General features: G+C 40.7%; 2 protein-coding genes across 2 annotated transcripts; both read left to right on the forward strand.

The window, feature by feature from the left end:
• Nucleotides 1-2991: 2991 nt before the first annotated feature.
• On the forward strand, nucleotides 2992-8538 carry GPR78 (G protein-coupled receptor 78). The gene is made up of 3 exons (XM_056490498.1): nucleotides 2992-3659; nucleotides 4235-4348; nucleotides 8301-8538. Exons 1-3 carry the CDS (start codon nucleotides 2992-2994, stop codon nucleotides 8536-8538), a joined length of 1020 nt encoding a protein of 339 aa, XP_056346473.1.
• A 17667-nt stretch (nucleotides 8539-26205) lies between these two features.
• CPZ (carboxypeptidase Z) lies at nucleotides 26206-61987 on the forward strand. The gene is made up of 11 exons (XM_056489644.1): nucleotides 26206-26351; nucleotides 38675-38698; nucleotides 39587-39961; nucleotides 40706-40918; nucleotides 42887-43083; nucleotides 43971-44132; nucleotides 50603-50761; nucleotides 55176-55311; nucleotides 56382-56521; nucleotides 59137-59236; nucleotides 61224-61987. Exons 1-11 carry the CDS (start codon nucleotides 26264-26266, stop codon nucleotides 61574-61576), a joined length of 1947 nt encoding a protein of 648 aa, XP_056345619.1. The 5' UTR covers nucleotides 26206-26263; the 3' UTR covers nucleotides 61577-61987.
• Nucleotides 61988-144179: the final 82192 nt, after the last annotated feature.

Below are 144179 nucleotides of genomic sequence, written 5' to 3' on the forward strand. Positions count from 1 at the left end.
ATCCAACAAAGTCATCTCTACTGGGTTTTTTGAGGCCAGAATATTGTTTCAGGGTACTATACAACTGTACATGTGAAAAAAATTAGAATATTTTTTTCTCCCATCTTTTGGCCATCTTTTTATTTTCATGTCTTATTTTAATATATACTTTCTGCATCAGATTTGAGAAACAATTCATTCTTCATTTGAAAAAGCCATATGAGAGAATATACGTATGTATGTATGTGCAGAAGACAGAAAGAAAGAGACAGAAGCTGTCCTCAGTCTGGATCCAAGAGGAAACAGCTTCTCAGGCAGCTATCAGTAAGGGAACAGCACATCCAGGTTGTCTTTGTGATGATATAAAATACCATCTATCCCACCTGCACCAGTACTCAGACAGCCTCTATCCCCAGATGGTCAACATAAAAGCCCCATAACCTTGTGCTACTGTTAAATGAAAGACAGGTCATATATGGGTTCTGTCTAGTAGGAACTGTAAGAATTGCTGCTGTGTGAGAGGGAGTAATTGCAAAACCTTTGCTCTGTAAGGATACAGCCAGGTTCTTCAACAATGGTTCATTTCTTCCCAATCCTTTTGAAAGAGTGTTGGCTCTCTGATGATAGAAATGTAACAATTGAACTCTGTGAAAACTGGTATTGTCATGTTTTTATAGATTTCTTTCCCCTCAAATGCTGAGACAGATATATATTGGATTTTTGTTTGTCAAGCATAAGCCCTGTCAAATGTATCTGCACTTTTTAAACTTTGGGAATGACAGCTTTCTGATGAAAGAAAACCTTCATTTTCTTTCCATCCTGAGGAATAATACTGTGCTGGTTCGCTTCCAAATAACACATCTCATGTCTTGTTGCTTTGCTCTTTCCTTAAGACATAATTTACCATAGCAAGCTTTTCAATTAGAGCCTGATCCAAAACTTTAACTACTCTTGGGGGAAAAAAGCCCAACAAAACCTGCATAGCCTTCAGGCTCTTTCAAGCAGTTTTATGTACAGTTATTCACACAGTGGTCACACTTGCGTGACAAGGCTACACTGTAGGGACAATATATACAATACAGTATTTCCTTAGGATATTAATAGTAATTTTGGATAGTAGGAAAGCTACCTTTTCTTTTTCTTTGTGTCAGTTCTGGCGATCAGCTGTGAAATGTGACAGTGATTAGACATGGCAGCTTTTTTCTGTAGCAGTATTTGGATGCACCAAAACTTAGACTCTTTCCTCTCTTGCTGTTTTTTTTTTTTTTTTTTTTTTTTTTTTCTTTTATCTAAGACAGAGATTCACGACATCTTTGGGAATTAGCCATGTGATCCGCATTTCTGACAGCTGCAGAGGGGGAATTTCTGTTCTCTTTCTTGTCTGTCTTTTCAGCTTTTGCCAGAATGTGATAACAGAAAACACCTTTCTGACCATCACACTATTCGTGTGACTGCAAAATGCTAAAGAGTAACACTTTAGTTTTCCATAGAGTGTGCCAGCACCACCCTGATGTGGGGTACTCGTTCAAACAGCTGGTGAGCCCAAGCACTTTTACACTTAAAAGTGAAGTCTTTAACCGAGAAACATCCCTCACTGCTGGCTCGCTGGTGTGAATACCCAGCGGGCAATCGTAGCAAGCATTGTAGCGGGAATGGACAAGCAATCCCTCAGATGGAACGGGGGAAAGCCTGCCAAGGGGCACAGGCAGCAGAGTTTGAACAGGTTTCAGGAGCGGCAGTACAGCTGGTGCGCTCGGGGTGTGCCTGAGCACAGCGCAGGGATCAGACTGCCAGGAACTCATCTCCAGGACTGATCCTTCCTGAGCTGCACACTAGCGGAAAGTTGGGCGGAATTCCTGCTGCTCTCGCCTGCGATCCGGGAGTGGATAAGCCCGACGCGGCGATCCCTGGCTGAGCCTGTGCCTCGCAGCCGCTGTCTGCGCATGAGTCGCTGCGGGAGGCTCCGCGGCTGGAGTATTTGAGGGGCTGGGCAGCGGGGAAGGTGCTCAGAGCCTGCGGAGGGAGCGGAGCGGAGCCCGGGCGGGGCGCGGAGGGGGCGCGGGCCCGGGCACCGGGGGGGCCGCGCTCAGCGGCTTGAGGGAGCGCGGGGCGGCCGTCGGGGCAGAGCCCTTCCAGGGCCGGCTTCCACCGCCCGCTTCCACCGCCCGATTCCAGCTCCCGCTTCCACCTCCCGCTTCAGCATCTCCAGCTCCAGCATCGCCCGCTTCCAGAGCGCGCTCCCACCGCCCGCTCCCGCCGCCCGCTTCAGCACCGCGGACAGCGCCCGCTGCCAGAGCCCGCTTCAGCACCGCGGACAGCGCACGGACAGCGCCGCGCCCCGGCCCCGCGCCCTGACCCCTCTGCCCCCGGCCCCGCTCCCCCAGCCCCGCTGTCCCCCGCTCCCCCGGCCCCGCTCCCCCGGCCCCGCTCTCCCGGCTCCTCCAGCCTTGCTCCCCTTACCCCTCTCCCCCGGCTCCTCTAGCCCTGCTCCCCTTGACCCGCTCCCCTCGCTTCCCCAGCCCCATTGCCCCCGGCTCCTCTAGCCCTGCTCCCCTTGACCCGCTCCCCCGGCTCCCCCAGCCCCGCTGCCCCCGGCTGCCCCGGCTCTGGTCTCCGGGCGCCTCGGGCTCCCTACCTCCAGCTCCGATTCTCCGGTACCCCCACAACCCCCACTATCTCCCGATCCGATCGCTGCGTGCCCTAGAATCCCTACCCGCGGCTCCTGTCACGCTTCCCCGCTGCTGACTCTGCTGTCAGAGAGCCCCGGCCCCGCTGTCCCTGTCCTCCCCCTCTGCCCCGTCCAGCCGCCCAGCCCCGCTCCCCGGGCCCTGTCTGCTCCCTCCCTGCCCTCCTCGCTGCCCCCGGGCTGCCCGGCCCTGCCCCGCCGCCGGCACCATGCGCGGGCGGCCGCGGCGGGCGGCAGGCGAGGCTGCGGTGCCGGCGCGGGTGCGGGTGCGGGTGCGGGTGCCCCCTTCCTCCTGCCCTCGCCCGCTCCAGGCGACCCGCTGAGACATGGACTTGGCAGGCGTGCTGCTGGCGCTGCTCCTCGTGCTGGTGCTGGTCGTCTCTCTGCTCTCCAACCTCCTGGTGCTGCTATGCTTCGTCTACAGTACGGAGATCCGCAAGCAGGTCGCCGGGGTTTTCCTGGTGAACTTATCCTTCTGCAACCTGCTTCTCACCGTTCTGAACATGCCTTTTACCCTGCTGGGCATCCTGAGGAACCAGCAACCCCTCGGGGGCTGCGTCTGCAAGGCGGTGGGTTTCCTGGAAACTTTCCTGACTTCCAACACAATGTTGAGCATGGCAGCGCTCAGCATCGACAAATGGATTGCCGTGGTGTTCCCCCTAAGCTACACCAGCAAGATGCGGTATAAGGACGCTGTGATACTGATGGGCTACTCGTGGCTCCACTCCCTCACGTTTCCCTTGGTATCCTTGTTTTACTCGTGGGTAGATTACAACAGCGTTTACGCCTCTTGCACCTTACACCTGAAGGAAGAGACGGAGAGGAGAAGGTTTACAGTGTTCACCATTGTCTTTCACTCCACCAGTTTCATGCTGTCTCTGGTGATCTTGTGTTTCACCTACTTAAAGGTGTTGAAAGTTGCCCGGTTCCACTGCAAGCGGATAGACATTATTACCATGCAGACTCTGGTTTTGCTGGTGGATATCCACCCCAGGTAATGCGCGCACGTTCGGATCCACAGCCCGCGGTCACTCACGGTAGTTACCCCGGGAGGAAGCGATATCCCGCTTCTCCAGCACCCTTTCCTGCCTGCCCGCATGGAGAGCGCTCCTGCCGCTCGTTTCAGACGCTGCTTACAGTGCCGGGAACGATGGCTTGTGCATTTGTAGCCTTCTTTGTTTAAATGCTAATCGAGCTCTCCCGGTTATCCCACTTGCCTGAGCTCCCTTCGAGCGGGAGTCGCTGCTTTGCTGCGTGCGATGGTCCCGAGACTCGGCGGGGTCGGGGCTATTCTCTTTCCCTCCTTCCCTCGGGGCTGCCCTCCTCTCCCGGAGGGCATTCCCTTCCTCTCCCCGAGGGGATTGCCCTCCTCTCCCCTCCAGTCTGCCCTCCTGTCCCGTCGGGGTTGCCCTTTTCCGGACCGGGCTGCCCTCCTGTCCCCGGGGCTGCCTTCCTCTCCCCTTCCTTTCCCGGGTGCAGGGGCTTTCGGGCGTGCAGAGGCTTCTCGTGTTCACGTCTCACCTCTTCCCTTCTTGCCTTAACACCCTTACCGCTCTTTTCTCTCCGTAGTGTGAAGCAGCGCTGTCTGAACGAGCAGAAAAGGAGGAGGCAGCGGGCTACTAAGAAAATCAGTATTTTTATAGGGTCGTTCGTGATCTGTTTTGGTCCTTACATTATCACCAGGTTAGTATCCCCTCCGGGCTGGGGCACTTTGAGGGATCAAGATGTCCTGTGATGTGCAGGTGCCCGGGGGTCCTACAGCTAATTTTGGGGGGCCAGAGCCAAATGGACCCCCTGGACCAGTCTCGAGGGGCAGAGCACACACACACACACACAAACACGCCCTGACACGCTGCTCCTGTCCTCACACCCAGTCCTAGGGGGCAGCCCCGGCAGGACCTGGCTCTCCTCATCGCAGCCAAGTCTGGGCACCTCTGCCAAAACAAAGTGGCTTTTAGGACAAGTACCGGGAATTAATCACATGCCAGTAGGAGATAAAAGCAGTTTAAAAGACTTGCCACCCTTCCTTATTAGCAGAATCCTAGCAATAGAGAGGAAAACAGACAGACTTTCCTGATTATCTTAGGATTTTTGTTGTGTTTTCCTTTTTTGGGGGGTTGTTTTTTGTTGTTTTTTTTGTTTTGTTTTGTTTTTAGCATTGTTGCCAAGTTGCTGCTATTGGAAGCTAGGTTGATATAGTTTAAATTTGTCCAGACTGATAATTTATCAGATAAGATTTCAGTCTGGAAGCATTAATGCCTGTAAATATATTGCTAATGGTACAGCACAGACTTGTGATGAAGTGTAAAAGTTATTTCCCAGGAAAAACAATAATTAGACACCTTAAATGTACAGGAAACATCATGTAACTCAACTGGACAGAATTATAGGCATCCATCCTGGTGGTTTGCAGCTTTTGAAGTGTCCATGCACCATTGTTGTTTTCTACTTGTGCAGTCTTCATACAATGGCTGATTATTATTATTTTTAAATCTTGTATAAACCAGTCAGCTGGAAGTCAGTGTAACTACACTGAATTGCAGCATCCCAGCATTAAGCCTTTCATCTCTAAACTGAAATGGGCTACACCTTTCACAAGCCGTTTTTTTAAGTATTTCCCACTTTCACAGTGTGTTCAAGACAACCTTGAGAAGTGCTGACTTGTGTTGAGAGAGGTGAGCTAGTGTGCAAAACCCCCGGGTGAGGGCTTCTTCAAGGTTATTACCAACCTGCCACTGTCTGAAGCCACATCAGCTCACAGAAACTGGCCAGCTTTAGTGCTCTGATCTCACACAGTCACATACAGGCCATTTATGATCAGTGTCACTGCCCTTTTCTGAGAGGAGTAGGGGTCAGCTTAAGGCCAGTGCACTAAACAGACAATATTTTAAAAATTTTTAAAGTGACAATTATTTCAGTTCCCAGTTACATGTTGAAAGGGTTGAAAGGGATTCCTTCCTGATTGCCTGGATAACTACATCTTTTTTATGTAACTGAAAGGATTATTATAAATATTAACATTACATCACATAGTTAAAAGGTTAATTTATCATTGTTCAGTACATTTTGAGTCGTGTTCTATTCACTTTTGCCATAATCAGAAATTATGTTGAGAAAAGTGTATTTTGTCATCTTCTTTCCATCCGAACATTACCAAGATCAGCAAATTTCAAACATGGTCACATTTTTCAGGATGGAGGTATTTCTCATAAACTTCTAAAATAAAAGTTACTTCCTTCTTCAGAACTTGCATTTGGCAAACATGAGATGGTGCATTTTCTATGTGTGACAAACTGGTACCTAGTGAATCACTACAGAGAAGGGTGAGGGCTGGTTTATGGAAATGTGTGTCAGGGTACAGCTTCTGTCTGTCACAGGGCCTGAGCTGGTTCAGGATAGAAGAATGGGAAATATTTGGGGAGGACACCCTAAAAGGCTCCTTGTCTCAAGGACAAGACAGTGCCAAGACAGCACTTCATGAAAGGTGGTGATGGAGGTGAGACTGGAGGGCTTGCTGCTGTGTCTGTTTCTCTGTTCTTCCTCCATTCTGGTTTTTAGGAGGGTGGCACTGGAGCAGTCTCTGGGGAGGCAATGTAAAAACCATCCTCTCTGTTGTCTTGCTCTTGGCCTGGTGACTCAGGTTGCATTGTGAGCTCAGTATTTGCTCCTCACTTCAGAAATTTGAATGAGATTAGGCTTATTAGTAATATATTCATCTGTTCACTAAGAGACAACAGATGAATTTCATCTCTTTTGTAACAGCTCTGAAAACAAGAAAATCATTCCAAGATGCATTCAGATGGGTATTTCTAAGTCTGACTTGTTTTGGCCAGACCCTTTATCTTATTAAAATCAGTGTAATTTTTCTTCTGTTGGCTTCAGTGCAATTAAGTTTGGATCCATAATGCATTAATGGGAACATAGCAATACATCTATTTCCAAGACTGAAAGATATCTTACTTTTCTTATTTAATGTCTTTATAAAAACATCAATTGTGTAAATATCAATTATATATTTCTTGTATTAGGATGATATGTAGGATGGGATAAACCTAAGCAATCACGTAGCAAGTGACATTTATTGTACATTTATTTCTCATATTTTATAGTTTCCTGTTCTACATATTTTGAATTCATTGGAACTTTTTCTGAGCAGCTTCAAACAGAAGTCATCTGTTTTTTTAAATGCACTTGCCATAAGAATTATTTACCTTTTAGCCATAAAAATAAGAAATTTTCCTGTCACTTGTAGCAATGTTCAGTCCAAATGATGGTAAGTCATCTTTCTTATGAGGAGGGACTGGAACAGCTTCAAAAGTCAACACCCTGCAAGTCAGGAGCTCTGCATTTTGGAATGAGGACAGAAGGTTCTTCAAGCATCAAGAAAGCTTCTGATCTTACATCTTCAAATAATGATGTCTTCGAGTACAGAAAAGGGCTATTTTATCTCCCAGAACATCTTCTTTTTTTCTGACATGAATAGAGCAAAGTAGCACACTCTTGCTCTTGCAAAAGGTTTTACAAAAGATATACACAAAATAAAAAATTCCTCATCCTGTTCATTCCACCTTCCTTGAGGATTTTTCCACTGCAGATGGGCTGGGTGAGACATTTGCTGGAATAGTCTGAAGGATTGCCCTCACTTCTGAGGAAGAATTGTTTAACTTAGTTGTGGTTTCTGCCCCCATGATCAATACATCCCTCTGAGCTGAGGTGCTGAGGCCACTAATCACCCGTGAAGCACAGACCAGGAGACACAGGTCTGGACGCAGCTGACTGGTCATATAATGATGATAAAAGTGTTTGTTTGTTTTCTTTGGCCAATCTAGAAGTCAGCACACAGAAGCTTCCATGGCTCAGTAGCTGTAGGTGTGCTGCAAAGCTTACTGTGGGATTGCAGGTGCCAGTCAGACCTCCCTGAGACTGCCAGGTTGTTCTTCTACTGCAGTGGTCTGACATGAACCTGCTTTGCATCTGTATTAATTCACCACGGTGGTGTAATGAAGGTTTGCTGGTCAGTGTCTGAGGGGATGGATTCAGTGACCTAGACCACTATTCTGGTGTCATTTGAGATGCTGCATGGTATCCAAGCCCTTTGCCTGGGCTGGCAGATATGCCACAGGATCTAAAGCAGACCTTCCAGGAGCAGCAGCCTGATGCCAATGGGGTTATGTCCAAATGTCTCAAGTGTCACTAGGCAGCTCTGCTCAGGAAATTGAGGTCAGTGAGTCTGGGTGCCCCGAGTCACGTGTGTCTATCTCAAGCTTGCTAGGGGAGAGAGGTAGTCAATAATGGCACCACATTTTGACCAGTTACAGCACAGCTCAGTAAATTCAGAAAGTGAGCAGTAAACTGCAGCACTCTCTTATCTCCTCTGCACAGAAGCATTACCACTGAAAACAGTTTTCTCCTCTTTCCATAGTAGGAATTGATTTTGTCTCCCAGCTGCCTTGCTAGGAAAGTTTCTTTTGCCCTTATTGAATATGAGGTATAAGTACAGAGCCCTTCTCCTGCAGGGACTGTGTACTGTAAGGAAATAAATGTTACTTGAATGTTTCATGAAGCATGAGTTGAGCACTGGGCTCAGTGTGGACATAACACTCAAGTGTTTCCATTTCTCTTTAATGTTTAACAGGTTGATAGAGCTCATTCCTTTTGTTACCATAAATTACTACTGGGGAATTATAAGCAAGTGCCTCACCTACAGTAAGGCTGCATCAGACCCGTTTGTTTACTCACTTCTACGTCAACAGTACAAAAAAGTTCTGATCAACATTGTCAACAGGATACTTAAGAGGGACCTGTACCCATCCTCGGGGTACAACAGCTCCCTGGACACCGAAAACGACTACTGCCTGCACAGAACAAACTGACACCAGGAAAGCATCCCCTCCCAGGGAGACAGCTGCTGCTGCTGCTGCTGGAAAACTGCCTTCCTCCTCTCATGCTGACAGTGCTGACAGCATCTCCAGGGTGTGGAGGCTGCACTAATGTGACACATTTCATCGTGGACTCTCACAAAAAGGCTCTTCTCTGGTCTGCAGCCAAGCACACTTCGTGGCAAAGCCTTGTCCCCGAGCAAACAGAGTTGGCTTGAGGGGTTTTAATGGAGCCTTTTGAGGATTCAGAGGAGCTTAGGCAGCCCTCAATGTTCCATGTGTGAACACTTGGTAGGTCTCAGAGCATTCCATATCAGACATGATACTCCAGTGAATTCTGGGAGCACAGGAATCCCAGTGGAAGGGCAGGTTCAGAGTGCTCCGTGCTGCACATGTCCCTTGGCAGCCCAGCATCTGCTGTTAGTTTTGAACATTAAAAACAGATATTTTAATTGATTGATTTATTGTATTGGTGCCTCAAGTGAGTCAGCACTTTGAATCTGAGATTGTTACTATTATTATTATTATTATTATTACTATTATTATTATTTATTACTAGGCATCATGATTGTAACATAGCCTTTAGGAAAGTGGTACATATATTTGATATGCCAGTATTCTATCAAGCATAACCAAAGTCCACATATCTGAGTTACTAATATTTAGCACTTCAGTGGTATGTGATTACAATAATTGCAGCAACAGTAACGAAGACATGTACGGAATTTAATTAAATAGCACTGTAGTTCCATCACTGAGCTAGTAGTCCTATTCAAGCAAGCTTTTTATTCAGAAAAACAAAATTTGTAGAAGTGACAGATACCATTGTGTTTAAGATATATTACTTCAGAAGCTATCTGTTTTCAGAGGAAAGGCTAAAATATATTAATTCTTTTATAGAGATATATAATGTGTAAAATATTTCATGCATTGGCTATATATGGTGGGTTATCATAATACTGTACAATCTTTTCTTTAATAATGATCAATTAATCTGGTGATTTTAACTGAAAACAAGAGATGTGAGAAATATTATAACAGACCTGCTGCCAAATAACCCAGAAATATAAAGCTGCTTATTTATTATATGTATTTTTCTCTTTTATTTCTTTTTAAATTTAAACAAGTTTTGGAAAAATGTGGGAATTATTTTTGAACAATATTCCTTTGGTTATGTAAGACATTTATTAAAATTTAAGAATTCTATGGCATTCAATAAACTACTATTTTCTAATTGAGTACATAAGGAGAAAAAAAAAATCAGTTCTAAAGTATATTTTAAGAAAAATAAAAATAAAGATGACAGTAAAGTACTCTTATTTTTTATGTAACAATGCACTTGACCTTACAAAGCATTGAGAAGGCTATTTCTGGTAAAACTAAGCATATAAGCATGTGATTAGGCACAAATATAATTTTCTTTGAAGCTAACAGTTCTATTTCCATGCTGAAAATTAAGTACACACTCAAGAGTTTTGCAAAATCAGTGTTGAGCTGTCAGCACATTGAGAGGGTTTTTCCCACCATCCACAGTGAGGAAGGAGAGTGTCTTGTTCAATCCCACTGAAGTCAAGGAAGATGATGCTGCCTAACAAACACAGTGTTCTCTTACCTCCTGCTTCTAATCTCTGGGGCCTTTATGATGCTCTTTGTTTTTTTTTTTCTTTCCCCCATGCAAGTACCTTAGGCCTCTGTGCTTTGCATCTGTAGTTCTGCCTGTGTTTAACTGAATGTACTCCAATGGTTTTGTCTTCTTAGTAAAGTATTTGTACTCTCTTCAATTTTGTGTAAATACAGTATTTCAGAAAAAAAAAAAAAAAAAGTTGTCTGTGGAATCTTTTCAGTTTAAATGTCTTCCTGTCTCCCCATGCCTCCCCCTCTTCCATGCTGCTAGAAAAACCTGATGTTTCAGTCTCCCATTTCAGCTGCAACATAAGGACCTGACAACTCTGTGGGGAGTGGGAGGGATGCTAAATTTTCAGTAATTTTTTTAGTCAGTTTTGTGGCAAAAAGTTTTAATAGCCTACAGTAGCTGTTCATGAATAAACATGAGCTTATTGATACCTACAATTGTTACTTTACCCTTGGTTTCCCAAACAAAATGGTCCTCACTTTGGGAAAGGAATATGTTACATACAGTTAAAGGTATTAAATTGTCACCTTCAAGACATATAAATGAAATAAAGTGTTATTATTAGATAAAATTGTAGAGGAGAAAAAAAAACTATAAACTTTAAAGCTGTTACACTAATAAACTTCTAAAGCTCATAAGCTATAAGCCACATTTTAGAGGTATAAAACAGAACCTGGTTAATTGCTACCTCTGCTATTAGGTTAATTAGTGACATATGCCACTTGAGGGTGAACACTCTACAGTAACATTAACTTCACTAAGCATTGAATATTTCTGGAGGTGCTCAGGTCTAGATGGAAAAAAAAATATTTGAGCTTGCAGTGGGTGTAGCAGAACATCTTTTAGATTTCATTTCCACATGGAATCAGGGAACCAAGATCTACAGTGCTGCAGACCAGAAACTAAGGAAGGGCAAGGAGAGCTGTAGTGATCTCTGATTTGCAAAAAACTCAACAGCCTTGTTTAGTGTTACCAAAAAGCATCTTCCCCTGCTCAGTATTCAGGTAAATTTTTTCTTTCTCTCTTCTTCTCACCACCCACTCCCCACCAGAGAAGGTCTTGCTCTACTTTTCTAACAAAGCAGGAAACATTCAGTGAGAGGTCTTGCTTTCCTTCCTTTGGCTTCCTGACACAGGCAGAGCTCTTTAGGTTTGTGCCTCATTCACCATAGTGTGGGTTATTCAGGGACAGGAGGAGCTAGGGATAAACCACACTCTGCCCCCATTGCTCTGGAATGCCACAGAAAGTGTCCAAGGATTTAGTGCTATAAATATCTTACATGATGGGAACATTCACCAGAGGTTGTGGGCTCCCTCTTACTGACATACTGACATTTTAGATAAAACAGGGGGCACACAGTCCTGGCAGCAGAGTTTAGTTTGGATCAGAGGATTTCCAACAAAGCTGCAGTGTGGTATCCAAAGTGGCCTCTTGCCATTGGCACACTACTACCAACTCAAAGGTTGTGCTCTGGGAAACTTCATCTGCATTTCCTGCCCAAGGGCCTGGGGTGCCTTTGCCAGGAGACAAGAGACTGGCAGATACTCAGCAGGTGAGCTGTGGAGCTGGGAATGCCACAGGGGTCAGCAGGAACTGCCTGGAACTCTGAGTTCCTTAGCAGGAGCTGCTGTCACCCACCTGTGGCTGCTGAGGGGAATGGATGGCAAGTTTTTAAGAGTGTGCACAAGACATTTTCTCAGAGCAGTAGGGCCCCCAGAAAGTTTCTGGGTGTGGTTTTTCAGCTCCTGGTTGCAATTCCAATTCACAAAGTCCTCTCCTCTTCTCCAAACTTGTATTTTGTCTGCAGAGACTGGAGCTGAGTGCTGAACCTCCCCTGAACGACATCCTTCACCTAATGGCAGTCAGGGTATAAACTCTGCAGCACAACAAACCTCCAATTAGTCATGCAACTGAGACATTAAACTTTAATTCCTAATGCACATTCACCAAAATATTTCCAAGCCTGATGATTTAGATATTTTCAGGTGAGATCCAGGATGGCATTTTGGATCTGCCTTTTCAGAGGAAGAAATTGAGTCTGTGTGCCTCATTTCATAGATGAGTGCTCTGATATTCGTTTATGAAAAAGGGGGTCACCTCTTCAAGAAGAAAATGAAGCTTTTTTAATTTTTTTTTTTTTTCTAGGTGGGCTCTGAGACTGACAGACTGAGTTTCTGAGGCAATGAAGTCAAAGTATTCCTTAGACTACAGATTCCCGAAAGGTTTAGGTATGAGTTGGCTTCCAGCCTGCTATATCCTGACAGGATGTGCTTCACTACAAAACTAATTTTCTTGGATGAGAACTTTAGTGTCTCTGAGCTTAGATGGCAGCTGAGCACTGAGGGCCTCGAATTCTGTGAATTTTCTCTCCACAAATTCCTTGGCCTCACTAAAGAGCAGGCGTGTTATTCATCTGGGTAAATGAGCATCTAATAAACTTCTGCAAATAATCTGTGCAGCTCAGTGATTACTGAATACATATTTACCTTGTCTTAACATGAGTAATGCTGGTATTGAACTTAAATTTCAGAGCTAATTGCAATGCTAGGCTTGCTACATGGTTAAATATGTTTACAGCTGCAGTCTATGACCTCAAAAGTATTTCCAACTTTAATGGCTCTATAATTTTTAGTGACAATCTAAGCTTCTTAATGCAAGTGCTTGGATATGATCAGAGACTGATCATGCTCTTTACAACTGCAGGTTAAAATTTTAGCTCTTTGATAAATTTAGCAGCACTGAGCCTTACTGAAAAAAAAAAAACAAAAAAACCAAACTTATAACAAGATACCCAAGCCCCTCTATGTGGAATGCTTAAAAAAAAAATCAAACACAAACTAAAGAGAACTATTTAGTGTGAGTGAGAAGGTTTGACTACATCACCAATATTTTCCTGTTGAATTTGAGGTGCTTTTCCCCCCCCCAAATAATTATGTGCACTTCTGCACACAGAATGAACAAGCAACTGTGTGTCTGTCTCAAAAGCACATAGCATATTTCAGTATTGTGAAGAACAAATGGCTTGCTCAGTCTGGTTCAAGAGGACACCTGGTTTGTGGGAGGTGTTAATTACACAAGTAAATTAGAGGTTCTGCTTTTTATTTTTGGAAAGTAGTGCAATTAATATTTAATGGCTCAGCTGGAGACACAGCAGAGATGACCTTAAGAAAGGTTGTAAATATATGAGTATCTTTCACTACCAGAAACCTGGGGGAGAAAAATGTCACCTGGCACAGTATATGCAGCCAGCTCCTTCTCTGAGCTGGAGCTGCTTTTCCCTGTGGCTTGTGAGTAGGAAACAGGCCAAATGACTGGTCCCATTTCTGCATATCTGTGATTCCTCTCCCTTTAATGTCAGATTTTCCTTGCCAGGACAGGAGGATGCATGATGCAAACTTGGTGCTTCTGCTCTTTTCTGTAAGTGAGCAATGCATGAACCATGAGCTGCTCCCAGCCAGGCTTCTCTTACATTCTCTATGCAAATGGAACATATTGCAAAGCAGGTATGTTAGATGTCATAGGGCCCATATGGTTTTAGTGGTAGTTTTGAGTGTTGAGAACTACAGATTGTTCCAGTCCACTGATTCCACTTTTTAACTAGATGCCTTAAAATATTATAAACTATAAGTGAAGCACCTTCATTTCAGCGTCCATTCCATTATCACAAGAGTGCAAATTGTTGAGCAGTTCACTGCAGATGGTAAAAATGCCAAAAAATACCCAAAAACATCTCCTTTGGGACAGAAACTAAGCTTTGTAGTACATGTTTCATCCATCTCACTGCATCCTGCTGTGTCATACACAGGTTTGTATCCAGCAAATTTGGAGCAAACTACCCAACATACCTTTTAAGTTTCCAAGTTTCTTTTCCTTTACCAAATGGATTGAAATCTTCACTTGCCAAGAAAACTCCTCATGCCTAACACTAGAATGCTAAGTTTTACTTAGCCCACTTTCCCAATTTGATTTTTTTTTCCAGCCAAGGCATAGTATTCAAACTGCACTTCAATGAAGCCTGACTGTAAGTGGCAGACTCATTACCACCTTCTTTTCACTTTTATAATTCCTGTCCTTACATATCCAACCCCTCTGTTCTCTTTGCTTGCAGCTGGCAGCCCTGATGCACATTTTCAGAATGTTTTTTGAAACCAAATAGATTGCTCAGTGCCCTTGCTCCATGGCATGGACTGGAGATTGAGTTTGTGTGATTTGTGTGCCTCCATGGAAATATTTAAACATGTTTTAGATCTTATGTTTCATATTTGTCTTTTATCACGAGAAAACAAAATTTTGATTAGTGACATGGACCTTTGTGTTACAAAAGGCTGCTGATCCCTCCTTGCAGCTCTTAGCTCAGACTGGCTTTCAGCTTGAAATCTGGCTTTTCAGCTAATCAGACCCTATTGTTATCATTGTTAATGAAGCCTGCTTTAGGCATTTAAAATATCTTTTGGGCTTCTCGCACAGTAGCCTGAATACTTCATTATCCTTTTATTCTTAATACCTTGCTGGAAGCCAGATAAGTATTAGAACTGCAGTTCTCAGGACACCTGAGGCACAGGCAGATGAAAGACCACACTGCCAGGAAAAGATCAAAATATATGAAATGTGGTTTAGGAGATACCCAGGAATTGAAGACAAACAAGTTCATCCTGAATCCATCTGTTGATATTTTGCTCAAAGTTTCTCAGGCATTTAAAAATGTGATTCTCATAATGGTTAAGCATACACCAGAACTGACAGCAGACCTGAATTTTTGGGAGAAAGATATTTAGGATACAAGATTAAGGTGCTCCTCCTCATCTCATCTTGAGGAACTTGCTGTGCCAGCACCATGCAAAAAAAGGAGTGGTAGACACCCCTTGGTCATAAAACACAGCTGCATGTGTTGAAGTTACAGCTCCCTTTTGAGCTTTTCTAGATGGAGCTTCAGTGTTCTTCTCTGGGTGTGACAGCTCAAGCTGGGATCTCTCTTCTTGGAGAGCACCACTTTGGCCAGGCTGGCATTTTGGTAGAAATTTGAGATGCTCTGTATGAGAGAAAGCAGACTCCATGTACAGGATGGTGAAGCTCAGTGGGCAGGGCATTTATCACAAAGGAGGGATGATGCCTCTGCCTCTCCTCTGAGGGCTGTTTATATCCCATCTGTGTATTACATTCCACTCAGTTTGTTAGTGGGATTCCTGAATCAGAAAATAAGTCCAGGGAACGATCCCAACTTTATTGACTTCCAGTGGAGGTAAGCCAAGATTTTACTTGAAAATTTTCATGAGTTGACTCCAAGTCTCAATTTGCAGAAGTCTTTTGAGAAGGTCATGTAAGACTGTCGCTGTCTGATTAGGAATGGCAAAAAATGCAGCAACACACATACCTGACTTCTTCTAAGCAAGAAGAAATTTATTGAAAAGCCATGGCATTTCTATAAGAGAGATCATGCAAAACAAAGTAGAAAAGACTCATTGGTCCAAGAAGGCAACACCTCTTTGAAAACACACTTTCTGCAAAACATCATGAGATGTTCACACGGCTCTGTGATCAACACCAGGTGTTTATCTGTGTTGTTCTCTCTTCCTTCTCTTGTTTGTCTCTGTGAAAAATTCCCAGCCTGGGAAAGGTCTGAGCTGGGGCTGAGAGAGCCAACAGCCTGGGAAAAATCCAGGTTGGAGTTTTCCATGAGCCCTTAGCAGTGTCCACATAAGACCACCTCAGCTATGAAGTGTGTTTGCTGAATGAATCACATCAAATAAAAAAACAAGAATTTTGATTGTATATCCTAGCAAACCACCTTAACAGCACTGAATGGAAATATAATCTAAAGTGTATGTTTTTCTAAAAGTGATGAAAAGGGTGTCAAGCAGACTGAAAATGCAGATGGTGTGGCCATGGAGGAGCCTGCACTGCAGTGCTCTGACAGTCACACCTCAGAGCCCTTTTCTCCCTGGGCTGCTCAGGCTGCTGTGCACACTCCTGCTGTCCTCTCTGGTGGGTACTGTGGCTTGCTGAGCATCTGCAATCACTCCAGCCAACCCAATGTGGCATTTGTAAGCTCCTTGCTTCCAGACCCAGAGGAACACAGTGATAGTGGCTCTAAAAAGCAATTCAAACCCAGAGTGTGCTCCTTCCTTCTTAAACTCCCTGTTTGTTCTTATTCATAAACTACATCCTATTCAATTATTCTAATCTCTGGCCTTAGAGCTGAACAGAGACATGAACAGCACTTGCTCTTTGCATCTCTGCCAGCCTGTCTTCCCTTGACTAGTGCTGGAAGCTCAGTCAATTCCCATGTTCCCTCCACCTTTGTCAGCTGGTAAAGTTTCTACCTGCCCTCTGGTTTCTCATGCCAGCTGAAAGGCAAGCTATTCAGACCCTTCTTTCCTTGATGTATTCCTTTGGGCTATTATGATGGTAGTCTTTTTTTTTTTTTTTTCTTTTATTTTTTTCTTTTTTTTCCCCCCTGTGGTTTTGGTTTTCTGTGGGGTCTCTTTGTTGTCTTTTATCAGTTTTCCACTGACAGCCTTTTCAGTTTTTAATTTTGTGCAGCTGAGCAGGATTGCAAAATGCAAATTAAAAAAATGAGGAAGAAAGCTGTGCTCCTCACTTTTTTTGTGCTCAAGAAAGCAAGCTGATAAAGGAATAAACCCAAGAATCTTACTGAATCTACTTTGTCCCTTGGGATTACAGCCTACTGATTTCTACAGTGGGTGGTACACAGAGAGTAATAATATGACTACTGTCACATTCTCACTTTCAGATAAAATTACCAAATACCCATTTATGGCTGAATCAAGGTATTCAGCATGAATTCCTCATAAAAATAAAATTCTTACTGTTAGAGCTTCCATAAATCTTCCCACCTACTGTCCTAATAAGCATAATGAAGGGAAGATTGGATGGAAATTCAACCTACCCCATGTGGATGCATAGTGGGTTTCTTCAGGCTCTCTCTGCACTGGCTGATGTCTGTAATTGCCCTGGCACTTCAGAGCCTTTATGGCCAAATCTGCTGCTCTCAGATTCAGCCCTTGAGTATCAGCCAGCTTTTGAATTTTGGTTGATTTTCATATCACCATATGAACCTGCAAAAAAACTCAGATAAATGGATCCCAGGACCTTCAGCTTTGTAATTTCCCTCACTGCCATGACATTGATTTGGTGAGCCCTGAGGGTGGCTGTTTTTTTGGCAACTGGAAGCAGAAGAGGACCAGCATAAGGTGCAGTATGTAGTTTACTCTGACACCCTGGCTTCCTCACAGAGGTTGGACATTCCTTCTGGTACCATGCAGTTTACTCCAGGGAGAAAGAAGGTGTGACTCAAGCTCTGTCTAGCACAACGATCTGCAAGGAAATGGAAAAACTCAGGAATTTCTCTGGATATCTGTTCTCCAAATTTGTCCTGCTTAGCTGTGCTTTAAAGGAAGGTCCTGACTAATAAAAATTTTGACCAGTTAAGATTTTTTTTTGGATGAGACACTAGTTCATTTTTGGTCCCTAATGATAGTAAAAGATTACTCAGTGATAGGAACAGTTGAAAAAAATTAGAAAAATGCAAATTCCCAGTTTTCTTAGGGATCTCAGTGTCACAGTAGCTCAGGTTGTTAATGGTATTACTAGAATGACCAGTGACAGCCTTGGAGCTGCTAGAGGTCTTGTCCTGAACCCTTGTAGGCTGAAGAAATCTCTCCCATAGAGTTCAGTTTGATATGTGGATGAAAAGGCATTTCTCATACCTGTTAAAAATTTAGTGGTTCTGGATCAGCTGTTTACCCAGGGAGACATGATGATATCAGTAGCTCTAGATTACTTTACACTGGCAGAGTTTTATTCCAGAATGCTGGGTTTTTGGGAAAGCAGAGAGGTGTATTTGGCTAACTGATGGAGCTGTTCCCAGAATTTAGCCCATGACTGGCATTGTTCCCACAGTTTAGCCTGTGGCTAGTAATTAAGAACTTGTAGCTGTTCTCTGACTGTCCCTACTGCCCTGTGCTCATTCTCTTGACCCCTCATAACTGTGTCTTGGCCTGCTCTATTCAAGTTATTCTTTCAGACCCTTGACTATTAAATTAGTCATTATTTGGCCAAGAAAAAACAAATTCAACAGCTCAAATTATTTCTCATGATGAGTCAATGCTTAAGCCCCCATCCAATTTGTTACCTCTCTGCAAATCCTTTCCAATTTGTCAATGGAAAGTGGAAATACTCATGCCCTCATGTCACTGAATGCACAATAGGCTGACTGAAGGATGGCACACAGCAGTGCTTGCAGGACTCTGTAGCTCTTTAGTGGACCCTGGGACAAGCCCTGGGAGTGAGACAGCACCACCACCACCTTGTCTTCCTCACACAGGACTTTGTGCAACCCACATTTGAAATTGAAATCTAGAAACTATAATCCAAATACCTTGAGGAGACAGGATGCTGCAGGTGAGTCTGGCATGAGTTTTGCCCATGTAGATGCTGATGAAGCTGAAGAACATCACTGGGGTCAGCAGGCTGTTTGTGATGGCTCTGTGGGGCTGGGTGTTGTGCTGCTGGAATTCCCAGCAGCTTGGGATCCTGCACATTCTCAAGGGCAGCCTCCAGCCCAGTCTCTGCCCCTCTGCTATCTCTACCCAGGACCTTTGGTGCCTGTGGGCAATTCAGCACATCTTTAATCTGAACATGGTGGGTGGAGCATGCCTGAATACCACTGACTAGAGGTATTATCTTCCATGGATTGTTTGAAAAGAAAAATTATGGCTTTATATTTGGTCTGAAGTTTCCACTAGTAGATGTTTTGATACATAGGTAGACATTTTGTAAATTCTATGAATAAATGGAGAAAATAAAATTTGAACTAAAACCCCTTATCGTTCCTTGTTTATTTTTTATAGGCTGTGCCACTCTAAAGAGTTGGAACCTTGATACAAAAACAAATATTAAGACATGTATTATCATGGCACAGATAGAGTGTGATATAGATTCTCTGTATATTGCTATGTAATTTTAAAGTGTTTAAATATCTTTTAAAACATTTTATTCTGGATTTAACACCATTTTTCTCCTAGTGTAAAGTCAGACTTGTGTCTCAGAAGTGTATTTCTGAAAGTGAAGTTAAAATCCTCAGAGCTGTGATGCTCTGAAATGGCTATTGGTTCTTGCTATTTGAGATGAACTCCCAGTTTTCTGGGGAGTGCCAACCTTGGGGGGTCCTTATTTTGTTTTGGAAAGTACCAAGGATCTGCTTTAAAAGCATCAGGGTCTCTTTAGTATTTCCCCATCAGGTATCTGCAAACTACAGCACTCCAAATCACTTTTTCAAAATGCTTCCCAGCACCTCTGTGAATGTGAAAAGAAGCCCCAGAGAACTTCTTTTGAATGTTTTGGCATTAATGTTCTGTGAGACAGGGAGAAGAGATGAAGTGAAATGAGTCTCAAAATAGGACTGTCAAGTTCTTTTCTGGTAGAACTTACATTAATTTTTAATACTCCATCTGTGATCAGAAGAAAAGAAAGATCTTTAGTTCTCAGCACAGATCTTTTTTGAGCACACATTTTTCCTTGTAGCTGATATATATTCAGTTACATGATTCACTAACATATTTGTATTGCTTTTCTTGCTTTATGGGAGTCAGGCAGAGTCACCTTTGGGCCTCATCTTGAACAAAACCAGCAAAATGCATCACCAGTAACCCCTCAGCAGTAATCCTGCTGTGCTACTTTACATGTGGGAGTAATAAGAGGCAGCCTTTGAGAGGATAACAAGGTCCTTATGTCAGCTCTATCTTTTTAATGATTGAATTTAAATAATATTGTGTGCTTATAGCAGGATCTGGTGATCAGTGGATGTTATTTTGCACATGTTCTCCTGGATATAGAATCATATTTATTACTGTTGTCCCTTTGTGGTCTCATTCTACCATCTGGTGCCAGGTTCCCTTCCAGTCTTTTGTATCATTTCTGCCTTTGATCATGGCTGAATTTTAACTAGATATCATTCTCTCCTTTCATCAAAAGAAACTTTCTGAGTGGCTTCATTTCTTACTGATTAACTCAAACAAGCACAGAGACCACATGAAGGGTAGGCTAAAACAAAGGCATGTATCCAGTTGAATCTTTTGGGGATGGTAGGGCCTGCTCCTGTTTTAATTGTGTTCATCTGCATTGTGATAGGATCAGTTCAGTGAATCACCTGGAAGTGGTATAAGCAACTAATTTTGTGGGTCAGTGATTTAGTTAATCTGTGACAAGTCAGAAGATTAAAACAGAATTTAATTATCACTGACAGTACTTGTATTGAATTTAAATAATTTAAATATTTTTCAAGAGCTGCATTTTTTTTGGCATGTATTATATTTAATCAGGAAGGAAAGATGTATCTGTGACTATAATATTAAGTGAGGGAAGTAAACTCACCCACTCATTGCCTGCTTTTGTTTCCAGCTTATGAGGAAAAACTGGGGGAAAGAAATTAGTAAGACATGTCAAAATTAAGAAAACAAAACCAAAACGAAATCTGAAGCCACTGCAGGAAATTTAATTTTTTTAATATGGTGAAACTGGTTCACAGTGAGGAGGTTTACTGGAGCATTATTGTTTATCTCTTAGTGAGTTAGGACAAATATCTACTTGATCAATAATGATGAAAAATAACTGGTAGAAGCTACAGGGAATTTTGAAGTATTTGAGACATGTAGGCAGTTGCATCCATTCTAGGTTAAAATTTTAGGGTGCAGTGGGTAGGAAACCAGGAAAACTTGTTCTTGCTCTTTTTCTTTACAGTCTCTCAATCAAATTTGCAGCACTCAATATTTATGTGTGGCAGTTTCTAAAGTGAAGATTTAATCCTGTGGGTCATAAAGGGAACAAATTGAAAGTTGAGATAAAAGGCTCCACTGAAAAAACTGTCAGTGAGAAAGTTAAAAGCTCCCCAAGTGTAATGTAGATGGTCCCAGAAGGCACAGAGAAACATCCCAAAATATCTGCTTAAGTGCAGAGCTCAGAATAGCCTGTATATCTTTAGAGGAAATTAGCCATCTCTCTTATCCACATGCATGTTAATTTGAATTAGAAATATTTTTTTGAGAACAAATCTGTTTTCCTTTTTTAACTTAGCAGCTAGAAGCTGAAAGAGAAGCCCTTGTGGGCCTTTTTCAGTTCTCTGCTGCTACATAAAGCTTAATACTTTCAGAGGGAGATAGAGTGTTGCAAAGCCAGGTAGAATAGGATTGGATTTTTTAAAAATTGCTATTGCTTTGTAGGAAGTTGCTGGTTTACTCCATCTGTCCTGAGAGCAGTTCCTCTCCTGAAGCTGAAAAAGGGAGGGAAAAAAAATAAACAAAACCCACGGAATGCAATTGGTTTCTTCTGTGCAAATGAAAATATCTCCTGGATTAATTTAAACTACTGTCCAGTCCTAAAACCACAGCTGCTGATTTTGTGCTGGAGCAGATGTGATGTGCTGCCAAACACTTTCTGCCAGCTTCCCTACCCCTAGTAGGGGAGAGAATAACAAGCCATGAAGGAGCATTTTCATCTGGTCTCTGTCTGTTTGTCCTTCTGAGCAGTTATCTAGACAGCACTGCTTCTGTTTAATGTTCAACCTCCTCTCAGCAGAGTCCAAACAAAGAAGAATCTTTCAGGTAATGAAATCCTGTTTAAATCTAAGATACTCCTCTGCTAAATTTCTCTTAGGATAGTAAGAATCATGAGAATGCAAGCAAGTTAAATGTACTGCATTTAATCCCACTTTGAGTACCTGCCAAGGACATAAACCATTTTTGGTATTTAGTCCAGTCTGAGGATTTCTGGATTGCTGCTGTACTGTGGACTGTAGGCTAACAGAAAGGTCAGACCAGGAAAAACATAGTCAGCAATAGCAGCTAGTGAAATTATCTATCTTTTTTGCAGTGATTCAAATGTTAATGATGGAACCCAGGTGATGTTGTTACATCTGCTTAACAGTCTAGGATTCACCTGGTTCATTTTTAAGATTCCTTTAGAATTGGGGTGAAAATATCATATTTAACCATAAGCCAGAACTTGTTATCAAATTTCTGAGAAGATTGGAAGATTTCCTAAAACCCAGAAATGAAAACAGAGAGGTTGAGAAATCCCTCTATTCCAAACCATCCCTTCCCTAGCTCCTTTTAATGGTTTTAGGTTTGGTCATGCAGGTGTAATTCCTGCTAGTCCCATTTGATGTAGTTAATGTTAACACACAACAAAAATATGAGAAGGGCAAGTGATATACACAAACTGCTTATAATTGGCTGTAAAAATCCAGACAAGTTAGAAATGCTGGATGCCTGAAAATATTGTATAAGTGCTAAGAGCACTATCTGAACTACTGTTCCCCTTTGGAAGGTGCAGGTCTACAGAGGTGACAAACATGTCAAACCTTCACAGAAAAACACACTGTAAACCTGGGATCAAATCTCTTGGAAAGGAAGAAAAGAACAGGCAATCTAAGCTACTAAAAGTGAATAACCCTTCCAGACCTCCTGTTTTCTGTACCTTAGGGCATGCAAGCATGGAAACATTTATAGATGGTGGTGACAAACTGATAAATTTGCCTTTGTTTTTAATTACCTGAATGTCATTCTTAGGAACCCATCTATCCTACTTATGCTGTAAATTTTTTATCCTGCTATCAAATAGACATCCTGATTGAATGTAGTAAGTCTGTGAAAGCTGAGAACAAAGAAGCTTGGAGCTTGCCAGCTACTGACAGCTTTATTTAGGTGATGCAGAGGAGCTTGTGAAGGATGTGATGTTTGTGGTGTCATCCAGGCAATGAGGACATGTGCAAGTTCAGACAGAAATGAGGGTAAGTCCCACAGTGGCAAGCACACACACATGGTTCCAGACTGGGATTTTGCACTCACTCAAGTGCAGAGAGCCCAGCCCTGCTGTCCTCCTGTTCAGGCTGGAGGCTCACTGCAGGAACACATGCTCCCACTCTGGGCTCACAGGTGTGCTCACACTCAGACTCCTCCAACACCAGCACAGCTCTCAGGTCATGTCTGCACCCTGAGCCTTCACCCAGACCCTGATCCACACCTCGAGTCTTCCCTGAGAAGTCTCTCCTGCTTACCTGCTAATCCAGACTGAAGCTGGCAAACTGCACCTGCACACACTTGGATGGTGTTCACTTGGCAAATAAAATACATCCAGGTCTCTGCAGAGGCTGGCACCCAGACCTTGCAGCTTACACCTGTCTCTCAGGCTGCTGGCATTTCTGACCATGCAGCTGGCACACCTAGGTCAGAGAGGGAGATTGCATAGCAAGAGAAAAAAGTTAAGGATTGAATATGAAAATAGACTTCAGTGATCAGGCACAGGACTCAGTCAGATGAATGTACAACCCTGCAGCCTACCTGCCTGCAGCCACTCCTTCTAACTTCCTCCTCTGATTTTCCTGCTCTTGGCCTCCCTGATCCACACTGGTCCTTCCCTTTACTCCTTCCCCTTACCAGGCCATCATAAGTTTTACATGATCTGAATTCACTCCTAATATCCAATAATAATGAAGTTAACCAAATTTTATGTTTCTAATCTGACAAAGTTCAGCCTGACCCTCCTCAAGGCTGTGCCCAAATTGTTGCTTTAATGATCCATTAGCACTGACCACCACATCCTAGTTCCTGTCAAAGTCTCCTTCATCACTTGCTTGTTAATTCCTGAGGGTCTGTGGGTTTAATTTATCACTTGTTTATTCTGTTCTGCATAGTCCTCACACTGCCTCCACTTGAGTCTGTTGAAGTTGATACAAAGGGCTAAAGGCTGATTGGGGTGGTGATGTGCGGGTTGGAAACTGATGCATGGACAAGACACAAATAAGTGGATACAATATATTGAGAACAAGAAATTATATAATGTGTCCCACCTTATTTTAAGACAGGGAAATAGCAAATGAACACTCCCAAATGACACTAAATCAGTATTCCCAGGGGGATGGGACTTTGTCTCATTAGTATTTGAAACTAAGTATGAGACACAGTATGAACTGTGATGAAAGAAAGTGACAGTTTTGGAGGGTCCTAGTAAAGAGGGCTCACACTTGCTGGTGTTTTAAAATACATGGTCCCAAAGTATGTGGCATCTACAGTGGCAGGGGTGGCTGAAGTGCAGTGGAGGAGAGAAGGCACTCACAAGGACTAAGTGCTAGGCTGGAGGGTAGGAAACAGAAAAAATACAGGCAAAAAACATGCCAAGAAAAAAAAAAAAAAAAAAAAAGAGATGTGATAAGCTGACAGGATTATAGATAGTACAGGATTAGTTCTGCAGCAGAGTTCACTGCCACAAGCATTGGGATGTATGCAATAATCTATCTCACTCTCAAGGGCTGCAGAAAGCTGGAGCAAAGACATGAGCATTTCCAAGGGCTGAGGGTTGGCTTCTGTTTGCAGGTATAACCTCTGCTACCTTTTGATGCTGAAAAAATTGAGCCACATCATCTTGTTTAGTGCTGAGCAGCTTGTTTTTTCCCTTTAACACAAAATGCACAGCCTGGGCACACAGCAAGCCTCAGTATTCAGATTGGTATTCAGAGCAGCCAGTTGGTGGGGAGTTAAGCAGAAGGTGAAGTATTCCTTTCCTTGGAGGCCACACTTCCAGTGCTGTATTACTTTTTTTTTTTTTTTTTCCTCTTGAGGGTCCAGCCATACTGCTGTGTGATCAGGACAAAAATTAAGGCAGGTAAATAGTATTCTTGTCCTTGGAAGTTTGTTCTTTGAACTCTGATAGGATTTGGTAATGTTTAGTCTGTTAAGACAGGGCAGGCAGTCTCCAGATCTAGAAGGAAATCCTGGAGACAAAATGCCAAGCTGCCTTGCAGAGGCTGGAAGCAGAGGACATACTTGACTGCTGAGCTTCTCAATGCATCTTTCAAATGAGATGAGGCATCAATTACTTTTTGAGACACATGCAGCTTTCTCCTGCCCTGTCAGCCTCTTTAGTGGTTTCCCTATGGGGGGTTCATTTGATTACATTATCATACAGCACCATAACTCCTACTGATCTCCAATACTGATCAGCAGGAGCCAGCATCTCCACCTGCAAGGACAGATTCTCTGCTCAGGGTGCAAGAACGTATCTGCTCTAAAAGGAACGTGCACTGCCTGATAAGATAGGATGCTTTGGTCTGTTTTGGTCTAGATTTTTGATGAAAAACTCCTTTTTTTTCCCTGTGATATGGGATGTTTTCTGATGAGTAGGTAAGAAATGAGGAATTTGCATCATAATTAAGGTACCCTTCTCCACCATACCTGTTGCACAGAAATAAAAACACACAATATATATTTCTCTAAAATATACTGCAAAAACCCCACCAAAACCAACCAAACAAGAAAATTAAAAGACCAATTTACTATTGACTTAATATAGATTCACCACCCAGTTTAAATCTTAAAACGCTGTCCTGGAGTCTCATCTACATATTCGTGAATTTATTATTTTTCAAGAATAGACAGAAAACACTGGAATCCCTGCAGATAACTTGATCTTAAGTAAAATGCCCAGGAGGAGCATGCAGAGGGGGATCCTGGTGGCTGTTCTGTGTGTTCCCATTCTCTGTGTGCTGGAGGGGGAGCAGCTCAGAGTCCCTTCACCGCCGTGTTGTGTTTTAAACTTCCAGCTAAGTATGTGATGAAATACCAGTGTTTGAGAGGAAAGCTGTTTGCTTTTCTCTGTCTCTTCCCTCGGCTCTCTCCAGAGTTCTCTTGGCTTCGGTGACACAGGTTTTCAAGAACGTCCCTGGTCCCTTAGGGAAAGCGCTGCCCGCAGACCAAAGGAGCAGCAGGGCACAAGCAGGGACCCCCTTTGCTGAAACTGTTTGTGGAATTGTAAACCAGGCTGCAAGAGGAGACGGTCCGGAGGCAGAGGGGAGGGGGAGCTATTCCTCCTCCCTCTCTGTCTCAAAGCCCTTTGCTTTCCCAGCCGAAATGCAGCTGAAACCTGACGCCCGGGCTGCACACGCTGCGAGACGTGGGCATGCCCTCGCAGCGCTCCGGCTTCCTCCGCAGCCCGCAGAGCCAGAGGCTCAGCAGAGGAGTGTCTCCATCAGGCAGGGAGTGCCACATCACTGCGCTGCTGTGCAGGGGCTCCAGCATGCTCCTGAGGCTCCTGCTGCTGCTCGCCGGGCTGCTCGGGGCCACCGAGCCAGCACCCCGCTGTGACACCGGCCAGGAGACCCTCGGTAAGGCTCACCGCCCCTACAGCCCTCCTCTTCTCTTCTTCCTTCTCCTGGACACAAGTAGAGTTCCATCTTCAAGGAGAGGGAGACAGGAGCTGTCACTCTCCCCTAGAAATGAGGGGGATCAACTCTGGAAATCTGCCTGGTGGTGAAAGTGGGGCTGTGCTTGGGAAGTACGGATGGGAAGGTGGGAGGTGTGTGGCTGTGCAGCACAAAAACAAGGCTGTGATATAAGGGAACATAATGATTCCTCATCACTGTCTGCAAGGCTGTGGCAGAGATGTCTTTCTGTCAGTCTGTGAATTTCCCTGTTGGGAGGACCCCCCTCACTCTGATGGGGAATGTGGAAGGTTCACCTCATCCCTGACCTTGCCTTCTAGGAATGTGATAGTCAGATTGCAAGAAGGTGAACTTTTGACCTGCTGTATGCTTTTCTGCTTAAGAAAAAAAAGAAAAAAAAAAAAAAAAAAGAGCTTTTCCTTACATTTAGCTTTAGGTCATTTATTTCAAATCCAAAGTATGAGATTTATTAGGATCTGACAGCTGTAGGGTGTGTTTTAGCTTGCTATAAGCAATATGGAATTTGTTTGAATTGATTGGCTGGACAAGCAGATTTACCCTTTAGAATAAAGGTTAAATAGGAACATGCTACTAAATTAATTGAAATTTTTGATTCAGTAACCAGTTGACTAATAAAATAAATTAACAGTGCCTTTTAAAAATAGATTTTTTTTATCAAGTGTGCTTGATTATGTGGGGACAGTAGAGACATGAGTTTCAGTGTAGTCACAAGGTCTATTCCAGGAAAACTATTTTCAGAGAGTTTAAACTTAAAATGAGTCAGAAAAATATTTATTTTATAGGATTACAGGAAGAAATAAGTTAACCTGCAACTGACCTTAATGTTACCTAAGGAAATTCAACTATATTTCAGTGCTTAAATATAAGCCATAGACTGTCACTGGCCTTGAACTGCTGCACAGTGCAGTCCATGTGCCATGTGCTGCATATAATTTGAGAGTGCTGTTCCCACGAACATCAAAGTGAGGTCTACCACAGCCTGAAGGGATTTTATTTTTGGATAAAGCTGCACAAAGAGAAGAGTTGTAGACTATTTACAGCCAATTACAGAAAGAGGCTGTGGTTTGCAGCATGAACTTTCTCTGTGAGGTATGATTCTGCTCCAGTTCCAGCTGATCAGTCTTGCCATGGGATATTAATCCTAGCAACCACAAATGTATGGATCATTGAGGGGTGACTCTGAGAGTGTTTTGTGTGTGTTGGGCAAGGCTTGCAGAAAGGTGAACATGCTGCTAGAGGGATGGCTAGAGGTAGGGAAAGGGAGCTGTCAGTGGCACCAGGTGTGTGCCAAGTAGGGGACACCCTTAACACTGGAGGGCTGTTGGATCAGACAACAAAGCTGAGACCTGACAGGTTTCTCGAGGGTCTTTCTTTTCTAAAGGAGGGATAAGACCATGTCAGGCCACATGAAAAGAAAGGGGCCTGCAGTGCTGCACATGTTCACAAATGGACCTGGCAGGGGTCTCCTCTCAGCATTCAGGGCATAGGCTGTGCCTTCAGCTGCAGCAGTGGGGTTTTCTCTCCTGTTTTGGGATCCCTTGAGTAGGTCTTGCTGTATCCCAGTGGTCAGACCTGTAGTGCCCTGCAACAGGCCAGCCTGGAGCTGCTCTTGCAGGAGAGAGCAGCAGGAACCAGTACAACTGTCTGACTCCCAGCAAGGCTGGAGCTGCTTTCTGCAGGCTTCCTGGTGGTATTTGTTCTGCAGTGACTCATTTTGCTTTTTTTTAATACGAAGCCAAAATGAAACATGATTTACAATACCAAGATCTTTTGAAAATGCTTTGTGCTTTTCTGTTAAGAAAAATAAGGAAATGATTACTGTCATCCAGCTCCACAATATGACACAGGCATCATACACTATGTGGTGAACTTTTTGGGCAGCAGCTGGGAGCTGTGGCACTGGGAGAGGGCAGATCCCTTCTCCCTGGCTGTGCCCTGTATCCCTGAGGATTCAGTAAGCCACTGTGTCTCTCAGTGAGGTCCCATTGTCAGACCCTTATGAGTTTAACTGGCCTCTTAACCTATAGTTTGGGTGAGAAAAATACAGTTTAGCATGATTCCTGTGAGACATGGCCAGACTTTTTCAGAGGGAGCTAATAAACCTGATTCCTCATTATCTGAGTTGTGCATCTCTGCTACTGACTGATGTAGTCCAGTGGTAATTAATTAAATGAAGTGCTTTATAAATATTGACAACAAAACTAAAAACCCACAGAGGCAGATTGAAGTGATGTGTGTCTACAAGTAGGCGACTTTCCATGCAGCTGGGGACAACTCTACCATTGATGCCACCGGGGTCAGGCTAAGGCTGCATGATAGAATCATAGAATGGTTTGTGTTGGACGGGACAATAAAGGTTATCTTGTTCCAACCCCCCCAGCCATGGACAGGGACACCTTCCACAAGCCCAGGCTGCTTCAGCCCATACAGCCTGGCCTTGAACACTTCCAGAATGGGGCATGACGAGGAAAAAACCTTTATCAACAGTGATGCTAAAGCGATAAATCCGTTCGTCTCCCGTCACTCGTACCCAGGGAGCGTGTTCCTGGGGCGCTCCGGGGCGGGGGTTCCTCCGTGTTCGGTGGGGCTCCCGCTCGGCTCGGGCTGTCCGGGCTGTCTGTGTGCTGTCGGGCTGTCTGTGTGCTGTCGGGCTGTCTGTGTGCTGTCCGACTGTCTGTGTGCTGTCCGGCTGTCTGTGTGCTGTCCGTGCTGTCTGTGCGTGTGCTGTCCGACTGTCTGTGTGCTGTCGGACTGTCTGTGTGCTGTCCGTGCGGTCTGTCTGTGTGCTGTCCGACTGTCTGTGTGCTGTCGGACTGTCTGTGTGCTGTCCGGCTGTCTGTGTGCTGTCCGGGCTGTCTGTCTGTGTGCTGTCCGGGCTGTCTGTCTGTGTGCCGTCGGGCTGTCTGTGTGCTGTCGGGCTGTCTGTGTGCTCTCCGGGCTGTCTGTCTGTGTGCTGTCGGACTGTCTGTGTGCTGTCGGGCTGTCTGTGTGCTGTCCGGGCTGTCTGTATGCTGTCGGGCTGTCTGTATGCTGTCGGGCTGTCTGTGTGCTGTCGGGCTGTCTGTCTGTGTGCTGTCCGGCTGTCTGTGTGCTGTCGGGCTGTCTGTGTGCTGTCCGACTGTCCGTGTGCTGTCGGGCTGTCTGTCTGTGTGCTGTCGGACTGTCTGTGTGCTGTCCGGCTGTGTGCTGTCCGGCTGTCTGTCTGTGTGCTGTCGGGCTGTCTGTGTGCTGTCCGGCTGTCTGTGTGCTGTCGGACTGTCTGTGTGCTGTCCGGCTGTCTGTGTGCTGTCCGGCTGTCTGTGTGCTGTCGGGCTGTCTGTCTGTGTGCTGTCGGGCTGTCTGTGTGCTCTCCGGGCTGTCTGTCTGTGTGCTCTCCGGGCTGTCTGTGGTGCCACCGTGCGGCTCCTGGGCTCGGGCACGGGAGGCACAGACCCGACCCGACCAGAACCGGGCGGGGCTGCCCGAGCCTTGTGCCCCTCTCCCGATCCCTGCCCCAGCCTTGTGCCACTTTCCCGATCCCTGCCCCAGCCTTGTGCCACCCTCCCGATCCCTGTCCGAGCCTTTTGCCACCATCCTGATCCCTGTCCGAGCCTTGCGCCGCTCTCCCGATCCATGCCCAGCCTTTTGCCACCCTGTCCCAGCTTTGTGCCGCTCTCCCGATCCATGCCCAGCCTTTTGCCACCCTCCCGATCCCTGCCCAGCGCTGGAAGGACGGCTCGGGCAGGTGGCACAGCCTGTCAGATGCCACATCCATGGAATTGCTGCGGTTGGAAACAACCGCGATGATCTTCCCGTTCAGCCACGAAGCCAGCACCGCCGGGCTCAGCACCAAAGCGGCTCCCTAGGCTGCACATCTGCACATCTTTTAAATCCTTCCAGGGATGGTGACTCAACCAGTTCCCTGGGCAGCCTGTTCCAAAGGCTGACAACCTTTCTGTGAGGAAATCTTCCCTCATACCCAACCTAAACCTCCTCTAGACCAACCTGAGGCCATTTCCTCTCATCCTTTTACCTGGGAGAAGAGACCGACCCCCCCTTCCTCACTACAACCCCTCTACAGGCAATTGCAGAGAAGAAGAAGGTCTCCCTGAGCCTCCCACAGTCCAGGCAGGAGTCCAGAGGAGTGGAACTGTGTAACCTGAAGCTGTGGAGGTAGAAGAGCAGCCAGAGTGCTGCTTGGCACACCTGCCACTTGTGGGTGTCCTCCTCTTCCAAGCACCTTGTTGTTTTCATCACTGACAGACATTGTCCCATCCTGAGGATCTCTGACCTTAGCCACTGGACATGAGAGGTACAAGGAGGAGAGATGAGTAGTAAGAAAGCACCAGGGCAGGAGCCAGAGGACAATTATAGTATTTATTCTGGAGCCCAGAATAGATTTTGAGGCACTGGCTCCTCTCTGAGCTATATCATTGAGTACTGAAGGCTTATTGTCAGACTGACAGAAAAAGCGTGTTCACATAGAGATGTTATACCTTTCTCCTCTTCTGTGCAGCTCCAAACTCCACAATGTGACATAGTTTTTGCTAAGTAAAAGGCAAAAAAAGGGGAAAAGTTATTTCCTCTCATGACCTTCACACTGGTCTAAGCTCCATGGGACCTGAGCAAATTTGTTCACCTGCTGTGGATGTTTCTCTTGCTGTTTTCCTGGTGAAACCTGTGCACACACAGAGGCAGAGCAGCTGCTGCTGCTCCTGAGATTGCACTGAGTGACCTGGCAGTGGGCTGGGATCTTCTCCCTGCCCCAGTGGGGTGGTCCCTCATCCCACTGTGGCTGGCACTGGTGGGTGCTGACATGGAGCATGACCACAGGACTGTGCTGCCACGTGTGGGAAAGCCCAAGCTGCAGGAATCTCACTGGCTGGACCTGAAGTGGATGTGTTCAAGTTGTGTCAAAGCAAAAAAATGCAGAACTAGCATCTACATCATGCTCACTCATGAGATGAGAAATTCCTGCTCTTTGTGAAGCCAGTTGTCATCACTGAATCATGTGAGCTCTGCTGAATTCCTGCCAGTGGCTCTAGGATTTCTACACAATTATTATTTTAGCAACACTGGCCTACAGCTCCTTTTAACATGGGAAATGGGATCAGAAACAGACACATGTAGGGAAAGTAAGTTTATTGAAAATAAAATACACAGATATCTCCTTATACTGCTGAAACTATTTATGCATGATTTTAATCTGAAGGCAAAGTTTTCTTCAGAATCCTTATACAGACATCTTTAAAGTGTGGGGGTGTGAGTACATAGAAGTCAAAACTTGAACAAAGCCCTGCTACTCTTAGTCACAGCTAGGCTTTTAGCAAGACTTAATAACACTGATGGTTGATGCCCTATAACAACTCTAGGCACTGCCTCTCCTTTCTCACAGTCACAGTGTTTGAGGATGCTGCTGGCTGGCAGCTGCCACAGTCCCCTTTGCTGATGCCATGTGAGAGCCAGCCCCTCCTGAAGCCTGGGCCAAATGCTGGATAAATGCCATGTGTTATTGCCTGATGCAGAGCTGGCCATGGAGGTGCCATTTAGGAGTCACCTCTCATGCTGTGAGCTTGGTGTTTGAGGCTCCTGGGCCATGTCCTGCTGGGCTTTTATGACCCAGGGTTTTTATGACTGCTGAATCTTGTTAGGGCAGAATCACCCTCCCAGTTGGATGCAGCTGTCATAGACCAGTGGAGTTTAGGGACTTAAGGTTACTTTGTCCACTTCAGAAATAAAACTGAAATTTCAATCCCTTAATTTATACTGTTGTAACTCCACTGAAATTATTGACACCTAATTTTTAGGGTTATAATAGGATCCAGTTATCTAGGAGACAATATGAAATTAAGGCATAGATTTAAGTCAAGGTTGTTAAATTAACTGTCAGTCTTTTGTAACATAAAAGTACCACATTTGATTAAAACTCTACTTACAGAAGAATCAGATTTGATATTAATTATAATAGTTCTCATACATCTAAACCAAAGAAAAGACAGAGTTGGTCTAAGGGGATGGATACACTGTTTAAAGAGGATGGGATAATGTTTTGGCAAATGTTTTGGAAATATTGTGGCAGAAAAGAAAAAACCCTCAATTTTTTCTGGCATGATCCTCTATCCCATGGCATTCAACAGAGTTGGGCTTGTTTAAAGGAAAGCTTCTAACTGTGGAAGGTTGTGGGCCAAAGCACTTGGAGAGTACTACATCCTTAAACCATGGGAACTGAGCTGTAAAGAGTGTATGGTCACAAAGTAAAGCTATGGGGACATCACAGATCCAGAATACCTGATCAATCAGTGTTTTCATCCTTTGCCAGGCAGCCTGGCAAAAAAAAATGATCCTTCAGATGATAGCTGTAGAGATTTCCTGACCTATTCCATCTTCTTACCCAAGCTGTTGTTTAATGCCATCATCCCCAGATTTGAGCTTATTTCTTCTTCCTTCACTGACCAGATCCTGAGAGATGATTCCCACGTCTCCAAATCATCCTGTGCACAGGAGGTGCTTGTTCAGCAGCAGCCCTGTCACACATGCAGCTCACTAAGCCAATTTGGCAACTGCTGGCCCACTTGTTGTTATCATCTTTGTTGCATTTTGTTTTCCCAACGGGTAATTTTTCTCCAATTTTTGCAACTTGGAAAAGATCTCAACTGAGGCCAGAAAAAGGCATTTAGTAGTTTTTATTTAGGGAATTATGTTTATATTCAGGATTTTCAATTCCTGAAGGACTCCTTGAAGCAGCACTTACCAGCCAGAGACACAACTGGGGTGACCCCAGAGTCACTAGAGGCACCAAGGCAGTGGTGGGGACAGACAGACAGATAGAAATACTCTTCATCAGTTCTTTTAGGCACCACCTACAACTGCAGACATGTTTCAGTTGCATCTGAACAGCTAGAAACAAGGTGCCCACTAAGGCTGTCTTTGTGCCCTTGCTGTGTGACAGCTCTTGGTGTGCATCTGCACAGATTTTGACCTGTGGGCTGCAGGTTGTGACCTTACATCACCCATGCAAAAGCTTCAGCACCTTCTCACTGGCTCCAGAGCAGCCCTGGAGAGAAAAAAAATCCCAAAAGAGCTGATTGCAGTGTCATTGCTCCGGGAACACCTTCAGTAATAAAATAAAACTGGATGTTTAACCAAATGCCAGGCAGCAGGTGGGTTAGAAAGAAGGGTGATTGGCAATGAACACTGGCTTGGATCTTCCTGCTGTGACCTTGCTCTGCAAAATAAAAGCAGATGAGGCATTAATCTCTTTCAGGTGCTTTCAGGCTTCTTCAAATGAGGGAGCAGGGTTAAAGCAGGGCTGCACAGAGCTCTTGGGCACTGCTTCTGCCTGCTGCAAACACATCCCTCCCCCAGGCAGTTACTGCAATTGCTGGAGGGTTAATAACATCTACTCACTCCTCTACTCACAAAATCTTTGATCTATCCAGAAAATTGAGTTAACCACGTGGCTGCTTTTTGCAAGCACTCCTCTCTACTCCAGTTTTTCTGGAATTTCTTCTCTGTGGCTGGGAATCTTCTCCACTTCTGCCCCTGCATGTATGCCTTGGGTGTGTAGCTGCCTATCTGGGCTTTCTGCTCAACCATTCTCCCCCTGCCCAGGCTACTCAGCCCTCTCATTACCCTGCCACTATACCCCTTACATCCCCACTCCTCCCAAAACCCTCCTCCTGATGATTCTGACCCATTTAGTGTTATATAATGGATCTTCTCCTGTCCTTCTGCTGGAGCTAGGAGCTGGCTCTGGAAGCAGGCTGTGCTTTGCCATTTGAAGGTGCTGTTCCAGTGTTTTGCAAAGTGGTACAGCTCAGCAGTGTTTGTATCTTGCTATTGATGCTAAGATTTGACTCTTTAGTGAGGAAAGCAGAATATCACTGAAAGACTGACCTGATGAACCACCTAAAACAGCCAGGAGAGTAATAGTAATGTGATAAGGAAATGAAATGCTTTGTTTGGAGAAGTTGAGGCTTTGACTATAAACAGACTAAAATGAATACATATGTTCTTCTATTTAAAAAAAAAAAGTGTTGTAAGAAGCCCAGAAAGCTGGGAGGGAGCATGCTGGTCGTTGCAATATAAATTATCTCATCTATTTTGATCTGTACTGACCAGCACACCCCCTACCAATCTACCTCACTGAATGATTTAGATATTTCAGATTTAAGACTTGCCCTCAGGCTTATTCCAGATCATCAATCACATGAGTCTCCTGTTGGCTTTGCTCTTGAAAAGGCAACTGGCCAGTCCATGGTACCAGAAGTAGCAGTTGAGCTCTGTTGTCTGGGTTAGGGTTAATCACAGCAGCTTGCTTCCTTTGGTGCTGAATCATCAAGGGGAAAAAATGTAAGCTTGGCAGTAAAATATGTATGTGCTGCATTGTAGATTTTCAAGCTTGCTTTTGCAAATTAAAACCAGAAGCACATTTTATAGAGAGAGCTCAGAAAGCTTGAAATGGCTTTTCTCCTCTTCAATAAGTTATTTTATCCATAATCTTAAATAGAAGCTGCACTACTGAAAGGACTTTTGTAGCTCTGGTGGAATAGTTAGAGTACAAAAACAAACATAAAAAATTGAAAAGGCTGTTCTGGGTCAGGAAGAAAAAGGTCTCTCTGTACCAACCTGTTGGTGGATGGGACTTTGAGAGGAGGTCACTGTCTTCCTTTGAGCTCAGGGAAGCCTTTGCACAAAAAACCTGAAAAATCTTAGGCTCTTACAAGCACAGAAGAAGCAGCTATTGAAGCCTGCCAAGTGAGTTGGGAGACCTGAGAGTCTCTTTGTATATCAGCCCTGTCATTTTTCTTAGGAAAATGAGGAAGGGAGGGGCTGATCTCTTCTGGCATTGCCAGAGCTTAGAGACAACGAGCTGTCATGGGCAGGGATGGGGATTTTGTGGTGACTTCCATGTGCAGAGACCCAGGGCAGTGGATGCAAGGCTGCAGGAACAGACAGTACAGCTGCAGCCTGGGAGCTGGCCTTGGAGAGCTGCCTGCTGCTGGCCCAGCTGCATGTATCCACACTTATTTATATAAGCACACATCCTGCAGAGTTATCCTTGGCCCTTGCAGAGCTCCAAAACATATGTAAGCATTGGCGTTGGGAGGCATTGGAAAAGTCAAAGCACCACATCAGCACACATACACATTTATGGCTGGCTATAAAGCAAGGTTTGGAATAAACCAGACCTTTTCTCTCTTGATTTTATGTATACTGACTCTGATAACCTGAAATCTCAAGCTGTTTCAGTCCTGGGTGTTTACAAACAGAGCTGTGGCTGATATATGGGTCATAGTGCAGCTTGTATGATGGGGAAAGGTGGTCAGAAGAAGTTTCATGGATGTCTCTAGTAAGGAGAGACAGAGAGAAAATGCCACAGTATGCTGCAAACGTGTGAGGCTTTAATCTAACTTTAGCTTAAATCTAGATTTAGGTTTGGATCCAGGATTAGGACCCAGCATCAAGGAGCCACTTTTGCTAATCAGTGAATGAGTCTTGGTAGTTTTGAGTTTGTAAGGGGCATCCTGGATCACAAGTAGTGGAAAAGCTTTATCCACTCAGCAGGGGTGTTGCAGAATCACCCCTGTTTATCACATACTGAGAGGAATAACTTCAGTTGCTATGGAAAAGATTTATATGGTTTTGGTTCCTCATTTAAGAAATGGATTTATCCTCTTTAGACAGCATCTTTGTTAATGAGCAATAGCTGTGTTGCTTAATAGATTTCCTCTCCCCACATAAATATGGTAAAAGTATCAAAGTGTGGATGGCATGTAGCACAGTCTGAAACCAGAGCTGTCTTTCCCTCTCCTGTGCTAACAGCTCCTCCTGCTCACAAAAGGAGCCAGTCCTCAGGTGAACCCTGGGACAGCATATCAGTGGAATTTCACATCTCTTCCATCAGCTCTGCATTGCTTCCCCATGCCTCTCCTCCTGGCCAGCTGGGCAGAAAAGGCATCTGTTAACACAGCAAGCCTGGAGCAGGGAGAAGCAGCACCATGACCATACCCTGCCTGCTGCACTTCCCCTTTGGTTTCCTCTGCTTGTTCCAGCTGAATAAGCAGAATTCTGAGATGCCACTGAGAACAGGCCTGTGCCACATCTCCAAGTGACTCCTGTGCAGCAGAAATGGTTGGGGAAACTGTGTGTGCCTCAGTTTCATTATTTGATCATTGCATGCCAGAGAGATAGACTAAATGGACATTTGTAGCTTGGTCCTGGAGCCAGCAGGAGGGGAAATGCCTCTTATCTTTGAGGAAATGTGAGCAGTTGTAGAAAGACCATTCATACTCCCTAAATGCCCCATGAAGAGCTGTGCTCAGCACATACAACCCTCTACTCTAAAATAATAGATACAATACATTAATTTTCTGCTCAGGAGAGGGGAAAAAAGGTGCCAAGTATTTCTCATCCACCCCTCAAGATAAAGAGGGGGATTCTTTGTTAATGACCCTGGCAATAAACAGAGATAGTGTCACTCTCTGCATTGGACGTGACTAAACTCAAGCCAGCCCTCTCCACACTGCATTTTCCCCTCTGTAAGGAACATTTGGCTGACTCCAGACTCATGTCCAAGGTCTCTCAAATGTGGGTGTGATGATGTTAGTATATAAGACTATCCAGATTCAGAGGGCAGTGACATCCAATTTTATCAGCAGGATTAATTGTTGGAGCTCTTACTAACAAGAGATCATTTATTTCTTTCTCACAGCTAGCTAGCATTGTACAAAATGCTATTCTTTGATTATCCCCAGATGTAGCACTGCATGCAGTATCTGGCTGAGATGAAGTTTTTTTAGAAATGCCTTGACCTTAATAACTAACTCACAGAGGGGATTGTGCCTAGCTAGGGGAAACACTGAATTCCTATAATGGAAGACACTGTTGATGAACCAGGTATTATTTAATGCAATTATGATAATGTACTGAGCCAGAAAAGGAGTTTGTATGAGTATAATTTTTTCTAGCTTCCTGCTTAACAGGACTTGTTGGTGTTGGGGATGGACTGTTTCTGTTGTTCTGATGCCTCATTTATTTTATGAGGTAATGTGGCTCAATTACAATCCATAATATAGAACCAGACTAATTTCCAATTAAATGTCTCCCTTCAAGATAAAATCCCAGGGTTAACTTGGTTCTCATTACAATGACTTTATTTTGGCTAAAGAATGATCAACTCAATAGCAACACATATGCAGATGATTACTTTTAAACAAATATGCCTGGAGCAGAAGTTTTCTTTTGCAGGAAAAAAAGAAAACACAATGAATTTGGTCTTGTGAGGACAAATGCCCAATTTACTGAGCAAGAAGCTGGATTCCTGTCCCCCCAGTGAGAGCAGGAAGAAATAGCAGCAGAACAGATTCCCACTACATCACAGGAAAGGTGAACTTGGTGGTGTTCAGAATGCACAGAGTGGTTTAGCTCCTATGAGGCACTGGTGAAACCAACTCAAATACCTCTGCAGAAATATATTTCTTTCATTGTATTGGAGAAGGACAATATAGAATAATTTGCTACAGGAGCAAAAGAAGCATTTCCTGGGTCATCAGACCATGTTCCTTCAAAATCAAGAGAGCATCATTTATTTGACCTAGTGAACAGAAAGCAGAGGAGATCTTTGTAAGTGTAGTGTGAAGGAATGCACCAGGGAATGCAGAGAGCTACTTAAGCTAAAGGACAATGCTGGCACAAAAACAATATAAACTGGCCACAAATACTTTTAACTAGGAAATTAAAAGCCAATTTCTAGCCATTATAAGAGTGGTCTTTTGAAAAAGCTTTCTTGTGAGAGTAGTTCGGGAGGAAAATAATTAGTTTTAAGATATTATTAAAAGTGTGATGAAGTGCAACTGCTAGAAGTATGATGAAGTAGAATGAGGAAGAAATAAAGTCCCTTCATAACTACCAAAGGCTGAATTGCTTTACAGGAAAGATATCCACAGCATTATGTGGGCTTTTAGGGGAGATTGATAAAACACCTTGATGTGGACAGGGTTCATATAACCAGATTAAAAAAGACCTAGGTTTTGATTAGTGAAATTTCCTAGGCACCTAACTGCGCATGGATGAGGGGGAATGGGGTTTCTCAACTCAGGCTATTCTGTGATTCTCTAATAAGTGCCTGCTGGGATATGTTCCTGGTATGGCTGGACCTCAGGACACAGAGCTGCAGCAGATACCAGATCAGCCAATTCCTAACACAAATGAAGAACCATGTATGCCCACTGTGTAATGATTTCTCTTTTGCTCTTTATTTACAGGTCAATGCCAAACTGTACAGAAAGGTATGAAGTGTCTTTCTTTGTTGTTTTTGGAGAACCTCAAAGCCATAAGTATTTCTTCATGATTTCCTGACCAGTATACTCATGTTGGTGCTGCAGTGGGTTTTCTTACAAGAGAAATGGACTTTTTCAAACAGTTTAGTATTCTGCTGCTGTGACAACAGTATTTGTTACCAGACAGAGTCATTACCAAGAGAAGGACACTCAAATGTAGACCCATTACTACAAAAGCCAGGAATTTTATGAAGAGATGTCTTTCTATTACTCTTTTTCACTTCTAAGTGGGTCAAAGGTGTTACCAACACTCATCATTTCTAAGACCTCCTAACCTGATTTCTTTAAATGTGCTGGGTTTATGAGAATATACCTGTAATCATATTATGGGTCTGCTGACTTTTCATCTGTTTGGGCAATTTCAGTCAAACTTCATGGAGGCTCTGTAGTTTCAGAGATAACAAACTCTACAAATCTTGTGGGGCCAAGCAGAGAAAAAGAGATAACTTAGCAGTACATTCCCCACTAAAGAAAAAAGCCTGTAGGATCTCACACCTAGTCAGGGAATCTGTATGACAACTCAAGGACAGGGGAGAAAGTGATATCACAAATCCACTTTTATTCAGGTATCTGAGAAAAACTCAGCAAGTTCCCACCTTTCTCTTAGGAATTCTCTGCTCAAATTCCTAAGTTCAAATTACATCACCAGAACGTGCATGTTTCTCATCACCTTTCTATAAGTGGTTTTAAACATGCAATTCAGTTTGTAAACTGTTTCTGACCTACCTGAGAATTGAAGAATAAGTTCCTTGGACATGGCATTTGTTATGTTCTGTTTGTCTATTCAGTATGTCAGTGAATAAGGTTATTTTTCCTATGTTCATCTCCATTTCACAGCAAAATGCGTGGATATTGCCCTGAGCTCCTGCACTGATGTTGCCTACACTCAGATGGTGTATCCCAATTTTCTGGATCAGAAGTCTCGAGAGGTGGTAGAGTACAGCTCAGAGTACCTGCTCATCAGCGTGCTGCACAACCTGCTGCAGGGGGAGTGCAACCCCGACCTGCGGCTCCTGGGCTGCTCCGTGCTGGCCCCGCAGTGCGACAAGGACAAAGCCATCAAGCCCTGCAGGCACGTCTGCGAGAGCCTCAAAAGAGCCTGCCTTCCTGCCTTCGATGCAATAGACATGGCCTGGCCCTACTTCCTGGACTGTGACCGCTTCTTTGCAGGGGAGGAAGAGGGGTGCTTCGACCCGCTGGCAAAGCTGCGAGGTGAGGAGGGGAGGGAGCTCTGCCCGCACACTTGTCTGCACAGGGGGTCCCATCTCACCCAGCTTGGCTTGTCCCTGGCACAAAACCTCTCCACTTCTCATCTCAGCCTGCTGTCTTTGTAGAGCCCTGTAATGTGTCGTTAACTTTGCTCCACCTGTTATAAAGACTTAATTGAACTGTGCTCAAGAAGTATCTATTTCTCTCCCTCATTTGAAACGAGCATCAAGACAGGCAGCTCAGAGCAAGATAATTGGATGTGTTTAGCAAAGCCTTGTCCTGTATGATAGCTGTCTATATATTTGAAATATTTTATGTAAAAACTGAAACTTTCCTGCACTTATAAATCTGTGACTGCCTGTCAAGCTTAACAGCTCATTAAAATATTCTCATTAATGATTGTCATAGATTTTTGTTTGGATGAAGAAGATCCAGATAGTTGAAGACAGATTAATCTCATAAAAAATATGATTCACCAGATTTCAAGGGAAAAATCTGTACAATTTGTTACTGAAATGAGCTAGTATGCCAAAGTCAGCTTTAACTGGAGACTGCACAAATATTTGTTAGTGTGCATATGCATTAGTAGGATTTTGCAAACAAAACATGCCACAATAAAGTGTGGGATGTACTATATACATTTAAGATTTTAATTGCAGCTTTATTTTCTGTCATTCTTCTGCTTATAAAGATAATTTGGAAAGAAGTGCAGGTTTTCATACACTGTGTTATGATTTTCCATTGCAGGGGAAGTAGATGCTGAGGAAGATTTGCCTTCAGACTTGCCAGCAACTTTTATTCAGTTCAAACACCATTCCTATTCCCAAATGGTGAGCACGCTGAAGAAGACTGCTTCTAAGTGCTCCCACATTGCAACAACTTACAGCATAGGTCGCAGTTTTGAGGGGAAGGATCTTTTTGTGATTGAGTTTTCCACCAAGCCTGGACACCATGAATTGCGTGAGTTACACAGTGCTGGTCAGGACACCAGATTACCCAAGTGAAAACAGCTCCTTTTACTGGGGCATCACTTAAACTGTAAAAAGCATGGGCTCCAAAACATTTCTCCTCCCTTGTGCTCCTGAGTTACAGTGAGAGTTGATGATTCCTTGTAGAAATTCCAACCCAGCAGCAATTTCATATTGTTATGATCTCTGTGCATGACCATGCTTGGTAATGCTGTTCCTTGTATCACTGGTTGCAGTGATATCACTGTTATATATTTGTGCCCAATGTACAAATTTGGGAAATTTTTCTGTTACTGACTTCCCTCCCTGTCATCTACCACTTCCTCACTGTCCTTCACATCCTAAAATACACCAATTTTCTGAGAAGGCTTTGGGACATTGATGCTAAAAAAAGATGATTCAGCACAGAAAATAATCCTCCTGAACAGAGATTCATGTCAGTGCTTATCTGTCAGGGTAGCAGGTGGATGATACCAGGAATTTATTTTAGCATAGTCCCTGAATAGATGCTAATATATACATTAGGATATGAGTCCTCACAAATTTTATGCAGAGGGAAATAGTACAAATCACTATTTTGTAGTTTCATCACAAAGACAGCAAGAGGCAGATTTTTAATTGTTTTAAATTCTTCACAAAGCAGATCACTTTCTAGGGTAGCATAAGGTATTTTTTCCCAGTTACTAATTCCCAGGTCAAAAACTATCCTTGTCTAGATGTGGTGGATTGCTCTGGGCATTGCTGAGAGCCTCAGATTGCATCTGACCAGGAGAGCTCCAGCCTCAGCAGTGTGGCAGAACTGGACTACATCTGACCTAACACTTTATTGAGATTATGATCCCAGGTCAGGCTGTGTCCTCTGTGTGCTGTGCTGCTGGGGACTCAGAGAGGGCAGCAAGGACTGGTCACTTTGTTTATTCAGCTGTGCTGCCTTGCATGGTCTAGAGACATTTTGAGGTGCCTCTAAACTTAATCAGGTCCCAGTAGATGTCATTAACAGAGCAAAGACCAACTTTGTATTTTCCTGGCTTATCAGGGGATATGTCTCTTTTTCACAGAAAATAAGTTGCAGGTGTCTTTTTAAGCTTGCACTCCATTTGCCAGGAAAATACATAGTCTATGAATCAGGTTTTTAAATGAAAATTGTGATATGGCATGATAAAAAATGGTGGTTTAACACATTTCCTAGCATTTTTCTCTAAACCTGTTGCTTCATACTGCTCAGGACAGCATAAAAGGAGGTAGAAATAACTCCAGAGCTGGAGATTTTGCCAGCCTGAGCAAGTGGTACAATAGCTCTGTGCCAGGCCCCCTCCAGTGTCCAGAGCTCAAGGCTGGCCAGGATCAAAGGCAGAGATGAAGGGGTAGAGAGGAAAGGGTGTCTCCAAAGTGCACCTATTTTCTACTTTCCATCAGTCTCTAAGGATGGAAATTGAGAGAATAACTACAGGGAATTGCACAGTTATATGTTTCTAATGGGCCAATTCCAGGGTTATTTAGCCTGAAAGCCCCTTTTTATGCATAAACCAAGTTCTTTTCCAGATAGAGGGGTAATATATTACACATCTGCAGGTCATTTCTAGGATCTGTGACAAAATAAGGCATTGAAGCCCCAAGGTAGGTCAGGGTGCCAGGGCTGTATTTTCTTTCCCAGCCATGGCTTGATGTTCTTGTTTTCAGCATCCTTTGCTCACAGTTAATGATGACTCTAGCAAAAGCTCAAAGCAGTGATCATCTCTTATGGTTTGGAATCCTTATAGTTTGGGCTTAACTTTATTTCACACTATTTAAACTGTTGCTGAACTGGTGTTTAATGGAGAGAAGTTCACCTAGAAAAGCTGTGCTATTTGCAGGAATATGTGCATGAAATCAGTGTAAACAAAACTAACTTGGGTTAGTCTGATTTTGGAAGCCACTCAGTATCATCAAATAAAACATCTCATTCTTTGACATTCCACAGTCAAACCAGAATTTAAGTACATTGGCAACATGCACGGAAATGAAGTTGTGGGGAAGGAACTGCTGATATACCTCGCACAGTATCTGTGTTCAGAATATCTTCTAGGCAACCCTCGCATCCAGACCTTGATTAACAACACCAGAATTCATCTCCTGCCTTCCCTCAATCCTGATGGGTATGAACTGGCTGCAGAAGAGGTAAAAGTTTTATTATAAACTGGGAGGGGAGTGTCATGTAAAGGGGGGAACACTGATAACTGACTGCCAGAATCCCAGGCAGCTTTGGTGGTGCATTGCTCTCCAAAGATGATGTGAGCACAGCTAAGAGGAAATCAGAGCCATATTTGTCAGTTTTGCTGACTGTATGTGATGATGTGGGAATGACTGTTACTTTTTCACCCACTTAGCATTCTCTCTGCTATCAGCTCTAGAACAAAATCCCTGACTCACTATAACGACTCACATTATTTTATAGGGAAATGCAGTTTAATAATATGATTATGTCCCCCCATTTAAAACTGTAGGCCTAATGCAATGTGAATATTGTCTGTACTGTCAAAGTTTCATAATGGATGGCAGTTTTCAGAAATCAAGTCATGTCTGATGGACACCTGTGAAAACTAAGATTCTATTATTTGTTACCTGACATTCTTATTTCTCCCCCTCTGTTTTCTCTACCACCACTAATGTGAAACCAGACCTTTCTTTCTCTGTTTTTGCTTATGTGGTGAGCTCTGTCTGCTGTATTATTCTGGGGTTATTGCACTCTGCCTCATTCTGTCTTGGGCCATCACCTGTATTTTCTTTTTCTCCTCTAACCCTCTCTGCATGCTGCTCTGAGCAAGAGGCTCCTGTGTTCCTCTCATGAGTCACATCACTGGTGAGTGAAACACTTCCTGAATGCTAGTTAGTGCATTAACATTCACGGGGACAAAATGTGATTGATTAATAAGCTTGGGTTTTTCAACAGTACAGACATTTTCAGTTTACTTCTTTTAAAACTTCCCTTTGATTAATCAATTTCCACAAAGTGCTATTTTGAGGAAGGGAGCTATTCTGAAATTGGCTTCTGTGTGACAAAATAGGGGGCTGGTTACAATGGATGGGTCATTGGACGACAGACAGCTCAGAACTTGGACCTGAACAGAAATTTCCCAGATTTGACATCCGAGGCTTACAGAAGAGCTGGGATCCGTGGGGCCCGTCTGGACCACATCCCCATTCCACAGTCCTACTGGTGGGGTAAGGTATGAATTACACATTTCATAAATCATATATACTGCAGAGCAGCTCAGGAATTGAGAGACTGAGATTGCTTGTTCTGAAGTTATTTGCTTGTAGTCAGATTTTATAAGCAGGACTGAACTGGACAGGCTGAGAATTGGCATGGAAATCATGGTGTAGGTCTGGCCAAAGAAGCAGGTGCCACAAATCATTTGGAAAATGTGTGGATGATATGAATTTTGCTGGTTTAGATTAAGAATAATGACTGTTATGAGGGGGTCACAAGTGTGTAATGATTCATCATTAGTACTTAAATCTCTGGTGCCTGTTAAAGCCTTTATGGATTTGGTTGTGATTGCACCAAGCCCTGCACAGGTTTGATGCAATAGGAGTTTCTGCCATGGGAAATGTACAAAGGCTGCATGCAAAGCTGTGGGGTGTCATCTTCATCAGGAGAAGATGTTTATAAATGACTGTAACCTACAGAGCAGTGGAAACACTCTGTCCATCTGCAGAGGTGTGGAAGGGAAAGTTGCTGCTGCAGGGTGGGAGCAGGATGGAGGCAGCACTACAGGGCCTCACACTCATCATCACTAAGCTCTGCTAAATGTTATGTCAGGAATGCAAAGCTCTGCCCTACCTGTGCTGCTGGAGCCCAGCAGCCCCCAGCACAGCTCTAAGTGGACCTTAGCTGCCCTTGAAACAGGAATCACAGGAATCTAAATCAGTAGTTCAGATATTGGGAACTCTGCTTTTCTTCTACTTTTAAACTAATTATATTCTGATTCAATATTTATTGCTGGCACAAAGCCTCAGACAGGTGGGGAATAGGATTGTTTCAGCATCTGTGTCAGCAGAAGATTTTAGAGATCATACCTCAGGTTCCTGCTCTGCTGCAGGTAGTCTTATGTAAAGCCAGGTCTAAATCCCAAAGGCATCCCTGATGCTGCCCCAGTGTTCTGGTACCCCATTTCAAGTAGTAAAATCTAGATAAAAGCACCTCATTTCCTCAGGATAATGTGCATATGAAGAGGCAAGGCTGTAAGAGGCTCAGTAATGCACAGTGTATTACACCACTAATTTCTGCCATAACTAAACTCAAGTAGTTTATTCTATTTTTGCATGTAATCACAGATCCCAACCCCTGGCACTGAATTTCTGCATGGTTATAAGGTCAGAAGCTTGAAAGTTTTCAACTTTTGACTGAATAATAGCACATAACAGTGAGCTGTAAATGCAAGTGGAGTTCAGAGCCTCAGATGGCAAAGAAGGGTTGAGAGCTGTGGAGCAGACCCTGAGGCCAAATGAAAAGGGGAAAAAAACGATTTTAGGAGAAAAGTCAGAGAGATTTTGATTCACCCTTGTGGTGAGTTTCCCTAGTTGGATGCCAGGTGCCCACCAAAGCCACTCTATCACTCCCCTCTCAGCAGTACAGGGAACAGAAAATATAACTAAAAATATAACTAAAAGCTCCTGGGTTGAGATAAAGACAGGGAGAGATTGGTCAGTATTTAACATCAGAAGCAAAACGGATTCCACTTGAGGAAAATTATATGTATCTATTTTATTTATTATTAATCAAATCAGAGTAGAGTAATGAGAAGTCTTAAAAACACTTTCCCTCCACCTCTGCCTTCTTCCCAGACTTAATTTTGCACCTGAATTCTATACCTGCTTTCATCCCTGTGGTGCAGAGGGACTGAGAATGGGGGCTGTGGTCAGTTCATCACACATTATCCTTCCACCTGAGAGGGAGGGCTCCTCAGACCCTTCCCCTGCTCCAACGAGGGAAGGAAAGGATGGAGATCTCCCTCCAGCCATGTGCTGAGGTGCAGGGTTGAGGACCCAGGCAGCACTGAGGAAGGACAAACATGTCTTTGACCTCCATTTTTATGCAGTGCCTGGTGCAGACTGTGAGCTTGTCTCACACTGTGCAGCCCAGAGACCCTGGAACTCTGGATTTCCTGGCTCTAACCTCCTTCCTCTGCTTCTGCCCTGTTTCTTCTGCTGACCTGTGAGAGAGATGGTCAGTGGCAGGCTGTAATGGGTTAACTGCACTACTTAAGTAGTGGCTTGTCTTTATTATTTTTTTGTTTTCACTCAGAGTTAGGATTAAAAACACAAAGGAGATTAATTTTCTCGTGTTCAGACTTGGTTATTTATTAAATTTTATCTAAAGTACAGAAAGTTCTGCAACACTTTCAGCTACCAGCTAGAAGTGAGCAAAATGGAGATGAATCTAGCTAGTTACAAGGTCTTTTAAAGCTAAACAGTTTAATAAAGAACTAACAAATATATTATTTATACTTTTGACTTAATGACCAAACACCTGTGACCTGCAGTGCAGCACTAACTATCCAACCAAAAACTACTACCTGAAAGAAGAAGGAAGACAGAAAGAGTTAACACCTGATCATCATCTGGTCCCTTGCCTATTACTGTATTTTAAAAACATTTACCATTTAATATTTTTATTCTAATTACACACCAGTGACTCTAACTCCACTACTCAAATCTGGAACCTTTCCAAGGTCCCAAGTTAACAGTAGTGCTCTTGTGGGGACCAGCATCACAAAGCACAGAAAGTTCAAAGCTCCCAGGCCTCTGGGTTCCAACAGCAGGCAGCCACTTGCAGAAGTTATTTCTACAACCATGTATTTAGCTTTCTTAAAGGCTGTGTAATGTCACAGCAGTTAATAGAGGGATGGGTGGAGGCAGCCCAACATTGCTCTCACAGCTCCCAGCACAGCTCTGCTCCAGCTGCAGCATCACCCTGGGTTTTCTGTCACAGACAAGGGACCAGGGAACCTTGGCACCAACCACCCCTGCCTGCCTGAGCTCTGCCTCCGTGGGTGCAGACCTGGGGTTACAAATACATCACTTCTCCTGCAAACCTTTTCTTGTTTTTAAAGAAGAAATAAGGTGGCCATCTGAGGTGCTCCTCAGCTTGGGGAACTCCTAGGTGCTCTCCTGGCCCCAAACTGGTCCTCACATAAACAACACTCAAGAAATCTCAAAAATCCATTTGCTTTACTGAGTAAGTGAGGGAACCAGTGGGCCTGTGGCCTTGGTGGCACCACAAAAATCTCCTTGCTGGATGTAGTTTCCTATGGTTCACAAACCTGGCAGTAAGTGGCAGCTGTCCCTTAATAAGCCTCAGTTTTGTACCCATGGCTCTTACAGTGTTTCTTTGTGCTTGTAGGAGCATTAGTTGCATATTTCAACACCAGCCTCTCCCCTTTCATTTACTCAATGGTGTTTGTTACCTGCCTTATTAAAGTAATTACCTGAGTGTTGCAGGGCATTGTATAAAGATCAGGAAGCAGAAAGCAAGCTCTCAGCCAGAGCTCCTGCTCCCTGAAAGCCTGGCTTCCTGCATCATGTTTTGTTCCCACTTTTATAAATTAGTGTAATAAGTGGTCTGAGGGCTCAGACAGACAGACTTCAGGCTTCATCTGAAATATAGTCAGTTCAATTGTCTTGGTTCAAACAAAATTCGGAAGTGCATGCCATTGGAGGCTGGCATACTCTTTAGGAAAATTAGTCTGGCTGCTTTTAAAAGGGGAAAAGAAATCTTTGAAAGCCATGGAGACAGTGACTAATTGCAGTATAATAGACAGAAATGAGATTCAGGTTTGAAAAGGGTAGTGCCCTTCTCTGTACTCATGCAGAAATAATTTAGCTGTTTTCTAGTTGTGCTCTGAATTGTTCTTGTGAGATGGGTACTTTAAAATTGATCTCATCTAACTTAAAAGCAAAAGTGAAAAAAGAAAAAAGAAATTAAACTCCACAAAACCCACATTAAAGGAAAAGTCAAAGGCCAGAGTGGCATAGATAACATCTGCTATCATCCAGGGGAGCTGAACCAGAATATGCTCATTTCAAAGCCTTAATCATGGATGTCACTGAACTGTTACTAGGATAAAAATAGTGACATTGAAAGTTCTGTTTTTTCACAACATTCACTCCAGTAAGACACAGTGAGACAGCACTGTCTTGGGGCCTGTGCAGGTATCTGCTTAGCCAGTTGGCTGATCAGGATGAAGGACTGAAATCAGGAGCTCTCAAATAAAACCATGCATTTTATTCTTGTCCACTGAATTGCAGAAACAACTTAAAAATCTTACCAAGGCCCAGGGCTGCTGTTTGAAAGCAGAGCTGATGCTGTGTCAGGCTGGGCAGCAGCAGCTGGGGCAGCTGCAGCAGGGCACAGAGCTGATGGGATTTTGGGGCAGCAACCTCCTCAGAAGTGCTGGTGCTGTGGACTTGGATGGTGTGAGCTTGTTCCAGTACTCAACCACCCTGAGAAAACCCCAAAGTGCCCAATCCATGGGGCAGGCACTGACACTTACAGCCCCTTACAAGCCACAAGGGTCTTCTCTTCAGAAGAGATGGGCTCACATGGTGAACTCCCAGGGTGCAGGTGGAAGTGGCTGGTTCTGTCCCAAGCACTTCTAGGATAAAGATCATGATCAGATCATCCCAGGACACTGTACAAAGGCCAGAAAAACAAATACTTTGGTGAAGGTACCATTCTTTGGACACTGTTTCTTGTCAGGAAGCCTGGGGACTGCTTTCTTCTCCTTCTGCATAGTGGGTGTATGAGACTACAAAAAGTCCTTTCCTTTTGCAGTGTCCTTTATCTGCCTTTTTAAATTGTTGTTTTTTGGTTTTTTTTTGGTTTTTTTTGTTTGTTTTTTTTTTTTTTTTTTTTTTTTTCATGTCATGCTCTTCCTGGAAATTCTGTGTTTAATCTTCCCTGTTATGTAAAAAAATGCCTTGAATAGGTTTCTGGTGTGCAAAGTGCATTTCTGTGTTCCTTAGTTGATCAGACTTCACCTGTTGCATCCCATTTTTTGACTTGCCTTTTATAATGCAAAGTTGAAAGGGTTGTGACACAGAGATTCAGGCAGAACCTGACCTGTTTCCCTGGGGATCAGTGGCACAAACTGGCTTGTGTTCACATACTAATCACAAACCACTGATTTAATGATTCACTTTGCAGCAGTGGGAAACTCAGGATCCCATTTCTTCCCTAGTAGAAGGCACAGCCTTTCACACTTGCAGTGGCTAAAGGCACTAGTTCAGATCAATAGCTACAGAAGGGCATTTTAAGGAAACCCAAAAACAAGAACTCAGTTAAAACTCAGTTAGAAACTATGGCATCTGTGGGGAGGTTGTCTCCTGCTTGGGTCAGGAGTAGACAGGGCAATATCTTCGTAAATAATTCCAGGTAAAGCTATGTTTAGACATGGCTTTTTCCTTGGCTTTCTCACCTTCACAGTGTTTTTCTCTGCTCCACACCTGGGTTTGTGGATCTCCAAAGGTCTTTTTTAACAATAGCAGGTTAGGGACTAATCCAAAGAAAACAGGAGTTACTATTGTTGTAACACAAATATGTAGGTCTTTAGGGGCTGTGTTCGGATGGTTTGATAGTTTTTCTCTTGTTTGTTCTGAATGTTTTTTCCCTGTACACTATTAGTCACTAGGCCCTTGGGATCCCTGGCTGCCTGGTTTTCTGACAGCTGATGGAGTAAAAGCAAAGGGTGATGAGCAATCCTTAAAGCAGCCCTAAATAGTTGCTGGACTAAGTTCATCACAACAGACATTTCTTATTCTTATAAACCCTGCTTAGCTGCAGTTGTGCAGGGTCCAGATGAGCAGTTACCCTGCTCAGGTAAATTCCCCTAGCTGCAAAGAAAAGAACCTCAGGTCTCCAGGGGCCCTGGTGTGAGTCTGGGCTTGCAGGGACCGGCCACCAGATGCCACTGTTATCCCTAGGAATGAACTAGCAGGTCCCACAAGGAACTGCTCAGAAACGGGCTGAAGGAGCCTCTGCATGGCCTGAGCATCTCCTGGAGCCTGCTGCCCTCTCCCTTGGCCGCTGTTACTGAGGAGGGACTGTCAAAAACCCCTAAATTTGGTGACTTATCTGCCACAGTTCACAGCAGGCAAACCGCAGGCAGTGCTGTGCTTTACATGCATTAGTTTTCATTTATTTACAGATTAACCTGGACCCAAGGGTAGCAAATATATCTTCAACAAGTGATGAGAATTGCAAGTTTATCCCCCAGTTCCAGTTTATCCATTCAAAGTCAATCCTGCTGATTCAGAAACGAAATTAGGTAGGGAGTTAGGCAAGTAGTGATAAAATTCCAGCCTAAAGTACTGCATCATCTGAAAATGTCCCTGTAACAAAAAGTTTCTTCTTCTTCTTCCAAATTTTCTCTTTTTTTTTTTTTTTTTTTTTTTTTTTTTTTTTTTTTTTTTTTTTTGTTCCAGTTTCTCCACAGTGAAAAATGTGTATCATTCATACCCTGGAGAAAACTGATTTTCTGCCCCAAGGAACTTTTGGGATGGAAGAGACAAAAAGTTTCAATATTCTCCTTTCAACACAATCTCTTCTCCACTGGGCTTCATCCTGCCCAGGATAAAATCCCTTTGTATTCATGGCTAGTCACAGCTTTTTTGTTTTTTTTCCCCTGGATTTCAGGTGGCCCCTGAAACAAAAGCAGTCATGAAGTGGATGAGGTCCATCCCATTTGTGCTCTCTGCCAGCCTCCATGGGGGTGAGCTGGTTGTGACCTATCCTTATGACTATTCAAGGCATCCTATGGAAGAAAAGATGTTCTCCCCTACACCTGATGAGAAGGTAATATTATTTTTGCAGGGTTAGGATGTGGTTCTATTTGTGGAACTATGGAATCATTTACTTTTAATAAATAACAAACTTTGATTAATTTAGATCATGTACATGTATGTGTATGTATGCATGTATTTATTAAATGTGTAATAAATAACATATGTAGATGTTGGAACCCTGGATACAGAGAATTTTAAACTTTCTGTGCTAACAAGTACTGACCCTCAGAAAAGCACAGCTTTTAACCTGAGGCCATGGAGAAGGCTTCCAAAATTAAATAACAGAACTAAGATCACTATTGTGTAATTTGAATAAAAGTGTGTGATGTCATGTAGTAGAAAATTTAAAATTTAAAGTTTTAGAATATAACGATATATAAAAAACAAGATTGAAGTTTTAGAGTGGAAGTCTCTTCTTCACCTTCTTCTTTATGAGTCTAAGTAGTACTTAGACATAAAAAAAGACTCAAAAAAAAGTAAAACACTATGTATATACATAATTCAGGTTTATATACATATATATATATATCATGATATCAGCTCATTTGTGTAGAGCTGGTGCTGATAATGCCAAGGTCAAATGTTCAACCCCCACAGAGACCTTTCACTTAAGACTTAGAGTTGATCCTTGTGGATTCCTTCCAACTCAGAATATTATGTGACTGATTTATACATTTAATGTACTTTAAGATATAGAATTGTTTACACACTATCAGCTTGGTATTGAAAGATTTACCTATGTTTTGGGAGGCCAAATATGGTTTCATAAAGCACAGTTTAGGAAAATCCAAGTTTTAATTTTTAAAGGAGGTTGGTTGTGATATTTTTACACAGTGGTTTCCAGAAGAAAAGGAACAAGCCTGACCAGCAGTGTTATTTTCCTGTGGAATCTAGAAGGAGTTGGGGAAAAGAGACTCTTTGCCATATGGTGGCAGCCTTGTAACATTTATTCCAGGTCAGAGGAATGGGATCGGTTTCCCCCTCTTGTCCCTGGAAAGTTTCTCATTTGGGACTCACTGTAAATCTTCTGTGAAATTTTTTGCCATCTTTCCTATTTCCCTTTGGTTTCCTCAATCTAGTATTCATTGCTGACATGCCCACCAGGAGAACAGCCAGCTATTCAACCTTCTAGCGTGTGCTAAAAATGTCTGTGGCCTCTTAAGAACAGTGGTTCTTTATATAAACAAAGAGCAGTTGAAAATAGTCAGAAGTTGATCTTTGACTTGAAGCATCCTTTATCTTTGAGCATATCTCTAGGCTGACTTCTTCTGAAATGACAGTTCTCCTGAACACATATTAAATATTTAAAGATGAATGACTGTTAAACATTTTCTGTATCAATCCATTTCTTCTGAGCTGTACAATGCCTGCTGACTACGTGTGTATGAAAATGATTTAGCAGTAAAATTAACCAGGCCCTGCACAGCAAAAAGCCTGGGTAAGAAATATCTGGTGGGGGCTAATGGAAGCTGCAGGACCTCTTGCTCTGCACTGGGGGAAATTATAAAATTGTGCTTTCACATCCCACTGCCTGGGCTATCCTATGCATAGGTGGTGAAGGAATATTGCCATGTGTGCTTTATCAAGCAGTTCACCCCTGGAATGGAAATACTTCCAGTACTTCCATCATTTCCACTCAGGGACAGTGTGTGTGTTTTGAGTGAGAGGATGCAGCCACACAGACCAAGGGCTCCATCCCAGTGTGGTGCAGGGTTGGACAAACCCTGATGGCACACCTGGTTTGCAGGGAACCCTTCACAGGTGACTGCTGCATAGTCAGTGACTGCACAGTCTGGGAATTTGGCTACAAATCTGGAAGTTCAGAACATACAGGGGAGGGCTGGGGATGTCCTCAATGAAAAACCAATTTTGCAAATGGCTCATCACAGGAACCTTAACAGCACTGTCAGTGTCACTTTAAATTTTGCACAGAAAGATATAAAACCTGTACCTGTGAAGTGACCTGCATTTAAGTAATGTGATCTACAGCTGCTGCTGTCAGGGAACCTGCATGCCAAAATACAGCAGTTTGGTTATCTGCCATACATTGGCCATAACCATTGCTCTCAATGCTGACCTGCTGCATTTCCTGTGCAAAAAGAAGCTTCCAGACCAGGGTGAAATGCTGCAGAGCAGATGATAGCCACATATTAAAAAATCAAATTTTGAGAAATATATTCAAACCATGTGTCCCCATTTGAAAATGTATCTGTGCTTCCACCTCCCTGTGTCCATCATTGTGCACGTGTGGAAGCACAAGGATTCTCTCTTTCCTCTGCTCCAAGGCACTGCAGGTTTCCAATCTCTTTTTGGCCTGCACCACAACCTGGGTCAGTACTGGCTGAGAGCAAGGAGTCTCAAAGCTGGACCATGGCCTTACACTCACATTCTTGCATCTGGTTCAGCCCACCTAATTAAAAACTTTCCCATATTTCGGGTTCCGTGGAGTGGATGTTTTTAACACTTTGTGCTAAAAGTGAAAAATTGATGCCTCTGCTCACCAGAGCAGAAATATCCACACCAAGTCTACTCCCTTTGAATTTAAACATTCCCTTCCCTCCCCCTGAAAACCCAGCCTGTGATGGTCAGTGGAGTAAAAGTGCTGGCTGAGGTAACAGCACTGACCTCACTTTACTGAGTGAAACCTCACACTACCAGAGTCACAAGGATTCCTCTGTTTCCCCCTTTTTGTCTCTCTGTATTATACTTAAAAATCCGTTTCCTTGAGGTCCATAATTGGTCATTCATTAGCTTCTAAGTGATAACAAATGTGTTGTTTTCCAGGAACTTTTAATTATTTAATTTTTTAAGTATAACTCTTTTTTTTTTCTTTTTTTTTTTTTTTAATATATTTCACTTGCTTTTGGAATTCTCACTTTCTCTTCTCACTACCACTTGTCTACTTTCACTTGAATTAGTGGCCAGGCAAAAACCTTACGCCTCTTGGTGTGAAACAAGAGGAGGCTTGGTCACTGGAAACAGGACATCTGCAGATGTCTTTGTAAAAGGTGATGATCATACTCCTAACTCACATAGGCACCTTCTAAACTTTATATCAAATACCTTCCATGGAAGGTTCAGAACTGGAACCCTAATTCCTGTAGAAATTAAGAATATTGAGCCTGGCACTGAACTATTGGCAGCAAAAGTTCTTCTTAACATATTTAACTAACATCTATTTTTTTCAGCAAAACTTTGAAGGACACTTAATTTTCTGGTCTGAGCAATATTTTGCCACATAGAAACTTAAGGGAGTTGCAAAAGTATTTTATATTAAGTCTGGATTTTTAGTGTCTGGTCATCAGAGGTATTTCAGTAAAGTGTCTTTACACTCATATTAAACTCTCTTTCCACCTTTCCTTGTTCACCTACCTGATCCCATAATTAGCCCAGCTGTGTTATTATTAGAGACAATCACAAATATTAATCAATGTTGCATGCCTTGCCATTTTGGTCTTTATCCTTGATAAGAACACTAGGATAAAGTTTTAGGATCACTTCTTAAACTAGGGTTTTAGCCACCAAACTTCTTGCACACGTTGTCTTAAGGAATATGGAATGAGACTCATGATAATGAATAGTAGGATCAAGTAGCATCTGATAACTGCTGTAATTTAATTGTTGAAATCTGAGAGTCTAGCCTTAGCAGATGAGGTTCAAATAAACAAAAAGGAGAGGGAGGATTTTTGTGCAAAGTTGGAATAACCATTGGAGAAAAAGGACAGGAGCATGATTCAAATAAAGGGTTTCTTCAGATAACTGCTCTTTCTTCTGTCTTCACTACATGTTCTGCCACTGTTCCTTTCTGTGTGGTGACTGCTCTGCTCTTCATCAGTGACAACACTCTTTGGAAATCAGTGGTGACATCCTACATCACCACATCCTATCCTTCACTTTTTAGGAATGGTTTCTGCCCCACACATAAGCAGCTGTCTCTGAGATCAAACTGGCAGGTTTTCCTGTGTGAGTGATAAGTGCAAAGCAAATTGACACTGACTATTTTAAGCAGCAAAACTCAGTGTGAAGATTTAGTAGGGCTGAAGGCAATATAGGTATTTTTAAAAAAATATCAAAAGCTAAATCAAAACCTAAAGGAGGCCTAAACTTCAACTTTAAAACTTGAAAACCTGGGACAACCAAAAATGTCCACTGCTCCTGCCCGAGGTGGTAGATTGAAGCCAAAAAATCCAGTCGCTGTCCCTGGATAAATATATTTGATTGCAGAGAAGAACCCTAGAAAAGAAGATAAATCAGAATTTCTTAGAGACAAATGAAACTTTCTTGCAGAGCAATTCATCACCTTCTTCAGTCTCAAGGACACAGGGTGGCTCATTGTCTGGACTCACAAGAGCAATAGTTAATAACAGCAATGGCAAAGTTTTCAGTTTGTAACAGCAAACAGCTTTCAATCCTGTCTGTTGCAGGTGTTCAAGATGCTGGCTAAGGCCTATGCAGATGCACACCCCGTCATCTCGGACCGGTCCGAGCTCCGCTGTGGAGGGAACTTTGTAAAACGTGGAGGTATTATAAATGGTGCTGAGTGGTACAGCTTCACTGGAGGTAAAACCACTTTACCATCATATCACGTGAGGTAAAACCTCTATGTGACCTTTATAAGACACCAGGGTTTGAACAAAATTATTTTATTCATTTCAGTTTGGTTAAAGTCCTACCCTGCAAGACATAATTTGTAGGGGGTTTAAGTAGCAAAATCCATTGTTGGTAATGTTTTATGCAGATAACATGGGATGCATTCAACTCCAATGGGACTTGAGGAAAATTAACAAGTTATGCAAGGGCAAAATTTGTTATATCATATAATATTTTTATTTTCAAGTTTAAAAATAAATGCTTAATGTTATGCTCTCACTCCTTAGCAGCATGAATCTGAATCCACCTTGAAGACTATGCTTGTGCTGCTTTCTCATCTGCTTAAATAAATTCTTTTTTCAGGGTAAACTACAACAGAGACAAACACCCAATTCATTTGTTCTTCCGTTGTTAATTTGATTTCCTCAATAATAGTATTTGTTTTCTTTAGAATTCCTTCAATACTGGCATGGATAAAATATCAGTGTTCATAAATTTTCAGCAGTGCTTCAGTTGTGTTTTCCAATAGGACTCAGCTGGATCCCTAAATAATTATGTTGCAACTAGACATTTGGAAAGCTTTGGGGCATGCATGAGAATTAGGTTTAGATCTCTTTGGCTTACATTCTTCCCAAAATTATATCCAATGTCTTTTGTACAGAAACAGTTTTGAACATAATAATGGCAAAAGGTCATTTCTGTTCTGGTGACCCTTGGCAATCACCTCCAATACAGCCGATTATACAATTACTGTGATTAACCAATCTTTTATTGTTCTATTGCTGCTTCTTGGCCAGGTGAATAATAATGTAAAATTATGCTTTTTTGCCTGAAAGAAGTGTCATTGTTATTAGTTAATTTACAGTTGAAACAAGTTGTAGAATTCTGAATTTGTTGAACACTTTTTATGTATTAGCAAGCACTTTTTACAGTGTAATAACCCACACCCATGGGGATGGCATTCAGCTGACTGCAGCAGCAAAGCTCCAGTTAAAAGCTACATGGCTGTTCATGTGCTCTCTGTCTTTTTAAACCTACAGGTATGGCAGATTTTAATTACCTTCACACAAATTGCTTTGAAGTTACTGTGGAGGTAGGATGTGAAAAGTTTCCTTTGGAGGAAGAACTGTTTACAATCTGGCATGAAAACAAAGGTGCCCTTCTGAATTACATGGAAATGGTACTGCTCTGCTTTTACAGATCTTTTTGCTTTCTGTTTTTCTTTTTCTTCTGTTGTCAAAAGTAATTTCTTTGCTGTTTTCCTGGTTAGATGATGCTGAATCAATCACCACACTCCTCCAGGTCCCAGTGCCTCAGTTTGTCTAGCAGGACATGCAGGTGGTATTTTGTCTATGCTGCAGGAGGGATTGAGCTTGAGGACTGAAAAGGTTTTGAAAACAGTGAGAAAGGGAATTATCTACTTTGGACAGCAATATTCATCAACTGTCAAAAATTTAACACCAGAGAAAACCTGAATATTCAGAAAAGTATGAATCAACCTTCCACTTGAAAACTAAAGCAACAAGATCTGCTCTCCAGAGATCTTCCCGAAATTTTCCTTTCCATGTTCCATGTTTGTGTTCCAAACCCTACTGTCCCACAGCAAGAAATTTAGATTCAGCTAAAATCTTGCTAGAAATTCCATTTACACATTTCCCATCTTGATTTTTTTATGAAAGTAGTTATTAAATATCTGAAGCCAAATCTTCTAAAGAACTGTATGTCTCTGAGCATTAAAACATACCACTTAAATGTCATTTTTAATAATAGTTTAAAGCTCAGCAAAAACAAATACCTCACTGACAATAAGTAAGTGAGCACAGAAACAGAAGTTGCTCATCTTTCTCTCAGCCATTAGTAGATTAGCTTTCTGTCATGCCTTATTTTGATAGAGTATGCAGTAATTTAAAATTGTTAGGAGTGTTTTTATGGCCCTTCTAAGCAACCTCTTGCTACTTGTGGTAAGTATTATCATTCAATAAAGTCTGCAGTACAGACCACCAAACTCATTTCGTTTTACAGCTGTCTGATGAAAATGAGTTTTAGTGAATCCAAATGGAGCTGGGTTAAATCCATATATATTACAATTGAAGTCTTCAAGATGTAAAGATTTTATAGTGTGAGATACTGTAGAAGTCTGTGCCGGAAAAGCTTTTTGAGTAAATGCAGGACAGTAAGCAAAACAACTTTGCAGATAAGGATGACTGAATTACCCCTGATAAGGATTAAATCTGCCATAACCAATTCAAACTTTTCTTATTCTGATATATACCAGGCTGTTTGGTGTGTGTACAAATCTACTTGCCTTAACACACAGAAGTAGAATTCATTTTCCTAAACGCTCTTCTGTTCCCCCATCAGAAGCAATATCAAAACACCCCAGCCAACTCGTGACACCAATTTGGGGGAAAATGAAATATAATAAATTTACTATAGCAAACCAAAGCAAAATGGTTAAAGAAGTTTTGTCATTTTTATCCTGTCATTTTATAATTGCAAAATTATTATTGAAACTGGATGAGGTCATACAACTTTGAGTATGTCTACATTGTAAATTGAATTTGAGTCTAAGATGACTCTTCTGACCATATTTACTCTCTATCCATATGACAAATCCCCAAGTTCATGCTGCAAAGCCAATTGCAGTGCTTCATTATAAGGGATAGTTTTCAAATCCTTATATTGAGTTGTTCCTAAACCTTCCTAAACCTGAATAGCTTCACTCAGAATGGAGCAGCTGCTTAACAAGAGCAGTGGCAACAGTCTCACCTTAGATTAAAAACTGTTCTCACTAGTCTAGACTTTTTTTTTTTTTTCAAGCTTTATATTATCAATTACTGTAAAGTTGGATACTTTAATGGTTATTTTAAACATCTTTATATTCCAATAGAAAAGCAAATATGTTTTTCCCATTGTTTTGATGCTTTGTGGTATTTTTCCTTTCTTCTTTTCTGACAAGGGGAAGGGAAAGTGAGAGGAAGAGAAAAAAGAAGGTGGGGAAGGGAAGCAAAGAACAACTCAAGTTAGTGGTAGCTATTCAGAGAAAAAAATCAAAATGAAATTATTTTTCTCTTAAAAAGATCATATAGGTTTCCAGATATAAAATATTTTAAATTTGGAATACTGTAAAAAGAGAACCTTAAGAGGCTTAATGTTTTAATAGTTCAAAATTTTTTTCTATTTTTAAAATTTTATTCCAATACAACTGTTTTTATACCTCCTTGTATGACAGCATTCACATTGCTCTTTAGTTTGTCACCAAGCACATTTCTCAACAGCTCAAGCAGCTCAGTTCTGTGCTTGTAGAGAAGGGAAAATGAGTATCATACACACTGCTGTCATGACATTCTGACAGGCAGTGAAGTGTAGGCAGCAGAGTGATGATGAGCCACAAGTACCTGAAGTGATGCCTTCTCATTGTGTTCAGAGCATCACATTGGTTTTGAAAGCTTTAACTTTTCATTTCTTTGTTGTTCTGTGTCCAGGGCAGACTTTCAGAAACAGTCCTCAAATACTGTGGTCAGACTGTGAGGTGCCAGTGATTTGTGCAGAGAAAGGTCTCTCAATGCAGAGCCACATACCTATCCCAAAAAAGCTCTGGTTCCATTATCCCATTCCCTTAGAGCCCTTGGACCTCCCTAAACAGGGAATGTGATCTGAAAGGGCATTATCTCCTGAGAGCCTCTAGATGGTTGAACTTTTTGACAATTGTTTCCTCTCTACAAAGGTTTCCTTGTGATGAGGAGGTGGTATTGCAATAAGTGACTCCCATCCAACTTTGCTTTGCTTTGCCAGGTTCATCGGGGGATAAAAGGAATTGTGTCTGATAAGTTTGGCAACCCAATCAAAAATGCTCGTATTTCAGTCAGGGGCATTCAGCACGATGTCACTACAGGTAAGATTTTTAGTTTAAGATTTTTCCTGGTAGAGTGAAAGTACTGAGAGCTTAACCTGCAAAAGTATTGTCATGTTTGGTAGAAATGGCACCTCAATGAAAAACTGAAGGCTCAGGTGGGAGTTCTGTTCTAGAAGAAGCTGGCTGCTAAATCTGTCTTGTCTCTGGGATGATGGAGTTCTTGATGTGGAAAGTTTCACCTGGAAGAGTCTGCTGTCCACCAAAGCCAGTGTTTGGGGGAATATGGCAACAGCTCTGCTCAGAGGCTGTTACTCAGCATGCAGAGATCTGGAGCCTTGATGGAATTAGTTAGTTAATGAGATATTGTGAACATAGGTAGTACAATAGGATCCTCTCTGATTTTCAGAACTAGAATAATTGCAGAAATTGAAAGGTCACAACCTTTCTTGTTCATGTAGAAACGCATAAATTTGTGCAATTTTTGTACAGGTATTATTAGAACTTAGAATTATGTCCACTTTATACCAGTTACCAACTGATAAACATATATTGGTGCAAATAAAACTGTTATTTTTTACAGTCATAAAGTTCTGAGCTCTTAGGCTGTCACTGAAATCAATGCTTTCTTTTTATTATTGATTTCAGTGAGAACAGGGTAGGCCATAGAAGTGCAAAATAGAAGATATGAATAGTTACATTTTGCTCTAATGATAGTTGTTGAATCAATTTAGGAAGCCAGAATGGCTTATAATGTAGTGGATGTTTTCCAGCTTTCAAAAAAACTAGTACTAGAGGGGATACAATAGTGGAGAAGATGGAGATTCTTGAGGCTGCTGGGAGACTCTGGCATGAATTAGGGTCTTTTTCAAACTTCTTCCCAGACAGTGGCTTCCCATTGGCAATGGACCTTTAAAGGAATAAAAATTAAATAAAAATATGTTTACACTCTAGGAAAGAGTATTTGTTCTGAGTTAGGTGGGTTTAAAAATGTCATATGGTTAAAAAGTTTTTTGATTTTAGCGTTAAAAAGAACTAAGAAATTCCACAAGAAAATAGTATTAATACTACTGAGCTAAGAGACTTGCCGTTCAAAATAAAGAAAATATAAAATGATGAATAAATTTTTCAGTTTTAAGGCTCCCTGCTTTTGCCTCCAGGGTCTAACCTTCAGCTGGAGGAAATTTACACCCATTTTACACTAATGGCAATTTATACCAGCTGTAGTTCCAGCTCCATAGACTTACATGCAAGAATGTCTGCAAAGTAATTGAATGTAATTTAATAAAAAAGGGATTTCTTAGCTCCTTAGACATTCTAAATATATATATGTATATATATTGCAGCCTGGATTCTGATTTCACTTTCTTAAGTTTCATGCAGTTTTAAATTAATTTCTTTGGGAGTTATTCCTTGTACCCTTGGGAAAAGCAGCATGAAGGAAAGCATCTCTTCCCTGTGATACCAGAACAGCAGTTACTGCCATTTTATATGTGAATTTTACTCCATTAGCTCCCAAGGGCCAGGTTTTCACAGGCGAAGCCCCTTCCCGTCATCTAGAATTTGCCTTCAAATATTTTCCAAAATCTGAGCTGCTGCCGTGTGTGGACACTGCTGAGCAAATTTCAGCCAGGCCTTTTCTCAGGTTCTGAGCTTCCTTCCCAGGCTGTGAGGCTTTCCCAACATCCCAGGATGATAAATAGAAAGGAATTAATAAACACAGATTAGCACCTGGTGATGACCGTGGGACAGTGCGTGATGTACGTGACATGGGATGTTTTCTGCTGTTGCCCAATGAACTGCTATCCTGACTTAGATACATGAGCTGTCCTATAAATAAATATAGGTTGGGTTTCTATAAAGTGCTTGTTTTGCCCAAGAAGAAGTGTGTTGCTGTTATTTCCCCCTCCTATCAAATACCCGCACCCACGGCCTGCCCTTAGCTGTGTGAGCCGTGTGTGTGCCCGGGGCACGGGGAGCCCTGAGGCCGCACCTGAGCCGGGCCTTGCTGTGCTTTGCCTTTCCCAAGCTGCCGACGGAGACTACTGGCGGCTGCTGCCCGCAGGGACGCACATCATCAGCGCCCAGGCGCCGGGCTACAGCCGGGTGATGAAGAGGGTGAGCATTCCGGCCGGGATGAAGCAGGCCGGCCGCGTGGATTTCGTCCTGCGGCCCGCCGAGGCCTGGCCCGCCAAGCTGCTGCGCCGCTCCATGGAGGCCGCGCCCGACCCCCGCGACCCGCTGGAGCTGTTTGACCCCCACGCCCAGCACGGGCGGCCCCAGGCTGGAGGCTCCTCGGCGGGCAGGGAGAAGCCCTGGTGGTGGTCGTACTTCAGCTCTCTGGACCTGCACAAGCCTCTGTGGCTGCTGAAGCAGCGCTGAGGAGCGTGGCTGCGCTCTGCCCCGCGCCATTCCACCCCGCTCCAGACGCCCTGGCTGCTCCTGGAGATATTTAAATGTTTCACTTGAAAATATAATATTAATTCAAGCACGCTTGCTTCTTTTGTTTTCTCTTCACACACAACTGAGTATATTCAAGTGGGTTTTTAAGTATTAAAGACGACGGTGCATATCCATTCAAAGGCCAGGTTTTATGCAGTTTTTTTTCTTGGTAATGCTCTGTACTTCTGCCCATGTAGTTAATCATCACATTCATTATTTATTAGGTTCTAAGTACCTGCAGGAAAATATTCCTGATCCTTTAATGCATTTTTGTACATGTTTTAATACATTAATGATAACATGGTAGAAACAACATTCAGAAACACTCAGAAAAGTCTTCTATTTTCCCTTTTTACATCAGCATATTAAGTTCATTACCTCTTCTAATAACAGCTTAAAATGTAGGGTCTTTTTTTTTTAATTTAAAATGGTTTTATAAATTTAAAAATAGGCTTTTAATGTACTTAGCAAAATACTGGAAAATGCCTTTACTGCTGGAAATACACACATCCTATAAATGTGTGTGGACATAGAAAAATACATGAGATAATTCATGAGGCATTTAGGCTAAAGCGTGACATACTACAGTAAAGTTTTTAACATCATGCCTTGTTCTGAGTCTATGTACACATTGATGAAATGAAACTTGCAGACATCAAAGAAATCAAACTTCAAGATAGTTGAGTAAAGCTCAGAGAATAGTGGTCTTGCAAAATGCTGTCCTCTCTCAAATATCAGATGCAATGTATTTTTTAAGGTAATATATATATATATAAAGTCCTTGATTTTGATGAAACACATGGACTCACATTTCCTTTTAGCCTGAACTGTTAATGAACTCCTTATACAGACTGTGTTTCCCCCTCCAAATGCCACAGTGTGTGAATAGTGTGATTGTTGGAGCAGATATACCTTCTGCAGGAGCTGCTGGATTACCTGTGTGGATTGCCCTATGAATTCTAAAATTTTTTTGCTCATCTTAGGTAAAGCAGCCCCATTGCATGGACTACACAGTCCACATGCAGATATCTCATACTACAGCTTCCTAGGAAGACTCAGGAGATGAATGATCTTAATTCTGCAACCAGATGCTGCACATGGCTAAGTACTTTATTCCCAGTTGTAATCTGATTGAAGTTAGGAGTCTGTTATTCATGTGCTTGGATGTCTGCAGGCCTGGAGACTATGTTAAAATGAAAGAAAATTATTTCAGAGCATTAACAAAAAGTAATTATATGGGAGTGAATGTACTGCATGCACATGGATAAGTGTTCCTTGCCCAGGCTTGCCAAGTTAAAGGAAATCTGAACCCTAAATATGCCAAAGAAAATTGAGGAGGAGATACACCTCCAGACTTTATTTCCAGTAATAGGTATTACTACTGTTTTCTGTGGTAATTTTTTTCAAAGCCAGCTTCCTGTGAACACAGTGATGAAGCTAACAAAATCAGAACAGTATACCAAATTGCTAAGTATTAGCTGCACTTATTAAGCACATAATGTGCTGCATGCTTAGAAAGATGTTTTCTCTAAGTACTTCCTAGATTCTCACAGAGCTATTTAGAATTTGTTTCAAGTGATCAGAGTAAACCTAAGCCCACTGAAATGCAAAACACAATGACAGTGTAGAACATCCACTTCTTTCCTGCAGTCCTGAGTTGAAATAGCAGATGGGAGTCAAGACTTTGGAAATAAGATTTTTGAGTAGGTTGTAAAGACATCTTATATTTGAAACAGTTTGAAAAAGTAGTTTGCTGTGCTACTATATCACTTATGTGAAAATGGTATGAGAGAGCAAGAACAGCCTCTCTCCTACCTCAATCATAAAAGGAGGTGTCCAGCAGAGAAAAAGTTAAGAACCTTCTGCAGGGTCACCCTCAACAGCCTTTGTAGAAGGGATTTATTAAACTGCATTGAAGTAACTGTGAGGCTCTTAGGGAAAGGTGTGCTTCAGTCTTCTGGAACTATTTGATCTTTTTCATAAGAGGAGTTCTTCAGTTTTCAGTTCCCTTGGAGGTGGAAAAGACTGGTAGAATGACTAACTAGCTCCCAAAAATCTAATTTATTTAGATGAGATTTAGGACATATTTATTGGTGCTTTCAGAAAGAAAAGGAAAGAAGAAAGAAAAGAAAGAAAAGGAAAGAAAGAAAAGGAAAGAAAGAATTGGACAAAGCCAGACAAATAACAATGTAATAAAATTAGTATCACCATTCTATTTTTATTTGAGATTAATATAGACTTATTTATATATATATATATATATATATATATATGTGAGAGAAAGTATTGGCTTGGATGTGTATCCTGAACTGGATTACATAAATTTTCTCCAATGTTTATTTTAATCAAGCAATGTGTGCTTAATATCAGACAGTTTTGTTAAAAAAATAAAAAGTCATAACCCAAAATAACCCACCCCATGACTATAATATGGTTCAAAGGATTTTTAAGTGGTGCTGAAATTTAAGCAGCTGTAGGCAGCTCTGTAACTAATACATGGAAATGAACAGAGATCAGCTCTCTCTTGCACCTACCTCTGTGAGATACTCATATAGAGAGTTTAATGGAACATAAATTTAGGAGAATATTAAATACTTTTTAAATAGCAAGAGGGATTAAAATGCTTCAATGAAACATGCCTTCCTGCAAGTGAAGTGAAAGTAACATAGGAAAGAAGTGAGAAACAACCAGAGTTCTCTGGCAGTCTCTGTCATGCTTGAACCCTGCCTTGGCCTTTTTCCAGTGCTACTTTGGATTGTGACAGGTTCAGCAGCCAGACGGTGCTGACAGAAATTATGGTGTGTGTTCATCAGACTCCCTCTCCTTTTAAGTCAGAGTCTACATAATTTTTTTCAATTACCTTCCAACCACATATTGAACACTATTGATGTATGTTTTTGCAACATCCTCCTTAATAATTAATTTCCTAGTCTCCATATTTATTTCAGAGGGATCTTCTCTACCATGGAGCCAAACTTTTCTGCATAATCACACTAATAAATGTTTTAACCTGCCAACTGTCCAGACCTCATTGCTCTGCCAGCAATGAATCTTCCCAAGTCAAAGCATGCAAGTCTGGATAACAGCATTACAAGCATAAAGAGCAAAGAAAAAGCTCTGCTTATGTAATATGTGCAATTTCTCTTCCACTCACATGCCAGAAAAAAAGCCAGGAACACATGAAAAAATATCAGCAATTAAATCACGAGCTGTGTGCATTAATTATACAAAAGAAGATTTGCATATGTTTGCTCCATTCATAAAAACTTTTGAGATCAAAATAGCAATAATAAACAAAAGCATAAAAGTTTGCAGCTGTTTACATCTTTGTCTCCTGTAGCAAAATTGTCTTCCAATCTTGGGCTTTGCAAGGAGCATCTTTGTTTTCCTAAAGACAAGAAAGAAGAGAAAAATGTCCTAAGCTAACTGCTGAAAACAGAACTTGAAGTGTCAAAATCACTGAGTAATAGAAGCTCTTTCTGCTATCATTTTTCACAGTGTTTATGCAGTTTTTCTCTCTTTCTTGCCTCTTTCTGCTATCATTTTTCACAGTGTTTATGCAGTTTTTCTCTCTTTCATGCCTTGGTTCAGCAGCTAAAGGGAAGCACTCCAAAACAATATTGCAGTTTGTTCTGGAGTACTGCGAGCCAGCTGTTGATCAGAGCTTGCCAAGCCAGTGCCATTTCTTTGTGTCCATCACTCTAGTATTGCACTGCAATTCAAAAACAAGCCAGAGATATCTTTAGTGGTTACAAAAGCAGCCATCAAGATGAGACAAGTCTGTGTGTCTCTGAGGTGATGCTTGCAGACAGGCTGGGAGATCTTGTCATGGGTGGGCATTCACCCCACAGCAGTGAGGCACTGGAGATTCAACCTCTAGGGGAGGGGGAGCAGCAGGGATTGGAGCTGTTGGAGTGTCTTGGATGGAAATGTGAGCTGAAGCTAATACACCTCTTTACAAAGCTCCTGTCAGAGGTACTCTCATGCTGTTTTCCTTCACTGTAAGATGTGCCTTTTGAAGCTTCCACTGAGTAAAAGGAGTGGATGGGGAGGTTGCATTATTCTTCCCCTGCTGTCTGTCTTCACAGCACCTTGGAGGAGAGATCCCCTTTGACATTTCTCTTTTCTGACATCTTGTTGTCTCAAGTTGTGCAGGCAAAGGGCTTCTCATTGATCTCCTTGGTGGGGCAGCCAGACCTCTGTGAGAAGGTGTTCTGCCTCCAGCCATCCCTCATTCTTAGGGGACCCCAGAGGAGCTTCTCACTGAAGTAGCCCTTTGGTTACCTTTATGATTCTGGGTCCAGGCTGCTTACATCAGAGTGTGAGAGCTTGGGAAAAGGAGTGGGGTGGGGGTGGTTTTCTTTCTCATTATGTTACTCTGTTTTTTATTAACAATAAAATCTTCACCAAGTCAAGTCTGTTTTTCCTACAATGATAAGTGAGGTTTGAATTTCCCTAAGCATCAGGATCTTCAATAAAAAGATATTGTAATGATGAGGACAAATTTTTTTTGTCTATTTCATAAGCAGATGTGAGGTATCTCCTAAGGAGCTGCTGGCAGTCCTATCAGAAAAAGCTGCTGAAAAAGATAAGAGATTGTTTTGTGAAAGGTGATGATATAACTTTATGAAGTAAATCCATCTAATGAGGATTATCAGTCATGAATAGTTGTATTATGGTTTTATTACCCCTTTTCATCAGCCTCTCTTACAAGAACCAAGTTGTCACAGGCTTGTTACCCAGATTGGCTCATGTTGACCATAAGAAGTCTGGGCAGGTCATCAGGAAATGAGAACATGGTGGTCTTGAGGGCAGGAGGGTGTTGAGGACTTTTGCTGGCACAGCTTCTACCCAAAGGAAGTGAACAAACTAGCCCAAATACTGGCATAACTATTTCCCTGGGGGAAGAAGAAAAAATGCACTTCTGAGATTTTATGACAGTTTTCACAGGTAAGTTCTTGCTGGACTAATTGCAAACTGTACCTTTGGCTGAGACAGAGTAGCAGGGAGGAATGTGGGAAATCCTGGTCTGGATGAGACCAGTGGCCACCTCCATGCACTGCTCCCTGAGGCTGGAGCTGATCCTGCCCAGACAGGTGGCACAAGGCATGGCCAGGGAGTCTCTGCCTTTAAAGGAGGGGATTTTACAGACATTAGAAACTTTAGGCAGATGAGGCTTTTGTGATGTAGATGCATTTGGTTCACATTTCCAGTGCTGCAAATGCTTCCAAACAAAGCCTCAGCCATTTTCTCCAAGCAAAGATGTTTAAATTGAGCTGATATATCACAAGCACTTTTGGGGAAGTAGAATAAAACCAGTGGTTATGTCTGTGTCAACTGAACAAACATAATAACCTCTTGCCAGGGTTTAGTTCTGGGATGTCATCATGGGTAGGGCTAGGGTAGCACTGGGGGAGGGCCCCAGGTGTCTCTGCATCCCTGTGCCCATGATGCAAATTCTCCTGGGTCTTTAAGAAATGCCATGAGCCTTTATAAACCCTTTATTAACAGTTTACTCTTTTTCTCACTCATGCAGACAAAATTCTAAATGAACTAAAAATTGAAAAATGGTTTTATATTTATTAAATTTGAAATATAACCAACCAGAACTCCAAAAATTAGAGTGTTCATTTGGAGCATCTCTTAATTTATACACACACACACTCATGCATTCATATGTACACACACAGATGCATGTGCACCTACATGGAGGCATATTTTTATAGCATGTACATATAGACAAATCCTGGATTATAAATTAGGTCATATACTGCTCATTATTTTACATTGCAATCAGAAAAATATTTGAGCCTTTAGGAATAAAAAAGTAATATTGTCATTATTTAACTTAGTTATTATTTCTGAAGACTTAATAAATTATTTCAAAGCAAATAATATCTTCAAAATTAATCTTCATGAGCAGATGAGTCGCAAAACCTAAGGAATTTTTCTTTATTAATTTTTTATCAGCTAAAGTGAATGAAACATTGATGTGGTCAAAATATGAATGTGTAAGTTTTCTGCTAAAAATTAGCACTAGTACATTAATGCAAGTGATTTAGTTAGTTCTTCTGTTTTAATTAATGTGAAATACCAGACTTAGGCAGTTCACAAGGTGAAAGCCTTCAGTAACAGAATTAGTAATGAAATAAAAGGCAAGATCTGAGCAAGTTGAAGCAGCAGTAAGGCTTAGTGGTTAAGGCTACCAGGAAGCAAACAAAAGGAGAGACATGGCAGCTAAAACAACATTGTTTTGTGACTAATGCAGTGCTCAAGGCAACTCTTCTGCCCTCCAGTTGGTAACCAGGAAATCAGAAGTTTGTTTTGACAAACTTTTTATTTTTTCACTCATGTTAAGAGATGAATGGAGAGCAGAGAAACTTACTTTAAAAACTGAATGCAGACCCGTCTGTCTCTAGGAAATAAATCACAGCAGTCACTTGAAATCATTAACAAAACATTTGTCCCATTTGTGTAGAGGACACATGAAAACCCATTTCTCACCAGAAGGCCATTTCATTTTAGCCAAAATAATTGGACAAGCCCAAATTTTAAAATCTCAGAGCCCTTACTCAGCTATTCCAATTTGTGCACTAAAAGAATGCAGGATACCTTTCTTTTCTGATGTTAATAACACTCAAATGTCTGCTTGCTGGTTTGCTCAAAATCATCAGTCATGCCATGCTTGGGGATACAGCTCCTATTTCATTCTCTGCTGGGATTCACAAATTGGATTTTCCTCTGACTACCTCCCCTGAAAGGCTTGGTCCAGTCAGCACTCGTGTTGTTCATCCAAAAGACTGCAGTAGCTGTGTCAGCTTGCAATAAAAACCCAACCAGAGAAGGGAGAGCCTTCACTATCCCTCTGTTGAAAGTATAGCTGGTACATCCTCAGCTTTTCATCCATAAAAATGCTTTGGAACCACATATTCCCTCTTACTGGGCTATTTTCTAGTGATTAGGACCCTTCTGGGTGAGCTATTTGATATTTCTTGAGTTGTTTTTTTTTTTTTCATAAATCATAGAATCAGAGAATCCTGGAATGGTTTGGGTTGGACAGGACCTTAAAGTTCATCTTGTTCCAATCCCCCTGCCATGGGCAAAGACACCTTCCACTAGAACAGGTTCCTCAAAGCCCCATCCAACTTGGCCTTGAATACTTCAATTTCTAAAGTTAAAAATCAAAAAATTACAATAAAATATGCCATGGTTAGTTTCTCACCACTATTAAATACATTTATCAGATTGGATCTGTGAGGAGGACTGTGGAAAGCACCAACCCACTAAACTTTAATGTAAATATACATTACCAATATATTAGCTCTAAGATAATTTTATAATTAATGCAGATAATGATGTACTGGCTTAGATGCAAACATTTTCATACCAACTCTAGCCAGGCCCCAAGTTTCCAACATAGTGGCAAATTTTGGCACAATTCTTGGCACACACAGAAATATGAGTGTAGACAATTGGAGAAATTCATGGACAAAATGGATAAATCTCTAGTCTTTACACATACTAAGGTGAATTTCAAGGATCTCCTCCTTTAAAGGTACTAGCAAATTCTACCAAGGATCATTTCAAGTCCTTTTCATATCACTTTATCATGTAGAAATATATGCTTATTTATAAAACTTCTGCCAAAACCTTATTGCCAGTATGAAGCTTGTAAGAAAGCACAGCTCCATCTGGTTTATGTTCAGCCAAAAAAAAAGAATGAGAGAATGGACCTAAGTCTCTATGACTTAACAGTGATATTTTTTGACTGCCACTGAGTCTGAATCCTGAAAATTTTACAAATCAGGAAATATGTTTTCAAATTCTCATGAAGGCCCTAAAGAACTGTTTGGAAAAACATTTAACAGGTAGAAATGTTCCAACAATACAGAGAAGGAGCTGTAAAAATCAATCTGTCCATTGCATTGCTAGTGTTTGTAAAACCAAGTTTTCTTTTAGCAGAGGTGAAGTGGTTGCTGGTTTTGCAGTTATTCTTTGACAGAATCCTGAAGATTTTTGGCTTTCTTCACACAAATATGACCATTGTAGACTGAAAAATCAGATAGATAAGTGAATCTACAGGGACAATAATCTGATGTAAAATATCTGCTCTGTAGAAGATCTTAGACTTTAATTTGTGTGCACAATCACAAACACCTATGTAACTTTGTACGTAACCCAGCAGTCTGATTTCCAGGGTATCTTATTACTGCTTGAATATGGTTAAAGGAAGAGGAAAAACTTCATTAAAGGCTGCTGTCTAGTAATGCCACCCCCACATTCTCCCAGGCTGATCCACACTGCTTGGCAGTCCCCACTGCTTCCTCTCCCTCCACCCTCCTTTTATTCAGATTCTGCCCACTTCATTGATGGGAAACAGCAGCAGCATAATGCCACACAGTCATTCCTCTGAAAGACCTGTCTGCTCAGGGATTTCCCAGAAATTCTCCATTATACAAAGAAATGCAGTTTAAGGATACTGGTGGAAATCTCAACTTATGTAGAGGCATATGGTTCTGATGCACAAAGAACTGATGCACAGTGTCTCCAAGACAAGATATTGTCTCAAGATATTGCATAGCAGTGGGTGTCTTCATGAGTTGTTTAATGTCAATTTTCATGTTAAACTCTTGTCAAGTACTTTGCTTCAATTCTACCCTGAGGGAATGATATTCATAGTTTGCAAATATTTTAATGTTCTTAGCTTTTTTAAGATGATGCTGTAATTTACTACCAAAATAAAGCTAAGCTCCAGTGCTGAGTCTAGGGACAGCTGTCAGAAACTGAGATGCAGGAATCTCTCTGGTGGGAACTGGCCATTTGCCCCTCACTGAATGTCAGGTTGAATGTTTTCTTGAGTAGAGATGGGCACTTTTGGCAAAAGGTGGGCACAAAGCAGGTATGGCATCTTGGCCCTGAGACTGTGAGAAAGCTTTCAGGCTGCACTAGACTGTCTGATAACTTTAAGTCTTACATTTCTTTAAAGTTGCATCTTGACTAAAGGTCAGGGACTCCTCTGCCTTCCTTCTGCTACTGCTGATATCCATTCATCTATTCTGCTGCTGCAAAACTGAAAAACATGTGGCATGTCAAAAAGTGAAGGGGAATGAAAACTTACAAGAACACAGTGCAGTCTTGCTACTATTTCCAGTGTCCACATGTAGTTGGGCTTAAAGGTAATTTGGGTAACTCATCACCATTTTGCATAGTAGTGTGTAGTAGAGCTGTGCCATTAAATACATCCTCCACCCTTAACCATGACTGATAATATATTTGAATAGGGATGTAAATGCAGAGATTTGAAGCTGGCATAGCACAAGACAGTTTTCATCTATTTAATCCATGCTAAAAATGCAAAAGGGTGGTGCAGGCATGCTCTTGACAGTCTAGTTTATAAAAATGAATGTTGTGGCTAAGTGGGTGGGAGATACAATGAAGAGCTGAGGACCAAATGGGAAATGTCTCCTTGTTGAGGAATGCTTTTGCAATCTTAATTTTCTGTGTGTAAAGCTAACCTTGCAGTGTGCAGACTGAGAGGAGAGACCACACAACCCTTAGGAGCATATGGGAGTAGTCATTATGTGGACCCAGGAGTATTTGCTAAGATGCCCTAATAACCAAAAAAAGTAGCTAAGCTTCCTTGTCTTGCTGGAGAATAGATTGGTTTGTTATGCCATTTACAGAAACAACACTGAACAGATTTTTTATTGTAATCATTTGGATTCAAATTCCTCCATCCTTCATCACCTTAATGCATTTCATTTCTCTGTAGACAATTCCACATAGATAAACTCTGGAATATTAACAGATATTGTACACATGCTCCTGGAGCTTTTCAAGTATCTGACCTTGGAGTGATGGGCCAAGATACTGGCTCAGTTCCTATTTCCTTAGGCAGTGATGGTGAGCTGGGATCTCTACCCTGGCTCAATGCTGTGTTACACCATAAAAAGCATCCAAATGTGAATTCTCTTGGCTTAGCCAGTAACATCAGTAGGAATAAGCCAGGAGAGAGTCTGCTCAAACGATCTGTGGTGAAAAAACCCTTTTCAGAAGGAACTATATCCCACCATAACTACCCAGGTACCCCTGATCTGCCCTGTCTTTAAAAATGATACAGCTCTAAATGTGAAGTCTGGTTCAAATGAGGTTTCATTTGAAATTACTATCTTATTTAAGTAAATGTAAACGAAAAATGTAAAAGGGCTCCCAGATCAGCATGACCAAAGCAAATAAAAGTTGTAACAGCTCAGAGGATCAGTGGTGAGTACACATAAATCTGGGAGCACAGGAACCAAGGGTGCCTGGTGTCCTATTGGTTTGTGACTCAAGGTAGAATTCCCAAGATGATGCCCCATGTCCAAGCAGGGATAAACTTACTGTGAAGTCACCTTCTCAGTAGATGCCTTAGCAGGATTTCTTTCTTTTGAGAGCTTTCTCTATCTTTCAAATTTTGATTGCAATTCCCCAAAAGTGGCAAGTAGAGATAATTGCATGAACACATATGCACACACAAATTCCCACAGATCCATGTGTATCAAGGACTTTTACTGCAGAAATCAGCCTATTACTCTGGGAAATGCAAACACATCTGCCCCACAGTACTGGGATGGACTGTTGCTCCCTCCTGGGTGCAAGGGTGTCAGTTGCTGGGAATTTAAAACCTTTCTAGAAGTGATGAATCATGTGTTTTAAACTGCATTGCCAGTGTTACAAATAAAAAGTCAGGATGAGGTTCTTCACTTTACAAGCAGTGATAAATGCAGTAGAAGCCACTTAATTAGTCTATGATAAATTGCATGCCCAATTAATTGTGATGATTGCCTAGGGGACAAAGCACAACTCGAAGCAGTCTGATGACTCCACAGTAATGGCACATTTAGTGAACACTGGAGAGTCTCTTTCCATGCCCTTTCTGCAGTTGTTGGAAGCTGAATCACAATAGTTAACTGCCAGGGATGCATTTCCTTGTGCTAGCTTTGCCCCAGTTTGACCTTTTCTTCATTTTATTCTGCTTAACTGAATCAATATTATCTTAATACAGTGTTTCCTTTTGTCCTCCCAGTAGCAGTGCATGGCTGTACTGCAGGTTTAAAGTGCAATCCATTAAATATTAAATGAGAGCAATGGGATTCCTTATCCCTTAGAGCTGTAGGTGGGAACTGGGAGAAAACACGTTAAAGGTGAAGTTACCTGAATGTTAAATGAGTGCAGATCTGAAAGTCGTGCTTCATAAATTTACGTACAGAGCCTGGGAAGAATGACCATGACAAACAAGGCTGGTACCTGTTTGAGCAAAAACGTAGTTTTAAAATATTTGTGCTAAACTGGTGACAAAGAACCTGCAGACATTGCTCTTCCAGTTTCAAAGCAGCAAAAGACTTCACAGGGCAGTGCCAGGTCCCAAATGTGCCATCTGCCTGGTTGTGGTTTGTTTATTTTATACATGATTGAGTGTAGTGCTCATCTTGGTTCCTTTTACATAATCATGTTATGATAACCACGTAATTAATGGTTTTAGTATTTAGCAGATAAATGAGATGAAAAAAGAGAGAGAGAAATATCTGATGCTTAGAAATTCTTCTCAAGTGGAAGCCCAGATTTATTCTATTATATTTAATCTATAATTTGTAATTTATAATATTTAGAATTAGCTTACAGTTATAGTAAAGTTTGTTTATGAACCTTTACTGGGATGTTAATCATGAGTGAAACAAGCACTTTTGGCTCTTCTTTTTCCCCTCCCACATTGTTTTTTCCTCCCAGATGTTAATTTCAAAGACTTCCCAAAACTGCATCAGGAAGTAGAATAAAGTGACGCATTTCAATATAGCCAAAAAGAATTCACTTTATTTCAGGCACTGAAGAATCTCCTGGAAATATCATGAAATTTGTGTCCTATAAAATGTATCTGTTTTTTTTCAGACCTTCTACTCCTGCAAGCATCTGAATGCATATGCTCTTGCCCATTATTTCTTATACATATGTGGAGATTATACTCTTGCCCCTTCTTATTTGGAAAGTTAACCTCTCCACAAATGGAACTAAAGTTTGAGCAGAAACATATGGAGAAAATACTTGTTCTTCTGGTTCCATGAAAAGTTATGAAGTGGAGGTGAAGAATGTGAGCTTAGTGGGGGAAGAGGAGGTCAATGAGAAATTTGTCCCTGTTTCAAATATTTTCTCATCACAGACTAGATTGGACAATGTTCTTCCTAGGTCAGGATCGTGGAAATGTGTCTCCAGTGATTTGACTTACTTAACCTCTTGGGATGGATTTCTGGCAGGAATTCTCATATTTCCAAGTGATGTTTTAAACTGCAAATATTCAGATAAAGAACTCCATACATTCACAAAAAGCTGAGTTCTGCAGACTTCTGTAGCAATGAGCAAAGTTGATGTCTGCTATTAAGAAAGTTCTTTACAAGAATAATTTTGAAGTGCCGTTATACATTATTAATGGAGACAGATCTGATGGTGAAGAAAACTACATTTGGCAGAAAGAACATTTACTAAAAATGTCATTAAAGAATTTAGGCTGTATGCTACCAAGTATTTTGTAACTCCCTTCAGTGACTTCTTGGCTTCTTTATTTCTTTCATGTCTGGTAAGGAGCTTGAGGTGGTTGATGAACATTGGAACTGAGGAAGTCTGGCTTCTCACTGCTGTTTGTCTAAAGGTTTTTTGGCTTTGACACATAAGAAGAAGGAAGCTCTAACCCAGTGCATGCCACATTTTGGGCATTTAGAGCTTTCCTAAGGCTTGTCTTTCATGTATGTTTGCTGGAATCAAAAAGAAGGGGTTTTACTATAACTAATTCCTCAGTGGAAGTAAATAGTGAATGCCTATTTCCAAAATCTAGAAAATCTGAGATATCTTCCAACCTTCCCCTGACAAATTTATATCAATACAAGTGGATACCTTTTGGTAAAATATTCCAATAAATGATAAAGAAAAATAGAAAGTACAATAGGCTGTAATATTCATTTATAATGAAAAGACCCATTTCTTAGAAACACCACCTTTAAAAATAGAAGCTTTATAGGATACATTTCATCAAATACTGCATTCAATATAATCTTTGGGAAAAAAAAAGTGTAACTTAACTGCTGCATCTCTTCTTTTTGAAATGCTGAGGCAGTGAAATTAAATAGTTACCTTTGAAATGAAATGCAGCTTCAAAGGCTGCTTTACTAGGACAAAAAGTTACTGCCCAGGTGATTCTTGGGACAGACAGAAATAATTGGAAATACAAGTCTTTCGTATACATAGTTCATTTTTATTCAAAAGTAGGCAAGGTGATGCTATTGTCCTTTCAAACTGACCTGGCATTCATGATCTGTAGATTCCATTACATCAATTGCCAAAAGTAAGGAAGAATTAATCATGGACACTTCCACCTCCTTAGGGAGTGTTGAAGGCACAAGATATTTCTTCCAGAAGCTCCATGATTTTCCCAGGTGGGTGAAGTGCCTTCCTTTCCTTATGGCTTACAAGCAAACCTTTCCTTACAGGTCAGTCCCTCTTTTTCAGTTTTACTGGGATTTGGTGTTGGCCTGACCTAAACCCTCCCTGGAGCTGAGAGAAGCTGCTGCATTGAGCGTTACCCTGTCCCCAAGGAAACTCCAAAGGGATGTGAAGGAGTGGGTGAAACTTATGTGTGAGAGTCTTCCTGAGGCAGGGTTCAGTTTGATCTGCTTTTCATGGAAGTGCTTAAATATCTGTTATGCCAGAGGGAGAAATAAAGAACATGGCATTGCTCAAGTAAGGACAAGCTGCTCCAGGGGCTGCCCACCTTTCTGGGGAAGCCCAGCTGCTGGTGGGTGTTTGCTGGGCAGTGGCACCTGCAGAGCCCAGGCTGATGTTCTCCATCTTCCCAGCAGGACTGCCAGACCCTCACCCTGAGGAGAGGAGCTCTGGGGCTTGGCAGGAGCAGAACTCGTGGGGCATCAAACATGTTGACAGAATGTAAATGTTTCCAGTGGCAGATGAAAAGAGTGTGGTGGTTTTGAAGAGTGAAATCTGAGCAAATGCACTCCAACCCTCCAGTCTATTCAGGGATTTAAATCCCTCTGTGGATATTGGCCTATATAGAGAGCTGCTGGACTGTGCTTTTACATAAGATCCTAAGTGACTTTGTAAGCCTACAAGCACTTCCAAATCCTCCACTTTCAACAACAGTGCTCTTTGTACTGAAAATTTAGTGTATAAAGACATATCATATACTGGGGTTTAAATATACTCAGAAAAGTTCCACATAATGGCATCTTAATGCCTAGAAAAATGCAATATTAATATTCTGGAAATCTCCAGCAGTAAGAGTAAAAGCAATGCAATTTTTTAATGTTTTGTTGGGTTTTTTTAGAGCAAGCTCTACTTCTGAGACAGGCAGAGGAAAATCTTCTCAAGCTGTAAGCTCAGCGTCCCCAGAGTGAATAGGGTTCAATGTAGCATGGATAATTTGTTTGCTTTGCAATTATTTTCCGTCAGTGGAGACAAATTGATTTGTACAATAAAATTGATGGTCACTGCAAGGCAGCTGGCTTTCTAAACTGTAAAAGAATTTGACTAGGTTAAGTGAGTACCGAATTTTTGGAGTGCTGGGATGTCCTTTCGTGCTGGTAAAACTTGCAACAATTTTAGGGCTTGCCAGAGATTGCCATGTGAAATTCAATATCAAAGGATGCCAGAAGAGCAATTCTTAATAGCACTGTGAGCAGGCCCTTTGCCAGTTTATTAATGGCCTGCTTTGAAAATTATTTCCACCAAAACAGAAATCAAAATGCAGTAAAATAAACTGATAGGAGAGCAGATGAATAGGTAATTCTATTATTGGAGGTATAATTGCCTCCAAGCCACCATCTTATTTATTAAGGGGAAAGTAGATATTTAATGTGATCCAGAATCAGGGATGTCAGGCAACAATAGAGTTTCTAGGAGAGAAAAACAAGTAAAAAGGCTTATCTGGAAAATAGGATCATGATCAGAAAGTGAGGTGTATTTCCAGAAAATGCTGGTAGTGGAAACATAGAAGAAATAACCAATATTTTCTGCAGCTAGAGTATTTGCATATTTGTCCAAATAAAATTATTTAAATCTCACAAAAAAACAAATGGCTGTTGACATCCATTCTTTCACTTCTGTTTTTAAAAAACAAGGACTTAGTTTGGCATCTCAAAAGGCCTGGCAAAATTTTAGTGCATGCATGATCAAATGCTATGTGGGATTAGGAATGCTGTAGTACCTGGTAGCAGCCTGAAATGAGGCTTTGATTCCACTTTTCACAACACTGGGCTAATCAGGACATTCTGTCATATTCAATTTAAAAGCTGGATATGCCCCAGAAAAATGCTGGACCGAAAAGCTCAGCAAATAGCTCCAGTTAAACTTCACGTGGATGTTTCAAGTGTTAAACCTCATTGCAGACATCAGGATTAGATTAGTGATACTGTCAGTTTTGCAAAAGTCCAAGATCAGCACTAAGTAAAGTAGAAGTTTGCAAAGACGGGCTAGTTTCTCTTTGCCCAAATTAAAAGGAGCTGGGAAAAGCTGATACTGTACAGTTCAAGGACATTTGATTGGGCTCAATGCAAAAGGTAAACAAAGCACTCTGAGCCCCGATCAAAGTGCAGTTCTGGAGGCCAGTGGCATGATCTTGAGGTGTGAGAAAAAATGTTTTGAGGAAGAAGGTCACATGTTTGAAGGTCCAGACAATCAGGCTTTGGCTTGACCTCCCTGCCTATCTGGGAGCAGCTCCCCCCAGCCGCTCATGTGAGCGGGGTTCAGAGGTGACCAATTACTTAGGGAGGCTGAGAAAGTTGTATGGAGCTGCTCTCAGCTGCCATTTCACATTAGCTTCAGGCCACTTGCAGGTAGGCTGTGGCTCTTAATGTCTCACTGCTGCTCAGGGGTGTTTTTCAGCTCTCAGTGGCTGTGGCAGGGACGCTCCATCTCCCTGTCCCGCTTGGTGCCTGCCCTGCGGCACAGCTCCCCATCCCCACCACAAAGCTGCAACCCCACCACATGGTGGTGGTTTCAATTGCTTAACTGCTGACCAGGAAACATTTTTCTGCCCTTTTTAAATTTTTTCTCTCTTTTTTTTTTTTTTTTTTTTTTTTTTTTTTCCCTTTTCCGCTCTCTGAATATTTCAGAACCATCAATAAAAATGAGTGAAATGCTTTAATTGGTTGCAGATATCGAGATGATTAGAGTAATTTGTGGCAACTTTTCCTTACAAAACTTAAAATAATGTATGTGTCTTCACACACTTTGCTACTAATAAACTGAGTGAGAGTGACTTACAACTTTATGGTAGCAGAAGTATGAAAAAATACTTTCAGTATAAGTCTTGCAAATATAGCAAAAATTCTGAATTTTAATTTAAGAGCTTGTTTTCAAGTTCCAACTTTAGAAGTTAGAATTACCCGTAGAAATTTACTGAGGGTGGATAGATTGTGTGAAATGTGCTCCCTGGGGGAGTCCTCCTGCTTTCTTTTGAGGCTGCTCTCTTGGATATTGACAAACAGGATATTGAACTACCCAGGATTCTGGTTTAATCCAGGATGGAAAGTCCCATTCTTTCCATTTCACAAATAGGATTTGGGAGTTTGGAGTTTTTGCTTTGTGGAAGTCACAAACTTGAGAGTGATCACACTTCCCTAATGCAAGGCATATTTTCAGTCTACAAACATGCCAGTTTCCTTTCAGAAATATGTCTGGGTTTTATTACACATCCTTTAGCTTTCCCTCGAAAATGAGTACATTTCTGTTTGGAAATATTCACATAAGTGAAGAAATTTTCTAGGAAATTAAGTGAGCCACTTTGAGTACAGAGAAAGGCAAGAGCAGCCCTGCCTTACTTTGTGAATATCTTATTTCATGTACACTTCTCTGATATATATTTATAGTAGCTGTGGGTTCATTTGGAAATATTTTTATGGGTGGTTTGTTGGTTTTTGTTTGGGATTGGGGTTTTTTTACCATTTTTGTTTGTTTGTCTGTTGTTTTTGTCTTTTTTTTTAATTCAAAAAAATCACAAAACATAACAGATTATTTTATTCTTGATTTACACTCACTCTCTTCTTCTCTTGCTCTTACAGTTAATTTCTCTTTAGGGTGAAAGGCAGTGTCTGTTAAATATTTCACAAAATAAATATGTGGTGCTCATAACTTCCTGTGTGACATGTACTGCTAAGTGCTTACTGGAATTCTGCTTTCCATGGAGCAAACAGGCCAAGAACAAGGACTGGGACTTTGAAATCTGGACAATAGGGTTGGAACATCCTGGTCACATGGCAAGTCATGCTACACAGCACAGACATTGACATATCTGGAGACACATTTCCTACATCCTGGGTTTTTTCAAAAGCATCCTGACTCTGACTTAGGTTGCTATAGACACTCTTTTTTAATACACAGATGCATTAGAAATGTTCCAATTTTTCCCTTTTGGCATTTTTGTTGCCACTTGTCAAGTGAAGTTGAGCAGGGCAGCAATTACTTTTCATTTAATTCCATTTCATTTTCTACCCAAAAGAATTCTGCTATTAAGAAAACCTTAACTGGATAATCTTTTTGAGGATTTAATGCTGTCACTGGGAGTTTAATAAGTGAAGTGAATTTACAACTTGAAAAAAAAGGAATTGTCACCTCTTACCTAATCTGTGGCTAGGAAAATGCAATAATTTCCACAGCAACAAAAAATTCCAAACATAGACAGTACTCAGAAAGGTAAGGGTATGATATTCAATAGAGTTTTTAGAGGTGCTGAGTTTATAATTGTCCATATTGCAATGTCTATAGCCACTGTGGAGTATAATATAATAGATATCCTATAGCATTATTGGTAAGAGAGGAAGGAAATGTAAGGATGATGTTTACAGTGTTTTGACCCCATTTTGTGCAGATTTATCTCTCTTCAGACACATTTTTGGGTTTCAATCCCCACGATCAAAAGGCATTTCAAAACCTTCCATGGATTTCAGGAAGAGTACTGCATGGAACACTGGGGAGTGGAATGGCTGGGAAAAGATTTCTGGAAAACCAGGGCTTGCAGAGGAGATTTTACAGCTCATTGCTCACTTGGATTAAAGTCAGAGCAGGCAGATTGCTGCAGAGAAGGAGAATGGGTGAGAATTGGCTGAAGATGGGGAGAAAAAGGACTGGAGGGAGGAGGAAGAAATCTATAGGAAGAAAAGAGAAAGTACATTAAACTTGAGATGTGTTTTTGAGGAGCACAGACCCTAAAATATAAAAATAAGTAGACATCCAATTTAAATGTTTGACAATAGGCAGAAGACATACTTTCTACCTGTTTTACATTAACAAAACCTTTGGTACATTATATATCCTCTTATTCATGAACTAAATATTGAATTTAATACTGATGCCTACTGTAAGATATATTTAATGTAGTAACATTTTTTAGTTCTTTGTTTAAAGTTATTTCATATAAAAGAGAGAAACTGTAATCCAGGTTTTCATGAGTAATATTTGGAAAACCAAAACAAAACAAGGAAACAAAACAACATGATATTCCAAATGCTTCAATGTGTAAGTTTAATGCCACTGCCATTAATATAATGGGAAACCCCCTTATGCCATGTGTGAAATTAGGTATGTTTTAAGGATATGCTTCAAAGAAACGTGTTGCAGGCAGAAATATTTCTAGGAGAAATGTCAGGGGTATCAATTAGAGGAAGATTTGAAAATTTAGCATTTTATGAATGTAACTATTTAGCAATGAAAAAAGCCCAAATATACAAGTTTTTAAACTGTCAAATGTAAATGTAAATATTAGACCCAGTTTGGAGGTCTTACAGAGATTCTGCAGTGATTTTCTAGATGACTGAAAAAAAGCCATAGAGTCCAGAGAGAACAGAAAAGTACATTTTTGCAATGTATATTTAAAAATTTACTTTTTATCTGGGAAAATTAAATGAACTAGCAAAGTCAAAAAAAAATTTTTTTAAAAAAATTATTACTTATTAATACTGTTTTTGAAATATACATATTGATGTGTCTACTGTACCCCTTCTTTTCATCAGCATCCTCACCATGTCAGCTGATTCTGCTTAAGCTAATCCAAAGAAAAAAATAATCACAATGGGCAAAGCTCAGCCAAAAAGGTCAGAGCTTTTACTGTGGTGCAGACTGCTGTCTTGGATGGGTAGCTGAATGGCTTTGGGAGAGTCAAATAAAGTTTTAAAGTTTATCAGGCACCAAGCTTGAGATCAAGTGAAGTCTTTGAAATATTAGTTGTACCAAATTTGTGGCACTTCACTGAGACATGCTGATATCAGCCAGCCCACATAAGATTGCATTTCAGTACAGAGTGGGTCATTTTAAAATACCCCAGTGAGCCACAGGAAGAGAGCAGCAGGAAAAGTGAAGTTGAGCAGACTGAAGCTCTCAAGTAAGTTTATATCACATGGAGATGGATGAGAAACGGTGCAATTCACACTCTGGGTTTTTCAGTCACCCTGGTACAAACATGAAAACATGACACTGTTATATCCACCATGAATCTGAAGGTCAGTGCACCAAAAATTTCATAGAAACTTTCTGCTGTTGGACAACATCACATAGATGTGATTTCTGTTATTTCTCAGGAACATTATGGTGACAGAAAAACTTATTAAAATCGATAACCAGATGCAAAATTAAGTACATGTTTCCATCATGAGATCTGAAATCAAGACTTCTGTGTTCAGTTCCCAAGTCTGCTGTAATGCTGAATGAATTGCAAATGTATTAGATCCTCATCCATCCAAAGGGCTAGTGCTCCCTCACTTGCCTTTTCATTGCTTTTTAGCTAAAATATTTTTGTCTACTGTCAGACCTCTAGCAGCAGGTCTCTATTCAAATGTCACTCTCTAATACATAAAATAAATTTTAAAATATCAATATCTTCATTTTCTTTTTCTGTGTTTTGAACATATATTAAAGATAAAGCCCTACCCTGATAATTAACTTGGCCAAAGGTAACATCAAGTTCTTCCACTACATGTAACACCATAAAGAAAGGTTAAGAATCATTTAAGTGAATAGTACTCCTCATCATGATGAAAAATATAAACTTGCTTATTTAAAGCAGTCATAGAAGTACATTTTTCCTTGGTTATATTTATATTTTATCAAAGCATTCACTGTTTTGTTAAAAGGACATTTTTGAAAGAGGTAGGGGCTGATTTCAGCAAGAATCTTGCTTCCTTTTGCCGTGTGCAGTCTATATCTAGTGCTTCAAGCAGTTTTGATTGTTGTTTTGGTTGGTTTTCTCTGGTAGTAACCAGCTAAGCACAAACAGACCTGTGATGACAGTAACAGTGACAGTGGGTACTGCAAAAGGTGAGAAAGAGTTGTAAAGAAGGAAGGGGATGTGGGCAGATATGGCCAAACTGCTCTTTTCTGGAGTATTCCCAGGTTCAGAACAGTATGATGGGATCCATTCCAGGGTATTTTAACTCTTTCCTTGGCAGGAAGAAAATAATTTAGATATAGTCTTGTGGTTCCTACATGCACAGAATGTGTAACCAGCTTCAGCTGCCTCACAGGATGGATGTCAGCAGTAACACACAGGGTTTAAGAGAATTTTTTTTTTTCAGAATATTTGCTCTCCTTTGGTATAGCTCTTTATACCTGTGCAAGCATTTCACTTTTCCTCTATTTGTTCTACCTTGACCACTTTTTTCTACCCTCTTCTCCTCTGTGTTACCATCCCTTGCTCCTGATTCTTGTCTTCTGCCTGCTGTGATCTGGACTGAATTCAGAGAATCAGATGGATTGGGATGGTCAGATTACACTGGTGAGGCAAAGATGAAGGTGTATACTGGAAAATCTAACTTTGTTCAGCTTTAATAGCAGTGATTGCTCCAGCTCTGCCATTTGGAGAGGCTGCTGTCTGCAGCTGCGTGTCACAGACATCCTTCTGAATATCACCCTGTGCCAACTGAGCATCTGGTGTGCACTGCATCTTCTTCCAGAGGTAAGAAGCCAAGCCTACAAAATTGGCCAGGGAGCCCTTTTTCAGCATACAGCAGCCATAGCTTCCTGTGCCTCTGCAGCTCTCCAGCATGTTCCTCCTGCAGCCCAGTCTGGCTTTTGGCTTCCCCCAGCTCTGCTCAGCCATCACCCCTGCCTTGCTCTCCCCCTGATGGCAGTGGTTATGCCCTATACAGAGATTTTTAAGGATTATCCTCTGCCCCTGCTGGCTAGGCCAGACAGGAGGGCAATTGCTGGGAGCAGCTGTCTCCTTCCCAGCTGATGCATTGTACTTGCTCCCTCTTTTATGTGTGCTGGCATGACTTGCAATGTGTTACTTCACTTGCAGTCGTAACTAAGGCTAATAAAATGCTATTATGGTTAATTATATTCACCGGTGAGGCACTTAAACTTTACATGAAATGGCATCCCAGTAGGCTTCAGTTTTCATAACACATGGCAGTTGGGATGGCAAGGTTTTAAAAAACATGTAATTTCATTAGAGTAACAAGACAAGCACTTGAGTAATTTTTTTATGACGTGCCTAATGGTGTTGCCATATGGATGACTTGTAAATAAACAAACAAAAAAAAACCCTGATGGGAGGCTAGAGGATGTAAGGGACACATACATCTTGCAGAGGATATCCCAGCATGCTTCAAGCACTTGCAGTTTTAATAAGCACTTCTCAGCACCTTGTGCTTATGAAAAGGTTCAGTGAGATGGTGCTCATTCATGCCCATTTACAGAACTGACTTTTATTTAGTTTTCTTTTTTTTTTAAAAGAGGTGTGTGAAGCTATAATAAATTCACTTCAGGCCATTGGAATGTCCTGCTATATACCAGGGAGCTTTTCTCTCTCTGTTCATTGACTAGAAGACATTTATTCCATACTGATCTGAATGCTGAGCTAGCTCCACAGTTTTTTGAAGATGACCTTTCTCCCCTTTTGGGTACCTTAGAAAATTATTTTGGGCCACCATGTTATTAATGAAATGCCCCAATGTTGACCTACTCTCTTTAGTTTGAGCCTAGTTAAGACTATTTATTTATGAAATCCAAAACAATATTACTGAGCTCTACAGGGGTGCAGATGACAGAAAATAAAATCATGTGTATGTACAAAACCAAGTCAGGGAGATCTATTTCCCTCTCCATACCCAGCAGCATAGGTGTGAGTGCTCCCAGAGAGCCAGGCAGAGGATATTTACAGGAAAGACTCTTCAGTTTATGATGTGTACAAATGTTTGCTTGTCTTTACCTGGGAATTGTCAGAGGGTTCATGCATGAGCATATTTTATCTCTTTTCTGTTTTTATTCCGCAGATTATTAGACTTCAGTTTGGAAGATAGTTCTGGACTTCTGGGTTAATAACTTTTCTCAATGTTTTGGAAATAACTACTGTGTCTTTGGCAAACTAGATGTTTGACAGTTATTCAGGTCTTTACCTGTAGAAAAGTGAGAAACTTCTCTGGGTCTCATAATGTAATTTGGAACTATCAGACAAACACTGTCTGTTCTCCAGAACATGCAGCTCATATTAAAATACAGTGAAAAACACATTTTACAGAAGGCAGCCTGCTACTGAATCCTGGCTGAAACTGCATGTGATGATAAATAACCAAGACAAAGTGTTAATCTCCAGCATGGCATGGCTCCATCACACAGTCTTGATTCTTTGGATGTACTGTAATAAAACACTGTTCTGGTGGAATTTATACCAGTTGTCCAATCCAACCTGTTAAACACTTTTTGCCATTGGAGTTTTGAGTGGTTCCAAGTAAGTCTGTGAATTGGGACTGCTTGACAGATATGCACAGAAAACAAGAAGGGGAATTAATGGGATAATTAAATCCTGTGGGTAGGATTGCATTTGTAGGGAGTATGGAAGCACAGGATTAAGCAAATACATTAGTGGAGTGGAGGGAAGCTGTAGGTGTCCTCCCCAGGGTAGGGAGGAAGATAGCAGGTTAGTGGGGTGAAAATTGTAGAATGGCAGGAAAAACAGACTAAAGAGGAAAGGAACAGTCCTTCCTGTGCCAGCACAGTGGAAGAGGTGAGGGTGGGAAGAGCAGCAAGAAGAGCAGCAAGAAGAGCAGCAGAAGCATTATGGACAGCTTGGAGAGCTTGAAAGCACTGAGATGGTCATCAAAAGATGAATTTGTGGTGAATCATCACAAAGTAGGAAGTCATGCTCATTGTAGAATAAAGGAAAGCCATCTTTCTTTTAGTTTCTCTAAGCTGTATTTTTTTTTTTCTTTTAGTGGGTGAATTTAGGGCTCATTAAAGAGCAAAACCAATAACACCAACCTGAGGAACACAAAATGTGAGCAGATGTTATGCAGTCTCTCATGTGTCATTCTGTCCCAGTATCTGCCATGTCTGACGTGACCTATAATAAGAACAACTCTGAACTTTCACTTCTCTGCTTTTTTTAACCATGGACTGCAGTAGTTTGGGACTGTGTGATGACTTTGTAATGTGGACAACTGAAGACCAAGAATAAGGTGCTAAATGCTTTTTAATAACAACCAAACATAAGAGGCAAAGTGTCTAGAGGCAACATAAACTGCCAACTCTGCTTTTAAAAATATAATTTGGCAAAAAGCAATCCACAATTTATAGATATATTTCCTTTTAAAACACTTATTTAAAAAAAATAGTACTAAATCTTGGCAGAGATTTTTGGCTATCATGCAGGAAATACATTATGAACAGATTTTTACACTGTTTTTCCATGTTATTTTTGCTATATTCTCCAGACCTATGCAATATATAAAATAATATATTTCCCCTTTATATGTGGAAAATACTCATCAGCTTTATGGTTTCATTAAAGCCAGAAAAAAAAGAAATTTCCAGTGTAGTTCGTGATAATAGTCCCAAGTGAAGAAAGAGTTTTGTCTTGATGTTGTGAAGGTGGCATTGGCAGAGACTGACATTCAGATAATCCTTCATCTTTTCAAACTATTTTCTAGTTACTTTATTTCCAAACACCATTTTAACAGCTCCAAAACAAATATCTTCAAGCAAAGGTAGATTCTTCTTCAACTCTTTCCTTACCTTCCTCTGCAATATAACATCAATTTTTAGAGTTTAGAAATCAGTGGGTGTGGGTTTCTGAAGAGCAATGAGTAAGCATGGAGCACAGGATGTTTTTGGACCTTTTGAGTGTGCTTGTATCTTAGAAGCATTCCAGTTTGTGGATGCTTTCTTTTCCTGTCCTAGCACATTCTGTGCTGCCACAATTCAGGTGCATAGGGACCGTCACATGCATGATGAGAACAATATCTCCATTTTACAAATAAACCATAAAAGGAAGGAAAAAGTGTAAAGTTTCTCCCCTAACCCACACAGAGGGCAAACTACAAAGGCCAGACAAGGATAATAAAAATGTATGACTGACAGTTGACAGGATGCCAGTGAAAATTTCCCTTTCCCTTAGGATATTGTTTTGATAATCTTTGCCGATTTAATACTTTATGGAACTAGAGATTTTTTTTTTTTTGTCTGAATGGATATTTTTTGGGGGGTGGGGGTTACACTTGTCAATTGCATATCAAAATAGGGTGGATAGACAGAGAAGTGAAATGTAAACAACAGCTCCAGGTTTGTTTTCCTCTTTAGGCTGTTGGGGGATGTTTTTGTACATGAAGGTTAACGGAGCACAGTAATGGACTGCATCACTTCTTGAGGACATTTGGCCAGTGCTTCAGTACAACTGACTGCAGTTTTATTACCTGGTTTTGGACCCTATAGTCAAAAAAGTATTTTCTGAAGTTTAGCTGTGAGACAGCATAATGTGCTTACCTTTTGATGACATTTAAAGACTACACATTTAGAAATTTTTATATAATTTTCCATTCACAAGTCCATAATTTTGCCACATTTCTATTCACTTGATATTGTCTGTTTTAAACACCCACAAAGTTTTTGTAGCATGTCCTGATGTCCATGCCACCTGAGACACTGCACCCAAACTGAGTGATCATGCTGGGATGACCAGTCCCTGGGGCTTTATATGAGTTTGGTGACCTCAGGCTCCCCAGCCCAGCCATCATGACCCCTCACCAATGGCACAGCTTTCTTGGAGCAGCAGCAGCTGCTCAGACTCAGTGTCCTTGTCCCCATGTCTTCTGGCCACCCTTTAACTTATCATGAGGTTTATGGCTTGCTAAGTGGGTGAAATTGTCAAGTCTCCCCTCTTGCCACTAAGCTGAGTCTGCAATGCACCAAGAGTAAAGCATAAACAAAACAATTTTGTGGATATGACTCCAAATCTACTGAAAAGAGAGATCTGTCGACTTAGCTGATGCCTTTTGTAGAAACATAATCAATTTTCATTCTGGAATCCGAATGTCAATTTTTTTTTCTTTTGACTTCAGTGACTCCATATAAAATGTTGTTGTTTTGCAAGTAAAATGTAATGTTCACCTTGTAAATAAAGATAGCTCTGAAGACTAAGATTTTTTTTTCCACAAAAATATTAATAATAATATCAGTAATTAATAATATCAGAAAAGAAGGCTGTACAGGCAAAAAGGTTACCTCTGTAATTTCAGTCATACCTTCTGTGGCACAGATGTCCATTGTATTTGGTAGGATAACACCTTTGTTAATGGTTGGAATTCACAAAGAAATTCTGTAGATGATAATTAATAAAATATTTCACTTTTTTCCAACTGAATAAGCTTTAGAGTACAAAGGGATGGATGCAGATATTTCTGCCTATGGATCTAGCAGGGACTACCTTGAGCACTTTGGTCTTGAGCCCACCTCTGGCCTCTCTACACCAAACTTGTAGTGGGGCTAAATAGGGTGAGGTCATCTTCATTCTGGATTGAACTTTGGTCTCAGTATTTTGATACCAAAAGGGGCCCCTGATAAAATAAATAAAAATTAAATAAAAAGCCTTTTAATGTTTATAGATATAATGAATCTCAGTGGATGAGTACCTTTTGAGTTATTTTCTTCATGAAAACAACATGCTATTCAAAGAATGATAAAAAATTACTCTCCACAGTTTTACATCAGGTTAATTTATCACAGAGGGGTTTTGGCTTGGTTAGATGAGTTGGGTGTAGGTGCTTGAATGCATTGCAGACATGTAGCCATGGAGATTAATCCTTTAAAAATATGTCCAAACAGCCTTTAAACAGGCATGCTCCCTCTGAATGCAGTGAGGTTGCACTGACACATCTGTGACCTGGTGGTTACTTTCTCATAAAATATGATCTGGGTAAACTCTGACTAATGCACTGGGCTCTGAAGAAGGGTGCATGAAGTTTTCTTCTAAAATATAACACATACAATTTTGCTATTGATATGCTACTGGACGTCTAATATAACTGGAAATAAAATGTCTCCTTTTGTGCTCTTAGCCCTTTCTGTCTGCCCTATGCCCATTTCTTTGTGCCTGGGGATGACCCTGTGTCATTTTTCTTTACTTCCTTTATGTAGAGGCAAATAATAATACTTGTCAATTTATCTGTGGTTTTCTCAGCTGCATAGCTAATGCTCTTCTGCTTGATAGGATGTCTTTGCTTTCTGTAATTATAGTTCTGCTTATGCCCTTGAGGAAGAACATCTGCTGCTTCCCACTCATGAGTTACATTTCATCCTCTCATTGCCTTGATGTTATTCTGCTCCAGAGTGGTATGGTGGTCCCTGATGCCCTTTACAGAAATTTTCCTTGGTGTTGTGTAGAACGTCCTCAGTCTTCCTCCTCACTTCCCTCTTCCTTCATCAACCCTTGTGCTGTTTTCCTCAGCATGAGTGATGATTTGCTTCTCTGATTCAGCTGTGAGGGGAAGGGCAGGGCTGTGCAGGGAGCTCTACAACAATCTGTCTCAGCTGGGAATGGATGTGCAGCAAAGCCCAAGGACTCTCAGCAGTGCCCTCACCAGAGCCAGCAGTGCTGGCTGGGAATGGATGTGCAGCAAAGCCCAAGGACACTCAGCAGTGCCCTCACCAGAGCCAGCAGTGCTGGCTGGGAATGGATGTGCAGCAAAGCCCAAGGACTCTCAGCAGTGCCCTCACCAAAGCCAGCAGTGCTGGCTGTCAGGGTCAGGAAACGTGACCACCCAGCTAGAACAGAAGAGAGGCAGAGCAGGAACAACCCCACCTTCCCTTTTTGGACATTTAGCAGTGAAATTCTGCCAACTTGGCATGTTTTTCCCACCATATTTGTTGCCTTTGTTGTTTGCTGTTGCATGTAAATAGCTGAATTGTCCTTCTTAATCCTTTGTTCTCACACATTTATAATCTCTTCTCAAAATAATTTCTTGATATGAACATGAAAACATATTGTGTTGTAGGAAAATTCAGAGGGTTAAAATATGTATTTTTTTGAATAGTTAAAATTAACTGTTTGGAATTTTTAATGTTTTTGTAGTGCTCACTCTTGCATACTATCTATTTTTATACATAATGCAATGTACTCTTGGACATATAGTGTAACTTTTGGGTATGGTTCTGTGCAGGACCAGGAGTTGGACTCAATGATCCTTGTGGGTCTGTTTGACTCAGCATAGTCTGTAATTCTGTGGTTTTGATGAATAATTAATACATATTTTTACATGGCCAGAACTGGGTGTGGTGCATCCCAACTAAGGAGACTACTTCAAAGAATTTAAAGCATTTATGTTTCAACAAGAGCTGGTAAGAAGAGGTCATTATAGCCAAAGGGAATCCAAGAAGACAAAAAGTGATAGAGCCTCACAGATGGATCCTTGACTCCATCCCACAATTGTCCTGCAGCACAGGTCTGGCTGAAGACTGGTCTGCACAGAAAGGTGCTGCCCTCCCTCAGCAGCCCTGCCAGGGCTGACATCAGTGGAGTGACCTGAGAAAGGCCAGTCCTAGTCAGTGGGAGAGGTCAGCATCCTGAACTCCCAGGGATTTCTTTCTTCCCTGGCTCATCAGTTCAGCACAGTGATTTTTGAAATAATACTGAGGCAGCATTGCAATAAAAACTGTAGTTTTTTGAACTGAGATCAGCTAGCAGAAATGTGAACTTGGTATGAACACACAAGTGAATAGCTTTCATTGTCAAGGGTAACTTTTATTACAATTATTTATGCAGAACTGGAAGAATAAGAAAGCGTTCTATACTGAATATATAAATAGAATGGTACAGCAGCCAGTGGATTGTGTGTTGCAGGATTAGAAGGGACTGTGTGGTACTGGGTAGTTTCCTTTTTTTTTAGAGGAAGATTTACATAGAGCTTTATAAATGATGAGATCATTTTGGGGAAAAAAAATCAAATAAAAACAAAACAAAACAACAACAAAAAGAAACCACAAAAAACCCAAAAAACCACCACTACCTTTTATGTTTAATAATAGGGGGATAAAGCTCAACATGACAGAGGCTGGGGGAGACATGAGGGTGACCTGAGCAAGGCAAAATGGAAAAATTGTGTTTTATCTGATGTGCACTTGATGCTAGCCCAGATGTTAAGGGAAATACAGTTAACTATAAAGAGTTCCACTGGATATGAGACTGGTCAAGCCCATGAAGAACTATGTGAGAAGATGGACAAAACCAGGAACAGTGAGCATCCCTTGAGTGAAATGATTGAAATTACAGATTTAACAAGGTACAATACAGGAAATAGATGAGCAGCCCATGTAGGAGGTTCATAGTAGAGGGGAGGCAGGTGTGTGAGCAACATGCACAGTGCTTCACTGCCATGCAAATGCAGTTCTGTGCATGGGGAGACCCTTGAAAAAAAGACCAAGCAAGAAAACCTTCCATGAAAGGCAATCCAGATATTGCCTTCACTCTTCATCCTTTTCATTGCTAAAAGAATAGTCCACAAAATTCAATCTTTTTATAGAGGCAAAGGAGAAAACAGAAAATTGGTCTTTTGAGAGCAGAGAAACATCTCTTTTTCTTCTCACACAGGAGGCTGACAAATATATCACTGAAAGTCATATTTCAAGAGGAAAAGAAATTAAAAGATAGGAAATGTTGCAAGAACCAAAGAGTAACTGCTATAATTACAGAAATGTCATCAGCCAACATGACAGCATCAAATAAATAAACAAATATTAGGGATGAAGAAAAACAAACCGGGAAGAAAAAATATGATTGATGCCTAAAAGTAATTCAGTAAAGGAAAACAGGCCAAGAACAGGAACTGAGGGGTTAAGAGTGGAAAAATCCAAGGGTGATGAAGAAGGGAATGAGCATACCACATTAAATGGGAGAAACAAAAATGGAGCAAGGCAGTGTAGAATCCAATGTATAAACAGTTTAAAATTGTCAGTGGCTTGCTACAGAGTGGTTACAACGTTGTCTGGAAGCTTCGCTGTCATTAAATGTGAGGAATGGTGAAGGTGGGGTTAATCATCTGAGGGAGGGACAGCAGCCCTTGCTGTGTGGGCACTCATGGATCTCCAGCACTGATGGCATCCAGGGACTCTGCTGTGCTCAACCCAGGACAAGGTCTCTCCTTCCTTCTCTGCCTCCCTGCTCCTCCCCTTTAGGGAGGGGATGCTGGGGATGCTTACTGAGAAAAAGATCTTTTCCATGCACATGCAGATGCACATGCACATTTTCCATGCACATGCACATTTTCCATGCACATGCTGAGTTTCTTGGAGAAGTTTGTACTGTTTTCAGAAGGGAAAAGATGCAAGCCTAAACACATTTAGGGTTTTTTTGGAGGAGGGGGAAAGAGGGACAAGGGACAGACGAGTGCTGACATCTGGAGAGTGGTAACAGCTGTGAAGGCCTCAAGGCTGAGACTTTTGTTTCTGACCTTAGGGAGAAACCGGAGAGTTCTGACCACATGGAGTGGTTGCAAGGAAGAGTGAGGGCAGAGGGGAGACAGGATAAAATAAGGGGTGGCAGCCCCTCATTTTTGTATCCTGGAGCCTTGGTAATATATCTCTGTATAGGGGCCAGTGCATGTTCACATGAGAAGTTACTCCATTCTGTCTGAAGTCATGTTAAAAATAACTCTCTTTGGGCCTTGGGGCATTCACTATAATGAAGTTAAAAGGATAAATGCTATTAAATGTCTGAATAATGTTGCTAACATAGCTTGTCTTCCTGATCATTTTGTTAAACTGCAGTAACATACAATCATGTCACCATTAATACTTCCTGCATGTGCAGGAAAGAAGAATACAAAGAGTATGAAATATCAATTGATTTTAGGATGGTGTGTTTTATATTGAAACCAGATGAAAAACTTATTTTCTCATATGGTTGGTGGCGGGTACTGGAAACATCACACATTTTTATTGTTGAAACAGAGTGCAAACTATTCAGAGCAATACACCTCCATCTGTATTGCATTATACTCCATGCCTGGCTGCCATCATTTTATGGACTCAATATCTGTCCAACCATTATTTTTATTGGGTCTCATAACTCCATACTTGGTCCACCTGTAGAGCCTGTGAATTATCAAGTTAGAGTCTTTGCCATTGTCATGTGTCCAGTTTTCAAATTAGAGTGGTTTCCAACTGGACTACAAAGAGCTAGAACTGCTATTCTTAGAGTGATTTTTATTTTAACTATACCCATTCCTATTTATCATTGCAGTCTGCTGGAAAAAAAGTCTAATTTCCAACAAAGAGGGTTATTTTTTTGGATGGGAAAAGGGAACATGTACATTCTTCATCTCCTTTTTATTATTATATAATTGTTCCCACACTTGATATGTGTTTATTGCTATCACATTAAAAAGCAAGAATAGTTGTCCAATTTCTGGGTTGTAAAATCTCCCTGGCACACTCATGAGTCTCAGTTAGAGAGTGTAGGATTATTCAAACAGCAAGGGTGGCTAGAATCCAAATTTTCCTTTGAAGATAAATAGCCATCACTCAGTACAATCTGGACAAGGCCCTATTGCCTTTGCTGACTCTGATTAGCACTGACCTGAACAAAACCATTTTTTCTTGGTCTTCTATATAATGGTTTTTTGGGGTTTTTTTGACATCTCTCTACACCTTTTTTCCACTTTCTAACTTCCCTTGACATATCCATTTTTGTTTCACAATAGGCACATCTTCATGCAACATTTCTGTCTACTGGTCCCTGAAGCCTCTTGCCTCTCCAAAACTTGCTTTCAGTTCCAGACATATTCAAGACCCCAGCTGATCTCAGTCTACAGCACTCCCAGGTTCCTCCCATTGCTCTCTGGGGCAGATGATGGGCAGTATTTTCAGCCACCAAAATGACAGTCTGGCTCATTTTAAATTAATCACTCTGTTCTAGTTTCTGTGTTCAGCTGATTCCACAAGTGTTTACAAACCAGCTTCTAAAGTTTCCATAATATTTTGGTGATTTTATGGACTAGAAGTACCTGAGTGTTTCAGGGAAGCCTATGGGACTAGAACTTTTACTAGGACTTTATGAGATCTAAAATGGGCAAGTTCTGTGGACCACCACTGTGTTATTAGGCTTATTAAGTTGTCTGTAATGTACCCTGAAGCCTTTGCAATCTAGGAAGGAAACATCTGGTCCATGAAGGTTTCCATTTGTATCTATTTTGTTAACTACTTAAAGCAACTAAATAGAAAAATACGTGTAAATAATGCAATGAAAACAGAAGTATGTAACACTAAAATAATTTGAGGTCAAATTAGTCACAAAACTGTACAAAATATCACAATTATTACAAGCAGAAACCAATCTAAGATTTTGCTCAGAATTAGGGAAGAAAATAGACCTCATTCATCTACTACTCTCCCATAATAGACCAGTATCCATACAGTAAAAAAATCTATGTTTGTCCCCAAACAGACATGGATTTATTTTGTCCATGGGCTCATTATGATTCAAAGATGATTAATTACATCCCTAAAGGACCAGGTCCCATTAATTATAGTCTGCTTCTCACTTATTTTGATTTTTTTTTTTTAAGATGTGGGCTCTGTGTTTTGCCAAGAGAAGCAAACACCTTCAGGTAGAGCACTCACAGATCAGGCAGGGGGAGCATCCACATTTGCTCATCATACCTGTGGAAAGTGTCCATCACATGCAGACATGCTCCAGACAAATGCCTGAAAGGGTAGAGCACTGAGCCATGCCAATATTAAAATTTAAATGGATGGTCTCCCATCGTGTCAGGCAGACTGAGCAGCTGTTGATTTTTTTCTCTCATTAGCAAGGAATTATATAAAATGGTAGTGGGAATGGTGACTTAGATTTTGAGGCTAGGTGGAATTAAATACAGATGGATAAAGCAGGTGAAAAGGTCCCTGAAATGTCCATTTGACCAAACTGACTGTAATGGAAACTTACAGTGAAAGGCTAAATTTAGGCACATTGAATAAACTCCCCAGAGCCCAGACTGCTGAAACACCCAGCACCTTATATTTTACCTGACAAATTATTTCCTTTCACTTTATTTTTGCTGGTAGGCATTTATTCTAAATTAGTTTTCCAACTTTTCTTAACAGCCATCTAAAACAAGAGTTTCCAGAGGGTAATTCAGCCACTGTCTCAGCCATCTGCATTCAGCTGAGTGAATTAACCTCTAGGAGCTCCCATGGCTTTTTGCTGAGTATTGTCCTAGCCTGGATATCTAGCTCTATTACTCAGGTAATTCAGACAAAAACATGATGTCTAGGGTATATTTATCACTCCAAGCTTTTTCCATATTTTTAGGTAAGGCTCATAAAAGGCAGGATTCAATGTACCCTGTAGATGAGGAGCTGGGTTCTGTTGTTCACTATTTACAGTGAAATTTTAAAGCTCTTTTTCAGCATCAATGTCTCAATATGGCCCTCAAGCATGACATACAGAAATATTGTGCTGTTTTTTACCTGTACTACTCTGTCTTTTTTTCATAAGAACAATCTTGTGATCTTGAAATCATAAATAGCACTGGACTTAACAGGCACAACAATTTTATTTCAGAAGAAAATAGAGAGTTCAGGAATTGCTGGACAGTCCTGGACAAAGATAAGTTTTACTGGGCCAAAGATAGAGGCAATGTTCATTTCCCTCTGCAAAAGAAATTACAGTGTGAAGTCAAACCTATCATGTTTGCACAAGGATTACATAAAACTGAAGTAGTCACCAGAACTCCTGGAAGGGATATATTTCTCTGAAAATCTAATATTCATTTGAAAAAGTCAAGCCTTCTATCTGGAGTACAGCTATATAAAAATGCCCAGCCACCTTGGCTGTCAGACTGCAGAAAATATTTGAGTGAAGGAAAGTATTAATTGAATGGTCCTTGAGCCCTGAAATGTTAGAATTGCTGGGAAACTAAATTCTTAGTGGCCATGAAAGTTATTGGAGTAGTCATTTTACATCACTATGGTGAAAACTGGAGTTGGATCTATGTGTATTACACTTATACATGTATTACAGATTTCAGCACATTGACAGAGGAGGAGATGCAAATAGAGGAGACTCTGGCCTTAGTCCATGAGTTTAAAGGGTTTGATTTGCTTATTTAGGCTGGCTTTTCCTAGAACTGACTCTATGACATATATTATCATTGTGAAATGAAATAAATACCCATGAGATTTTCTTTTCACTTACAAACACATAAGTTACAAATTCAATACCTGTCCACTAAGATTTATAGTGTCATGGGGAGTGGAATAGTTAAGGCTTACTGGCAATTCCTTAAATAAATATAAAAATGGCCTGGTGCTTATATTTTCCCACTGAGAAAAACATGGGTTTTACAGTGCTTAGCCATTCTCTGAGTGCAAATACTCAGCTGAGCAGCACTCACTACTTTTGAACTAAAGTTCATTCCATTTCTTGAGTATGATGTTTGGCAGCTCCTGTTGAAGCCATCACAGATGGGGGTTCCATGGGGCCATTTTCCTCCTGTCCATTGCACTGTGAGAGAGTGGCCCAGGCATGAGAGGGGTCCTAAATCACTGCTGCAAGGACCTCAGCCATTGCCCAGTGTTTTATTTTGCTTAGGAAAAAGAAAAGCTGGAATACAGATGTACTGAACAAGAAGAATTAGAACATTGGAGAGAGATGTCTCCCACGTAGTGGATTGTGGGAATACAGAAAAAGGCAGATTATATGTGATTTTCTTCACTTTCAGGAAATTACAGTAAATTACATGTTCTCAATTCATGTATTTAATATTGGTGTATTTTTTTGCTGACTAGTTCAGGATATATTTGCTTAGATCTGAAATGCCCTTTTTGAAATTGCTCATATCTAATTATTGGCAGCACAGCAGAGCTGTAACACCTTGGAGAGCTGTGCAGCTGAGGACACATCAGGATTTCTCAGCTGAGGTGCCATCCCAACACACTGCCTCAGTTATCAGCAGGGTTTGGAAGAAGGGGATGGAAACAGAGGAATAGAAGCTCCTGTGGAAGAGGCAGAGGGAAAAAAAAAGGCATGAAACAGTCTAACTCAGTTGTTTCCAGGTGAAATCTCTTTCCTTCTGCTCACAAAAGATAACCTCCATATCCTTACACTATCAAAGGCTTGAAATTAAAGCTGAGGCAAGCACCTGGGCAGTTTTAAAGGTCAACACTGTCATCAGCTTGGCTTTGAAGATTTTAGCATACAAAATTGGTACAATATTTGATGTGAGTGAATATAGTTAAAATGTTGATGGTTAACTTTCCTTTTGATGGCTTGTGTATCTCATAGTTCAGAACTTCCTATCTTGTGGTGGAGGGGTTTTTTTTTGATGTTTTTTAATTGGTGACTTCCTTTTTTTCTGCCTAAAATTCTTGGTCTTAGGTACATTAGGTAACTGTTTAAACCAAAGCCAGAAAACCTCTGGGACTCTTTCCAGTATTTTGATCTGATACAGGCAAACAACAAAACACATTGGGGTGGGGGTGAGGTGGAAAGTCAACCTAAAGCTCATCTCATTTAACAGATAGCAGTAAACATCTTAAAAGTGATTGGCTTATTATGTACACTTTAAGCAGCTTTCCATACCCACAGTAAGGTCATTAGTGAGGGGGAAGGGAGGGAGAGAGTTTGCTGATAGCATAACCATCTTTCCTGTGCAGACCTGGAAGCTTTATCTTCTGACATATTTTCCTCAAAATGAAGGTTCTCAGCAATGTAAGGAAGAAATGTTAGTTGCAGCAGAAAAATAGTAAAAGCAGAATACTAGCTTTGAGGAACCAACTAAATTTAGACCTACATATGTGTAGATTTTGCTCCTAACACAAGAAGTTCAAAGAGATATATTGCTAGTAGGTATGACAGCAAAAGTAATATTACCACTATACTCCATTATCATTCTTTCCAAAATCAATATCAAAACAACCCAAGTCTAGACACATAAATGTCAAACTATTTAACAAGAAGCAGTTAGTGCAGAAAAAAACACTTAAATGGCAATTGAGGTAGTCTGATGGATCTTAAAGTAGCTTACCAGGATTTATGTAAGATAAAAACAGTTTAACTAAGCATGTAGAACAAAGCCTGGGGGCTTATGGCAAGAACAATATTAGAAGAACATCTAAGCTCTTTATCGTACCTGTCAGGTCCTGGTACTTGGCTGTTCTGTCAAGGATGGAGGGCCTTCTAAATCTCCTCATTTTCATCTTGATTTTAGGTTTTAGGTTACTTAATAAAATTACCCTTCACCTATTACTCAAAAGACAGAGTGCCTAGTTCACAAAACCACATTTGAGCTAACCCTGCTACTGATATGAAATCTATCATTTTCAGAGTGCTTTCTCCACTTTTTAAATGTCATTCTCTGTTGAGAACTGACAAGGAGGTTGTTAGCAAGTAATATCCTCCCAGAAATGGAATTTTGAAGTGAGACAGGCAGCAGAAATTAACACTTAATTAGCATCCTAAAATGGCAAAACATTGAAACTCATTTCAGTCAAGCAAAAAAAGGTATGTAAGAACTCAGAAACACAGAGGCATTAACTTAAACATGACCAAATATTTAGTTCCTAGATTCTAAAAATTATCTTTTAATTCAAGTTGTTTTCTTTTGGCTTTCAAATAGATTTATAAAAAAGAAAACAACTAAAAACCAATGATAGTTTAAGTTGAGAAGCAGTTTTTCATGGTTCATAATTAATTTTTCATTGGTTCACAGTTCATTATTTCTGTGTACAATCAAAATGGATTTTGATTCTGACATGAATCAGGTTTTTTCCTGATGTAACCACAGGAATTAGCCCATCTGAAATGAAACACAGTATTGCAGTGCTGAAAAAATCCCATATCTTCAATGTAAATAGAGCCAAAGGATATTTTATTGTCTAAGAAATCTTTCATTTCACAACATTCAGCATAAGTCATTAACAGCCACTCAGGAAGTGAAGTGAAAGGTCTCAGGGTGTGGCACCAATCACTCTGTTCCTCTGGGCATGCTGTCTCCAAAAGCAGATATTTCACATCTATACCCAGAATTGTTACTTGAGGCTTCAGGCTGACCTAGGGTTTTCAAGTGAATTTGATTTTGGTTTTTCTTGAAACCCTACCACACAGTAAGAGCAAGAAATTTGCAGTGTATATTTTAAGGGAAGTAATAATTATCTTATATCTTTTCTGCCAGGCCACCAGCAACAGGAGGAGAAGACATAGCCTTAAGATGCACCAAGAGGAGCTTAGGTTGGACATTAGGATGAAACTCATCACAAAAATGGGATTACACATTGGAATGGGCTGCCCAAGGAGGTGGTGGGGTGACATCCCTGGAGGTGTTTAAGGGAAGACTGGAAGTGGCACCCAGTGCCATGGTCTGGTTGGAAAGATGGTAATGGGTCCATGGGCTGGATTTGATCTTGGAGCTCTTTTCCAAACTAACTGATTCTGTGATTCTGAGTGTTGTTCATGCAGATAACTAAGCCATGTCTGACATCAATTATGACAACAGTCCCATTAAGTTTGTGGGAGAATTGCAGTCTTAATGTTAGGAAAGGATTTAAGGATTTTGCAATCATTGTATTGTCTCAAATATTGTGTTCTGCATAGAACACCCTGACATGTTAAGCTGCAACTCACTATTTATGACCCACTCTCTCCCTCAGCTGATATGTGACTTCATGGAGGAAAACAGCTTGCTTAGAATGGGGTATACCAACCTGTAGAACAGGATTTGAGTGTTTTGACCTGTGTGTTTATACTGTGTGAATGTCAACTTACACTTGGACAAACAGACTTCAGACTTTCCCCCAAGTTCCATAAAATTGAACTCTCTGGTGCTAAAGGCAGCAGCAAAGTCTCTGTATGGTTTTTGGGTTAATCCAAGGAGGAGGATGCATCACACTGGAAAAGTAAGTCTGCAGTTTGTAGTTAAGGTCTTTCATTTCCAATTATATCCTCATATGGAAAAAGTCCCTGAGGAATAAGGGACCCTCCAGCCCTCTTCTGCCAGTTTGGCCAAAGTCCCTTCATTAACCTCAACTCATCTTCTGTACCAAAGAGATGGAAGTGACAGTAATGGGAGCAATCACCCATCCTTTCTGATTGTCTCTCAGAAAATGCATGTAGGTAACCATGCAGACTGTGTGCTGCTTCATCCTGCATGCCCATACCCTCAATTATTTCTGTAGCAGGATCTCAGCTGAGTGGAAAGGCACTACAGCAGGAGGTGGGCTCCCATCTGCCTCAGCAGGTAAAGAAAGGCTCCTGCAAAAGCAGAGTGAGGTCTCACAGGGCTGGAGAGGGTTAAGGGATGGAGAGCAGCCATTATCACTCTGCCAAAGAAACTCTGACATAATGAGTTGCTAAATGATCCCAATCTCCACCACACTCTGTTCGGGCTAGGATTTTCAATTCTGCCAAGAATTTGGATCACAAATCTTGAATCTGTCACTTGTAAGAAAACTTGTAAGTTTGAGTCCACATATATTAGTTCTTGGCTAGTCACATGCATTTATTATCAGACCAATGCTGTAATTTGCTTTATGCCCTGGTCTTCATGCTTGGCAGTTTAAGGTGGCACCACCTTTTGTGCTATGGCTTTGCACAGCCATGTGCTTTCACCACAAGCACTTTGGGAAAACATAGGGTATGTAGCTGCAAAAAGTCACAGACATACAGCATGGGTGCACTTAGTGTCATCTAGAGAGACAGTTTGCTGAAGACAGAAGTTTAGAATTAGTGCTGTAAGTTAAATGTACTGACTATTTCTAAGTGAAACCAATCCTTTAAACACTTAAGAACTTGCTTAATTTTCAGCATATGCCACAGACTTCAAAGAAGGGTCAAAGTCCAATAGTTTGAAGTAAAGACAAGCAAGAAATGCACTGGAATATTGGCTAATAAAGAAAATATTATTATGGCAAATGTTTTTAAGTGCTACTTTTAGGTGTAGCTTTTCAAGTTCCTGGCACATGTGCGAAATTTCCATTTGAGATGGCATGTATAATTGCCTTTTTAGCAGAAGAGCCTGAAAAGAGCTAAAGAACACTGTCCTATGTCCTTCCCTCTCTAATTAAGTATTTGTTATTAGGATAATTATTCTCTAACAACCAAGCAAGGCTGTTAAGCAAATATTCCTTAAAGAAATAATCGCCTGGAACAAAGTGTCATTTTACCACTTCTAGCACCAGGCCTGGTTTATATATGTAAACAAAACAATTTATACTTAGAATATATCCAGACATGGTGTCACTGGTTTCTCCTTCCCTTCCAGGCAGACTTACAGGGCCTCAGGCTTAGGTTACTGCTCTGTGGACAGACACTTGTGTCACAACAGGGTATTTGTGTCAGAGGGAGCAATGAGACATTATCATCCAGTAAATGTGAGCCACAATAAAGGAATCTGGATTAGTAAAACCAGTAATTAAAATGCCTTCCCTACTTGTAGGTGGCAGTCATGATTTCACATCCAGCAGAGAAACAAGCATGGCTGTAATAGCAAAGGAGAAGTCAAGAATTGCACAAAATGATTTCCCAAGGTCACCAGTTTTGTAACATACACACACACAGATCACATTCACTCTGTGCTTGCAGTCAGTGTCTGCTTATTTATTTATTTTTTTTAACCTTTTATCATTTATTTGGTATAAGATCTTGAGAAAAAGGTTTGGACAGAGGAAGGAGGAAGGAGGATGTGAAGAAAGTAAAGGCTGGTGCAGATTAAATATTGAAATAGCTCAAGGAAACAGCATAAGAAATGCTTGGGAAGTGCTTAAGAAAGCACTGCTAGAGGAAAGAGGAGTGAAGAGCCTGGAGATACCTTTTGTGTGAGGGATCAATGACTCTGAACATCACTCTGGGTCATGTCTCTTTTCTGTATTAAAATATTATCTTTTAATCCCAAACACATTGGGTAAATGACTTTGACCTTGTTGCAAACCCTAGAAAGAAAAAAAATTAGTCATATTGATGTATTTTTTTTCCTGAGGTGACAATATTTCAAATGACAATCACTTTCCTTTGCAATAATTTTTTTCTTGGGTAAATAGCCCACTCTGGCCTGTTCCTGTTACTCTTAAAAAACTGAAGATAAATTCCATATCAAATTGGTAACATTTATATTTGTCATGAAGAGTTTAGATGATAAATGGAACAAAACAACAACATACAAATTATTAACTAAATTTTATATTTCCTGTCAAACCATGGTAGCCTATAACCCCTGAAATATTACTAACTTGTGTAGGGGTCTTTGTTTTAAAACACTGGCATTCATTCATTAATAAAGGTGAGGGAAACAATAAAAAACACACCCAAAAATGGGCCCCAAAGATTATCTCATTTGGACCTCTCATTTGGGAGTCTTTTCATATCAATCACAGTCTCACTGTCCCCTCAGTGAGAGAGCAAAGTGATGGGATATTTCACCTTTCCAGATGACCAGACCACTTTGCTTTCAAGAATGCCTAAGTGAGAATACATTGCAGCTGGTAGCAGGATTGAGAACAGTTGGGTAATCCTTCAGACTGGAGCACTGACAGAGCAGCTTCAAAGCATTCCCTGTCCATCTCTCATCCCGGCGTGCAGCATCTGCGGCGGGGCTGGAGCGTCTGCAGGTGCTCAGGGCTGGCTCTGGCTCAGGGAGCTGCTCTGTGGGTCTGTGTGCACACACACAGGGATTTCCAAGGTGGGAGGAGAGCAAAACCACGTGACAGGTTCATTTGTTTGTACACCTATAGGTATTATAAGGAAAGATAAAAGTTCAAACCAGTTTTGTCAAATCTCTGCACATAGCTGTTTTCACCTGGCTTCTAACAGTAATTTATGTTGCTGACATTCATAGGATTTCCTAATTTCCAAACAATGATTTAATTGTTTAGATTAGTTTCCTGCTTGGGCAGACCAGATGGACCAGATGACCTCCAGATATCCCTTCCAACCTGTGCCATTCAGTGGTTCTGGGACCAATGTGACAGGGAGCTGTAAAGGTGCACTCTGGCTGAAATTATAAGGTTTATGTGAGTAACCTTCGGAATTTGTGTGAATTCAACGGGTTGAATCTCCTCCAGATCTGAACATCCACTGAGAAGAAGGAAGTAAAGGCGTGGGCAAATTCACCTCTCCAGTGTGCCATTTCTTCCAATTCTCTCATGTTTAGAAATGCAAATAATATGACCACATCCTACCAGATGAAATGAAACTCCTTAAAGGTTTTGTATAAGACAAGTTCTTTACAGGATTACTCTGGCAATGATGGCAATACAGTGATGGCCACACATCTAGACCAGTAAGTAGTGTTTCTAAATAAAAGACATAATATCTGTTACCACAAAAACAACTTCAAATTGTTCTCAGTATATGCTATTTACAAGGTTGACTTTGTGATCTAAAGACAGAGCTCTTTTAGATCTCAATGAATCAGATTAGCTCTACTAAAACTCATGAACTTCTTACAGAAGCTTGTACAGATGAAAAGGAAACTAGGGTTTGCATCTCATAATCCTCTTTGCATCATTCTGGTGGCATCAGGAGTGATACCATTTCTGTGATACAGGAGGAAATATGGTAATAAAAAAGTTAATTCTGCCTTTCATATAAATGATAACATTGTTTGCACAAGCCCCCCCTCCCCAAAACAAGCAATTAAAAAAGCCCAAACAGAAATTCTTATGCTTCCTGCTATTTCTTCCTTTGCAAGACATCAGGTGTGGTTTTTTTCTATCAGCAGTTGGTAAAAATGAAGTGATCATGATGACCCTAGTGCACACTAGGTCCTTCCCAATGCACCTTCTGGAGTGCAACAAAACAATGAAATTCATGCCTGTTCAGAGACTCACTTGTGATTCTGCTCCAACAGGTGGCACAGACACCCCTTCACATCTTAAATGAAGCAGAGCCTAGAGGAGAGCAGGTGTGCTGTGCCAGGAGTATGGAGTTTATCAGCAAATTTTACAATGTGCTGCTTTTAACTGTGAATCCCACTGAAGGAAAAACACCAGAAGTTTCCACTAACAATAAAAAGGACGAAGAGTACTGTCAATTATTTTTCAATGAGATAAAATTCCTCAATCCTTTTGTTATTACTTTGAGATAAAGAGGGAAAAAGTCTATTTTTTGTTCTTGTTTTGTCACTGAGACCAAAATTTAAAGTGACAATGGGTTTGTAATTTTTTTCGAGTTTCCATTTTCTCTAATAAAAGGGGGAAAAAAATCCCAAACAAAAAAGAAAGTTATTCACTCCACCCCGTGTCTCCAGAGGAAAAATACCAAAAAAGTAGTAGAAAAAAGTCTAAAGAATTTCAATTATACAAGTCTTTGACATAACCAGCTTGTTTTCTGGACTATTCATGAATAGAATAATAAGTCAAATTTGTTATTACAAATGATTCATGCACTCAATCTTTCATCTCACAATATCATACCCAGCAAGACCTCTGGTAATGCAGACAGTTATGCTCCTTTATAATGCCTATTAAGCTAGCTAATTTGTACAGTTAGAAGCTTGTTAGAAATGCTCACAAACATCGGGCTTGAAAAAACATAGAAGAGTTAAGACTAGATTAGGAGTTGTCTCATCAGATTAGACTGCTCAAACAGTGAAGGAAAAAGATTGGAATGAAAATGAAAATCTCTATGCAGATTGAATGAAATTAGGGCTAACCAGACAAAACAGGAAGCAAGGGAACCTTCCAAACTATGCATTGGTGCTGACTCCTCCAGCCTGTGCCCAGCACTCACCCTTTCCCTTGCCACCTGGCAAACACCTCTGGCTGGGAAAGGTCCCTGGCTGCAAATCCTGGATGCTGATTGAGTATCCAGGGCATCATCACTGGCTTTGCTGTTTGCTTACACTTCTCTAAATGTCTGGTATTGGTGTTTCCCCCACCTCTCTGTGAATAGATGTTATTGCTCTGAATGCTGCACGTTCTCCTTGAGCCACCAAGGGGTGAGAGGGCAGGAGCTTGCAGGGACTCCAGGAGGCAAATCCTGCAGGCTCCCAGTGAGGATGAGATGGACAGAGGGGTGCATGAGGCTGTGGGGAGCTCTGGGGATATCAGCTCAAGCCCCAGTAAAAATTTGACTATTAGTCCTGAAAAATAAACGACCCCTGTACTGCACAGATATCATGACTCTAGAAACTGTGATCAAACAAAATGCAGTCAGAATGATTAGCTTCAGAAGTTATATGAAAGTTAACAAATGTGGTTTTACCCTACTGCTTTCCCTCTTCTGCCCCAAGCACAAAGTACAAAACCTAAGTATGTAGATGGCCCAACTCATTTGAGAAATTATCTCTGCTACTTGATGAGTAGAGAAGTCTGTTACCATGCTGTAAACTCTGCTCCAGTTCCTGCTCCTCCAAACACTTGTTTACACAACTGTTTGGAAAAGCCTCTGGAACAAACCACATCTCAGCCAGCCCCTGACAGCACAAGTGTTGACTGTGCTTCAGATCAGTCTCAGGAGATGTGGTCTGGGTCTGTCCCATCCCACCCAGACAGGGTGACCAGCAGGCCACTGACTCTTCCCCAGCCTCATTCTGGGTGGGAACAGAAGTTTCCTCTGGGACCTGATTGCTGTCCCAGCTCTGTTGGTTGAACAGTTTATTGCAGGTCATTCCAGTATCTTGCAATTCTTGCCTACAGCAGAAAAACTCCAGGAGTCCCTCTTGGGAAAGTGTGTTCTACAAGAAGACTTGGCCTATTTGTCTTTGCTGATGTTATTGACTATATTGCCTCCCACCCATATGATCACTAATTTATTTCTCTCTCTCAAACAGCCATTTATCTTCCATCTTTTTTTTTGGTTCAATGAGCCACAAGTTGGAAGGGAGTTTCCTGTGCACAGCAGGGCTATAGAGGAGAAGACACCCAACTGTGAGTGGGGTGAGATCTGTAGATATGTTTCTTCCTGATATCTTCAGTTCATCATGAAAGCTGTAGCTGTATTTTTCCATTCTTTATTATAATAAATTTTCTTTTCTTGCAATCTCCTTTCTACAGAACAAAATATAAGACATTATTTTGCTATAGGATCATATCCTAAATATTATACACATTGACAAATAATCTCAACTATGTTCTTTCACAGCTTAAATGGAATTACCTTAACATTTTAAATTTTATTTAGATTTTGGATAAATGAACAAAATAATAAAGATGACTCTTTTTCATTCCACACATTCAGTAAATTGAGCTTATATGATAACTTTCATAGGATAAATGTTAGTTTAAATTATCTGCATTTGACCTTTAAGCTAGTATTAAAATGCTAAACCAATTTATGCTGTTAAAATGCATTGAACAAATTATATGACAATAACTCTTATACAATGTGAAACAATTTTGATGATCTTTAAAGATAGTGGATGGTATTTATGATAACAGCTCTAAGCGCCTTTATATCACAGCTGTGGTGAGGCTTAATGTGGCAGGAACTGTCAGACTGGATCAATACATGCTTTTCAGGCTTCTTTTGGTGCCATAATCCAGCCCCTGCAAGAAGTGACCTCATGAGCTGCCTAAGCTCTTGTTGTTCTTGTTCTGTTTTGTTAATTGAAGAATATCGAGGCTTATGAAAATGACAAAGCTGAGCAAAAGCTAATTATGAAAGAAAAACAATAAAGCCAGGGGTGAGACTAGGTCAGCTTTCAGTGGGAGTCCAGAGTCTACTATATTTTTTCTGCCATCTGTCTGCTGGTGTTTGAGAGAAGAAACTAACATTTCTTGCATACTAAATTAGCGAGTAAAACCGAGCAAGTATTTTAGTTTTTCCAGAGAAGCCTTTGTTGCTTTAGAAAGAAAGCCATCCGTTCACTAAGAGGAAGCTGTAGGTGAGAAGGGGCAAGCTGCAGACAGATAAACTGCTTGTCTTGTCCATTTAGCTCTCTCTCCTGTTACCTGTGCCCCCTCCAAGCCCCATCTCTCGAGTGCCTCTCGCAGCCGGGCGCCAGCGAGGTGGGATCGGGACCTTCAGCCCACAAAGCAGCAGCACCTTGGCTTATCCAATCCAGCCAGGGCTGCAAGGATTAAAAAAAAATGAAGGAGGAAACATCCTTGGCAATGAAAGTGAACAGTGTTAGAAACCTCAAGGGAAAACATAACCTAACTATTGAAATGAATTTTTACTTTAATTTCAAAGCCTTTTGTACGGAAGCGCCAGGGCAGCTCAGCCTGTTCATCTGCTCAGGACTCAGCTGTAAGCAAAAAGCATGGCAGATTCCTAAACTGGTGCAAGAGATTGTCTAATACCTGGACAGAGTCACAGAGTAGCACCTGCAAATAATTGCCTGCACCTTTTCTTAAATATTTTAGTAATATACAATACATAATTAGCCGTAATAAAAACTCCCTCACCGAGATCCCAGTCTTTGAGCAAGATCTCCAGCTGGAATTCTGTCCTTCTCTGAGTCTCAAGTTTAATTATCACAGAAATTTCTCCATCTTTCTGCTACAAGTTCTGCTACACCTAAGCCAGATGTATTTCTTATTGGCTAATAGTTTTTGTAGAAAATCTGTGCTGAGTCCAGCTGTACATTATACATTTGATATGCAGACACTAAATTAAAGTATAAATGGACTATGTAAGTGACATGTGGTTGATATTGATGTTAGAAAAACCTAGAGATGAGATTAAAAATCTAGCCTAAACATGTAAAAAGTGCCTTATAATTTTCTAGAGGACGATTTCACACTGCTAAAATTTAGATATATGTTTTTAAATGCAGGGTATTAATGTTTTCAAGCAATCCATATGAAATCATAAAAACATTTCCAGAGCCGTCTTTTCTGCATCTGAAGTACTTGAATATAATGTCACTATTGACATATGAGAACAGCTTTTCTTTTCTTGTCCTTAAAGTTAAGTGGGCAAATGGAGTTTATTCTTCTCCTTAAACACCAAAAAATTACAGTAACAGAATTACAGTCCCAACAGCCAAGAAAATTTAGCTGAAGATCTCCCAGTATCATATATATGGACAGGGTAGTGTATCCCTACTTCATGTTATAAGCAAAATAATCTAGTATTGAAATATCATTACCAAAGCTGCTTAAATCATGTTGATCTGAAAAGACAATCAGAAGTGTGTGTTGCAAGTCTGAACATCTCCAGGAGGGAGGAGCAGTGCCCATGACCCAGCTCTTCCTCTGGGATGCAGCTGCCAGCCCACCCCAGCCTGGGCTGATCTGGGGCTCCCCAAAACCTGCTTTTCCCCAGCCTCTGCATGTTCCAGGGCTGAGTCCTGCCTCACAGGCAGTCTTGTAGCTGCATCTTGTGATGAGCACTTGGGGTTGGGGGCAAATCTGCTCCATCCCATCTGTGCTGGAGCAGCCCACCCACAGCAGCACTCAGGAGAATGAGGGTGGGCTGTTTGGGTTTTGTGGGTTTTCCATATTCCCTCCTTTACACCAGCTGAGGGGAATGAAGAGGCTGAGTTTGCTGCAGCACTTTGTTCCCCTGTCTCCTCTTCCCCATCCTCATGGGGCTCCTTGCTGGGGCTGGGGACTCGTGTCTGTGGAGTCCCCACCAGGCACAGACAACCCTGCCTAGGAATTTTGGCCATGGCTAATTCACATTTTTGGGCAAACTCCCACTGCTTGTCTGCATCTCAGGTTTGTAGGGTAAGAGCAGGCTCAGGCTCCAGTTTCCATCTGCTGCCCCTCCACTGCAATCTGTCTGGGACAGCCATTCTCCAGATGCTTGAGGAAACCAATGCCTTTTCTTAAATGGATTAACCTTTATTATGAATATTGCTGATTATTACTATGTTTGGAAGAATCCAGTCATTAACTGAATACTTTTCTTCCTAGACTTTGCTCAAATTCAGAGCTCTTCCAAATAGCTCACAGCACAGTAACAGTGGTATTTGTTTCCCACTCTTCATGGGTTGAGGAGAAATTACTTCCAATCTAAACACATCTTTAGTCTAAAAGCAAATATTGCTGCATGAATCCAACACTGGTCACATCTTTTTCCAACATGACAGGAACTGAACCCAGACAGGATTTTTTTTTTCAGTCCTTATTAAAAAATCCTTTGAAGCTGGTGGTGACCCCTGAGAAAGTTTATGCAGAATAGTCGTGCTTAAGGAAATCACATTAGTGTCTGAAAAAGAGTCACATTTTAATTTCACTCTCTTTATCTTTGAGAAAAGAAAGCAGTGGACAAAAACTGACAACATGAGACAATGGAAGTGCTTTAAACTGGTAAATCAAAGCTTTTTTTTTTTTAATGCAACAAATAGCCAAATACATCAATTAAGGAAGCTCCAGGAAGGAGCAGAAAAGAGCATTAAGCAGAGAACACCAGGAGGGAGAAAGCAACATGTTAAGGCATCTAAGGAACTGCAGAAAAAAAGAAGTGTCAAATGAAATATACTTAGTGATGTGAAACATACAGTCACCCGACGTTGCTTTGCATTATAAAAACAAGAAGATGGCCAAAAAGGAATTTAAGATCATGTAAAATGGAATGGAATGTATAAAGAACAGGAATTCCTGAAGCATGAAAAAGCAGCCTGCCAAAAGAAGCCCAGTACACACAGTTATACTGAGTACCCTGGGTTGTTGGGGTCCTTTTCCTGGCTGCACACACTCACACCAAAATTTACAGCCTGTGCTCCAAACCCAGTCCTGGATCCTGATTTTGCACACTGCAATCAACAGGCTGGATCCAACCTGCAGCACTGAGAGCAGAGCTTGGAGCCCTCTCTGCCCACCTGGGGCTTGTTCACCTGCCTGTGACCCAGTGAGTGACCCAGCCCAACAAACCCACACTGCACATTTCTGATCCCACTGCCTCACCTCGGTGTGGTCCCACTGCAGTGTCCAGCAGCCTCACATGGGGTGCACAGACCAGGACAAAGCACAAACATCCTGGCATTTTACAGCTCTGTGTGATTTCCTTAACACAGACCTGTTAGAAATGCACCTCATAGTGACCTTCTGCAACCCCCTTTCTCATGATGGGCATACTGCTTGACCAATCAGCTGCATAGGGATATGCATTTTTAGTTTCACATATATGTGTAATGCTATATTGATTTATGAAGGTGTAATATATACTCAAAAAGCACTGGAAATTATATGTAGTGGCAAAGGTTTATACTCTTAGTCTCAATCCAACATTCTGGACTTTGGACTATTTCCTATAATAAAATCACTGCAGCGTGTATTAAAATTAATTGTATTTTCTTATGTGTTCAGTTTTAAATAGCTTTTCATTATTTAAAGCAGGATTTTTTTTTTCCTCTGTAGACATAAAATATGAGATATAGTATGGTTAAATATTTTAATATATTCAGAGTAATTTTTAGTCCTCTTTTGAAGCCACTCTCCATGCACAGAGAAGAGGTGCAGCTCCCCTAGTCTGTGTGCACTGCATTATTTGTGAGTCAAACAGAGCACCAGCCAGGCCTCTCTGAGCAGAACTTTGCTGTCTTTGGCTGACTGCTGTGTACATTGCAGGTTATCTAAGCTCCCTCTGCACTCACTGAAATCACCTGCAGAGGACAGCTCCTCCACCATCTTCTAGGCAATTATTTTTGGTCCACTGACTGCAAAGAGAGCCTAAACAGCGATCTTAAGTCTGACACCAAGCTTTGTCAAACCAATGGCTAAGCAATCCAGCCTCCCCTCCTGCTGTAAGGGTCTGTTTGAGCACAGATGAGCAGAGGAGGGCTACCAGGGTGAAAGTGAGAATGCACACACTGGACACGTGCATATACACAGCAAAAATTTTTGTAGTGTTTTATGTGGGAAATATAACCATGAGAAACAGATGTTCCTCTAAGATGTAGAGTTGAACATCCTCTTCAACTTCTCATGGCCTTATCCCATCAGGGATTTTTTTTCAGGGAAGTAACAAAGGTGGATAATAAATCATTTTTCAACTGGCAAAGAAAATGAGGATTTGTAAAGCTGAATTTGCACTGGTTTTCTGCCTGTGGAGCCCTGCTAATGTCAGTACCACTTGGCCTGGTTATAAACAAAGGATCTGGGTTTTAAAAATTGATGCCTGGCACATACACTTTTACACAACAGTATTTTTCTTCACGATCCTGAAGGTTGTGTTTGTGCTTAAAACCTCTTCAGCAAATTATAACAGCAGCCACCAACTGCACAAAAAGAGGAGAAAGCTGATTATTGTTTTCTGTCTTTTAACCTCTTCCTCCTACACAAAAGCAGGAGGATGGAGCATTATTCAGAGCTGGTTATTACAAGGTAAATGCTTACAAGTAGAGATGCACCAAGACAAAATAAGTGCATTTGTAAACTGCTCGTGGCTATGGCACAAACAATGCACTTGCCTTTTACACAAGTAACCCTTCACAGTGCATTTGCTGGCTGTGTCTCACAAAAGCAATAACTCTGGGAGCCATACCTTTTCATGACTTAATTATCAGCAATCTTTGTTAGCCTGTCTCTCTTCATCCTCGATGTCAAAGTTACAATGTGCACAAAGCTGCCAGGCTCCCAAGTCACACCTGTGCCTCAGAACATATCACACCTATGTGCTCCTATTTAAACTGGCTTCTTGTCACATTTTTGCCTGGACTTTCAAAATGCTCTTTCCAATCTATGAAGCTCAGCACAGACTCACCGTTTTTGTGCAACAAACCATTTCTGCCTTTCTGCCCTGTTTGCTCTTTAACAGTTCCTGGCAAAGGTCATCTGGGGTCAAATCTTCCCAAATTCCACTGTAAACTATAATCTCCTTTTTTTTTCAAAATTTTAGAAATGGGGGAAAGGAGAGATAGACAAATTCAAAACCATATTGTAAGTCCAGGTGCAAATTCTGTAATAAGTTACTCTTTTATCACAGACTCTGAGCCCCAAATTACATTTTACAGCCTTGGATCAATTCGTGGGACCACAGACCTGCAGCTCTGGACCCAAACTTGGAAACTGCTTAAACATTTTGTTTAGACACATTGGCAGAATTTAAAAGTCTGTATAAATATAATCAATACCTCTCTGGATAAATGTAGCCTTGTGAGGGTCTTTGGGGTTTAAGCTAGGTAAGGATCTTTTTAAATACAATTCAACAGGCATATATCTTTCTCCATATGTAAAATAGGTTTGGGGGGAAAAAAAACGACGACAACAACAACAAAACACCTAAAATGTCATGGTGTTTTTCTCCTGCTGAACAGTCTTCAAAATGATTTTTAATATTTGTATTTTCCAGTGCATTTGCTGACTGCAGACTGAATTTCAGTTGTATATATTTGAAGTTTTTCTGTACCTTGACATCAGGCACTTGGATTTCATTTGGGGATATTCTGGAGAAAAAACTCCTTCTTCAAGGGAACCTGTCATTTCCTCAAGACCAGGAACAGGAACCAAAATGTTTTGCTGCGCTAATGTTTCTTCCCCTGTGCAAGAGAGGGAAAAAGTAGGAAACCAAGCAAGAAATAGCCATGGTCTGTCTTTATTTACCTCCTTAAAGATCACCTTGCATTGAGAGACAGTTTGTGGATGCTGAAATATTGTCCCTCCTCAGAGTGGTTGGGGAGGGTTTGTGGGTTTGCTTGGTTTACTTTCTCTGAGCCAGAGCACAAGAGTGCTGGGAGCACCAAGAAACCACTGGCGGGAACTGATCTCCAAAATCTTCTTTTCTTGCTGTTTTCCACTTTGTCCCTTCCCACCTGGGCAGAAGGACATTGCAGCAGACTGGCTTTGCAGGGTGCATGCAGTTGGCTCCCAGATTCTGCAGACCAAGAAGATGTGAATCACCAAGAGTGGGCTGGTCATTTATAACTGTGGCCACTGATCCCTTTGAGAGTGTCCTGCCCTGGTTCTGGAAATGTACACAGAACTGGGCAACCCAGAGAAACTTCAGCTGGCCAGAAATTCCTGGTGACCTAAAAAAAAATCTCTTCTTGGTTCCTAAGGAAAAAACTCAACAGCACCGAGGTTTTATCAAATTACACCACACATCAGCAGTGCCTGTCACACAAACAATAACTCCAAACACCTGGCTAAGTTCCTGGATCCAAGATCTGACCCCAAAACATGTGGGCCCATACTGCCTTGCAGGCACAGTAGGATTTGCCAACTACTTTTGAGCAACTGGGGAAAAAAAAAAAAAAGGAATAAAACCCTCCTACAAATCCAGATTCATTTGAACCAAAGTCAAAACCTTCAAATTTTAAAGGTGATAAGAATAGGCCATGAGTGGTCTGTCACTTATTGTGGTAGACAGAAACCACATGTTTCTCTGGGCTCCAAGATTGCTTCTCTGCTCATTCTTCTGGCTCTGGACAAAAAATCGAGAGAAGCCAAGATCACAACTTTTTCTTTCTCAACAGATTCGAGTCCTTTTAGTGGAGGAGTATAATGTTTTGCTAACTCAGAGATCTTGACAATCACTGTAATCTTCAGAACTGGGATTTCAAACATTAAGCAAAGTGTGTGCTAAAATAGGCACTCAATAATTTATACACTTCATCTCCAAAATCCAAACATGATATTATGTTAAACCTAGAATTTAAAGCTGCACTTCACATCTTTAACAACTGTCACGTAACATGCACATATTTCTCTCATTTTGCCTGGAAAAGCAGGTTGGATAAATGCTAAGTGCAGTCTTGTGGAAACGAGCTGTGAGGACAAAGTATAGAACTGATGAGATTTTGCTTTGTCTTTGCCTCACAGCTTTTTGACACTTTAAAGTGACATGAAAACCATCTCTCTGATAAGTTAAATTATTAGCATTCTTCTGAAGTCAATAGAAGTACACCAGCAGGACCCAGGAAGATTTGCCTGATTTTAAAAATATATATGTAAAGAGAAGACTGTCAATAGATAATGGGCAGTGCTCAGGTTGGTGTTTAAATAAACAATTTAAATAAAATGGTGAACAGAGGATGGTAAATCAAATGATTATCCATCAGTGAACAGATCAAAGTTCTACTGCCAGTTAGTGCCAGGTACATACTTAAAAGGCCAGCAAGATGAATCTACTGAAAAAAAAAAAAAAAAAAAAAAAAAAACCCAAAAAAAAACAACAACAAAAAAAAAAAAACTGTGCAAACAGAGCTTATAGTAGCATTAATATCATCTGGTTTTGCAGTTTAAACATGTTCTGCTCAATTTCCTACACAAAAGATAGTTTATGGGCCTTAACCAATGATGTATGGTCAGCACCCAGTACACTTCATGACAGCACATACCTGGCAGGCTCTGTGCCTGCCACTGGAGATGCTCAGCTGATTTCTTTGATCTCCTCTTTTTGTGTTCAGGCCATGTCCTTCGAGGGCAGGTCTGTGTTACTGTACACCCATCTCTGTTTTCGATTTAAGTTAGGCAGCATTGCTTTGTAAAAGGCTTTTTTTTTTTTTTTTCAGAGATTCTAAGGCCCTCAGGATATCTCAGTTCACAGAGGAAAGGAATATTCTGCTTTTGCTGCTTTCCAAGTCAGTTCTCATTCAAACCATTTTTTCCTCAGTTGTAATTCATTATCGGGGTACTCTGTGCACTCTGCATCCTCCAACAGCTCTGCTTCACAAAAAACTCACTGCTCCTAAAAGGCCCTCTCCTCTCTATATGGCATGAATTACTGCTAAGGAGGTCATGGGGATAAAAAAAGGAAGAGAATATGAGATATTTTGCTACTCTGATGAAGTAGCTTGTGAAGAAAATGCTTTTCTCCACTGCTTGGGATGACTAGGGAGCCTGGTGGACCCTGGTTCTTTGATGCTCATGTGAACATGGTAATACCTGAGGGCTGGTTATGCTTAATTCATCCTGCAATACATTTGCTACCAATGGTGCAGATTTTGCCCTTCCCTCCCCACTGCCCTCAACAGAGCAGGGAAAATTATTCAATTAATTGCCTGGCGGTGGCGGGGCTGCCTGGCAAGGGGGTACCGCCCTTGTGAGCCAAACTAGGGATATAAATTCTTCCCTGTGAGCAGAGCTGTGTGCTCTGAGGCAGGGAAGTGCATGCATGCATGTAATAGGCAGCTGATCATTCCCATGACAGCTGCTGGGGAGCAGGGAAAGGTGTGCCCATCGCCCCGTGCCGCCGCCGCCTGCATGTGACCCCGGCGGGCGACCCTGCCAAGAGCGGATTTCTCAGCCCATGACTGGCTCCCAAATGAGGACTTCCTCCCCTGGATGCTTATGTTCAAGGCAGCCTGTCATGTGCTCTGTTAATTTGAGCAGTGGGATTCACCAGGCCTGCGATGGATGGCTGTTTAAAAACACAGTGTGCTTCCAGCTCCGGAACATAGGGGAGCTATCATTTAGTTTTAGCTCTTTGGCAGAAGAAAACTGTACATGAGGATGAGCAGGTTAGATTTGACTGGGTAATTACGTATTATTTTGCATGAATAGAAATGTCACTGCTAATGACAGCTGTGGTGTGCTCCAAAATATTCGGGATTAAATACATTCAGTTTTACACACCAGATGCACATAAATATTTGTAAACATTTGCATGCTTTTAGTCCACCTGAGCAATTTATTCAGTATTACACATGCAAGCAGCAATTCTCAAGACTTCATGCTCCTGTAACAACCAACCTGGTCTGTATTAGAAGAAAAGACTGTAAAACACAAAGGTGTCTACCACAAATTCCCCTCCTCACTCCTTCCTTCCTCCCTCTCCTGCTTTACTCACAGATGAAAATAATTTGACCTCTAAATCATATAGTGCAAAACAACTTTTAGCATTGAACTCAGCTTCTCAGAAACATGAGCAGGTATGTCCATGCCAGTGGTTTAACTGTAAAACCTGGCAATTGCCAAAAGATTCTGAACTCATTGTGCCAATTACAAATGGAAAAATGGTCATATTTATCTTTACAGCTATTGTGTGGGAGCAGTTAAGTGCAGGAGTTCTTGAACCTACAGCTGAGTTTGAAACAAATTTGGCCCTTTCTGTTTTGCAGTGAATATTTTCCATTCATTTTGGGGTGGATGAGCTTTCTCACTGTCACTTGGATCATTTTCCTGACCCATTTCTGTGAGGAATTTTGTCAAAAGTCTCTCCACAATTTCTCTGGGCTGAAGGTGCAAAACAGATCTTGCCAAAATTCTTGCCATACAAAACACTTGCCATACAATTCTACAATTAATTAAAAAATAAAGGGTTTTATCATCATTCTGAGAACTTTTCTTGAAGGACAGATGGAAGAAGTATTTCTGTGAGAAATGGTAGCTGACATAGAAGCTTTTTAGATGTCTCCAATCAAGCTGAATTCATCTTAAATTCTATTCTGGAATCATTGTAACTCTGAAAATAAGATCATAGATATAGCAGAAATGCACTAAATTCTAATTTTTTTTCAATATAAAACATAGAGATACATAGCTTCATCACATACCAGTACTTGCTAAAGAGCTACATACTAATCATATTGTTATTTTAAATAGTGGTTTTCCTTCACAATTTCTTGCTTGCCTTTGCTACCACTGCAATTTCAAACTCCCTAAGAGCTGGATCCAAATTGGTGGAAAGGCTCCCATATAGAAAGAGATGGTCTCTGCTCCTGGTATGATTTGAAACAAGATGCAGCATGTAGGTTTTTAATTTCATTTGTACTCATTAAAGCATAAGCAGTTGCTCATTCACTGTATCTTGGCACACAAGATGGATGTTAAAGTTGTTCTGGGAGAAGGGAAAATAGGGAAATAACATCAGCCGGAAGTGAACACCCATCTTGAAAAGGAGATTTCTACATCTAAGAAATTCCTATTTTCACTTTAAGGTTGTAGGGTTCAAGTTGTGATGGCTCTGTTTCAAAAGGGAATGCAAGATTTGGAATTGTTGCAGTACAAGACCAACTCAGCCTATTCAATAGATTTTTTTATATTTCATGAAGGTGAACGAAGCTCTCTGGAAAAGGCAACAAGAGCTCACCACAGGAGGAAGGCAAACCTGGCAGAGGTCATGGTTTTGCCGTATGGCCGTGACCCAGATTTCCTGCTTGCCTGGCTCCTCCTGCACTGTTTGGAGATGAGCAGATCTTCATTCCCTTCACAGACTTTTCCAGTGGTTTCAGGGCCCTTCTCCAGGTGTATTTCCACAAGATCCAGAGGAGGCACATGTCCCTTTACATGGCTGCTGGACTGAGGTTTTCCAGTGGTTTCAGCAGGATCTGAGATGGGCTCTCAGAGCATGGTACTACTCATTTTTCAATCAGTAGCAATCCTGTCTTTCATTTCAGTGATTCAGAAAATAAAGCTCTTAAAGCAGAAATTGCCAGACTATATTGAATGCAGAACCATCCTTTTAGTGCTCTTTCTTATTCACTACAATAAACAATGCCATTTAATATAATTTCCAAATCTCAATTAAGGAGGAAAAAAAAATCTCATTTAGCTGTTACTCTCCCTCACAATGGAAAGCTGCCTCAGAGCATGTTACATTTCAGAGGAGCCTGTGAGATTTTGTTTTAATGGGAAGCTAAATTAAATGTTTAAATTTTAAATCAACAACAGAACATGTTCAAAGAGCTATATTTATAGGGTTTAAGTGAAAAATGCTCTGGCATCACTTTTAAATAATGCTGGCAAGCAAGGGAGGAAAGAACACCACTCACTGATTCTTTGCATGGCTTAGTCCACAGCCTTATCCAAGGCTCATGTATAATGTGAGTTGTTGGCTGTGATACTTTGGTTGTAGTGCTAGTGGAATTCACTGTAGGCAAAGGCTCGTGATGCTAAACAAAGTAGACAAAAGGCTTTTACAGAATAATAAAAATAACAAGTCGCCATTTATGACTTAAAGTTCAATGTTCTCAGTGAAGACATTACCCAGTAAATAACTCTGTGGGAAAACCTCTAAAATATAAATGCCCTGGCAAGATGGGGAAAGCACTGAGGGTGATAGAAATGCTTAAAGTCAAAAAGGTGAAAAGGACTTTGTGTCTTGCTGAAATCTCAGAGCTCTTTGCTGGCAGATCCCTGTTCTAGTTCAGTTTACAGAGCCAGGGAAGCAGAGTCCCAGTTTCAAGTGTGCTGAAACTGTGCTGGGATTTTGTGTTCAACTACAATAATATTGAGCTTATGTTTCCATAGAGAACATTCAGAAAATGGCTCAGAAGTAGAAACAAATACAGACAGACTGTGGGCAAAGGAACAGAAAGAAGGCTGCAAATGAGAAATTAATGACAGAGACTGCTCAATGCAGCCTAATTTTTCAATAATGTTCCAGGTGTAGTGAGAAACATTGCCAGAAGGCTTGGACTGAGACAAAGATCAGGGTGAATTGCCTGATCCCCAAATGAATCCTGATAGGACAAGTACAAGCCATCAGCTGAAGAAGGCTGCACCAGGTTTTGTGTGTCTGACCAGAGCTATCTCAAATAAAAATAACACTTGCCAACAAGTATTTGTAGCTACACTCTATTCTCTATTTGTATTCCTGTATCCCTGTTTTCCACTGCTGTACAAAACAAGGAGACATTACAAATCTGTGTGAATGGTTTAACCTGAATTAAGTGACTTATTGACAAAGAGTTGACTGTCCTCACTAAAAGAGCTCTAAGTACGCAAAATATTTTGGGAAAATATTTGAAAGTGTTTATGCTTTGCAAAAAAATTAAAGAGAGTCTAGTTTATTTTATGAAATTATTATTATTATTATTATTATTATTATTATTATTATTATTATTATTATTATTATTATTATTATTATTAATTCTATCATTCTCCAAATCCAAAGCCTTCATCAAAGAGCAATTAGGATTCTTTCAATTACCACCAAAAATGCACATTTGTGGAAAAATGCTAGAAGTTAAAAGTGAATAAAACACCAGGGGACAATATGATGGGGGGAAAGGAAAGCTTTGATATATTTTGATATATTTTGTATTTTTCATATATTTTGATATTAATTTTTTAAGTAATAGGAATTTTGCTTTTATGAGAAATGGAAACCAAAATTTACTTTGCCAAGATTAGTCTGTGGGTACTTCTCAGTGCTGAGTAAAGACATGACATCCTTATCTCACCTTTAACCATGAGATCTTTAGGTTTCCAACACAAGTGTTTGCCACTGCAGCATTACTCTCTATGGCATGAGTGCTTGGTTTGCTCCTTGTCTGCTTTGGCTGTAAAGAAAAGGTTTTACCAGAAGAAAACAGTGAACCTGAGTGCACACCCAGCTCTCAGTCTGCCAGAATTCACTTTCTTAAGCCATATATTCAATGCTGAAAATTGCTGCATGTCCCACATCTGCCTCATTGAGAGGAGCTTTAATGGTTCTTCCAGGATAGAATCAGTATAAACCATCAAACCACAGAGATCTATGTCTGCCTCCTTTGGGGATAGGCTGGGAGGATAATTTTCCCTCTACAAACACATTTAAGAATGTAAAAAGATATTCTTTCTAAACTCTGCGTGTAGGTGTGAGTGATGAAGAGGATAGGGGAGTAAAAAATATTTTCTGTTATGGTAATGATATTCTCTAATGTTATTTTAAAAAGAAATAAAAAATATTCCTTCTTGCAATAAGTGTTTCACTTCAAACTAAAAATTGTTTAACGAGCATTAGGAATTCCCTCAGAAATATGAGATCTAGGCAGTGATATTTCTGGTTGCATTCTCCATGGAATATAGGATGCACAACCTGATGTTCTCAGTTGCCAAGCTTTAAAAATTTGGGTCTCTGGGCTCTCTAGCTGTATAAGCAGCCTGCCAGGGAAAGAAGAGGATGGCTGATTTCAGAAAGGTGGCAGAAAGTAACAAAGCAAGTTTTGTTAGAATTGTAATGTTCCCACAGATTTGGATGAACTGGAGAAATGTTCTGGTGGGAAAGCATCCCTGAGGGTCCAGAGGTGAGACTGGGTGGCTCAGGGGAGGCCAGTATGGACCCATCCTCTGTAATCCCCATTCATCCACAGTGTGGGTTGGTGATGCTGGTGCCTAAGATGCAGCTGCATCAAGTCCAGCTCCTTCTGAGCACAGACCCAGTAAGTCTGACATTGATGGAGACATGCCCTTGAGGACCATTTTTCAGAGGTGCTACTGAGCACTGGCATTTCCCCTGCTGGCTGTTGAGGATTTTTTTCAAGCTACATGCAAATGTTCATTAGGGAAAGGCATTTATTAGATTAATGTGGAGATCATCTCTAATTAAAGATTGCACTTCTTTCTTCTAAGCAGGAGCAGCATAATTCAATCTCTCTGAGGTTCTGTTCCATAAACCCTTCCTCATTTCCCTTCTCAGTGTTATTTTCTCCACATGCCCATCTGCAGCAGCTCTGACACAGCTGTGGTGTGTCACAGGTTCTACACCCCCAGCACAAGGGCAAGAGCAGAGGTGGCTGTAACCCAGGCTATCTGGGATGAATTTGATCATCCCAAATCTGAAGCCTGTGATGAAGATTTAGAGGTACTAAACTGATTTTCCAAGGAGAGGTTCTGGCCTTGGTGCATCAGTACAAGGCTACATGAAATTTGGGTTTCAAAAGCAAGAAAAGTAGAACCAGAAGACTCCAAATGAGCGAATACCCAGTTAGGAGACTTGATCAGAGAAGTACAGAAATGACACAGGGAAAGATAAGCACTCAGAGGCACAGCTGCTGAAGAGGAGGGTCATGCAGGAGATGATGATGTCTGCTTCTGTCATCCACATCACAGCACTGCTACCCACAGGGATGGTGCTTAATTTGAAGATCACCTCCACTAAACCATTTCATACAGAATATGTCACAAGGTAAATTGAACAGCTAGAGATATAACCAGACAGCATGGCACACTAAAATAATGAAATAGAGGCAGCCCCAGGATGCTCCCTGTTTAATGTAGAATGCTAATTGGTACTCGAATAGCACACGGTGTGTGTGGAAGGAAGACAGTGTGACTAATGTACCTGTGTGTTGTGTGTTATAATACAGCAGGAGACCTTGAGGGTACATCTTCCCCTGAGAATTTCACACTGCCAGCAGCTGATACCAATAACAACAAAGAAATGAATTTCCCCTGATATTTTCCTGACATATTCTATCCCAGCTCCTGCTTCAGTGCAATCTGTGGGAAGCTCTAAGAGTGATATGGTGCACTGGAATTAAATGCAACTTATAAAGTAGACATATCCTATTTTTAGTACTAAAAACCCAGCAGATATAATTGTGATACCAGACCATAAATCTCTGGCTGCTTGCTTTCATCCATTTGATTTGAAAAACTTAAATAACCTTTTCTCTATGAAAAACATTTTTCCTATTATGACTTTATGATGTTCACATTTTTAACAGCTACAGTTTTCTGACTTCAAAGTACATGGAGGAAAACTTCTGTTGTTTTAGAAATACTGTTGAAGTTTTCTTTTAAAAAGAAATTGATAAAAACATTAATTTTCACATTTTTGTCTCAAAGTAGCTTAATGACAAGCCCTGTATATTTTGTTGTTGTTGTTGTGGGTATGCTTAACTGGTAGCTAATAAAATATATTGAGGCAAAAGAAACTTTTTATATATTCAGTACAAGACAACATATTTTAAAAAGAAAGTGGAAAACATTTGTACAAAAATACAGGGTGTGAAAATCACACACAATCTCTAAGCCTCAGAAAGCAAAACAAAAAATAAAAGACAAGTTTCACTACATACTTGCAAGGAAATATTGTGATCTGAGCAGTGGTTATACATGTTGGGTGGTGTTATCCCTGCTCCTGACAAACAGTATTCCACTCCTCTTTATTAGATAAAAGGAGCATCTATGAAGTATATCTCTACAAGTGTGAATAGCTAAAAATCCATGTCCACATGGATATGGATATATTTGAGATGGTGCTCTTTTTAAAAAAAGTACCTCAAAATTGGTTATACCCTGACAGCTATAAATATAGTAAAATACTTATTGTCATGCATGGACCCATTACCTGAGAAATAGAGTAAAATATGACATTTGCTCTGTTCCCCTCCTAGAAGATTTTCCATGAGTGACCAGAAATCCATTTTGCACCCCTAACATTAATTTCATTTCATGCTAAGCACAGTTGTTTTGCTGCTTCCACTTGCAGGAGGAAAGAAAAGTGGGAAAAATAGTGGCATACATACAGAAAAAAATTAATTATGTTTAATCCCAGGTTGGATTTCCAGTATTCCACAGCACACTGAGTCACAGATTGGCTGAGTTTGTCAGGGACCTCTGGAGATCATCTAGTCCAAGGCCCCTCCTCATGGCTGGGATAACTACAGCAGGTTGTCCTGGACCATGGCTGTCAGGTTTTGAATATGTTCAAGGACAGGGACTCCAAACCTCTCTGGGAAACCTGCGACCAGTGTTTGACCAATTTTTTTACATTTAAGTGGAATTTAATGTGTTTCAGTTTGTGCCTTTTGCTACACTATAAAATTGAGAAAAGTCTGTTTCCCTCTTCTTTGTTCCTCTTTGTCAATTTTCAGATTGAGCATTATCAGACAATTATGAAATTGAACTTCAAGTGCAGTGAGTTCCAGCTACATTGATTGGAAGGTTGGTTTCTTTAAACTGAAAATGAAAATTCTTTGAGCTAGCCTCCTCCAGTTTAACACCATGTGCAAATAATTTCCTTTAATTCTGTTGGAATGGCTCACTTACTCATGAAAAAAAGAAAAAATAAGAGAAAGGAGAAAGAAGAAAGGAAGGAGAGAGGAGAGAGGAGAGGAGAGGAGAGGAGAGGAGAGGAGAGGAGAGGAGAGGAGAGGAGAGGAGAGGAGAGGAGAGGAGAGGAGAGGAGAGGAGAGGAGAGGAGAGGAGAGGAGAGGAGAGGAGAGGAGAGGAGAGGAGAGGAGAGGAGAGGAGAGGAGAGGAGAGGAGAGGAGAGGAGAGGAGAGGAGAGGAGAGGAGAGGAGAGGAGAGGAGAGGAGAGGAGAGGAGAGGATCCCCCTTGAATGACTTCACAGAATAAACGTTTTGCTGTCTTTAAAAACAAAATGTCTTCAAAGGTCTGGCAAGTCTCACTTCCTATGTGAGGAGCTTCCTTAGACCACAGCAATAGCTCTGCCCAGACAGCTTTCTGGCTCAAGTGGAAAGCCCTAAGAACCAAAATGCTCACAGATATTGTGCTACCTAGCTCCCACCAATATCAAGAAGAGCTGGGTACACAGAGGACATAATCTAGAGTTAAAACAGCTGATACCACCTACAATACTCCAGTAGTCTCCATTACCAGCAACCCAGTATGCCTCAGCTGCAAAGCAGCCTGGCCTACTTTAAAGAATCTGGTATTTAATTTCAGTACTGGTGGTTTTGGATGTTACAAATCCCACTTTTGTTCCTTACAGATGGCAAAAATAATAGTAGTTCAAAATAAACTGCTTTTGGTACCTGGTCTAGTGGATGGTGTCCCTGCTCATGGGATCACCTCTCAGGTCCCAACCAACTCAAACCATTCTATGTTTGTTGTGAGTTCTGTGAAATATTCCTTCATCACTAATTTATGGCATCTCTCATTTCCATATCCTGACTGCTAAAGCATTTTCAGCTGGAAAGTGTTGGTAGCAGTTAGAAGCAGAAAATGCTGACTGAAAGGCCTTGCACTATAGGGACAAGAACAGATTCAAGTATGTTCATTCTAACAAATAACAATTATTGTTTTAAATTCTTTATTTACTGAATAAAATAGCAATGCCCAATAGGCATTTTAGGAACTGGCAACAATAGTTATAATCTGCTTCCAAAAACTCAGAACAACTTGTATTCTCATTGAAACAATAACAATTTTCATAATGGATAGGCCTGTCGAGTAGAAAGGAAAAGAATAATTCAAATAATGATTATTACAATATGTGCCAGTTATGCACAAACAATGTCACATACATAAATTTTCCTCCAGTCTGTTCACAGCTATTCCCTTTGGTGCTATCATTCCATGATAAATTCTGTTTACATTCCCTTACTTGAAATCCTTTTATTGAAATATCCCAAAACACAATAAAATGCTTTTTGGAGATCCTTAGTAAGAAAAGATTGTGGCAGATTCTTTGCACTAGCCTGTTTCCTGGGCCAAACACCAGAAAAACGCTGACAATTTGGAGGGTGACCTCATTTCTCTCTGCAGCAGGGAGAGCAGAGAGGGAGGTGCCAATCTCCTCTCCTGGTACCCAGAGAGAGGACACGTGGCAATGGCCCAAAGCTGCCCCAGGGAGGTTGAGGCTGGACAGTAGGAAGCCTTTCTGTACTGAGAGGCTGGCCAAACTCTGTAACAGGCTCCTTATAGGGGTGGTTGATGGCTTGGTTGTGCTTAAGAGACATTTGGACAAGATCTTTAGCAACCTGCTTTACCCTCAGGTCAGCCCTGAATTGGTCAAGCTGTGGAACATGGTCATTTTAGGTCTCTTCCAACTGAAATATTCTTTTTTGATCTACATTATTGAATGTTTCATGCAGTTGACATACATAAGAAGAGAAAATCCTCTTCTCAATCATTTTCCATCAAGGATGGAAAAAATGGCCTTTGTGTTCACATCTCTTGACATGGATAAGTCCCCACAGCAAGGGATGATGCACAACTTCCCAGTCACCATCTGATTCCACTCTCCATGTCTTAGTCCATGGCAGGACTGACCTAAAGAGGCTTAAGGGCAGGATTTACCAAGCACATACACCTAGAAGACTGCAGGACCCTTTGTGTTATATAACACATGTCCTTCTGAAGAGCAGCCAACCTACCCCACTGGAAATCTCCATTATTGGAATGACAGTAATTCCCTGTGTTTGAGCAGTCCAGATCTAATCCAACAGACCAATAATAGAAAACTGTATCCAGTTCACCTCCAAAAGTTTGACTGATCTTGCCTTCCTAGGATACATTCTGCCAATCACTGGGCACAATTTATCAGCTGGTTTATTAACAATTCACATTGTTTGGAGAAAGAGTGGGAGAATGAGCACTCACAGGCAACAGACACAGCACTTTCCAAAGAGATTTAAAGCTCAAAGCACATGAAGTAGATGCACATAGCTGTGCACATCAGTTATATTCCTTATCAATCAGACCCAAAGCCAAGATTGCCATCCACATGATGTCATCTATGCAAATTTCCTTTAGGAAAAGAAAAATCTGTGGTCTTTATTGAAGACAATGTGAGTTCTTGTCTTTAAATTGAACTTAACAAAAGCATCTCAGATATGTTTCAGTTATGAGAGCAAAAAATGCACAGAAATAAAAGTGGCCAAGGATCAGGTAAAAGACTTTATTTCCATGTCAAATACTAATGTGGTCATATTGATTGAACAGCCAAGGTGTGAATTTCAAGCCAATATACATTTAGTTTAAAATTTACTTATATATAGAATATATGTACAAATTTCTGAAAGAAAACAATAGATTTGCTCAATGTGAATAAATGTGAATAAATTACTTAAAATACTTGACCTCAGTGTGCTAGATATTTTTTAATCTATAAGTAAAGGTTTTTTACCCTTGCCTTCAGCCACAAGGTCAATGATTGTTTTTTTCATGAAGCAGAAAATACATAGGAAAAGGTAACTTTGAAGTATATGTGCAGTGAAATATTTAACCAAATACTGTGCTAGATTGCTTATGGGTAGAAAATAATAAAAAAATATAAAATATCCCCTAACAGAAAGAGAAATTTCAATGTGCTGCAAAAATATGTTGGCCTCATTCTTTTGCTTTCTCTTTCACCATTCTGATTTCTATCACACCCTTCAAATATTTAGAGGTTCTTCCCTGAAGGACTTTCTGGTTTCTCTAACTTTCATAAGTCCTAAAAATTTGGAACTTTCTCCTGCTATTTAACAGCATCATGTAATAAAGCATATGTGTTTCAGCTGTCACTGGCAGTTACATCAGGCTCTGTGTGACTCATGCATTATGTTCATGCTTTTTATTTATTCTAAAAGGACATTCACAGAGCTGGAAGGAGGTACTTTCACTTATCTTCATTCCCTCTAGTTACTAACATTGTAGGTAAAAAAAATCACATTTCTAACGGAGATGAGAATCAATTTGAAGCTGAAATTTACAGCATGTAAAACTGATTAAAATCTACACAGAGAGAGATTTCTCAGTGGCAGTGTTGCAGGGCCCCATCATAATATCAGCTGGAGTCAACACTGCAAGTAGATCCAGTTTCAACAGCAGCTTTCAATATTGTTTTCTACCACTGAACGTTGTTTTTGCCATGTATTGACAAAAAGATGAAATTCAACAGCACAACTTTGCAGAACAAAAGCAGAGAAACTCACAGGATGATTTTTTATGTGGGTTTTAAGAATCCTATCATTTTCAGTGTAATAGAACCACTAAATAGAATAGTTCATCAGAGTTTTAGAAGTGTTGTATGACTTTTTGCTAAATAACTCCACAGTTCAGTTAATTTTCTGTGGAAAATTGAACCCTCTGTTCAGACTTTATTTGCTTGTTTTTAAAAGAAAACGTGAAGTTCCTGTTTTCCTCTATGTGTCATGTGTAACTCCCTCCAAATCAAAGGGAATTATTTGTGCTCTGCTGGAAGATAAATTGACCATGAGCCTTTCAAACCACAAAACAAGGGAAAGGAAAAGTAATAGCCCATGCTTAAGATAATATCTGCAGTTGTGCAAAATGCTCTGTGAATTCCATCTCATGTTATAGCACTGTTTTAATAAAGATGGATGTCTTGCAGAAAATTCCACTCAGACAATCATCTTGGCATTCAGAGATCAGAGGAACAATCTCCACTTAATACCACTGGGAAATGGATCCCCAGTAACTCTCTTTGGCTGCAGTTTAGATACTCAGATGGAATGGGAGTTCTCCTTCTCTGACTCTTAAGGATCAATGTGCACCAAAGTTCCCACCTGGGCTGTAGCTATTTGCTCTCTCCCCATGAAAACCAGGGAGCAGGAGGTGACTGGTGGATGCTCAGAGAAATTGTCAGCTGGAAGAACATGAGTTTTGCCACTCCCAAATCAGGAGGGCACTTGAAAGAGCACCCTGGAGACTACCACAGCACCATTTCTGTGCCATGCAGGTCCTCAGAGAGAAGCTGAACTGACCATCTTTAGCAGTTCTTAATCCCAGAAATGCTTAACTTTGCTTGACACTTCCATGTCAGACCAGCAGGTACCTCAGCTGGTCAGGCTGTGTGTGGAAACACAAGTTTCAATCTGTATAGGCAGGTGTTAGAGACCAGAGATGGGGAGGTGTGGGGGTTTCATGGCACAGAACTCAAGCTGTTGGGCCTTGTTGTATAAAGACCTGTGTCCTGGAAGGGCTCTGAGGTTTGGCATATCCTGAGCAAATTCACACACAGACAGTACTGAGATCAGCACCAAAGGAAAGAGCTGTGGGCATGTTCCCTTGAAAATCTCTCTAGAAAAGCTTACCTTTACCAAACAGCTCCAAACTGACAATTTACTCAAATTTGTCACATGGACTGACAAATTAAGGGTCAAGAGTCTTCTTACCCTGAGGAAATCTAAGCCCATTTTTTGGCAGGAAGAGGCAAGCTCCCAGGTGGTTGCCTGGGCTGGGTGGCAGGATAGTCATTGTTGGCTCTCCCACTGAAGAAAAACCATTGTTTCCTCTGGTGTGCAAAAGTCAGAGCATCAGCAGGAGGGCAAGCTAAAGGGAATTGGGCTGCACAGACTCTTGGCTTTGGTACTCAGCTGGAAAGATGGAACTGGGCTCTGCTCCCAGGACTATTCCCATTCACAGCTCTAAAATGCAGCCAGCATTGCAGAGCAACTGGAAAACCACCAGAAGACCAAAGATCAAGGGCAAGAGGACAAAATATATGGTGTTCATCTTTCATGTTATGTTCCTGCCTCTGTATTACAGAAACAATTATTCCCACTTAGTCTTCTCTTGGTTTGGTGAGTGCTGCCTGAAATTTGGGATACCTTAAAAACACCATCAATGGAGGAGTCAGAGGTCTTCAACTCTGATGGTTAAACAGGGAAGATGAACATGGGTTGGCATGGCCACTTGTCTCTGAATTCAAATTTCCTTTGGAGATGTAAGAAACTACACATTTTCCCATTTTCCAGGCACATATTCAAATATGCATGCAAATATCTGCATTCTTAGGTGAAAACAACATTTACCAGTCTGAGTGGGTCTTACAAAAGGTGATTCTTGCTCAGTTACATACCTATAGTCACAAGATGAGCTGCAGTTTCAAGTAGATAAAAGCTACACATTCTCTTGAATCAGAAGTCTGAATTTCCTCAAGAAAGAGATAAGAAACACCACCCCAGCTTTTGTGTTCTACTGACCAGCCTTTAATCTTTTGAAGACATCTGACTATTAATCAATCATGCAGGAGAGAAGGTACTCTAAATCCTCCCACTATATCTCTGCTCCTACTAAACTGTCACACCTGCTGGGTTAATGCAAAGAAAATTACTTTCTGCAATGTGGTGTCTATCCATGAGTAAATCAGGGAGAAAATAATTTTGTTCACATACACCAAGCATGCCTTCACTCCCCATCAGGAATGTTCAAGATACACTTGAAAAGTTGCTATTTTCTGTAGTCTATACCCCATTTATTATAACTTTCTCTAGATGGAATAAATTTTGCAGTTGCCCAGGTTATGAATTTCTGCTGTGCCCCAAAATTGACATGGAAGGAGCCGTTTACAAAGTCCTGCCATTGTTCATCATTCATGCACCTGTACTTAAAGAGCAGATCTGCTGCCATGCACTTCCTTTGTGGATCTAAGTACACTGCATGTGCAAGGCAGAGGTTTGTGACATGCTGCAGACTTCTCTAATTTCTGCTGTGCTTTGACAGCTATGGTCAACAGGACACCCTCTAAGCAGTGAACTCTGAATTATGGTTTCAGGCCAGCCACTATATATGTGAAGAGATGATTTACTATTCTTCACCCTTCAACATGACCCTTGTTGATTCCAGTCAATGAACTTAAGGGATTTGATAGGCAGAAACTTACTTGTTAGGGAAGCTTTCTCTTTTAGACTAACACTATGTTGAAGATCACTGGATTATGTCAGGTATTTTCTTAATTTAAAAAAATACTACAGTAAACTATGGGCATGTGGATATAAACCAATCTGAAGTGAATAGATTGCAGACAAAATTCTTCTCTCATCTGGAGTAGATTCATTGGCTTCAGTGGAACTATTCTGGATTTACAGTGATGTAATTTGGAACAACATCTGGCTTCAGATATATAAGAGAGGCTCATAGTAATGGTTTATATCACTGACTACTTATTGCATTCTTTTTCTACGCTTTCCTTAGCTCTTACTAGCTGCACATTATTCATGGTTTTACATCTTTCTCTTGTATTTAATATAAAAACCTGTAAAAGTTTTGCAGAATGAGGAAAGAATATATTTCCTGCAGGTCCCCAGTGTGTGGCATCGCTCATAATATGATTAAAAACACAGTCTAGAATTATTTTAATTTTTTTATTTTGATATTGCATTATAGAAGGCAGATAAATGAAAAGTCCTTTTTGTGTTTGCTCTTCACAGAGTCATTCAGCAAGCCAGCAGCATTTACCTGGAAAACACCTTAGAATTTGTGTAGGTTTTCCCATAGTTTCCTCTGTTCTTTGGCCAATAATATGATGTGTTGACAGGGATCCATTCAAGTCACCTTAGCACAGGTTTTTTATTATTCCATTGTGGACAAATAAGTCCAGGGCAGAACCTGTCTCCTCTGAAACCTGTGGCCAAATTTCCTCTCTTTATCCAAGAGAGCAAGCACTCAGTGTCACTGCAGGGTAAAAGGGAGGGGTAGGATGAAAGGCACTCTTTGCCTGTCACCCTGTGGATATCTTCAGCATGTCCTTTTTTCATTGCAAGGCTTTCAGCATCACATTGGGGGCACGCTGGCCTTGAGCTCTGAGTACAATCTTCTCTACCATCAGAATTTGCTAATGTGATGTTATGAATTTTAATAGAAGAGTGTTTAATAAAACTACAAGACAATGGGGAATAAATATGCAAACATGCCAAGTACCATTTAGAAATCAACATTTGCTATTTTACCACACGTGCAGCTGTGGTTTTCTGTTATGCAAAACTATAGCATCTGAGCTTTTAATGGCAAAACTCTACTTTGCAAATGTGTTCAGAAATTCACACGTGTTTCTGCTTAATCTTACGACACTTGTTTTTCCAGTTGAAAATTTAATTCAAATATCATACTTAATTTAATGTTAGATATGGAATAAATATATATTGTTTTAAACCAAGTTGCTACAAAGTCAGCAGTGGTAGCCAAAAGTAATATTTGCATTATTTGCATTTCTTTGAACTCCTAATTATGTGGTACATGATTCAGTAAAAACTAATATTACAGTTGACTTTATTTACTCTACTTCATTACATCTGGCTTCCTTTTAGATATTTTTTTCCCAAATCTACTTACAGAGAATATATAAATTATATACCATTATCTTTTTTTTTTAAAGGGCAGCTCCATCCATCATAATGGATTACAAATTTATCACCTTGAATCAATTTCTGTTCACAAGTTCAAAAGGAAATATAAGTGCTTGAGGGCCCAGAAATATTTATTGTACATATGGATATTATTAAAGTTTATTGAAATCCTTCACCAATGAGAATTGTTTCTGTTTTGTTTTGTAACACGTACAGCACTAATGCTAAAAAGCCAACGCCTTTATTGTCTAAAAACTGAATTGGCAATGCAGCATTGAATTTGAGGACTACTGATTCTGACTAGATGCACTAACATATTTATGTAAGCATTCATTTAATTAAGACATGACAACCTCAGCTTGCCTAATTTAGTGAAAATTTGTTTCGACATAGTTTTTTGTATAACGTTTTCCCACGATGACGTCTATTTTCAAGTAAAAAATACTTCTGCTAACGACACCAACAGTAATTCACTCAGACTCTTTTCCTTGTAATCGAGCAGAGAGAAAATGGAAACTTAAGATGCATGAGAGTCTTGTTTTAAGACTCAGTGACAAGACTACATCTGGTATCAATACGGTTCTTTGGGATGCTGACCACATCTTTCATAAAGTGGTAAGTTCCTCCAAAAGGACACATCTTGCTGGCTGCTAACTGCAACCTCCAAAACGCCCAGCCCGAGCAGGGGGGAGTGCAGTAATGCTCTGCTGGAGGGAGAAAACGAAACTACAACTCTAATTACATTTTTATTTGTGGTGTTAATGGGAAGTTGAGCTCTTAAAGTCCATAGTAAGACATGCTTTCTTTGAAATTGTATAGCACCGTGTCAGGAGTTAACATGAGAGGTTTGTTGGTTGGGGTTTTTTTTTCCCTTTCCTTTTGGACTAATTTCTTGATATACTAAATTAATTAGGGAATATTTTGCTTTCACAGGAAAAGATTTGCAGACTCAGAAGTGAAAAAGCAGCTGAGTTGTGGACAGAGAGACATAGACCATAGGGCAATCAGACATGATGTTGGGTGGGTGAGGAAATCACTGATGGTGCTGTGCAACAGCTACCCTGGTGCAGATTTCACTGCTTCAGATACAACATTTGTTTTTATTAGCCAGCATGACTTATTGGTATCTAATGAGTTGCCACTGGGACTTTAAGCAGTTTTGTGTTTTATTTTCTAATCTAAAGAAACCTAGGGAGTGTCTTCTGCAAGGAGTCATGTATTTTAGAAAAAAATATGAATATTTCATTATTCCAAGTATGTGGAAGTGGTGTTCTATCAGGGCTACCTGTGAAAGATTTTTACTTGAAAGCATAGATGCCTCAAAATGAGGAACAGATCTGTATGACTAATGAAGATTAAGATGAGATTTCACACAGTCTTACCAGTGACTTTAGCTATTTCCACATTAAAGAGTCAATATGCTAGCTTTCTAAAAAAACTTTCTTCTCAAATATATATATATATACCAAAAAAACAAGAGATTTGCTTTATTCCAAGGAACTTTAGACAGATGAATCCAATGTATGGGCTGTATAATGATATTTAATTCGAGACTTTTAAGTTCCAGTAAAAACGTTTCATGTGGCTTTCTTAGCAAAAGCAGACTTAAATCTGGCTTAACTGGCCAGAGTAGATTTTTTCATCTGAAATCATCTTTTACTACCGGAAAGCTGCAATCCTAACTCCTGTTCCATTTGTCCAGGATACTAGGATGTGATCATAAAGACATGTCAATGTGTGGATTGGTAGGTGTTAGAATGTCCCCACACCTTTGGCACTTCAATTAAGATAGAGGAGCTTATTGTTCATTGTCTGTGATGCTGGGGCATATCAGCTTTTCTCTGTGGAAGGGCTAGGGGAAAATCACTGGTTACACAAAAGTTTCCTTTCCTCTCATCACAAGATTGCAGCCTGCATTGTTTTACATCAGGTTTGTGCTGTGAAACTTACCTAAAATAGCTGTGTCTGAATATGGAAAATCCCTTATCATCATTCTTCAGCCCAGCTCCTGGTATGATGGAGCCTGAGCAAAAGAGTGCATCCAGTCTGGTGTCTGTCTGTCATTCCACCAGAATAAAACTGCTCCTGAAAACACACCATGCCCCTGTGAGGGGTGTCTGCCCTGCTCCATCAGAAAACCTGAGAGGTTTGGTGGTAAATCAAGACATTGAGCCAATAGAACAATCCAGGACTTGATTTCATTCAAAGATGCCTCTTTGCTGTTTCACACACTGTTTTATGTCTGTTGTTCTGCTAAGTTGCAAACCCTGCCAGTTTTAGTTCCATGCTTCCGTTTGGTTTTACTGAATATCTGAACACAAAAAAATAAAAATCTTCTTATGGAGCTGGAGAGAAAGACTTCCACCAAGTAGTGCCTATGCCATATTTAATTCAATCAGCATTAGGTATTCAGTCAACATATGGATGACTTCAGGGCTCCAGTGATGCTTTAAGGAAACATCAAACAAAAGTGTGAATGTCTATGTATACCACATATCATATGACAAGAACCTCTGATGTTTAAAGGTTACAGTTTGGTCCAAAAAGCTGTATCTGTGTAGCATTTTCAAATTTATTAAATAAATCAATGCTACATAGCTCCTCTGTAGCTCCTCTGTAAACACAACCATGATAGATTTTCATATATTGTGAATGAAATCTGTTTTGTACAAGTCAACAGTTCTGAAATTCAGCAGTTCTAGTTAGCAGGGTATCACTCACTAATACTATATATTATGCATCTGGAATGTTTATAACTTTTATATATCAAGGGAGAGGAAATTATTGTTATGATAAGAGGGGGGGTAAAGTAATAAAATTATTAATTATTTTATCCCAAGTTTCCACTAGCTGTTTTTTAATTGCTGCCAACTGAGTTCAAAGTGTTAAAGGAAACAACATTTTCTCCTGTGGCTTTTTTTTTCCTTAGATTTCTCATGCATACTCTTTCCTGTGAAACTCTGCTTAGTAAATATTAATTTACCCTCAATTACTAATGACAAGTGAAAGAAACCCTTGCATTCATCAGGGCCACAGCCTTAGGACATACGTTTGTCCTTCAAAGCGTTCAACCATTCAACAATTAGAACTAATAGCCACTCCAGGCTATCAGGGCTGAACACACAACACTCCCCAGTGCCAGGCTCTCAGAACAGGCACTCATGGTGGTCCCACAACCTATTGACTTCACCAGGGAAAGTTGGAAAAGTGATTTGGAAAGTGGACACATTAGACACAGAGTGATTGCCTAAAATGTGAGAACGCTTACGGGTTGGAGAGGGGAAGTCAATTAGCTCACTAATAAACCTTAGCTATGTAAAAGGTCCCTCACTTCTTGCATGAGCACAGCTTGGAAGGATGAGGGTCTTGCTAAACAATAGAAGAACAGATAAAAAAAGAGAAAATGCCAAACCAGGAGCATAAAGGAATGATTGATATTGACACTCTGGTATGTTCCTTTCCAACACCTTAGAAATGCAGGTTCAACACTTAAACCTTCTTTGCTGGGAGCTTCATCTTTAATCCCCCCAGTCTCTGCAGAATCAGCTGGGGCTTTGTGCTTGGATGTGGCTGCAAATGCCCCACACACATACACACATTTCCAAGGGTGACCTTGACATCCTACTTCAATGCTCTCCCAGTATAACATAGAATCTGGTTTGCTCAAACAGCTCTGATTGCTTTTCTTTAAAAAAACATAACAGAGCATTTATTATATCTTGTTTTCTGCTTTCATTATTCCACAACTAGTAAATTATTGTATTGCAGTAAACAGGACAAAAACATGTAATGAAACCATAATGTTATTGGAAATAGCAACTTTGTGACCAAATACAGTATGATGGAAGGCTTTAATGAGTACACAGATTTGTTCTTGAAAAGTGACTGGAAATGTTAATTATATTCCCCTTCTTTGAATATTTATATATTCAAACTTACATATTTATTAATGCCATGTGCTTCTTACATCTTATAATTTGAGGGAGACAAAAAGATATTGATATACCACCAGCAATGGAATCTAGTGGTTCTATTCTGAATTAGAGCAAAGACAATGCATTCTCAATTATGTAAAAATTCAATGTTGCTAACACCAGGACCAGAGCTAAAATTTGCTTCTCAGAAATTAAAAAAAAAAAACAACGACAAACCAACCAGAAAAAAAACAACCAAGCAATCAAACATAAAACCCCAAACCACTAAATATCCTCTGTAATTTTTTGTGTGACATTAATATTAAACAACATGAAGAATTGTTTCAGATTTATATTTTTTTTTACTTCTGATATCCTGTGTATTATGAATACTCCATATGTTATGCATATTATAGATAAAACAAATAAAACTATAAACAAGAATTAAGTGTTGGTTGGCAAACTAGAGCACAAGGAAGGAACAAGCATGTTTCTAGCACCTGATATTTTCTGACCTCTGCAAAGTGGATACTTCTAGAACGCTGCAAAATCAAATTACAGCATATTACAACATAAAGCACTATGAACTTGACTGTGTGTCAATTAAAAACATGGGAATTAAAATTAATGTTAACAGTGGGCAATGATGTCAGAAAATATCAACAGCTACTAGTCATCCCCTGATTGCTGAAGGATATATTTGAAGGCAAAATTTGGATAAGATCCTTCTCAACAAAAAAATATTCCTTGTTTTCCACAATATTAGTAGCTCCTTGCACAGCAAAACCTAAAGGAATGACATGAGAGTGTATGTGTGATTTTTTCAGAGCTTTCTAGAAGAAAATGAAAGAAAAATTATAATAATAGAGTTTTAAGTAATCCCTCTTTGACATTCAGCCTGGTCTCTGCAATGAAATTGATGGTTTTTGTTTTGTCAGTTTTCTAACACTCCATCAGCTGGGGGAATTAGAATTTGGGAATCAGGGATGGGAGGCAGAAAGACAGAAAAGTACCCAATTGCAGCAAGTCAGGGAAAAACAGGCACAAAATAATGCAGAGAGAAAGGCAGCAAAAGGAGCTGAATGGAAGCAAAGGGGGTAGAGAAGGATTTCTGTTAGTTCTGACCAATTAAAGATTCTTTATAAAGCAGGAGGAGACAAGAACAGTGCAGCAGGTCTGAGAATAACCAGCAGAGTGTCAGGAGGATGGTTTGTAGGAAACAGCTGATAAAATACCCTGTACCTCAAAGCCAATACAATGGGAAAGGGAAATTAAGGAGAGAATTCAAGCATCATTGAATGAGTTTCCCAAATTTCTACACCACATGTTTTGAAACAAAACATGCTTAAATTTGCCAAGTAAAATTTTATTATTACTTGGCAGCTTTGTTTAGAAAACAGTTATAAATCCTAAATATAGCTGTAGTGCTTATTCCATTCAAATTATCTCATTTGTAAAATGGATACATGCTTCCAATCAGTTTTGAAAGATTTTACATTAGATTCTTCTTTCCTTATCTTCCAATAAAATCTGAGACAATTATTTTAGTCTGATCTAGTTTTAGGCTATACTTTCTTAGACTGATTGGGAAAAAATGAGCTGCAGTTCTTCTGGGAATTTTTTTCTAAAAAAACATTGACAATTGACCAAGTCACACTGATTTATTCATGTGAGCTTATTCTGCAGTAATTCTCCTCATAGCAGTGGCATCATTAATTAAAATGGTTCTTGCTGTTGCTGGTCCCAAGACATGGGCATGGTTTTTCAACTCTGCTGCTCTCATCTTCAATCCCAGTATCAGTACAGTTTTAGGTCTTCTATTGCAGATCTGTTTTGTCTGGAAGAAAGGGAAATATGCTCCAGCCCTCCTAAACCAGGCATCTGTTGCTCTGCTTTGATGGCTTAGAAGGCCTTTTCCATTTTATTTCCCTAGAATCATATATTAAAGTACTTGTTGACTAAAGAACTCTTGTGAAACGCAGAAGTCAAGTCAGGACTCAGAATATCTAAGGAATGGCACCCTCAGAGTACATTTAGATTAGCTGTGTGGACATAAGGACATAGTCTGTAAAATAAGTGCTGGGTTGTGAATTGCTGTGCCTGCAATTCTCAGCTACTTGCTGACAAGAATCATTGTGATCAATGAGGTAATATTAGACAGCTACAAATTTCTCTAATGTAATCAGGCCTTTAAAAATCTCAGTAGATACTATTCAGATTAATTGTGTATTTAGAATTAGACTAGCTGAAGTAGATTGTATGGAAGGTATTCTGAAGAATATTTCTTTTGCAAGGTATATAAAACTTAGACAGGGAACTGGGAGGTGGGAAAGGCTCTATGTTTTTCTTCCCTCTTAAATACTATGAAGGGAATCAAAAATTGCATGTTTTTCCACAAGGAAATGTTGGTTTTTTAAAAAGATAGGTAGTTTTCCCCAAGCCTCAAGGAAGAAATGCAAATGAGCTCCACATGCTCTCCAAAGTGTTCAGGAGTACTTTTGCAGGCACCATTAAAGGCATATCATTGCCAATATACATGGGCCAATAAAAATGGTACACTGTGCATTTCATGGTCCAGAATTCACAGGAAACCAGATAGGCAAAAAAAAAAAAAAAAATGTCAAGTTTCAGACACATGCATCTGGAACTTCAGAGCACATCATGGCTAATGGCTTTATTGTGAAACACTTCCTCTCACTGGGATCATTGTCAGCCAGGCTGTTTGTGTTGCTAAGCATATTGCAAACCCAGCAGCATGATACATCTGGCATTATGCTCTACTCTATTTGCATGGAGAAGAAAAAGAAAAAAGGAAAAAAGAAAAAATGAGAGGAGAGGGGAATAGTGTAGAGCATAACTGATGTTTCAGAAAGGGTCTTTGGGATATGAATTCTACAGCAATGCATAGAACTATACTGCAATAATTGTGGTTCCAAAATGTTACAGGCACCTTGTTGAATATAAAGACAACGCTTTTGCTTCCCAGAGAATGTGCAGTTTAACTACAGACTTGGCTCAAGAAATACTGCAGTTAATAAATGAAAGCAAGGGTTACAACTATGACATTGTGCAATTCTGGCTTGTGCCATGAATTCTTTCTATGACCCCAGCACACTTCATCCCAGACTTTGGCTGGGCTATTTATAAGTCAGAGAAAGTTTTGGCCTCATTATAGTACAGTGACCAGTCACCTATTTAGCTCCCTTACCTGTTTTCTCATCAGCTCAGCAATAGTAATTAGAGTTTTTTAGGAAAAAAATAAAATAGAACTTTAACTCATGTTTCTAATAAGGCCATAACTGTTGAGTTGTTGGCTCCTTTATGAAACTAGTAAAGACTGGTTTTGCTTTAGTCAGAACAACTTTTTTGCATTAATTATCCCTTTAAAATCCCCACTGCTGCTTTATTGGATGAAGCTGGTGACAAAGTACATAGCCACAGAAACTCACTCAGAGCTGAGCTCTGATAGAGCCAAAGACTGTGAAAGCATTGATGCTGGAGGGCAGGCAAGTCCTCTGCTCCTCTTGCCAAGACTGAGTGCTTCTAAGTATTTCTAAAACTTGAAATCTTGACCTTACATTGCTTTGAAAGTGTTAACTGGCATCCATTCTTCCAGTTTGGTGAATAATTCCTGTGGGACATTGCACTTGCCACTGCACAGCACAAGTGGTTTTCATGGTTATAACCATGGCCAAGCCTCTGTACATGGCATGAGGAAACTCTAGGGATGCTTGGAGACTTTCAATTTATGTGTCACTAATATTTTGGTGTATTCACAGGTGATTACCACTTCACAGCCTTGGCACTCAAATGTCTTTACTATTTATTCTGAAAGCTGTTTGTAATTGCCTATGTCCACAGGAACACATTTCTGTAACTCTGAGAAATACTATATCTCTTACCAAGGGTCACAAGGGTCTCCTCAGGAGCACCTCAGAAATGTTATATTAAGTGACTATGTCAGCTGCTAGCATTTCTGAGGTGTGGCTCTATGTTTAATTGCAGATCTTCTGTGATGCTTCTACAGATTAACATTGCTATTGCCTCTTTCTAACCATTAAAATAATTGTTTTTCACATTGGCTCCTTTAGATGCTTTATCTGGCTTTGGATGTGATCTGTCCTGTGCAATTCCTCCTGCCCAGCTGTTGTGACAAGAAATGCAATGAAGGAGCCACTGCAAGCATCCTGGAGCTTGGTGTAAACGTAGGAGAAATGTATCTACACTCAGAGGTGATAAAATGGGACTAAAATTTACTCTTTTCCATCACTTTCAGTCTGTGGTGAGCCGTGCATATTTGCACAGGGCACTTGCTCATTTTGTAGACATTTCTGTCCATTAAAAATTTCTAAGACTAATTCAAAGATTAGTTCCTTTAACTCAGTATTTATGCAGAAATTCTAATTCAGCTGTTTTTTCTACTGGATACTATATATTCCTTTCTTCCAAGACCACAAGACACTTCTCTTTGATTCATTTTTATTTTCTCTAGTAAAAATAAGAGTAAGGAAAACTGGATCCAATATATAAAATACATATAGTTTTTAGGTCAGAGTACACAGGATTACAAAACATCACAAACCAGCTTTCTCTGTGATTAGCAACATTTTCTACACCTTTGCACCTGGGAAGCACAGTCTGTGCTTCCAAACTCTATATACATTTCCTTGTGTATGAAAGTGTTCATGATCACATGTGTGTTCATATGTACTAAATATGGAATACAGCTTAATCATTTCCAATTTCTGGGAATTTTGGCTGCACTTCCATTTTTAAATTTTTGGAACTGCTCTTGCTTTATATTAACTTAATGGGTTTGCCTGTTTTTAATGAGCATGTTTAGTGCAGTGAGACATCATGGTCACTCAATAGAATGTAAGTTACTTTTGCACACATTGTGTTGCAGGCCAGATTCTGACTGATTAATACGTTGCAGGTGTCAGCCAAAATACAAAAGGATAAAGAGAAGGCGAAGGGAGTGAATTATTCCTTCTCCCTGGCTGACTGCTCTTGTTGAGGGCTGCAGAAGCCACTCTGAGACTGGATTGGAGAGAAATCCCACTCAGAAACACAACCCTAGAAACAATTCTTCTATCATCCTTTCCATCTGCCCAAATTATTCCCACTCATGGCAGAACAAAGAAAAAACAACACCAGGCAAAGGGGTCCTTTATGAGGCTCTTGCCAGCCAAAGTACTTGTGCCCATTAAAGTTAGGTTTGCACCTGTTTTTTGGGAGTCAGGAGAAATATTTCGTATATTTTGTTGCCCATCTGTACAAAAACCCCTTAAACTGAGCAGGCCTGCATAGTAGCTAAGATAAACACTGTATATTTTCATTGTTTGATTAAATCTTGTCTGAACCATCAGCTGTGTAATGAGAAGAGCTGGCTTGCTTTGAGGTGCTAGCTGTCAATGGTTATTATTAATCATAATCTGACAAATACCAGAAACAGCTATTTGGCAATTGAGAAGTAACATTTTTCTTATTTAAGGTGATAGGAATGAAGGAAACATAAATCATAACATGCTCATTTTCCCATATCTGAAGGTGCATTAATACTTAACATTTGTCTACATTTCAAGACAACCAATTCATGGTTATTACCAGACAATTGTAGATTTCAAATTGTTAATCAAGTTAGCATTAGAGAATTTATTGACTGTTTCTCTTTCCTAGGTTAATTCCACTAAAGACTACACTGTTGGACCTTTGTAGAAAGACCCAGTTCAATTCTCCCAGTAAGGAGAATTGCTATAAACACTGTAGATGACCATACAAATAATACATACCTTATTTTTAATGGTTTAATGCTAATTTACACTTCTGAAGCATCCTTGTAATACTTTTAACTTTTTGTATATCTGTAAGTAGAACAAATTTTTGTTCTTTTCAGAAATACTGTTTACAGAGAGCCTACAGAAATATTTTATTGAATTTAGTCCTGATAATGTAAATCACGTAAACTACCTAGAGAAACCAGATGATAACCATTAAATAAAATTGAAGACAAGTTCAGACCTTGAAACCTTAATTTCATTGAGATCCTGAAAATTAAGTACCCAGGCTAAAGTAAGTGTATAGGCTCCCACTCACAAGGGGCTTCATCATGGTTTTAAATCACAGCCTGGCTAGACAGAGCTGCACTTCCCAGCTGGAGATATTTTGACTGACTCAAGGGGTTCTCTGAACAGACCTAATGACTCTTTGTAGGGTGTAATATAACCACATGCTTGCATGCTAGTATGGACAGTGTAAAGGAGAGTGACTTCTTTCTGTTTTCTTTGGGGAGCTGAAAAATCCCTTTCATGTGTATCTCGTACTGCACAACAAAAATTTTCCTGAAGTAGTTGTGGAAATTAATATTTGCTGCAGTAGTTATGGTCGATTTGCTTTGCCTTTTTTTCAGAACTAAACTTACCTCATGGCCTTTAAAAGCAAACAGCATTTTTCTGTTTAGTATAGCCTATATTAAAACTAGATGTAAAACAGCCACTGAAAAACAAGCATCACCTAATTCGAGGCAATCAAATTAAAAATGCTCATACATATGTAAACAAAGAGGAAACCTAAGATTTCCCAATTCCTAGAGATAACCTCAAACAATTAAATGCCTTTCTCTTCCTCTGAACATCTCTTGGTGTAGTTTTGGTCCTTGACTGCTACTGAATTACACAAAACAAGGATACCAACTGCAGGCTCACATGAGGCAAGAATTCCCAAAGGTGGGAAGTGTCCCTATCTCAGGACAGGCAATCATTATCCACATGTCCACAGTGCTGTGTGGAGATGCCTTCACCAAGAGAAGGTCTTTGTCTTGCTGATCTCCAACCACTTTCCTGAAGCCTGGTTTGCACGATGGGTCAGGGCTTCAGCACCATCCTGCCAGAGCTGAGAGCTGGCAGCTCTCACTGATGACAACACAAAGCAACTGTGATCACTGTTTGAGGACATGCAGCTGGGCCACCATAGCTGTGGAAAAGAAGATCAGAAAGATGCTACACTGTTTTCTGGCAGGGGTTTGTGATGACATGATGCTTAAGGTCCTGTCCAATCCAAACCATTTAATGATTTCCCATGCAAAATTTTTTAGAAAAGCAGCTGTTTTCCAGCCTTCTCTGTAAACTAATATACCCATCATGGAATAAAGTCCCAAGAAAGAAACCAGAAAATGGACAAAGCAGCCACCACTGACAGCTCAGGTTTGTGGGAGAAGACACATCATTCTCACAAACCAAAAGAAAAAGAAATGTGGGGTTTTGCCTGGTGTAAGTGACATGGGGATGAACATCAAGTTCTTTGTTATTGATGTGCCTGTGTATCCCATCACAGAGCAACATATATCCTGCAGTGTCTTTTTTTAACAGCATTCAAGGTAAATATGAATGAACAGATCTGTGTGATGCAAACCTAAGCTGCTGCCAGCCACTTCTATTTGGTTACTGCACTTCAGTGTCTGGTCTGCCTGAACTCTGGCATCCTTTGGACTTGACAGATTAACACATATATGAAGACATTTGCATATTTATTTTAAACCAGATGTTCTTCAAGCAGTACAGCCAAATTCCCATCAACACTACAATCACATTGTGGGTTTTTACCATAATGGAGCCATTAAAATTCCACCACATGCTTCTTTGTTAGGAAGAAAGCATTATTAAAAATTTTCCAGGTGAACTCTAAATGAATTCTAATTAAGGAGAAAGAATCCCTAAGTAAAGTTAATTGTCACTACTTCTATCACTGAAAGATCTGATTTATACCAAAGACTATTACTTTCCTTTGCAAGAGCTGTCATCTATGTTACAGAAAAGGCACTTGGAATAAAGTTTTAAAATATATAGTGTATTGTTTTTGCCACAGACTTATATGTGAGTTTTGTTTCTAATAAAACTTCTGAAGTTATAACTTTTACATGGAGGTCATGGAGATTTTGGCTTTTTATGTGAAGATTGATATTTGGTAACATGTAGCACGATTAATCACTTGAATCATCTAATCCAAAGCTCTGGAATGCAAAGAATGAGAGTGACATTGTTTTTTGTTAAAACTGGAAAGAAAAGTTTCAATCCATAAGTGACAAAGAAAAAATTTTCATGTAAGAAAGAGAGATTTATTTGCTGAGAAGGGAGCCAAGAGTAAGAGGAACTGAGGCTGGAGACTACACTCAAATAGACTTTTCTGATTCAATGTGACATTGTTTTCCTAAACGAAAAATTCCAGACAGTCAGAAAGCAGAGAGAATACCCAGGAAAAACATACATTTGGAAGTGCTACTTTGTGTTAAAAAATAATGTCTTGGGGCCAGGAACTGCCCTTTGAATTGTGGCACTGAGAAGCGAGCACAGAAGTCAAAAAACGGCACACCTGGTCGTTTAGCATTTCTGAAACGATTAAATCATTTTTTTCCTGCTGATGGCAAGAGCTGCAGGCAGCAAAGGCATCTCCCAGAGGCTGAGACCCTGAATAGCCCATTACACATCTCACAAGACACCCAGATGCCAGAGTAAAGGATGAGATTTATTGAGGTTATTTAAGTTTTAAATTTGCTTCAGGGCTACACATGGTATAAGGCAGTTCAGCCTGAACAGGCCAGGCAGAGGAAAGGAGGGGAATGTATTTAAGTAATCCAAAGCATAGTGGTGATGGAGGGAGAGGAGAGAGGAGAGAGGAGAGAGGAGAGAGGAGAGAGGAGAGAGGAGAGAGGAGAGAGGAGAGAGGAGAGAGGAGAGAGGAGAGAGGAGAGAGGAGAGAGGAGAGAGGAGAGAGGAGAGAGGAGAGAGGAGAGGAGAGGAGAGGAGAGGAGAGGAGAGATTGACCCAAATTAGGGCACAGCTCAGAAATGGGACAATGTGGTAACCACCACACCACTCAGTGAAGTAGGAAGGAGATAATTGGTGACTGTTGAAGGCTTTTCCTATAGTCAGTGGAAAACTGGATAGAAAGACAACTCTTGGCAATGGCACAAGAAGCTCTGCACTTGGAGCTTGCACCACCAGGCAAAGGTCAGCTCAGGCATGTAATTGCTGTTGCAAAACATTGTTGGACATTTCCGAGCGAATGCCTGGCAAATTGTGGCCACAGAGAAGCTGAGTTGATAAAGGTCCCAAACATTTCATTAGGTCCCAAGCATTTCATTAGCATTTCATTTAAAAAACTTGTGTTTGTTAACAAGCTGTGCTGGAAATGTTTGAAAAGCTCAGTATAGACAGGCATGATCTACTGCAGTAAGTATGAAGTTCTGTCTTTAATGAGATCTAAGCCACAGTAAAGTTGACTTGAGCACAGGAACACAGAGAAATGTTAAACAGTCTAGGTCTAAGTAAGGCACAACACTGGTGAAAGGGAAGGTTACCACCACCAAGATGTTGCAAATTCACCTTTTTGGGGGCATTCACACAATTCTAACATGCAAAAGAATAATTCTTTGGAAAAGCACTTTCTTCTCTCACTAAGAAGCAATGTTTACATTATTTTTTTTTTAACAGGAGTGCAAAGATAACTTCTAAGAAAGTTAGAAATATCTTTTCTAAGAAAGCTAGAAGATTTTTTTTCTAAGAAAATTATCTTTAAACTTTTTACTGGGCCAACAAAAGCCTATAATAAATTAACTCACAGAAAGGTTTTGTGGCATTACCTACATGTTTTTATGATGGTGAGGAAATTATATAAAAAATTAATCTGTGAGTGTGTGAGTTCTGAACATTTCATTTAGAAAAGATGTTACAGCAAACAGCAGATAATTACTCAAAAGAATTTGAAAAGTTTCCTAGTTCAGCTTATACTCACTATATCACTAAAGTCTTGAGGAAATCAATAAATCAGAAGAAATTCTCATTCCTGGCCACTACATTTATTAGAAAACAACGTAGAGACTTTCTTCCTTATGTTTTCCTTTTGCATCATTGACTCAGACAGAGATTTGCAAAAGTGTTTTACTAACTTTTCTATGCCACTGAGTCTTCAACCCTTGCTTTTTAACTATCACTTAAATTTCTTCTAGTACTTCCAAACCAGAGGTTAATCTATCTCTGCAACAGACTAGAAATGGAATGAGTTAAAACAGAATGAATAGGAAGGAGAGGTACACATTTTTAGAAACTTTAACAGTCTTCCCAGTTCATAGCATTCTGTTAGGATTGCAAAAATTTTTAGTTTAACCTTCTATTTAACCTCAGCCTTCAACAAAGCCAATCATAATATTAAGCTTTAACTTCACAATGGATTAATTTTGTAAGCATTATGTGTGAGTGCATACATTTATATCCCACTGCAAATGACCCACAGGTTTGGTGTGAGCAAGCAATCACAAAAGCAATGAGGAGAAGTCAGGTATTTGCAACAGATTTTCTCTTCAGTCTTGCCCAACTTTAGCAATAAAGAAATGTAAATTAAAAATTAGGCTGAAATGCTACAGGAAAAAAAAATCAATAGGCAATTTCCTTTAATGGAACTAACTGGTTATTGAATGTAACCATATGAGTGACTACATCTACTGAACCCAATAAATCCTTGAAGCCTCTGGAGTCCAAGGAGAGCACAGCTCACCTGGCTTGCTGTTGGACTGCTGTCCTGGTCACCATCTCTGCATCCAGCCTGGGTTCAGCTGTGAGCCTGGGACACCCAATGCTCTATTCCCAGAGCCAGTGGTTTGAATCTTTTGGTTTATAGCTTAGCTGTTCAGGAGCTGCATGGCAGGCACTCACATGGCACACAGACCTTGCACGTGCCTTTTACACTATATTGCTCTTCCCTTAATATTGAATAGACAGAGATTCCTTAAGAAAATCACCATCCTGAATCCAATTTCATTTTATTTCACCCTGGCTAGGCAGAGCCATTATCTGGAGATGTGTAAAGCCCTTTGGTATCTTAACCAAGCTTCAGTCCATTTTTCTTCCAGGTCCCCTTTGACCCCTGCTACCACCTGGCCAGTTTCTCCATCTTCTGTTTTTTCAAAAAGTCTGGATAAAAGGGTTTTTCCACTTGAAACCAGAGCACTGGTCAAACTTTCATCTGTAAAGTAAATGCCTTGATTT

The sequence above is a fragment of the Oenanthe melanoleuca genome, chromosome 4 (assembly GCF_029582105.1).
Source record: "Oenanthe melanoleuca isolate GR-GAL-2019-014 chromosome 4, OMel1.0, whole genome shotgun sequence".
In the NCBI taxonomy this organism is placed as follows: Eukaryota; Metazoa; Chordata; class Aves; order Passeriformes; family Muscicapidae; genus Oenanthe; species Oenanthe melanoleuca.

What these genes read in the sequence shown, in the direction of transcription:
- GPR78 (XM_056490498.1), top strand. Translation starts at nt 2,992, where the DNA reads ATGGACTTGGCAGGCGTGCTGCTGGCGCTGCTCCTCGTGCTGGTGCTG. An exon ending in CTGGTGGATATCCACCCCAG is followed by an intron (nt 3,660 to 4,234) that starts GTAATGCGCGCA and finishes TTCTCTCCGTAG; the next exon opens with TGTGAAGCAGCGCTGTCTGA. An exon ending in GGTCCTTACATTATCACCAG is followed by an intron (nt 4,349 to 8,300) that starts GTTAGTATCCCC and finishes AATGTTTAACAG; the next exon opens with GTTGATAGAGCTCATTCCTT.
- CPZ (XM_056489644.1), top strand. Translation starts at nt 26,264, where the DNA reads ATGCTCCTGAGGCTCCTGCTGCTGCTCGCCGGGCTGCTCGGGGCCACC. An exon ending in CCCGCTGGCAAAGCTGCGAG is followed by an intron (nt 39,962 to 40,705) that starts GTGAGGAGGGGA and finishes TTTCCATTGCAG; the next exon opens with GGGAAGTAGATGCTGAGGAA. An exon ending in GTGGTACAGCTTCACTGGAG is followed by an intron (nt 55,312 to 56,381) that starts GTAAAACCACTT and finishes TTAAACCTACAG; the next exon opens with GTATGGCAGATTTTAATTAC.